Source organism: Cebus imitator, unplaced genomic scaffold (genome assembly GCF_001604975.1).
Source record: "Cebus imitator isolate Cc_AM_T3 unplaced genomic scaffold, Cebus_imitator-1.0 Scaffold599, whole genome shotgun sequence".
Taxonomy (NCBI): Eukaryota; Metazoa; Chordata; class Mammalia; order Primates; family Cebidae; genus Cebus; species Cebus imitator.
Genome location: NW_016107914.1, coordinates 646532 through 784147, shown reverse-complemented (window position 1 = coordinate 784147; position 137616 = coordinate 646532). Strand labels below are relative to the sequence as shown.

The following is a 137616-nucleotide window of genomic DNA, read 5'->3' as shown; positions in this document are numbered from 1 at the left end:
GGCATTCCCAGTGCTCCACATCTCCTCCATATTACACCAACACTTGGTGTGGTCAGTGGTTTTGTTTTAGCCGTTCTAATAGATGTTGAACGTTCGGGAATTTTTAGAGCTAAACAAACCCTATCATTATTTGAAAAATCATATTAAAAACAAAGGAGATACTCAAAACTCACGTCTTAATTATTCAAGTATGCTTTACTGTTACTGTGTGTTGACATCTGTCAGATGTGTGTGGTGGAAATTCTGGAATCTCTTCCCAAGGTCACCTTCAGTGACTCCATGTTGGTAGTTTGAGACTGAAAGTATTATACCCCAGAGCTCAGCATGCCACGGCATGCCAGGGCTTGATGTATTACTGTTTTGTTGATTGTCTAGACTTTAGAAAGTGATGAACAAAATGTTAATATTGCAGATTAAACTGAAGAATGTTGGGTCTGTGGCCATTACATTATGAATAGCAAACACACACGCACACACACACACACACACACACACACACACACTCACTTCCGGTATTTGAAAACTATCATCCAATTGAGGAAAGAAGTTGCTCATCTCTGCTGCTTCATATTTATCAGATTCATTAAAATAAATGAAAACATCAGCCAACATTTATGTGGGAACCACACCTGTCCATCCATTGCAAGAACTCAGTAAAAGTCAATCAAGTTATTTTGTGAGTATCGATTGTCCAGGTGGAATTTGCAATGAAGAGTATATTGTATATTTTGTGGCTTATTTTACGTATATTGTTGGTTTTATTATTTGTAAATTGTGTGTTCATGTATATGTATGCATGTGCCTGTGTGTATAGAGAGAGAGAGACGGGGGAGGAAGGGAGAACGATCCATGCCTACACATATGCGTGTACATTTCCTTTCCTGGAAAGCTGATTGTTAACCATTTATAAGCACATTTCTGCTTTGAGGCAGCAGAGTGGCAGGTCACAGCCTGTCTGTGCAGCATAGTATGCAACATGGACTCAGGGAGGGCGCCTAAGGCCAGGCCACCGTGAGGCCAGGGGAGCCCAGAGTGATGAGAGAGGCACCTCAGCCCAAGACCAGAGACCCGTCCACAGAGGTGGCAACAGCCAAAATCAGGCTGTCACCTGCCTGTCTGTTCCATCCTATGGTTGAGGCCCTTCTAGCACAGCCAATGAGAAGAGACCCACTTGCTGTCACCTACCCAGGAAGTCAGTGACAAGGCCAGGGTTTTTTGTTGTTTTTTGGTTTGCGGGGGTGGGGTTGAGATAGGGTCTCACTCTGTCGCCCAGGCTGGAGTACAGTGGTGCCATCAGGGCTCACTGCAGCCTCAACTTCCCAAGCTCAAATGATCCCCCGGCCCTCAACTTCCTGAGTAGCTGGGACTACAGATGTGTGCTTGCACTCCTAATTTTTCTTTTTAATTTTTGTAGAGACAGGATCTTGCTATGTTGCTCAGGTCTGTCTCAAACTCCTGGATTCAAGCGATCCATCTGCCTCGGCCCCCCAAAGTGCTGGGATTATAGGCGTGAGCCACCACGCCCAACCAAGGCCAGGATTTTAAGGGTGCCACCTGCTGGTTCCAGCTGCCCAGCTGGAACCTGGCCAGTCAGATAAAGGGAAGCAGGCCCTATCTGGGCACCATGGGATCTGAAGGTTTAATGTGCCCTACTCCAGCTCCTGTGGGGCCAGCCCAGGCTTTGTGACACTCTCCCAGGTGATGCTCTCCTCTGGAAGCTTGGCTGTAACAAGATCTTCTGGTTACTAACCACTTTCCCAAACTAGTCCCTGTGGGGCTTCCCCAGACAGTGCCACTCCCCTCCCCCACTGCCACTGTCCTTGGCCAGGCCCATGGCTCTCCCCTCGTCCGCCAAAGGCCCCCACGCTCTGCTTCTGCCCGTCTTGCATTGCTCTCCTCTCCGGCCCGTTCTCCATGCAGCAGCCTGATGTGATTTGGACGTCTGTCCCCTCCAAATCTCAGGTTGAAATGAGCCCCCCAGTGTTGGAGGTGGGGCCTTGGTGGGAGGAGTTTGGGTCATGGGGTTGGATCCCTCATGAATGGCTTGGCGCCCTCCTCACCTCCGCAGGGAGTGAATTCTCACTCTGAGTTCACTCAAGATCTGGTGATTAAAGAGTATGGCACTGCCCTGCCTCTCTCTGGCTTGCCGTTTGCCTTCTGTCTTAAGTGGAAGCTTCCTGAGGCCCCACCAGTATCAGATGCTGGCGCCTTTGAGCCAAAATAAACCTGCTGTCTTTGTAAATGACCTGGCCTCAGGTACTTCACAGCAACAGGAGAACAGCTCCGCACACAGACTTCGCCCTCTCTTGCTCAGACCCTCCGTGGCTCCCCACTGCCCTCAGGATCAGGTCTGGCCCAGGTGGAAGGACCGAGGTGGCCACCTGTGCTCTGGCCTCACCAACCTACCACCGTGCAAACTGCAGTGGCTCCAGTCATTCTGACCTACTTAGGGCGTCCTGGATGGCCCGGCTAGCTGGAGGCTCCGGCTTTGCTCATGTGAGTCACTCTCAGGTGTGGCCACCCCACCCCTTCTTACCTGCCCCAGCATTGGTGACAGGTCTCTCCCCACCCATGAGGACTCCCCACAAGATTGGGAGTGCCTCAGGGTGGGGCCCCTGGGACAGGTTAGCAGGGAACCTGAAGTGCAGCGTGGTGGCCAGAAGCTGCCCTCCCACCAAGCGGCCTCCTGGCCCTAGAGGAGACTCATGGTGCAGGATAGGCTCCTTCTAGTGTCACCCTCACAGCGCCAGCCACCCACCCCTTCTCTACGCCCCCTCAGAGCCAGAGCCTTCAGCCTGTACATGTGCAGACCCACATGTGGGGGCACCTCCCTTTTCCCCAGCACCCAGTTTCTTAGCATTTCACCCTGTTACCACTTCACAGAGCAGGGAGAGACTCGAGGTCCCACAGCGGGCTAATGCTTCAGCTGGGCTTTGCACCCAGCAGCTGGCTGGCTCTGCGGGCTTAAGGCCCTATTCATGGCTTCTTTGGGCCTCTGGGGCGACAGTGCAGAGAGCCAGCACTCAGGGCCCACGGCCACAACCCATCAGCCCCTCAGACAGCCCAAGAGCCCTGACATCTCCCACCCAGCTACCCACGGACCTCACTGTGCGGAGAGGCCATAGTGGGGCGGTCCTGGAGGTCTTGTGCTGGCCCCTGGCATGGCTTCCCGCCTGGCACCTCTCAGCAGGGGGTTGGGAGAGTCCAGCCCCGAGTATCTGGCCATCGAGTCAAGAGGGTAAGTAGTTGGCAATGTTTATTGAGAAACAGCAAACTCTGCTGGGCACGAAGGCTGGCTGGGAGAGCACAGCCCCAGAGGCAGGGCCTAGAGAGGACTCCGGGGCTGTGTGGCTGGTCAGGCAGCCAGGGAAGGCCTCGCAGGTGCACAGACCTGGGGCTGCCCAGATAGAAGGAGCCGGGGGTGGTAGGGGCTGGCTGAACAGTGGACACTGGCACTGCCCTAGGCACAGGGAGTGGCCCTGGTGCTTAGGCCTCCAGGCTGGGGTCATTGGGCAACGAGTACATAGGCTCAACGTGGGTCCACCGGCGGGCCTGCTCATCTGCCCAGGTGAGCAGCTCTGTGGCGCGGTGCAGGAAGATCAGGAGCAGGGTGTGCACGTCACCCTCAGCTGAGTGCGCCGCACTCGGCTCAGCCTGGAAGTAGCGGTGGAAGAGGCTGCCCAGGCTGTAACCCTGGCGGCCCCGGGCCCGGGTGCCATGGCTGTGGGTGCGGTCCAGGCCCCGCAGGGCTGGCAGTGTGTCCAGGCAGACAGTGTCCCGGGGGAGGTGGGCACCCAGGCGCCGCAGTTCAGCACACAGCAGGGGGAAGTCGTAATCAAAGCCATTGTGGGCCACAAGGCAGATAGGACCTGCCTGGCGGCTCAGGAAGGCCTGCAGTGTCCGAACCACGGCGCCATCGAAGCCAGCCTTCCGGCACTGCACCAGGCCCTCGCTGCTCAGGCCAGTGATCTCGCTGGCCTTGGCAGTGAAGGGGCGCTCTGGACACATGCACAACGTGAGCTTGTCAAGGACCCGAGGCAGTACTGGGGCACCAGACTCATCACGCTCCGGGTTCTCCAGGGAGGAGCGGTGGACAGCAAAGAGAGACAGCTCGGCAATCTCAGGCTCCACACTGGGGAGCCCAGTGGCTTCCAGGTCCAGGAAAACAAAGGTCTCGGCCCGGGGTGCCTCTGACATGGTGATGTTCCTATGGGGATAGCAAGGTCTCAAACTGCCAGCGCAAGAGGCACAAACCCTGAGGTGAGTGGGGCTCTGCTGCGTACCACCCTCCCTAGCCAAAGCTCCGAGCCCTCTGGGGCTTACTTCCTGCCACCCCCGACCCCAGCACCTGTGACCTTTGGCTCTGGGAGCATCAGCCCCACTCTTGCCACCTACTGAAAAAAAAAAAAAGCAGACCTCAGAGCACTCTACTGCCTGCCCCCAGCCAGTCCCCAGCAGGGATTGGGAGAGGCAGCTGCAGCCCAGGGACACTTTGGCAGGGAACCTAGGGCATAGCAATGATGGGTCTCCAGCTCTGGAAGCAGCCGCCAGGGAGCAGGCAAGCAGCGTCCTGAAAGAGCCCATGCAGTGCCCCAGCTCCCCCACGCTCCACCTCCCCGGCCTTGTCCCTGGCACAAGTGCTGACCCCGAGCTGGCCTCTGCCTGCCTGCCCCCAGGCTCCCGGGGTGACTGTCCATGCAAACCCCACCGCACCAGCTTACCTGGGACAGGCACTGACAGGCTTCCTGGGCTTCTGGGCACCTGTCGCTGCACAGGCTACTCCAGGCGGCCTTTAATAAGCAGCCACGGCCCGCCCCCAGCTGCCTGTTTGCCAACAATGAGGCCTGGGGCCACAGGACCTGCGCAGCCGGCTGGCTCGCCACCCCCTCGCCGCCCCCTTGATAGCTCACAGTCACTGGGACATACACCCCATGTTTAGATTAGGAGCAGGCCCTGGGCTGCATGCAGGCTCCAGAGGCAGGAAGCTGGAGCAGTGTGGAAGGCCGTATCCTCCACCCAGCCAGGCTGTGGCTCCTCCATGCTGGGGCCAGTCACACAAAGGCAACAGGTCCTCTGCCAGCCCTCAGTCTCCCATCACTGGAGACTGTGTGCCTCTCATGGGGATGAAGCGAGCTCTGCAGTGTGAACGAGGTGCCCACACATGCCGTGCTCCCCAAAAACCTAGGGATGTGGCAGCCTTGGGGCAGCCTCCTCACACACCTTGCAGGCTGACTTCCCACCGAAAGGGGGAGATGCTATCTGCTTTAAGGACGTCATGACCCATCCTATCTACCGTGTACCCAGCAGAGGCTGCTGCGAAGGGAGGTGGGCCTGGCCTGGGAGCTGAGCTGATGCTTCCCCTGCCAGGGACGAGCAACATTAGGGGGTGGGCAGGGAGGGCCAGGACTACAAGAGGAGTGAAGCCCAGCCCCTGATTCCCCAGGCTTGGGGACCTGCCCTACCCACACCATTCCAGGGAAAGGACACCAAGATCTTCCTGGTCCAGGGAGCAGTGGCACCCTGAGTACCTCGTTCTAGAGCAAGACACTCCAGCCCTTGGTGATGGGTGCACTGCAGGACCAGCCCCCTCCTGGGGGCACCAAGAAGTAACCAAGAGGAGTCCCTTGGCCTATAAAGCTGGTAGTGCCTGGCCTCCCATCTCAGTGGTGGCTGGAGGTGCCTCAAGTCACGGGGCTGCAGGGGATCTGGCACACGGGGACCTTGGGAAGCAGAGTCGGTGCCAGGAGGGAGCAGGGTGGGGCGGGCAGCAGCAGGTGGGACAATGGGCCCAAGGAGGCAGAGGCCCCACCAGTCGTGCCTGTTCCAGTGCTCAGAGGGAGGGAGGCAGCCGTGACAGGCACACTGCTCAGAGAGATACTGGGTCACCCTGGGAAGCCCAGACAGCAGCTTCCTGGACAACCAGTCAGGCTGAATTCCCCCACCCAGAGCTGAGCGCCGGGGAGGGAGGAGGAAGAAATGGGTACCCCGCGAGGGATGCGGGGGCAGTCATGAGGGCGGCAGGGGGGTGAGTCCTGCGCGGGACCCTGAGGCCAGTCGGGGGAGGCAGCGGTGGGTCTCTGCTCACACGCAGCGGGCAGCAGCAGGGAGGAGTGAAGCGATGGGAAAAGGGTGCAGCCCAGGCCCACCACGGTGATGTGAGGGCCACAGCCAGCCTGCCCAGACCTGGGTCACCTGAGCAGCTTAGGAAACAGACGCAGAGCTATAGAAGCAGAAAGCAGGCTGGAGGCCCCTGCTTAGAAACAGGCTTTCTTTGTGTCTGAATCAAACTGCCCATCTGTCTCTCCCTCCCCAACGGGGCCAAAGGTCGCTGCCGAGAGCACAACGTGGGGCTGCAAGGGCTTCTGCTGCCACGCTCATCACTCCCCAGCCACGCCAGTCTCAGGAGAGGGCTTCCTGCCCCCACTATCCTGTGCGTTTGCGTGGGCCATCACTGAAGACTTTGTATTTCTCCAGTAGTTCATTCATCTTGGCAGCTGCAGAGGAAAGAAAAGATGCCAACAGGAAAGTGAGCCTGCCAGAGAGGTGAGGTGCCTCCTGCCCGCCACCCAGGCTACATGTCCTCCTCAGCTGGTCTTCCCTGGGCCCCAGGCACCACCAGGACGACAGAGAAGGGACAGGCACTGCCGAGCTGGCAGCTGCTCGGGCTCTGTGGGGGTCAGATCGGCAGCTTGGGAACCCTGGGCTGGGTCACACCAACCGAAGCACGGTTTCCGAGGCCCAGGCCAGGGTCTGCTGACCCAGCTGTGTGGCTGTGCCCCCGCCCACCTGCCCCCTGCCACCTGAGCCCCGGGGGCATCACATGGCACACAGTGAGGAGGCAGAGCCTATCCTGACTTCAGCTGCACACTCAGTATTAACCAGATAGATAACACTGCACACAGAACAACAAACCCCATCACACAGACAGCCCTCAGGCCTGGGCTCCCCAGGCCAGTGGCGACCATGGTGGCTGCACTGTACCTTATCTGCTGAAACCACATCCGCCTCTCAGGAGCCAACCCCAGAGCATGGCCATCATCCCCCTCCAGCAGGCGGAGGAGGAGGACACAGCCCCTCACCTGCCCTGCCTGTCTGCCCCATCCGTGACCCCACTGTCAGCTATGCTTTGCCTTTCACATGTTGAGGTCATTAGCATTGACATTAAGTGCTGTAAAGCCTGCATTTGTCATCCTCCGCCCATCCTGAGGATGACTCTGAAGGTCAGGAATCATGTGTGTGCCTCAGGGTGACAGAGCTGACTGTGCTCAGCCCACCCGGAATGGCATCCTGGGACCCTGCCCGCTTGCATCAGCTTCCAGCGGCGTCCCAGTTGAGGGGCTCCCTGCCGCAATGCGCACACTTTAGCCTGTTTTCCCTCGTGTGGCCTCCACCCCAGCATCCTGCTCTGCCCTCGCTCTTGGTGCTTGTCAGGAATCACCAGCGGGCCCCGGCTGCTTCTCTGAGGCCACAGGCTCTCTCAAAGCTTTGGCCCCAGCCCTTGGCCCCTGTACTCTGGATGGCAGGAGGTGGGTCCCATCCGTCCGTGCTCAGCACCTGTACTCGCCTGGCTTGTCCTGTGGACCTGCCACCTCCTCCAGAGCCCTGCCCTCCATCTCCCCCACCCCCTGCCCTGGAGACACTGTGGCTGGCTGGGGCCTGCACGACGCTGATCTCTGCGCTTTTTCTGTCTCTTTTCTCTCTCTTCTTAGAGACCCCAGCCTCAGTTCATTCCTAGTCTGCTCATTGCTGGGTTCTAACAGCTGTCCAGGCATGTCCGCATGTCACAGTGCGTGAATTCAGTGGTGTCAGAAAGTCCGTCAGGGCCGATTTCCTGCTCATCCCAGGCTTCATCCTCTCCTGCACAAGGCTGTTTCTCAAGCCACCGGCATCGGGGAAAGGACCTGGGTAGCTGCTGCACTGCCCTGCTCTGCTGCGGTGGAGTGGCCCACTGCCCATGGGGCCTCTCTCCAGAGGACAGTTTGGAGGAGTTCCATGGAGGCGAGGCACGGATCAGCTCTTGCCCCATGGACCCTCAGAGGCCAGGAAAAGGGAAAAGGTAGGCTTCACCCAGGCTGCTGCCAGCCACATCAGTCTCATCAAGAGCGAAACTGGGAGCCGCTCAGGCTCTGTGGGGGCTGGCTCTTCATGAGGCTGGGAGCTGGGTTTGCTTATTCATTTCCATCATTTTCTTCAAAGAAGAGCAAGCTAGGGTCTCACTGGGGTCACCACCCCGTGCAGGTGGCCCTCTCCAGACCTGCTTCACCCGAGCCCTCTGCTTCCATCTGCTCCACTGCCCCGTCCTCAGCACCCCACTGCCCCTTGCGCAGTCCCCTCGGCTGCCGCTTTCCCCGCCCGTTCCCTGTCTACCTCCCAGGGTTGATGGCACCTCTCCAATGTTGCTGCCCTCAACTCCCCTGCCCCATTCTTGCGCTGACAGCACTGCTTCGGTCTCTAAATACATTAATGTTTTCATGCCCCTGGGGGCCAAATGGGACTTCAGGCCCATCAGATCGAGATGGTGACTCCCAGTGTGTGGTGCTGACCCACAGTGCCAACGCCCTGCCAACCCACACGAGACCACACGCTGGCATGAGCCCAGCAGGCACACTGGTCGCTCCTCACTTCAGAGCTGATGCCACACCTCCAACAGAGCCTGGCTGCGGGCATGAAGATTGCAGGGAGGGGAAACAGCACAGAAACACAGGCCTTCCACAGCAGGAGGAGGGACATCGAGACCAGGGCCCTCAAGGGGCCACAGAGGAAATGGAACAAGTAAAGAACCATCCCAGTGGCCTTTGGCATGGATTTGATGCTGACCCTTTCTCTGGTGTGTCTAGAGCCTAATAATTTATCTCAAGCCAAATCAGGATGCTGCATTGATGAAAGCTGAGTCAAGAACCCCAAGAGAGGCCAATGCCCGCCCTGGGCCTGCTCCCCTCACATCTCTCCAGACCCCCGAGGCAGCTGGGGCTCAAGGCTGAACAGACACTTCCCTGTACACGGCGCACTGCCCAGTTCACACAGCCTGGACGTACAGACAGATACCACTCTGATCTTAGCCCGGAAGCAATAAGGGGCCCTTCTGCAAGGCAAGACCTGCCACCAGTCCTATGGTGCCACAGTCACAGGTGAGATGGCACACTGTTAAGAGTACCACTGATCAGCATTATGGGAATGATGGCATGGATTATAAGCAGTTTATTAACAGCAATTATAAAAAGTGGGGAGAGAGGCATAGTGACAGTGGTGATTAGGATCCATGCTGATACATTTTTAAGTGGAGGGTTGTGTTAAAGTTCCATCAGCAAGAAGAGACTTCTCAGTGCCCAGTATACACAGGGCAGATATGTGACGAGGCCAAGAGCAGTGAGAAGCCTCGCTCTCCAGGGAGACAGCTGGCTGGAGGTTTCATCCAAAGACAGTCTCCAAAAGGACAGTTTGGGGACCTGAAGCCACTGCTTGGAGGCACAGCCATGGAAAACACTGACAGCAAATGCTTTAGCTGTGGCTGGCTGAGGCAGTGCGTCACAGCTGGGCCAACAAGAGACTAGACAAGCTCAGGAGGAGGGGCTGGAGAATCAGATGTCCACAGAGGCTCTGGAAAGCTCTGGCACAGTCCTGGGAACCTGGAAGACCATGTGCATGCACAGGGCTGTGAAAATGCCTGAGAGAGACCGGAGAAGGCCCTGAGCTCTCACCTGTGACTGACCTTGAGGCTCTGAGCAAGCAAGATGTGAAGGAGAAAGAGCTGTCAACCGCCTGGCTGAGTGTTGATGAAAAACAAGAATGTACACATCTACAAAGTTCAAAAAGCTCCCAGTGGAATAAATTCACAGAGATTCACACAAAGACACACTGGAATCAAACTGTCCAAAGCCAGGAACGAACAGAATTTTGAAAAGTAAAGAGACTCATACATCAGCTGGCTTCACATCAGAAGCTGTGGCAGCCAGGGGACATTGGAATTACACATTCAAAGTCAAAAGAATTCTATATCCAGCAAAACTAGCCTTTAAAGATGAAGGAGAAATGAAGACATTCCAAGATAAACAAAAAATGAGGAAGTTCGTCACTAGTGAGACTTCCCTACAGGAAATACTAAAGGTAGGCCCCCCCGACTGAAATGAAAGAACACTAGACAGTAACATAAATCCACATGAAGAAATAAAGAACTCTAATAAATGCAACATCGATAAATACAAAAATGTGTACAAATGTATGTTTGTGATTTTCTCCTAATTTATAAGGCTACTGCATAAAGCAATAACTATAAATCTGTCTTGATGGGCATATAATATCTAAAGTTGTATTTTGTGTAAAAGAATAGGACAAAGGAGGTAAAAAGGAATGAAGCTTAATACAGCTTCATTCTAATGAGCAGTTTTTGTATACAATTGAAATTAATTTGGTAATACACTGTCTTCAGTTAGGATGCTAAATGCAATTATAAGGGCAACCACTTAAAAATAACTTTAAGAAAAAGTGGTAAAGAAACAAGGGAATTAAAACAGTGTACCCAAAAATATCTAACACTAACATATTTTGCTTTAATAGGAGAAAGTTTTTGTATACTACTGAAATTAATTTGGTCCTAGGCTGTTTTCAGTTAGGATACTAACTGTAATTCTAAGGGCAACCACAAAAAATAACTTTAAAAAACAGAGTTAAAGAGGCTGGGTGTGGTGGTTCACGCCTATAATTCCAGCACTTTGGGACGTGAAGGGGGATGGATCACCTGAAGTTAGGATTCAAGACCAGCCTGACCAACATGGCGAAACCCCATCTCTACTTAAAAGTACAAAAAATTAGTCAGGTACGGTGGTAGGTGTCTGTAATCCCAGCTACTCAGGAGGCTGAGACGGGAGAATCGCTTGAACTCAGGAGGTGGAGGTTGCAGTGAGCCAAGATCGCACCACTGCACTCCAGCAGGGGCAACAGAGCAAGACTCTGTCTCAAAAAAAAGAAAAGAAAAATATGTTCACACAAGACTTACAATGTACATAGCCAAAAAGTAGAAACAACCCACATATCTACCAACTACAACAAAATGTAGAATATCCATACAATCAAATATTGTTCAGCAATGGAAAGGAATGAACAGCATGGATAACGCTTACCAAACTTTATGCTCAGTGTAAGACACCAGACACAAAAGGCTACATATTCTTATTCCATTTCCAGGAAATGCCCAGCACAGGCAAATCCATAGAGACAGACAGCATCTCTATGACATGGTTGCCAGGAGTTGAGGCTAGGGAGGGATGGGGAGTGGCTGCTAAGCACATGGGGTTTCTTCTGGACTTAGATAGTGATGAAGGGATGCTTACATAACTTTGTGAATATCTTAAAGACCGTGACACTGTACACTTTTAAAAGGGTACATTTTATATGAGTTATAATTCAATAGAGCTGTTATTTAAAACATAAATTAGAAGAGGTAGAAAAGTGGCTTTACCTTCTTTCTGTGGGTTTATTTTGCTATTTATTTTTTAGCCACTGAAATGTGATATTAGTGGAGGGATAGTTTTTTAAAAAAAGGGCACAGAACAGAGGAGAACCCAGAAACCCACAGATAATGTATGGACACTTAATAATTAACAAGATAGATGGGATTGTAGATCAATGAGGGAAAGAGTGATTCCCATTAAATGGTGCTGCAACAAATGTGTATCCATATATGATACAAGGAAACTGGACCCCTACCTCACTCCATATGCAAAAGTCAACTCTGGGACGATGGCTCTCATTATAAGCATTTTCCCATTTTCCTTAAGGAACTTTTTTTTTTTTGAGACCGGGTCTGGCTCTGTCACCCAGGCTGGAGCACAGTGGCATGATCTCAGCTCACTGCAACTTCCCTCTTGTGGGCTCAAACAACCCTCCAACCTCAGCCTCCCAAGTAGCTGAAACTGCAGGTGCATGCCACCATGCCCAGCTAGTTTTTATATTTTAGTAGAGATGGGGTCTTGCCATGTTGCCCAGGATGGTCTCAAACTCCTGGGCTCAAAGTGATCCATCCTCCTCGGCTTCCCAAAGTGCTGGGATTATAGGTATGAGCCACCATGCCTGGCCCAAGTAATGTTTCTCATTGCCAAATACTATTCCATTCCGACAGTTGCTATCGTTTGCTTCACATTTTCTATTACTGGGTTATCTCAACTTTCTACGATGAGTGTTTTTGATAATCCACTGAAAGCATGTTTTCAAGGGAAGGAAAACATGCATTCGAAAATGAAAAACGAAAGAAGGGGCCAGTCCCCAAATGCTCCCCCAGGGTTAGTGGAGCACAGAAAAGGGAGCCCGCACATGAGGCAGCCCCAGGCGGAGGAGCAAGTGGGTGGCCACGTACCTAGACTCACGACGGAGCTGCTGCTGCCCCAGCAGATCTGCTCACCCTGCTGCTTCTTCACAGTCTCCACAGCTTTCGCAGACGTGTCAGCGACTGCCACGATCACTTGCAGCAGCTGGGGAGGGAGGGAGGGGGGAAGCCAGTGAGCGAGCAGGCACTAAATGCCGCTCGTCTGACCTAGTGATGGTGTCTCCTGCTTCCCACCCATGTTCACACTAGTCAGGTACCACTTACCCAAAAGATAGCCAAGGGTGAGGGACGTAACTCCCAGCTGGAAAGTCACCAACCAGAATTCTCAAACTGAGTCCCCTCTTTCTGGCCCAGTGGGGATGCCACACTATCATGTCACTCTGGTAACCCTCGGTGCCTAGTGATATGCCAGCCAGCACTGTGTGTCCTCCCAGCCTGAGCAATTCGCAGGGTGGGAAAATAAATGTTCCAAGAAAAACGGACAGGAGAGGTCTGTGGCCTCGCCATCCCTGATCAGGAAGTCTCACAGGACCGGCCAGTCAGAGGTTGGAAGGCTTGGAGCCTCTCAGTTTAAAAATCAAAATAAACATCACAGAACCCTTGAGGCAAGGGCACAGTCACACCTACGGCAACTGTAGTCATCGTAACTAAAGCTGGCTTCTTAGGCTGGCCTCTGGGGATCCCGCATGCAGAACAACGAAACAAGCAAACATTTTGACGAGCCCGCTTCTTCCCATCCTGTCTGAGCGTTTGTCTGCCTGTCTGGCACAGTTCTTGGTCATACACAAGAATGAATGGACCTTGCTATGTTGGAGCATGATGTGAAAACAGTGAGGAAAACACAGGGACAGCAGCTGAAGGCAAGGACACGCAGGATCCCACGCCAGATCTAGGCCTAGCTACTGCCCGCTGAGATGGGCGGGTCCAAAGACCAGAAGCAGCACGTGCCCCAGCCCACTGATGGCCCAGAGCCCTGCCACGCCACTGGTCCAAAGGGGGCCCAGCCTAGCCCCACCCAGCCCCTGGTCTGGCCCTGTGGTCCCTTGTCAGGGGCTGCTGAGGCCCCTGAGGACAAGCAGGGTATGAGCTCTCAGTCTGAGTGAACAGGGGAGAGGGGTGGGAAAGAAAGGGGACCCTTACTTGTCTGTAGGAAGTCAGATTCTGGTGCGTGGCCTGGATGATGGGGCCGCAGGGGTGGAGGTCAGGGCCGGGACGCTGGCAGCACTCGCCCAGCTCATCATCGTAGACTTGGAGGAAAGCCAAGATGAGCTGGTGAAAGTCGGAGGTGACCAGACGCAGCTTCTGGTCTAGGGTGCCGACACTGGCCACACCCGCAGCGGCCCCTTGCTCGTGCTGTGCAAAGTACTGCAAAGTCAGAGGCAGAGTCCCTCCAGGCTGCCCTGCCTGCCAGCCAGGCTACCACCAGCCCTCACCCCAGACACCGCACGGTCAGGGCAAGGAAGAAAGCTTCCAGAAACAGGGAGACAGGGGAGCTGTACGGAGCAACTCAGGCCAGAACAAGACCTTCTGGCTCCCAGCCTCAGCCCCGTCACTCACTCTCCTGTGGGTCCTGGTCTCCTCTGGGATCAAACAAAGGCCCGACCAGGAGGGTCACATGAGGCAAGGCACAAGGCAACGTGCTCAGGAGTGGGCACCGCCGAGTACCCGAGGCCGATCCCTTCCCAGAGCCACAGCACCTGCCTCTTACCTCCACGTGAACTGAGCACCACAGCATTCTAGAACGTGCCAGGCCCAGAGCACAAGCAACCTTGCTTAAGCCTCACATGCTGGAGGAAGTGACAAAGCAGGGCCTTGCCTTCAAGCCCCCTCTCCCAGGAGCCAGCACCCTCACCTCCATTCTAAGCGCCTGCAACTTGGCGGCACTCTCCTGCAGCTGTCTGGCCAGCTCCGCCAGCTTCTCCTCCTCCTCGGACTTGGCAGAGGTGCTGGTCCTACAGGGAGAAAGGGGACACTTGCAGTTTCCCGCTGCCAGCAGTGTCTGCAGTGACAGAGCCGAGGGGCCAGGGCTGCTGAGGCCTCCAGGAGCACGTACCACTGCCAGTTCTCACTCTGCTTGTTGAGGAGGGGCTGCATGTCCAGGGGCCATGGGTCGTACTCTGGATTCAGGAGCAACTGCAGGTGGGGGCTGGAGAAGAGCTCCCCCAGCAAGGCCTCGTTCTTCTCCCTGGTGTCCTCAAAGTGCTCCATCAGGCTGCAAAGGCAGCCCCAGGGCCACACTGTCACAGGCCAGAGCACTGGCCCAGCAGACCCTCAGCCCCACAGGGAAGACCCCAGAGGCACATGGGGCTAGGCACAGAGCCGCACTGCTCACAATCCTGCCCCACCTGTCTGTTCTGGCTCCTCCAAAAAGTCCACCTATCCACCCACCCACGGGGCACCTTGGTGCTCACTCTCCTCTGTGCCTGGCCCATATGCTCTGAGTCCCATACCCCACCTTTACACTTACCCCCGAGGCCTTGGGCAGCAGTCAGCACCCTTGGGATACAGCCACTCCTTGCCCTAACACTGCCCGGCGCCTGACTGGCTGGCCAGATCCCCAAGGAGGGTGCCCCGCCTGACCCAGCACCAGAGAGGGAGTGACAACCCAGCCCCTACCTGCTCCAGAACTAGGACTAAGACAAACTCACCAAGGTTGCCAACCTGAGCCTTTACCTCGAGCAACTGGAGCACCCAACAGTCAGGCTCTGGATGACGTTGAGCAACTGGTCCATGAAGTGCAGCTGCTTCTGGGCGCAGGCACAGCCCTGGGCAGGGAGGGCCACAGGCATTCACTGGCTCCACCTAAGCCAGGTCAATGCCAGCTGTCCCTGGTGCCCCTGCCCCCACATGCCACCCCAGCCAGGAGCCAGTGGAAAGGAGGGGCCTGGCCCATCGATGCCCCTGTGCCTGGCCGGCAATGTCTTGGACTAGCGAGTGCTCCCTGTCCGGTCCCTGCCTTGGCCTGTAATGACGCTGGCCCCACATGCCAGAAAGGGCTGAGTGCTACAGAAACAGATGGGAGCGTGTCTCTGTCGTGTAGCTGACAGCATGGCTTGCTGGGCGGGTGGGCAGCACACAGCAGGGCCAGCTGTGACAGCCCACAGCCCACAGCCCGCAGAGGCACCTCCAGGACAAGGCCTGTTCTCCTCCATGGATCACCCACCCAGCTGGGAACAGATGAAGCCAACAGGAGGGGGCTGGGAGGTGGTCTGCTTTCCAGCCAGGGGACTGGCGTTCCAGCCTGGAAGGCCCAGGCTCCTGGAGCAGCAGCTCCTGAGGCGCTGACTTAGTCCCCAACTTGCCAGAAAGGTGAGTGGGATTCTCACAGAAGCCACCTGGCCAGGAGCTCAAGGCTTCAAGAAGCACAGCTCTTTCCTCCTTCCAGAAAAAGGAGGAGGCTCGCTGATGAGCCCCAGGACCTGAGAGGCTATGCCTGCTCCAGAAAGGCCCCCAGCCAGGCCCGCCTCTCAAGCTCTGAACAGCCTAACCACGTCAAAAGGGCCAACTCCACGGGGTGTGAAATGCCACTGGAAGCACCTCAGCCCTTTCGCTGCGGCCTGTGCCTTCAGCGCCAACTTGCCATGCAAACGCTCCTTGCGGGGCTTGGTGAAGGAAGCGGTTGGAACAGCCGGCTGAGCCAGTTCGTTCCGGTGTGCTCCTTAGAACCGTGTGTGGCAACACTGTCAATAGCATAGAGACTGAGCATCATCATGACATCCAACTGAGGCAGATTCGGGAGGACGAGTGCGAGAAGCTCAGGGCACCCAGGACAGGGGTGACGGCGCTGGGCGGCCTAACTGCCTGCATGGCGGTGCTGTCCACAATCATGCGCTCCAAGGCGATCTGGGGACGCCACATCCCCGCAGCAATGACCTGGCCTATCTGGACTACTACACAGCACGAGGCTGGCAAGGATCACCTGTGTCATAGTGCAGATCAGCAGTTGATTTCCTTAGTATTGCTAGTTAGTTTATACATTCACCACTTGATGGACATTTGTGTTCTTTCCACTTGTGCGCCATTAAGAATAATACTCCTACAGACACTCAGGTACGGGATTCCGTGTGCAAGTATGTTTTCGCTTCTCCTGGGTGTGCGGCTAGGAGTAGAACCGCTAGGTTACAGGGTAACTGTGTGTTGACATCTCTGAGGAACTGCCAGACTTTTCCACAGCACTTGCACCATTTTACATTCCTACCAGCCACGCAGGAGGCTTGCAATTTTCCTCATCCTGGCCAACATTGTTATTCTCCTTTTTTTTCTTAAGCAACAGGGTCTTGCTCTGTGGCTCAGGCTGGAGTGCAGTGGCACCATCAGAGCTTACTGAAGCCTTGAACTCCTGGGCTCTACACAGTCCTGCCGCCTCAGCTTCCCAAGTAGCTGGGACTACTTGGGTGTGCCATCACGACCGGCTAATTTTTTACTTGTTGTAGAGACAGGATCTTGCTATGTTGTCCACGCTGGTCTTCAACTCCTGAGGCCAAGTGACCCTCCTGCCTCAGCCTCCCAAAGTGCTGGGATTAAAGGCATGAGCCTCTGGGCCTGGCCTCCTTTCCTTTTTTGAGTCTAACCTTCCTAGTGTGTGTAAATTGTATCTCATAATGGTGCGTGTATGCTGCTCTAATGATTGGTGATGCTGGGAATCTCTGCATGTGCTCTTCAGCCATTTCTTCATCTTCTTTGGAGAAATGTCTATTCAGATACTTTGTCATTTCGAACTGGGTTCTCTGTTTTTCATATTGAGTTGTAAGGGTTCCTAATAGATTCAGGATACAACTCCCTCATCAGTCATGTGATTTACAACCATTTTTCCCCCATTTTGTAGGTTTTTCTGTCTCTTTAGTTTCTTGACGGTATCCTTTGGTGCACCAGTGTTTCATTTTAACAAAGTACAATTGATCTGTGTGTTCTTTTGTCACTTATGCTTTTAGTGTCAAATTTCTGACTTCATCAAACATGACTATGAACACCTGAATCTGGGTGTAAGTGAAGGGTGCCTGTCTACTGCAGCCACCATGCTTAGGAGGCTTGCGCTGGCCCCTCTCTTAACCACTGCTAGTTGGCTCCTGAGTCCATCAGACGTGACTCTAAGTCTTGGATGAGTACTGCTCTCTGTGTTCCTGCCTGTATTACAGCTGGGCGCCATTGTTCTAGACATGTTCAGGGCACAGGATAAGGAAATGCATATTTCTTAAGTTAAAAATATATTAGGAGGATGGACACAGTGGCTCACACCTGTCATCCCAGCACTTTGGGAGGCTAACGTGGGAGGATCACCTGAGCCCAGGAGTTCCAGACAATCTCAGGCAACATGGTAAAACCCGTCTCTACAAAAATTTTAAAAATTAGCTGAGTGTGGTAGCACATGCCTGTGACCCCAGCTACTCAGGAGGCTGAGGTGGGAGGATCGCTTGAAGCCCAGGGGCTCACACTGATACTCCCAATTAAAACTCAGGACTACAAGGTATGACCCTACCTAATGATCTTAAATCTGTAGCTCCTTTCTCCCTCCTTCACCTCCCTGGCCTCAATAACGCCAATGGAATTCTCCAATTCCTTTGACTGTTTATCCATAACAAGGAATGCTACGTGCTGCTGTAACATGGACAAACCCTGAAAACCATGTGCTCAGTGAGGAAGCCAGTCACCGAAGGCCGCATATTCCCGCATTCACTTTTGATGACAGACAGACGGTAACTCAGGGCTTGCCAGGGCCTGTGGGGAATAGCGGTGGCTACACAGTGGTCCAGGATGTCTTTTCGGGGTGATCATGACAATATTTTGGAACTAGATAGAGGTGGTGGTCGTACAACACTGTGAATGCACTAAAGACCACTAAATGACATGCATTAATGAGGCTTAATTGAGGACGAAGCTTCAGTTAGGGAAGATCAACAGGTTCTACAGCTGGATGGCGGTAATGGCTGCACAGCACCAGAGTGTGCTCACGCCCCTGAGCACACGCTTGAAAATGGTGAATGCGGTACAATATAAGTGATGCGTATTTCACCATCATTTTTCTAAAAAACTTTTTTTAAAGAGGCAAGCTCCCGCAGGCCTGCTGGGAAATTGATTTTCATAGCTGACATGGTGGATTTTATGTAAAGTACATTTTGCCTCAATGCAAATGTGGAAATACAAAGCAAGTGCAGAGTGCCGCGGCAGGGCAGGTGGGTCAGGGAGGAACACCAGGAGCTGACCGTGCCGCCACAATCACAGAAGCGGGGGCTTTATGTCTGGAGGACAGAAAAAGTGGAGCCCCAGGGAACTAGAAAGTATTGAAGAGAGAGTGGAGAGGAAACAGCTTAAGAAAGTGACCCCAGAAATCTGTTTATAACACCTTGGTCAGGCCCACCTGTGCATGGGTGGATCTAATCTTGGTGAACCCAGCAAAAACTGCCAGGCTGACCACTGGGTGGCGCACACATAGGGGGGGATCCAAAGAGCCGTGCGAAGGCTGTGGAAACAGAGCCGATGCTGGAAGGAGGCGGGAGGCAGGCGGCAGGAGGCGGCTGGACTTGCTGCTTAAACCTAAGCAGGTCAAGTGCCTGCTACAGCACAAAGATTTATACAAATATAAATTGTATGGAGAATACATTCTCCATAGAATTTAGCAAGACCCAGAGCCAAGGTAATAGCCAAAATGTACAGAGAACTACTTGGTACGTGAAAAGCCACGAACTCTCAGCCACAGGAGAAAAGACTCCCTGGATATGCACTTTGGGTGACGATATGTCCATGCTACTTCAGGGACTGTGACAATGGAGCCACCGGGTGCAGGGTGTCCACGGCGGGACAGGCTGTGCATGTGTGGGGCGGGGGGCCTGTGGGAAACCTCTGTGTTTTCTGCTCAGTTTTGCTGTGAACCTAAAACTGCCCTAAAATTCATGAGTTTTTAGATACAATAATGTGAAAGAAAAAAATTAATAAATTTGACTTTATTACAATTTAAAACCTTTGCCCTGAAAAAAAAAAAACAAACAAAAAAAAAAAAACCTCACTGGACAAGTGACCCAATTAAAAAGTGGGCAAAGGACATGAGTGTGGACATTTTTCCAGAGTGGATACAGAAATGGCCAAGAAACGCACAAAAAGATACTCCGTATCATTGGTCATAGGGAAATACAAATAAAAACCATGAGATACCACCCCACACCGAGCAGTGTGGCCAAAATCAAGAAGATGGACCCTACGAGTGCCAGCGAGGACAAGGATGAACTGAAGCTCTCCCGCACTGCTGGTGCCACTGCACTGGAAAAGCCTAAGCACAGAGTGACCCTGTGACCCAGCAATCCCACTCCTAGAGGACTGAAAACACGTGTCCAACCAGCCAATGCACATCTCACATGTATCGACTGATGTCTTATGTCTCCCTAAATTGTATAAAACCCAGCTGTAGCCCCACCACCTTGGGCACATGTTTGCAGGAACTCCAGGGACTGTGTCACAGGCCATCAGTCACATGAATAAATCTCTTCAGATATTAAAAATATATATATATATGTTCAGTCAAAAACCATATGCAAGAATGTTCACAGCAGCATTACTCATAATCATGGAGTGAAAACAATTATTTCAAAATTTAGAAACATTAAGGTGGGGGCTGGGGTTTCTTTGACCAATCTTGGGGTAGATAAGGGGCCTCAGGAGAAACTCCCAGACAGGCCCCAAGGGCATGGGAGCCAGGCGCCGGGATGTGAGGCCTGGCTCTGCCACCGTGTGACCTCAGGTGAGCTGCCTGTCCTCCTCCTTGCTGCCGAGGGTGGCTGTGACAATGACTGGCACGTACAGTACCAGGCAAGAATGACGTCATCAACCAAGGACAAGACACTCTCCATCCCACTGGTCATCAGAAGACAGAGACCTGTCCCTACCTGCATGGCTGCCCTCCCCACTGTGCCCCAGGGACAACCAGGCTTTACCCAAGGGAATCCCAGCAGTCCTGGCCCCAGGGATGCCTGGAGAAGCAGCGTGCCTGGGCACCCAGCCCGCCCTGGGGCCTGAGGAACCTCAAAGGCACTAGGGGAGGAAAAGTCTCCCACCTGAGCCAGCACCACAAGGTCCCCCGCCCAGGGTGGAAAGTATGCATGTCATCTGCAGGAGAGACAGGGGCCCTCTTACCTTGAGGAGCTCCTGGTCATCTGGTGCACACAGCATCAGCTCATGGCCCAGCTTTGTCATTTCTGTTGAAACACAAAGAGCCCATCACGGCAGGCACCTCCCAGATGGCAGGGGACAACAGACACCCAGGAAGCCCAGCACCCACAGGCCGGACCAGGGACAGGAGACCAGGGTGGACCAAGAGGCAGACAGAAGGCACCCAGGTGCTGGTGCTGCCTCTTGCTCACTGGCCCCACCCATCTCTGGGCATCAGCTTCCTTGCCTGAAAATGAGGGGTTGTACCCGAGGCTCTCCCAATGTCTGGGGTCACTCACTCTGGCTTTGAGCAGAAGTCAGCAGCTGAGGAGTGGACAGGGGTCAGGAAACCTCCAGGGTGCACCGTGTGCCCTCCTCTCTGAGACCTCCCAAGGCCAAAGCAAACGGAACCACCGCTCCCACCTGGCTATGTCCTAAGGGCCCTTCATGCCATCATCTGCTCTCATCTGCTAGCAGCCCTGGGGGTGGTAGGCCTTGTTCCATTTCATGTGTGGGGAGCCTGGGGCCCTGCACACTGCAAACCATCCAGCCACATCTGCCAGGGCGCCCAGGGCATTTTCTCAGTAACTTGCAGCCAGAAAGCCTGGGGCCGGTGCCAGGCCTGTCCCTCCACCTAGTCCTGGAGGGTTTGTTGCCAGAAGTAAGCAGAGACTCTGTGGGGAAGCACTCAGTAACCCCAGGCCCACCACAAATGCCAGCTGCGCACCCAGGCAAGCCTGCCCCACCACTGCCCTTAACCCTACATCGAGTCCTCCCTGATCCCTCTCTTCCTCGCAGCAAGTCCAGCCAACCCTCCCTGCGCTAGAAATCCAGATCTGGCCAGCACTACCCTCCAAACTTTCACCTGGGCCACTGACTGCAACAGCCCCATTCTCTCTGCCTCTTCCCCAGGTGCCCTGTTCCCAGCACCGCGGGCTGGGGGTCTCATTACAGCCAACGGCAGAACGCAGCCTTCCTCGGAGTAAAAGCCCACATCCTTCCATGGCCCACACGGCCTGGCCTGATCTGGCCCATCCCCTTCCCACATCACCCCTTGCTCTCCCTGTACTTCAGCCACACCAGCCTCCTCACTGTGCCTCCAAGCGGCCAGGCACAAGCCCACTGGGACCCTGCGCCCATGCTCTTCCTCTCACACATGCCGGGCTGGTTTCTACCCCTCCTGCCATCTTATGTCGACAGCACCACCCTTCCCCAGCCCCCACGGGACCACTCAGCCCTCAGCTGTTCCCGGTGCTTCTCGCTAGCACGTGCATGGAGAGTTCTCCCACCCTCTTCCCACCCGCACTCTGACAAGTCTGACAGCATATTCCCACGATGGGTAAAGGCTGGATTTCATCTGCACTTGACAGGAAAGGAAACTGAGGTTGGCAGTGGCGGCATCAGGGCTAAGGCTGGGCTGGGTGGCACATGTGTTGATGTGGATCAGAGAATCTGGAATGTACCGGGCACAGCAGCTCTGGGGAAAAGGGCAATGTCCCTGTGTGGTCCAGGCCAGCCCGCTGGCTACTCCAAGACAACACCGCATTCTCCTGGCCTGCCTCAGCACAGGACAATCAGCCCCAGCTAATTCATGTGGCTACACCAGCTGGGGCCCAGATCAGGACTCCAGGGTCCAGCTTATCTACCCTGGAGTGGCCAGAACAGACACAGGCCCATGAAAAATTTGACCTTTGACATTCCACCAACTTCTGGAGAGATGACCATGAAGGTGGAACAACAGCCCCCAACTTGGGGACTGCAATTTTGCTCACCTTTATCTAACACTCATTACCAGGTTAAGTATAGTTTCTAACAAGAAGTGATGGAACAGAGGTTACAAGACAAGCCCCACTGGAGAGCAACAGGCATGCCCCCAGAAATGCCACCTGTAGACAGTGGGTCACACACCACTGACACAGGGAGACGAAACCAATGGTGGCATCGGCAAGAATCTCTGTCTCTGGCCACCAGCACCACAGGGACTGACGTGCTCTAGGTCTCTGCAAGAGGAGCTCTCCCACGGGTCATGCCTAGGGAAGGCTGGGGTTGAAGAAGGCTCTCACAACATCCACACCACGTGCACCGCCTTAAGGAAAACACCGGTCCGATGGAACACGCACCACTCAATAAGGAGTCTGTGGACAAGCTCAGGATGCACCAGGACCGCACCTACCTTGGATCTTCACCTCTGTCGGGACCCCTTTCAGCAAGCTGAGCCTGTCCTGCAGCGAGGGGCAGATCCTGCAGGGAAATAGCAAAGCCGGTCAGGCCGCAGACAGCTGGAGAATACCCCGGGCCTCTAGACGTGCTCGAAAAACTGAATTCCTTGTGCACCTGCTCACTTTCAAATGGTTTCTTTCATGTCATGATTTCCTTCCCATGAATTATTAGAAAAAGAATACTCGAGAAAGTTTACCTCAGAAATGTGAATCTAAACACTGAAATGAAAATTCTTCTCAAAACAACAACAACAAGATGGCTGCAGCAGAGGCAGAGAGGGAGGCCGCCAGCACCCAGGCTCCTCGTTGAAACGGCGGTACAGGAGGGTTTTGAGGGCTGGCCCCGGGCTCCTGGTGTCCTCCCTAGCCTCACCTGGGTGGGCAGCAGCTCCTCGGGGTAGAGCAGTTTCCTCCCACCTAGCCCTTTGCAGAAAAGGCTTGTGAGGCCTACTTTCAGCCATGTGGGGGCTCCTACTGCGACAGAATCCAGTGAAGGCTCATCACCCTGGGCACGGACTGCTGCATGCAGGGGCCGCTCAGAAGCATGCCACCTTAAAAGCCATCTGGTGGGCAAAACCAGGTCCAGATGCACAGTGCATGGAAGAGAGGGAGTCCCGCAATGCCCAGACATGCGCCACAGGTGACACAAGGCTCAGCCCTCCACTGGGTCTGCTTCTTCAGGGGAGCACAGCCCAGGCGCTACACCACCAGCCCCAAGCCCCAAGCCCAGTATGGCACTGAGGCCCAGGTACATCACTCCAGCCACTGGGGCCACAGGCTCTGACCAGGGAGCCCCAGGTGCCTGCCACCACAGCAGCATTCCACAAACAAGAAGGAGGTGCTTTCCACCAGGCTGCCAGAGCCTGGCTACACCCTGCCATTGCTGTCACGCTAGGGGCCTGTTGACTCGTGTGGCGGGAAAAGGGCTGGTGGCTGTTCCCTAGAGAGGCCACACTTACCCCAGGACTGCCGCAGAGATCAGGCTTGGCTGCCTCTGCCGTACCACCCGCCTCCATGGCTTATTAAGACAATGGCAGGGTCTGCGCAAGCAGGACTGGGGAAGGAAAAGAGTGACCAGAAGGCTGGTTCTGCCAGAGGGGTCACCAGGAATGTCCCTGAGCACAAGGCTCGGTGGAGCAGGGGGCACTCACCCAGCAGTGCACAAGGCCGGGCACAGTAATCCCCTGAACACGCAGCAGAGGCCCAAGCAGCCTGACTCAGTAAAGGCTGTCATTAAGGCACTGCGCCGTCACCGCAGGGGGCAGAGCAAGAACGGAAAGTGCTGGAGGCCCTGGAGGCCCCCAGGAAACCCACAGGGCCTTGACCTCCACCATCCAGGGGCTCCAAGCTCTGCCCCACCCCACACCAAGGGCCAATGCTAGGCGCAGCTTTCAGGCTCTACCAGGAGGAGATGAAAAGGAGGCCCTAAACAGGGCTGACAGGGTGTGGCCACGGGCAAAGAAGGGCAATGAGAAATTTGGAGGCAAACTGCCATCCGCCCAGTTCTCCTGGAGGACCCTCAGAAGGCCTAAGAACTCTTGCCAAGCTGAAATCAGACAGTGCCGTCATCTGTTCCCTGGTGGCTTTTCAAAAGGATTCTGTTTCTGGTATTTACAGAAGCACTACAGCTTGAGAATCCCTAATCTGAAAATCGGAAATGCTCCAAAATCCGAAACTCTTTGATCGCCAATGTGACACTCAAAGGAAATGCTCATTGGAGCATTTCAGATTTCAGATTCTCAGATTAGGGACGCCCAACCAGTATAATGGAAACATTCCAAAATCCGAAGAAATCGAAATCTGAAACACTTCTGGCCCCGACATTTCAGATATGGGACACTTAACCTGTAGAAGCATTTGAGGGGTGTGGCTTTGGCCTCCCACCTGTCTCTCTCTGGCCAGCAGATGACCCCAGTTCCCAGAGTGCACCCAGCTTCCACCTGAGCCGGGCAAATCTGCACCCCTCCCACAAAAGCCTCCTGGGAGCTCGCTCAAGACAGCCACACTCTACCCAGCCACCTCCAGTCCTGCCCTACCTACTAGGTTCCCGGGCCAGGTTCCAGTCCCTCCAGGGCCAGCAGTGGCTGCCAGACAAGCCGCCTGCCACTGTCTTTCCCTGGGGTATTAGTCTCCCTGCCTGCAGCCACTGCCCTCCAAATCCATCTGTCCAGAGCACCCCGAGTCACCTTACCAAAATACCAATCTCAGCGTGTCACTCCCCAGGTCCCATGCCTGCCCTGCCCAGAATATAAAGCTCGAAGACCTGGGCACGGCAGGCAAGGCTCTGAGGGAGCTGCCCTGAGCTGCCAATCTGGCTGCGGCTGCCCAGCTCTCTCCCACGCCTCAGCTTCCTGCTCCTGTCCACACAAGCACCCGCCGTTACCCATCGCCCTCCCGGTCATATGCCACCTCCTCCCTGCCAACATCCACGGCACCCAGCTCAGAGTGAAGTGCTGTGCATCATTTCTGCCCAACCCCAGGACTCATGCCCACTAAATACCCGGCTCCCTGAGGACACCCACTTACATCTGCAGCGCCCGGTATGGCACACAGGTGCAGCCTGGAGAACCCCCTGGCTACGTGTCCACACCATGCTGCAGCTCCCACACTGAAGAGCCAGAAATGACAGCAGGCCAAGACAGCACCCACAGGCTGAGGGCTCCAGCAGCGGCCGGATGTGCTCAAGAGGCTGTGGGCATCCAGAGGAAGAGGAATACATTCTGCCCTGGGAACAGGAAACACTTTAAAAGGAGATGGGACCTGTGAGTTGGGTCTTTGAGGGCTGTATAGGAGTATGTGCAACATGCAGAAACCAGAAGGGCACTTCCAGGAGGGGAAACAATGTGAGCAAGAGCAAAAGGTTATGAAGCGAGGAGCTGGTGTGCTGAGGCTTGGGGAGGGGCCTGAGGAAGGGCCTAGAAGGCAGAGGCAGGAGACACTGCTGGAACGGCAAAGGCTCAAACGTAAAAACGTCTCCTCCTTCCTCTGGGAGCCTGTATCCAGCTGGACGTCCTGCTGATGTCCCTGGTCCTGGCGGGCCAGACCGGCTGGATACAAGCTAGCACCTCGTCGCTCTGCTGCCAGCCTCCCCGCCCAGGCCCATTCCTCAAGCAGCATGGGCAGGAAGGCCACAGGCTGAGGAGGGGGAGGCCCAGGCCTGGCCTCACAAGAGGCTCCGGTACCAGCAGACCACAGCCCTTCCAGAGTACTGCCTGGGCATCCACTCAATCCCACAGGAGCCTGTGCTCTCCATCCACAGCTGTGAGGCAGATGCTCAGCTCAGGGACTGCGTCACCAGGGCAAGGATGTCTTCCCTGGCCATAGGACACTCTGGATCATTTCCTCTGCCATCACTCAGGAAGGTGCCCTGTCACCATGGGCCTCGTATGGTGCCAGGAACACACCATGCTACACCCTGACCCAAAGGCACCAGAGGACCAGGAAACAGGTCACGGCACAGAAGCTGACAAGAGGCGACACTGTATGAGGGCCACTTGGCCAGCTGAGACCCAGGCAGGAGCCTATGCCCTGGCCATGCTTGTCACTCCACCACTGCAAGGCCAAAGACATCCAGCCTGACCCCTGGCTTCCCGGTCTGAGAATGAAAGGACTGGAGTGGGACATTTCTCAGGCACCTGCCAGTCCTGAACCTCCGAACTTGTAGTTAAAGCAAGGCCAACACTGAGGCTAAGTTCAGCACTGCGGCAAAGGGGTGGCTGGACTAGCCCAGCACTGCCAGGGCCACTTTATCCCCAGTTCAATCATGCTTTGTTACCAGCACTTCTTACCTACACAGCTATTCTCACAGGAGTGCAGGCTAGCGGGTGGAGCCCTCTGGGAGGACAGCTACTCACAGTAACCATAAACCCCATCTTCCCAGATGGGGCTGCGTGGCACCCATGCACACCCCAGGTGGGAAAAGGAAAAAACCGACACATTACCGTGTACACATCCACTCCAGGATCTCCAAGCGGTACTTCGAGGGGCTGCACAGCAGTTCCTGAATTGTCCTTGGCTCTGTGATATACAGACCATCGAGGAAGGGGCAGTTTAGGTCCTAAGCAAGGAAAAGGAAAGCAACATTCACTGAAGGTCCCAGTGTACATGTTTTTTGTTTGTTTTTTGTTTTTGAGACAGAGTCTCGCTCTGTCGCCCAGACTGGATGCAGTGCAATGGTGTGATCTCGGCTCACTGCAGCCTCCACCTCCCGGGTTCCAGAGATTCTCCTGCCTCAGCCTCCCGGGTAGCTGGGATTACAGGCACGCGCCACCACTCCCGGCTAATTTTTGTATTTTTAGTACAGACGGGGTTTCACCATGTTGACCAGGCTGCTCTCAAACTCCTGACCTCAGGTGATCTGCCCAACTCAGCCTCCCAAAATGGTGGGATTACAGGCATGAGCCACCACGCCAGCCCTCAGTGTACGCCTCCAAGCTCCCAGGACCTTTTTCCTTTACCCGCGTCCTGCCATCTTGCCAAGAGTTCAAGTCCCCCAATTCTCAACCCCACATCTCTCGAAGCATGCGGCCCCCACCTCCTTCAAGTGCTCCCACTTTGTGGCAGCAGGACCTAGGAGCAACACCTGAGACCGAGACCTGAGACTTTAGAGAGCCCCAAGCTTCGGGACTGAGGGAAAGGGGAGGGAGGGAGAGGGGCCACTGAGCCAGTCGAAGACAGTATGAGGGAAGTGGCTGCGGGGAGGAGCGAGCAGGCGGAAGGGACCTGGGACAGGTCCCTGACCTTGTGGGCCAGCTTTTGTCACTGCTGCAGTGAGGGCTCTGTACCACGGCGCTGTAGAGGGCTTCTGGAGGCTAGACACCTGGAATCTGACACCAAGTGACACCAAGCCCCAGTCTCGCTAATTTGACAGAGTGGCCCGGGGCTCTGCCCATCTGTTCCCCCGAGACCCGCAAGATCCCTGAGGCCAGGCCTGCGTCCTCCGTATTTGCACTTGCGAGCGTCCAGCCCGGATACTGCAGTTCCACACGCGGCGCTGGCCCCAACTACCAGGAACGGGCCATGGAGACAGCAAGAGCTAAGGCCTGCGGCACCCCAAAGAGCAAAGATGAATGATCCACAAGCATCCCCTGCTGCGGGGGACAGGGCGCAGCCGGAACCAGCGACGGTGGCCTTGTGGTGCCGCGGACTTCCGCAGCAAGCCTGCCCGGGCCTAAGGCAGTGCCCTAACCGGTCCCGCGCCCGCAGTGGCTTTCTGGGCCCGCAGCACCTTCAGCTTCCCGAACACCTCCACAGCCGCCCTGAACACGCTGCTATCGCCCTCGTCCTCTGAGTAGTCGTCGCCGCCGCGGCCGCAGCCAGCGTAGTACCGCGCCATCTTTCGCGCTCCGAGCCACGCCCCGCCCACGCCCTGGCCTCACAGGCAGGCGCGGCCGCCAATCATGCTCCAGCTTTCTTCCGCCCACCTGCCTGCGCCGGAGTGGGGCGGGGCCACCCGGCAGGCGGGCACGGCTTCGGCCCGCCCCCTCCCCCACCTACCCTTCCCATTGGGCCGCGGCTCCGCCAGGCTGGCTCCCGGGCTCCCACGCCTGCCGCGGCACCACCCAGGGGCAGGACCACGGGGAAGGAGGCGGGGCGAACACTGGGAAGCGGGCGGAGCGGACACAGGGAAGCGGGCGGGGCGGACACAGGGAAGCGGGCGGGGCGAGCGGGCCAAGCTGGCTCTCAGACGCAGGCCTTGCAGTCGTCGCCCCTGCCACTGGCCGGGAGTGATGACGCGTCGAAGCGAGGCTCTTCCAGGAGGGGGCGCTCCCGCCTTGGTCGGTTCTCCTGGGCCACCACTAAGGGGACCCTAGTTCCCAGGAAAACCAGGGGGAGCCTTGGGTGCAGAATGGAGCTGGGACTGAGGCGCCCTCTCCCAGCGCGGGGCTCTGTCTTCACCATGCTCACGCTATAGTTACAGGGAAATTTCTTGTCACTCACTAGCTGTGTGCCTTTGAACCGGTTACCTAACCTCTCTGCGCCTCTTTGCCCTCACCTAATGGGGCCAATGAGAGCACCTATCCCACTGGGATGCTAATGAGGATGGCAGGCAGTAATAATTCCCATGGCCTGGCAAATGGAAAGCACCATGTAAATGCTCACTATTATAATCTATGCTGGCCCCTGCTCCCGTCACGGCGCCCGGGGCTATCTGTGGCTCCTTTCTACCGTGTCTACTTACAAATTTTTCTACAACTCTCAGCCCCCTCAAACTCAATGACTCTGCAATGAAATATGTCAGCCCCTCCTCCCCCAGACCCACCAAGCCCGCAGCTCGCTGAATGCTCCCTACCCTGTGACTTACTGATTGGGCAAGGCAGGAAGAAGCTGAAGGGTGGCTTGTGCCCAGGAGCCCATCTGCCCCTCCTCTGTGCCCTGCCCTGCCATCTCCTGGAGGATGGGATCAAGGGGCAAGTCTAGAGTCAGGGAAACCCAAGGACCTGCTAGGAGGCAACTGCAATCATGCAAGCGACAGGAGGGGACTTCGTTCTGTCCTGGGAAAACGGCGTGCCTCAAGGTCTCTCTCCGTCCTTTCACGTGGCTGCCACCTCAGGCCCTTCTGAAAGCTGAGGGCTGTCAGGGGCTTTGGGATTTTTTGAAAAAAGCTTTTTCTCCTCTTTTTTGTTTTTCTTTCTTTCTTTTTAGAAAATTTCATTTCAGTCACAGCCCCAGCTCAGACATTCAAATTCTTGTGGGTTTTTCTGTGGATCCTTCCTAGGACTGGGGAATTTGGCGGAAGAAACCACCTCCCCCAGCCCTCCCCTCCTCGCAGCCTCTGCTCCTGAGGACTGGGAAGAAACCAGCCCCTGTGTACTCTGGAAGAAAATCTCCCTCCTCCACCCAGCTCCATGGAGTCTGTATGCTAAACAGGCCTCTCCCACCTCAGCAGTTCTGTCTATGGGATCTTGAGGAACTGGCAGGTTCTTGAGAGGAGGCCATCTTGAGAGGTGATGGAGGCATCCCCCTGCATGGAGATGGCCAGCTCTCAGCCCATGGAGATGGTCGCGGAAGACTCAGCAGCAGGCGGCGGCCTCCCTGCCCATGCCACCCGCCACCCGCCACCCACCACCAGAATCATAGCAACTCCCAGGCATCTTCCTCCGGAAAAGCTGGAGGCTGGGGAGGGAAGAGAGGGGTCCAGAGGTAAAAGCTTCTGGAAATGTGGACTCAAGCTCGATGCAAGAAAGCACTCCTCCCAAAAAGCACTGTCTGAACTGTGGCTGCCTGGAGAGGGAAGGGCTCCTGGTCCTAGGAGGTCTATAAGCCCAGGGAGGTGGGTGGGCGTGATGTGGAGGGTTGAGTCCTAGCATGGGGGAGGGAGGGGCGCATCTCTAAGGGGCATTCCAACCAAGAGCCCCCGGGGCCTATGAGGGAGGCCTGGGTGGGGCAGGGGCCAAAAATGTGGCTGAAGGACCCACTAACGTGCAGGAGGGATGGGGGGAAGCTGTGGATGTGGGGGGCAAGCTGGGGAGTCCTGGGCAGAACTGGGTGTCCCACGCAGCGACAGCCAAGCTCCTGGTCATGGGGGAAACTTGGCCGTGCGTCCCAGCAGGGCCTCAGCTGTGTGTCAGTGCTTGGAAAACAGGCTGAAAAATGAGACCAGTTGACAGGCACTGGCCCCGCCATGCCAGAGATGGGCTGGCGGGCGCTGGAGGCGTTTGAGACCCTCAGTTTCTGTGGTGGCCCAGCGGTGTATGGCCCAGCAGTTGTGCTCACCGAATGGGCAGCCTCCCCGACCTGTGGAGGCTGTTGAAAAAGTCCTCAGAGAATCTGCGCCCTGCTGTTCATATGACCTTTAGGGCAGACCCCAGGGCGCAGTGGGAATCAGCCAGCCCCCTCAATCTGCCGAAGATACCACTGATCAAAGGAAGCCGAAGTCCAAGGACTTTCCTCTCTGGGGAGGTGAGTCTGCTTCCGGCATGGGCTGGAGTGAGACCCGAGGGGGAGCTGCCCCACCTGGGGGGCTAGGCCTGGAATGCTGTCGGAGCTAAAGCCCTGGAAAGCCTTGCTGCACAGGCCACTTCCGCTCCGGCCCTCAACCAGGGAACCTAGGGCGGAGCCCTTGAGGGACTGAAGTGTCCTCCTTCACTCACCCCCCCCCAAAGTTCCTCAGTGAGGGTGGAGAGCACCAAACGCAAGCTGTTGAAGACAAGGCAAGTATGTGTGTGTGTGTGTGTGTGTGTGTGTGTGTGTGCGCGCACACGTGTGTGCGTGTGTGATGTTTCGGGGGAGAGTTCAGATCTAAGATGGGAAGCTGATCACACCCGTGGGAGAAGCAAGTGGAGGGGCCTGGCATTGGGTTTGGGGGAGAATGCCTCTGCCTCTTCTCCCTCCCCTCCTCCCTCTCTTCTTCCCCCCCTTCCTCCTCCCCCTCCTCTCCTCCCTCTCTTCCTGGGACCTCTCAGCTGCTAAGCTGCCAGGCTGAACTGTTGGTCCCCCATCCACCCTGCGTCCTGGTATGCGGGCTCAGTACCCAGGTATTGTGGGCAGCCCACGCCATCTGCACCAGCCATGAGCCCACCCAAAACCCAGCCCTTTCCTTGAAGATGGGGGAAGGGGTGCAGAACAGGAAAGCAGGGGTGAGGGCCTTGCAAATGAGACAAGAAAGTGGCTGTAAGCTTGGGGGAGTCCCTCGACCTGTGGCATTAGCTCTGGAGGGACCACAGTGTCCACCTGGGAGCTGCCTGAAGACTTGACTCTAGAACGTTCTTCTCCTCGGCCTCTGTGTTCATCTTTGGAGTCTAGTGCCATATGAGAATGGGGAGGCTGCCCTGGGACCTTGGCTTCCTCTTCCTGTCACTTCTAGTCCTTCTGCTGGGCCCACCCTCGCCTCCTGAAGTTGAGAGGCCCTCACCTGCCCCATCCTGCCCCCAGGCCTCCAGCTCCGACAAGCACATTCTTCAGTGCAGCCCACATGCTACCACCGTCACCATCGCCATCATCTCCAGTGGGCCTGGAGGTGCCACCATCACCTGCCCTGTCCTGCCCCCCAGGCCACAGGCTCCTGCAAGAGTACATCCTGCAGGGCAGGGCCTGCAACCCAGGGCAACTCTTGCTCTGAGGCCAGAGGTGGTTGTAGGGGATGTGGACAGAGTCTGGCTGGCAGGGAGGCAGTGGCTCAGAGTCCATCCTTGTCCTCCTGCCCCGGGCCCCAAAAATGAGGGGGAAGGACTGGGGCCCTGGGGACCTTTGGGTTTCCCGCTTCTGCCCTGGCACTGCGTGTATGCAGTAGACGCAAGGCATGAGGCAGGGGAGGGAGCGGGGAGCGGGGACCGGGGCGGAGGCGCGGCTTGGGCGAGCGGCTGCGCGTGAACGCGGCTCGCGGGAGGTGGTGGACGGGGGCGCGCGCGGCTGCACGTGCGCGGGGCGCAGCCGCCCAGGCGGAGGCAAAGGAAACGGCGGCGGGCGGGAACGCCCCCTCCGCGGGGAGACGCTTGGGTCTAGACGGCTTGGCAAGGCCGGCGGGGCTGAGTCACATGCGTCTGGAGCGGGAGGCCAGGGCGCCAGGATGGGAACATGAACGTGTGCCGCTAGGAAGGCCTGCCGGGGGAGGGGGCTCCCTGCCTGGCCTTCTCACCTAGCCCTCCGTCCCCTGCCAAGATCCTCGAAGCCCACCGGAGGGGGCAGGGCGGGGCTGCTTCACTGCACGGAGTCCAGTGAAGCCATGTTATGGGCGAGAACGGACTCGAATTTCACACGGGCAAGGAGGGTGGGAAACTGGCCCCTACTCTGCCCCCATCCCGACCATGGCCCTACTCCCTATGGGCCGGTCCCTGCTGCAGTCCTCCCTCCACTGGCACCCACCACCCAATCCGCAGCCACCCCTGTCCGGTTTGGGGCCCTGTGCTCCCCTTACCTCCTTTTCCTTCTCTACCCCCTTCTCAGGATCACTGGGTCTCAAGCATTTAGTGCTCACCAAAGCATCTGCAAGGAAAGTCATTTAATTGGGACCAGATCCTCTGAGGTTTCAGTGGCATTGAAACAAGATGGGTTTACTCTAGGGAAGAGTAGCAGGCAACAGGAAGAGGGCATGGAAAGTGGGGCTTTATTCTTCTGCAAGCTTGAAGGGGTAAAGTCTCCATGTTGTTACTGACATATAAGATAGCTGCAGGAGCATGTCGCCTGAGAGTCCCTTTCTCTGGGCGTCACCCCAAGGCTGTGTCTCTGGCTGCCCTGGGCCCTGGAAAAAGGACAGGCATGCAGTAGGTGCTCCTGCAGAGAGCAGGAGAGCAGGAACAGCCCCTAGACCTTGACCCTGAGGCCCCCATGTTCCTGACCCCACCTGCTCCTCCCCGCGACCCCGCCTCCACCCGGGGGCAGCCACTACCACCTGACTGCTGCACACTGCCTCCCACCTCCTACCCTCATGCCCCCAGTACTCCTTCCGTGCTCCACTCCACAGCCTGAGGGGCCGTGATCCTGTGACTCCTCTGCTTAGCAGTCCACGGTGGCTCCCTGATTCTTTCAAGGACAAAGGCAAATCCGCGCTCCCCGCAGCTCACTCAGCCTGCTCCGCCACATTGCTGTCATGCATGGCCAGTGCTCAAATTGGACCCAACCCTTTCCCACCTGGGGCCTGTGCACTGGCCAGCCCTCCTCTTTATGCACGGCCACGTCCTCTTCATTCACACCTCCGCCCAAACGTCACTTCCACTCCTCACCCGTCACCTGTCGGTGAACAAAGAATCCACTCTCCAGTCCTCATTGATGAGAGCCTTGAGGGACAAACAGCAATGCTACCAATCTGAGTCCCCGCTTGTAGAGGGTATGTGTGTGCACGCGTGTGCACGCGTGTGTGAAGAGTGGGCTACGTGGAAGGGAAGGGGGAGGAGGAAAAGGGACAGGAGTCTCCTCCTTGACCTTCAAATCCTGGGATGGTACAGCTAGAAGTGACCTTGATCAGCTAATGCACCTTCTCTAGGCCCCTTCTGGCTGTCAGATTCTAGAACTTTCTAAGGAGCTGTGTGCACTGTCTTGAGATGAGGAGACTGGGGCACTGAGGAGGGAAGCTTGTTCCTGACATCACATGGCCAGTCCATCCAGAGCAAAACTGGGAGCCCAAAGCTCTTTCCAACAACACTCAGGCTGCATCCCTGGTCCCTGGAAAATCCCGACACCCCTCCCACCGTCTGCTCCAGACGCCGGGTCAGGATTACACAAGTCCATCAGTGAGCTCCTGGGCGGGGGTGGGGGGATGGGGGTGGCAAAGCAGAAACTTGCCCGGAGCCTCTGGCTCTGCTGAGCCCCCTGAAGGCTGCCTCTGCTCCATGGGGGTTCCTTCAAGGTCCCCACAATGGCCAGGTGCCTGGAACTGGACAGAGTGGGTGGCAGGAGTACTACTCCCCAGGGACCCACCCGGGTCAGCCACTAGGCCCCCAACCAGGGGACGGGCAGCGAGGCCAGGCCTCCACAGGAGATGGGAACGGAGAGCACCCCAGGCCTCACTCCTTCCTGCTTAGGTGGGTGGGAGCGTGATCCCTCCCTCCTCCAGGCTGGCTATGCCAGAGAGACCTGGGAGCAGGCTTTCCCCCACCCCCAGCCAGCTAATGGGAACCAGATGGCAGGATGTTTAGTCAGCGCCTGGGGAGCGGTGCAAACAGGGGAAATGGGTAGGGGGCCAGGATTCCAGAATCCATCCCCAGGCGGGCGGAGGGGTGAGGCCGGGGCTCCCATCACCATCCAGTCTCCAGGCCCCAGGTGGTGGGCTCACCTCAGGCAGGGACCTACCCCGTTTCCCAGGCCATGCCTGGACCAGGAGGCAGGAGGCCTGGCCTCTGCTGTCAAGTTTGGATGAGCCCAACTCCCTCCCTGTTTTTTCTCTGTAGAATGGGGGTGACTGTGCTCTGTCCTGTAGGATCCCAGGGCAAACTTCACTTAATCTTGGAGCCATACTTCAGGCCTCCCGTGCCCAAGTGCTACCCTCTCCCGGCTTCAGCAGCTGCCCCCAGAAGAACACGAGCCCAAGACCATCCTGTGTCACCCCCAGGACACACAAGGAGACAGTGGCCTCATCCCTGGCTCCCAAGGCATTTGCTCATGCCCCAGATGGTCCTTGTCTCTGATCTGTATGTGGCAGGGTCCAAATTCAGGTCAGAAACCAGAGTCCTAGAAGGCGGGAGTGCCCTGGACATGGCAGAGGACCCCGTGTGGCTCCTATGGGACTGTGAGCTGGAGTGGCAGCTCCTCGAGGAGCCCAGTGAAGACCCGGTTGCTGGGGCCTCCTCCCCATCTTGACTGGCCCTGCACCCCTCCGGGTCTCACACATTGCCCCATTGCCCCAGGACAAAGACTCCTGCCCGATGGCCCTTGCTGGCCCCTGCCCCTCCTCCACAGCTTCCCTTCTCCCCTCCACCCAAGCCCTGCCCACAATTAACTCATTTCTTAAGATCGCTTCCAAACCTAAGTCAACGCTGGACGGGGCTGTAGGAAAAGCTTCCTCAATGCTGGCCCTGAAGAGCCCAGCCGCGGTGAGATCAGTCCTCTCTGCCAGCCCCCGTCTGCCTGACCGCCCCCAGCTCCCACAGCAGGACCCAGGGCCTGCAGGGACACCCCAGTTGGAGCAGAGACTCTAGGCAGCCTTCTGAGAGTGGGCTCCGGGAACTGGAGCCAGACACCCCCTTCTTCTTTGCCCCTCACTCCACCACACGCCCCTCCGGCCCCACCCAGCAGCCCCTACGTCGGGCCCAGCCTATTTGCCACCTCCTGCCATCCTGATCCACAGGCCCCCCTCTGACCAAGAGGATGTATGCCGCTGAGGCGAATCTGCCACCTGGGTCTGTTGACCAAGAAGTCTGCGGGAGACCCGTGACATGGCCTCACCAGGCAGTGCCTGGAACACCCATGCTTCTATGTAGGGGTCAGGACAGCCGCAGGACATCCAGGCTGCCCCCACCCCATTTTACAGAGGAGGAGGTAGAGACCCGGAGGGCAGGCAGAGGAACCAGCAGCCAGCACAGCCCCAGGCATGCCCATGCCCAAACAGCACTGGGGTCTTGGGTGCAGGAGGGGGACCCTGGCCGCCTGTGCTCAGCCTGCCAATTTGATTTCCTCCACACTGCTGCCCCGGCAGAAGCCCACAGCAGTGAAAGCAGGGCCTAGCAGCCTGCAGTGGCCAGCCCGCTCTGCGGTGGGCCTCTCAGGCCTGCCACGTGTGAGACAGAAGCCCCATTCATGGGGGCCACTGGGCCAGAGCCATCGGAGAATCAATGCGGGCCTCACAGCGAAAGGGCAGGGCCGCCGGGTCTGAGGAAAGGGCATTCTGTCTTTCTTTCCCGGTGGGAGCAGCGCACATTGCGGGAGCTGGGGGCAGTGTCTGGGGAGGTGTTCGTTCGACAGAAGAGGGGCCTTCCTAGGGAAGGGCTGGGGTCGGCAGGGGAGGCTCCAAGTGCTGCTGCCACCAGGGCCCAGAACTTAGGGAGCGAGACCAACTTGTGCTGCCCGCCATCATCCCTTTCGGCCACCACCGTGCCTCTCCCAGTCCTCCTTCGCTCCAGGGCAGCCATGAGGAGGGTGCTGCTCCCCATCCTGGTGCTGTGGGCAGCGTGCTGCTCAGGAGGGCCCCCAACAGCCCCCATGGGCTTGGCTACCCTGCAGCTGCTGCCCAGCCCACCAGGGACCCTTGACAGTGAGTAGCTGGCACCAGCGGGAAGACCGCCATAGGCTGCCCACCTCGGGCCCACTTCGGGTACTCAGGCAGGGCTGTGAGGGGCCCAAGGCCCTGAGAGAGCCTCCCTGGAGGCGAGAGGTGCGTGCAGACTCCAGGGCCGAGGGAGGAAGAGCCTCCGGAGGAGTGACGCTGTGGGGCTGAGAGCAGCTGGGCGGTGCTGGGAAGAGCAGGGACATGAAGAATCTCGGGGTTGGAAGTGTAGGGCTTGGGGGTGAGGGGTGTCACTGCCAGAGAGGGCTTCAAGGGGCTTGAGGATGTGGGCTGTGAGTGTGACCTTTGTCTTATAGGCCCGTGGTTGTAGCCACACTTGGTGGCACTGCCCCAGGCTTGGGGGTGGGGCAGGAGGGGCCGTGTGGGTGGGTCTGGCGCTGGTTAAAGAGGAGCTACTCCATGTGGAGGGAGGCATTGGGGTTGCCACCCTCTTAAAAGCAGCTGACAGACCCCTTGAGGTGTCCCCCAGCTCGCCTAATCCGCAGTGACCCCTTCATCTCCTCAGAAGCTGTCCCCAGGAGGCACGTGTGAGATCCCTGCTCACCACTGGGTATGGGGCAAAGGGGATGCCGGGACACACTGGGGAAGTGAGGGGAGGTGGGACCCATGGTCCCGTGAGCAGGCCAAGGCTGTCTACCCAGCGCTGCTAAAGCTCCCCTGGGCCCAACCCCTAGTCCAACTCCCTAGTCCTAATGGGCCTAGAGTGCCCCCAGCAGTGAAGGACTGCCTCGGTTCAGAGAGCCAGGCCAGGTGACTGGGCCCCAGGGGCCACTGGCCTGCTGCCGACGGTGGGGGCACCCTGCCCTCTCGCTGGTCTCCTCAGGAGAGAAGGGCAAGGTCGGGGAGGCCTGGGTAAAGAGGAAGGGTGACGGGCTGGCTCGCAGCTGACCGCCCCTGGGGAAGGGAGGCGAAGCCCCCAGCCTACACTGGCTCCTTCTGCAGGTCGGGTGCAGCCCATTCCTGGTCCCGGCTGCCTGGACCCGCCACAGTCTCGGCCCACCCCAAAGCAGGGAGCTCAGGGAGCCCCCACCCAGTCCCCCTCCACTGGCTAGAAGGTGCCCCCCCCCAGGCCAGGGCTGGCTCTGAGGAAGGAGTCAGCCCCAGTAGCCTCGCAGCAGGAGCAGGGTCACAACACGGGCCTGGCCACAGAAGGACTGCAGCCAAGACCGGGATGGCGGCAGCGCCTCCGAGACCCCGAGCCATGGGTGGAAAAGGCCAGGAAGCACACCCAGGTACAGGCACAGGCGTGTAGACCTGGGCACCGCCCAGCAGGCCTTGCCCGCTCTGCCGGCCTCATGCCACCTGGCCCAGGCAGCCATTGCCCGTGGCAATGTCAAGATGAAGCACGTCCCTGCCCTGACCGACCCTGGCCTGAGCACACTCTACCTGGCAGGTGGGTGGCCTCCTCCCCTCACACCAGCCCCGGTGGCAGAGGTGAGAAGGCCGAGACCTGGGCTCCCACCCCGGCTCCCCCAAGCGGCCCCATCTGGTGTGGGAGGTACAGAGTGGCAGTGGGCAGGAGGCAGAGAATATGGCTGCCCCGTGTGCGCACAGAGAATGAAATTGCCAAGATCCCAGCCCACACATCCCTGGGGCTGCCCAACCTGGAGTGGCTGGATCTCAGCAAGAACAAGCCATACCCCAAGGCCTGCACCCCCATGCCTTTGAGGTATGCTGCAGCCCCTTCACCTGCTCCCAGGGGCCAGGGCTGGGGCTGGGGCTGGCAAGTCCCAGATGACCCGAGGCATCCATTTCCTGCAGGGTGGAGCTGCTTGCAGGGTAAGGCCTGGAGGAGACACTGCAGAGAGCACCAGCATGGCGGGCTTCCACGATTTGGGGTGACGTGCTCCATCACTGGGAGCAGGGGGAACAGCACAGGCCCGAAGCCCCCAGACAGGCCCGGACTCAGTGGGAACTAGGAAGCCATGATGCCCCAACAGAGCGCCCTTGGTCAGGCCCCAACCCCAGCCCACCTATTCCCCATGTACCCCAGAACCTGATGCGGCTGAAGCGGCTGAACCTGGTTGGGACCTGGCTGGACACAGCCCTGGCCCTCCCCCCTCCCTGCAGGAACCCAAGCTCGACGACAACCTCTCGTAGGGCCTGCAACGCAGCAGCTTCCATGGTGCGGTGAGCTACGGGGGCAGGGGCCAAGGGGGCCAGGCCGGGGCAGGTGGGTCCCCAGGACAGGGGCTGGGAAGGGGTGGGCCCCCCTCTGGGAGGCACACTTGGGAGAATGCCCCGGGCAGCCCAGCTGGAAGGCAGAGGAGACTGCCAGCCTGGGTGAGGGGCAGACAGGGCTTTGGGAGCTACTGCCAGGAGCTCTGCAGTGGCTCGCCACACCCCTCTGCCCACCTGCAGGACTCAGCCAGCTGCTGACGCCAGAGGTGGAAGGGAACCAGCTGCATGACAGGGACATTTCCCGCCGGCCTTCCAGCCCCTCTGCAGCCTGCTGTACCTGAGGCTGGACCGGAACCGGCTGCAGAGCATCCCACACGGCCCGCCAGCCTCCCTGCAGGTGAGCGGGAGCCCCCAGGATGGGGAGGCAACGTTGTTACAGCTTCTGCTTCTGCTTTGGGGGCATAGAGGAGCCTGTGGGGGGATCTGTGCACTAAAACTCATGAGGCTTCAGGCCTCTCCTGAGCTTGACCTAACCTTCCAGAAGCCCAGAGCGGGACCTCCTGCATGGCTCTGCGCCCTCTGGGGTCCCTGAGTAAGTCCCATAGCCTGCCTGGTGGTGTTCTCTGTGGCTTTCTAGGGTGATTCTGAGGTTCCCCTGCACAGATGGCCATGGGCCTGACAGTGGCAGAAGCTGGCACCTGAGTTACATGGGCATGGCTGGGTGGAGGAGGCAGTGCTGGAAGAGAATGGGGACGGCCAGAGTTGGAGCCTGACCAGGTGGCCAACAACTGGCAGGTAGGCCCCTCACCCAACCCCTGACCCCCGACACCTGACCCCTGACCCTAGGACCTGCACCTGGGCACAAACCTCATCGAGGAGGTGGCAGAGGGCACGCTGAGCCACATCCACAGCCTTGGCATGCTGGTGCTCAGCCACAACTGGCTTCAGGAGCACCAGCTGGCACCCCCAGCCTGGATCCATCTCCCGTGAGGGGCCACCCCGGAGCTTCACCCCTTTAGGCATTGGGAGGCAGAGAGCCAGGATGGCCCAGAGCAGCCCCGAGAGGCAGGTGGGGAAGGCAGAGAGGGCAGTGCTGAGCCATGGAGCCCCAGAGAGGACCTCCCAATGCCTATAGGGGTGAAGCTCCAGGGTGGCCCCTCACGGCAGATGGATCCAGGCTTGGCGCCTAGGGGAAGGCTTGTTCCTTGGGTCTGCTCTCTGGCAGGCCACTGGAGTCACCTCCCTCCATTCTTAGGTTAGCCTGGGCCCTCAGTCGCCACAGAGTCTTCCCAGATATTGCTTGCAAGGCCTCCCTTCTGTCTCTCCCACCCAGCAGAATCCCCCTCACCCTCCTGTGCCTAGGCCTGCCGCCCCCAGGAAGCTCACCCTGGAGGTGCCACGGGCCGGGGTGCAGGGCAGCAGTGGTGGGGAGAGCTGGCCTGGCTGCAGCACAGCCCCGAAGGGCTGGGGGCACAGGGAAGTGGGAAGGGGAAGTGCATGGGCGTCCTGGGGCTGCCATCACTGAGTGCTACAAACCGGTGGCTTCAAACAACAGGAATAAACTGAGTTGCAGGGGCCAGAAGTCTGCAATCTGGACATTGGGGGGCCTCGATCCCTCCAGAGGACAGGATCCTTCCTGCTTCTCCCAACTTCGGGGGCCCCAGGTGTTCCTGGGCTTGTGGCTGCACGTGACCCCGTCCCCTTCGTGTCTCCCTCCGTCTCATCTTCTCTCTTCTGTCTCTCAAAACCTCACCTGTCATGGGAGCGGGGCCCACCCGGGAACCCAGATGAGCTCAGCTCGACATTCTTCTCTGCAATCCTTACTTTTGCAAATAAGGCCATGCTCACAGTTTCTGGTGGACATAGGCTCCGGAGGCCACTCTTCACCTCATTCCAAGAAAAGTTAAGGGCAGCTCCCTGGATCGGGTTGGGACAGCTAGGTGGGGATGCTAGCCGCAGGCCACTCACAGCGACCAGACGCTGCAGGGCTGTGGAGGTTGGGCTAGGGAGTCAGGACACGGTCCTCAGAACAGCAGGGAGGGCTGGGGGAGGCTGGGTGCCAGGGAGAGGCTGAGGAGGGCCTGATGACCACCAAGGCAGGGTGGGGCCAGCATGGGGAGGGAGGCGGGGGTCCACAGACAGTCTGACCCGCCATTCCAGGGACCAGAGCCTCCCGCCCTGCATCCTTGAGTTCCAGGAAAAAGTTACCAGAACGTTTGGGTTTAATTATTCCTTTTTCCTCTCCCTCGCTTGCCAAGGGGGCAAAGGAAAGCAGACAGCGGCCTGGGAGGGGCTGCCGGGCCACCATTCCACTCCTGCCGCGGGGCCTGGACAGGGGCTGGCAGCAAGCCAAGGCACGGCCGCCTCAGCTCCAGCCTCTCCTGGACTCTGGTGCCACCCATGTCTTCTCAGGCTGGTAGAAAGGGAGGGGACCGAGAGGCACAGGAGCAGCGCAAAAGGCTGACCCCAGCCACGGGGGCTGAGGGTGTTGCCAAGAGAAGCCTTCCCTGTTCCTTGTCTCCCTGTTCTTACCTGTTCTAGAAGCCTCGCCACCCTCTGCTCCTGCGTGGCCACGGGGACCGGGGCTTCCTGCTGCTGGAGTCAGGGCCTCAAGGAGTCAGGTGTCCACCGTGGAGCAACAGGGGCTCCCAGCTGAAGGCAACAGCCTGAACTCCATTATCGGACAGTGAGGGCTGTGTGATTCCCCAGCATCCCCCGGTCCTAACCCTCAGAGCCCGATCCTTCTCTCCCGACCCATCTAGCTTCTACACATCTGAGGCTAAGACTGGAAGAGGCAGGATGAGGGCAAGAGAGCGGGAGGGACAGAGGAGAGAGTTTCGAGGCTGAGGCTGGCAGGGGCAGAGACTTCCCCTGCCCCACTTTTCCCCTAGATTTCGGGAGCCGCCCTCTGAGCTCTGTCAGGTGTCAGGATTCGGAGACAGGAGGCCCGAGAAAACACTCAGAGAGAAGGAAATTAATGGGACAATAGTCTTTAGGTCTCCACAGCGACAGCCATGTAGGGAGCAAGGAAGGCCCCCACCCCGATCCTCTAGTCCCCAGGCCTTGGGGGACAGAGGAGGACATAAAAGCCCTGACACAAAAGCCACAAAGGGCCTGGCTGGACTCACACAGGAGTTGTGAGCGTCCCAGCCGTCGAGGGTCCAGGTCGTGGTTGCCGTCGGGGAGTGAATCCCATGCTCGTCTTTGCGCTGTGCGGCTGCAGGCCCTGCAGCACCCCTCCAGCAGCTGCTGCAGCTCCCGCCGTCAGCCCCCTATGCCCCAGTGTGCCCCACCTCACGGGAAGCTGGAGACCCTCCACCTGTCCTACAACCGGCTGGTGCACGTGCCCTCCTTCCTGCATCGCACACATGAAGCCAGGCCTGGAGCTCCTGCACCTGTCCCAGCGGTGGCTGCAGGCAGACGGCATCCACAGCATGTCCTTCCTGGACCCGCTCGCCCCACTGGCAGAGCTGCTGCGGGATGACAACCAGCTGCAGGCCATCCTGCGCGGCCTCCTGGGCCTCAAGGGATTACAGGTGCTGGGCCTGAACCACGGCAGGATCAGGTAGCCTCCCCCCTGCACCTGTGGCCATCCCCACCCCCACGCCCCTGCCAGCACACAGAGAAAGAGGTACCTGAGGCCAGGAGGCCCTGCTTTCCCGCTGTACTAGGACAGGCAGGCCTTTAGGCTCTTTACCCACAGGCTGGAGAGGCCGAGGGCAGGAGTTGGGGCTCATCCACCCTCCCGCAATCCAGCCATCCGCCCACCTTGGTGGCCATGATGGAGGCTGTGCCCAGTGGCTGGCGGGCCTGGAAAGCCAAGGGCAGGCAGTGGCCGGATGCTGGCAGGGCTCCAGCCCAGAGCAACAAGGGCTGGGGCGGGGGCCTGGCACTGCGCCTCAAGTTGGGAGGGTCAGGAGGCCGCCACAATCTCAGAAGCCTGCCGCCCCTCCTGTGCGGTTCTGATGCGGTGGCTCGGTCTTACCGCTGCTCTCAGGACAGGGATCTCTGTCTGCCTCTTCTTGAATGATGTTACCCCTTCTTTCCGGGGTCTTCTCTCCCCTGCTCTGCCCCGCCCCTCCCTTGCAGACAAGTGCCCCTGAATTGCATTTGTGACACTCATGTGGCCCAGGACTCCAAACTCACCTCCACACACCTGGAGAACAACCTCACTGCCCGGCACCGAATCCCACCCACCGCCTTCTGCATTTGGGCCTATCAGGCGTGGTCCTCCAGCCCCAGCCTGGGGAGAGGGAGGGCTCCTAGCTCCACCCGCCACCTTCCTCCAGCACACACTCTGCTTCTCAAGAGCATGGAGGGGCAGGACGAGCTGTGCTTGGCCTTCACATTACTGGGAGAAAGGTCTAGAAGACCCCACTGCTTCCAGCACACCCAATTCCCACGGACTGATGAGGCCCCTCTGCTTAGCAAATGGTCCAGGGCGAAAGCTGGCATGGGTTTGTACTTGAACATAATAAATGCAGCTCAGGGAAGCTCGCAAGCCAGCCTCCTCCCTCCAGGAGCTACGCAGCATGTGCTGGCTCTCCCAGGTCCATGCAGTTCCTGAGCTGCTCCTGAGACTGTCGGCAAAGGGACTCAGAGATCCTCGGTCCCACAGCTTATCTGAGAGCCGCCCCCCCCACCCTTGCTCCACCCCAGGCCATCAAGGGGCCAGGCTCCCCTCCTCTGCTTGGGGCAGCATCTGCACCTGACCCTGTCATGTAAGAAGCGTCCCTGTCCTAGAGCCACCCACACTTGTACTGAGGCCTGAGGCCAGGGGCTGGGGACGCTGCACAGTGGTCCTCCCCAGAAGCCCCTTTGCCTCTCCCTTGACACTCCCCCAATTCCTGGTCCCAGAACCCTCATCCCAGCCCCCAACATGCACGCCCACCTGCAGGACAGGTCCCCAGGGCCCCACCCCCAGCTCACAGATGAGTAACTTGCCTGGGGATGGATGGCTGGCTCACTGTGACACCAGGCTGTGCCCCTAACTGACCTGGCACAGGGAATGGTGGGAGTGAGCACGAGGTCTGTGCAAAGCCAAGCCCCACCCTGAGCACCTGGCAGGGACCACCCTGGCCAGAGTTGCTGTCGGCCTGAGCGACCTCATGTGCCAGAAATCCCTGGGAAGTGACAGTTCAGCTCTGCCAAGCCCTGAGACAGTGGCCAGCTATGCTGGCAGATACACTGGGTCTGTGGAGCCCTTGAAAGCCACTGAGGCCATTGCCCCGTTGGCCTGCCCGAGCGAGGGGGCCCCTGGGAACCGGATGGGGTTTCTGGGACAGCTTCCACAGCTCTCCAGGCCACCGGCCCCTCTGCCGGGAAGGGATAGGGACAAGGGGGTCACAACCAGTAGGGAGCACGACAGCCACTGCCCTTGGGTGGGGCTCACAGAGACAGCCAGGCAACAGGCGTGGACGACGCCGCAGGAGGGGGCCCGGCAGAGGTGTGCGGTCCCCCCAGAGACACAGCCCAGCCCCAAGGAGCGTGTGGCCCCTGTCCCCATCTCTCCCCCTCTGACTCGTGAGCCTCCAGCATGGTCCTCCAGCCCTTGCTATCCCCCCCATCACCTCGGCACCCCCATCTCAATCTGGGCATGGCCTTCCTATTTCCCAGCCCTCCTCCACCCTGGCAGGGCCGCCCCTCTCCTTCCCCTCTGCCTCTGGGCTGCTGGATATGGGTGGAGCAGAGGGGACCTTGCCCCACCACCAGCTCTGCCTAGGACCTGGGCCTGGGAACTGAATCTCGCCTTGGTCCCATTCCATCACCGATTCCCCCCACCCCTGAGTTCTCAGTGGAGAAAGCGCCAGACTGTGGTGGGGAAGAGAGGCCTGGGAAGCTGCGAGCTGTTTTCTTTGGACTCATCCCGGCATTCCTTCTCCTCCAGCTGGCCCCACAGATATGGCACTTCCTGTTTGGGCTGGGTCACAGGTCAGCAGCCCTCAAGGCGGTCTCACAATCTTCCTCCCCTCCTGGCCTCCCCAGCCCCTGTGCCTCTGGCTCGGGTCACCGTGCAGTCCCCACTTTCTCGCAGTCCCAGAGGTCAGGCCCGGAGGCAGAGGAACAGTAGGCTGAGTGAGCCCCGACATCCCAACAGATGAGGCCAGAGGGGAGGAGGAGGAGGGGCCCTCGGCTGCAGGAGTGCAGGGACAGGTGGTTATTCCACTTCTCAGAGTCTGGGCCAGGCTAATCTTCTTGTGACCTTCCCAACTGGGGAGGCAAGGGACTTGTGTTGGGGACATGTACCTTCGGGCTCTTGGGGTCGCACCTGGCCAAGGGAGAAGCTGGGCTGCAGCCCACCCTACAGGCCCGGCCAGGCCTCAGCCAACCTGCACTCTGAGATGGGGCAAAGTGTCTCGGCCTTTATGTCCCCTCATGACTGGGACAAGGGGGGCTGTTTTCAGCCCAGGGGATTCCCCAGAGGGCCAGGAGCTCATGGCTGGGGGCTTCCGTCCTTGGGGCTGTGGGAGCGCGGGTCAGAGTCTAGTTGGCACTGGGACGGAATCTCTAGACAGAGCCCAGCCCGAAAGCACGGGCAGCCCAGCGGTGCCTGCTACAGGATGAGCCCAGCGGTGGCTCTGCACCTGCCCTTGCTTCAGCATGGGCCACCCTCTGGCACCCACTCACTCCCACCTCCGCCTGTGGCTACTGTGCACCTCTTTGGGGTACCACTGGCTCCATCCGAGGGTACAGCAGTAGGTGCAGCTCAGTTGGTGACCCCAAAGTGCTGGGCATCTGAGGGGACAGTGCAGTGACAATGGCAACAGTGATGACGACAGGGTAGGTGTGACTGGGGGTCAGGTGGCAAGAAGGGAGGTGCTCATCGATCCCCAGATCGAGATGGGGACATTGAAGTGATGGGGTGAGACTGAGGGTAAGGACAGTGGTGACAGCTCACAAGTCAGAGGGGTAGAGAATGGGGGTGGGGAGCCACCCCTCCCTGGGGCTGGGGCTGGGCCTGTGTCTCCAGCCTGGGACCTGGCTGGGACCTTGCACCTCTGCTCCACTTCTCCCAGCTACAGTCCCAGGAAACTGCCCATCAGCCTCCAAATTCTTCTCCAAATGACCCTCGCTGGACCCCCACGTTCCCACACCTCGCCTTCCCCACAGTCGGTTCCCAGACCTCCCTCCAGCCTAACACCCCCATTCGCAAACATCTTGCCACGGTGCCAACCCCCACCCCTGCCCCCATAGTAGCTGCCACTATGGCGGTCACACAGGGACAGTCTGGGAGACGCTGGGCTGTGTGGCCCTCAGGCAAGGTGCTGTCCCGCCCCATCTTTGAGCATCTGGGCCAAAGATCGCCCCAAGCTGAAGTCAGGGCTCAGCACAGGCCCAGCCCCTCCCCACTTCCACTGGAGCCTCCCAGTGCTACTCCTGGGTTCTGGCCTCCCTGAGGGAAGACCACAGGGGTTCTAGGGTGCCCCTGGCCTCTGGCTCACAGGCTTTGGCTTCCAAGGCAACCCACCTTCTGTCCTCTGGCCACGCCCCAGGCCATGCCTCTCTAAAGATAGCTAGACGCAGGCTGGGCCTCCCCTGAGCCCCCGTGCCGGCCCTGAAATTACAGCCCTGGTGGCCCCGAGAGAAGAGATGCTGTGTGATTATGTCCTCGGGGGAAGGTCAAAAAAAGCTCCTGGCATGGAGAGTGCCAGCTTTCAGCAGCCACACCTCGGCCATCCAGCACTGGGAAGCTTCCAGATAGTGGAGGCGCGGCCCGCTCGGCACCAGCTTGGCCGCCCCGAGGCATGTTGGTGCAAGCCTCCTGCACCCAGAGGTCCCCGCTGAGCAAAAGCTTCATGCTGCTTCTGGGCTGCAAGTCATCCAGACACCCTTGAGTGGCGGCGGGGCTACCCTCTGGTGTCTGCCCCGAGGGTGTGGACATTGGGAATGGGCAAAGCCCGCAGGCGGGAGTGAGGGCCACTCAAGTGTGTAAACTCCGTCCCCTATGGGCAGGGTCAGTTGCTCAAGAGGTAACCTCGATGTGTGACAGGTCCCTGGCTGGAAATTTGTCCTGGAGGCTGAGGCTCTGCAAGAGCTACTCCCCAAGTGACTGAGAGGTGGCCTTAGGGCACTGTCTCCTCCCATAGAAGCCCTCCCTGCCCCAGTCTTGTATGGGCGCATGGCACTTGTCACCTCCTTGCTTCTTGAGGCTGACGGTCCAGGGGATCGGGATGCTGCCTGTCTGCCTCCCCTACTGCGGCTCTCTGTCCCAGCTCTCTCGGCTCTCCCCAAGACAGGCATGGGCCCTTCTGTTCACACCATCAGGATGGATGGGGGTAGTCACGGGGAGTTTTGTCCAGGCAGAGGGGTTTGAGTGCGAGGGCCTGCCGGACACAGGGAGCCAGGCAGAGAGAGCCTAGGGCCCAGTTCTAGTTTCCAGACCCTGGAGTATCACAGGGCGAGCAAGGGAATCTCTGCATAAGAGACCACATCCCAGGTGCCCAGGCTCTGCCCTCCAGGTCTCATACTACCCGCCAGCATTTCACGCCCACAGCCTGCCCTCTGGGCCCCCCGACCCTTCTGCTCTCCTGGGCCTCCCTGCTGTAGCTTTGAAGACAGGGCACCGACAGCTGCAGGCCAGCTGTGGGGGGCGGGCTGCAGCTGACTCCAGGTCTTCTTCCCCACACGGCCAAGGAGATGGCAGCTGCCTTAGATCCCTGTGCCCTCCCTCCCTCCTCTCAGCCCCTGCCTCTGTGGCCCTCTCCCTCCCTCATATGTGCCCTGGTCCCGCCCTTCCTGCCCATGGCTGCCTCCCCACCTGCTACCTTCCAGCACTTGTCCTGGGCTGTGCCCCAGGCAGGCTGGGTTGGCAGCTGCCTGACGAGGGCTAGATGAGAGGCAGGCTCACCACAGTGTGGCCTGGGGCTCCCAGGCAGGGGCAGCTGCCGGGGCAGGGCAGCTTTCCCCAGAAGCCTGAGCAGCCTGCCCAGGGCTGCCCTCCTCACACAGCTGAGGGCTCAGGCTCCTTGTCAGGTGGAGAGGACTGAGCTCTCGGCTCCATCTGGCAGGAGGACGGCTCCCCGGGGCTGAGAGGCAAGGTAAGGCTGGTGCCAGCAGGACCTCCCCACCCTCTACAGCCTTTTGGGGGAAGCATCCCAGCTAGGGTCACATACAGGCCGTGCTGGAAGGGGCCAGGTTCTGCTTCCCCCACCTCCTGCACTGGTGTGTCTGCCTCCTCCCCAGGAGCCCTGGGGGCCTCAGGAAATGCCTGCTCTTCCTTCCTGCCTTGCAACCCCCATGCCTGCCCTCCCCCTGCTTCCTCTGTCTCCCCCTGCCTCCTCCCAGCCCTGAGAGGCCAGAAGGGCAGAAGGCTGCCTGCCCGCCTGCCCATTCTGCTGGCCAGCAAGGCAGGAAGGAAGGTTGTTTCTGTGCTGCAGAGAGAGCCCAGGCCTGAGGATAGGGGAGCGGAAGGGGGCGCAGAAGGGGACGGCCCTAGGACAGAGGTACTGCCTGGCTGGTCTGGGAGTGGCCCCCAAATTAGAGGGCCAGGCCGAGTGACTCAGTGGGTCCTGGGCCGGGCGTGCAGTCATGGCTTATTGCAGACTGCAAACCACAGACACAAGAACCTTCCAAGCACAAGGACCGTATTTACACGAGTATTCCCCCAGAAGCAGCCCCCAACTTCGGGTAAGAGTTGCAAGGTGCATGCATAATGTGTCTCCCCAAGCAGGGTGTCACCTCACAGCCACTTCCAAGCCCCCTCCAGGAACATGCCTGGCTGAGACCTGCGTCTCCCCACAGCCCCCGAACCTGGGCTCTTCCTTCCACCGGCTACATCCCTCTTCCCTACTGGTTTGCCCCAGGTCACCTCCTCCAGGTAGCCCTCCCAAGCCTCTGGCACTGTAGATGGACCTGTGTCCCCACGGTATTCAGAGCTGTGTCACTGCCACTGGGCCTCCTGGAGGGCGGGGCCCTGAGTGACAGCTCCTGGGTTCTCACTGCGGAGCAGTGCAGGAAGGGACTGGGTACTAGCACCTTGGGCAGCATGAATGTCTCGAGTGAGTTTCTCCTTTCCTCTGAAACAGCTTTACCACAGGATTTGCCCATTGAACACGTACCAGGCAAGGGTTATTATTTGGTCTAGTCACAGAATTGTGTAAGCATCACACAGTCAATTGGAGAGCATTCTCATCACTTCGAAAGGAAAACGCATACTTTTAGCTACCCCCTTGTCCCCACAGATGAGCCTATTGTGAACATTTCAAATGGATGGAACCGGAGGGTCTGTGGCCTTTTGCCACTGGCTGCTGTCACTGAGCGGAATGCTTCCAGATGCTTCTCTCTCCACCCAGACTGCTAGTCAGGCCTGGTCTCTACTGATGGGTTTCTCCATGAATGAGTTGGCATCTGGGTCCACATCCAGTGGGGGATGGAAAGAGGGTGGGACAATGATGAGACCAGGCGGCCGTGAGTCCGACACTGAGGCTGGGCAAGGCTGCATGGAGCTCACAATACCATGATAGCATTCTTTCTCCTGCCAGGTATGTCCGCATGTTTACAGCAAAAGGTAAAACACACAAACCTGCCAAAAGACAAGCCACCCCCTTTGTCTGGAAGGGGCACACATGGTCTCCAATGTCTTCATCCCAATCATGAAATCAAGAGGAAAGCGGGGTTCCCAGTCTAGTCCCTGGTTTCCCGTGTCTCCCTTCTCCCTGGCCCAGCCTAGAAGCTTCTTGCAAGCAGGCCAAGCCACCATGTGTCCCAGATCCTGGCCAGGCCCTGAGCTGCCTCTGGGACATGGGAGGGGTCTGTGCCCTGCCATGCTCCCAGGTAGGGCCATCCTGGGAGCATCCGCCCTGGCCTGCGGCCTTCCAGATGGCACTGCCAGGCAGGTGAAGACCCTGAGCCTTCGCCACTGTCCTATCCTCTCTAGCCACCTCTCTCCCTCTCTGCCCCTTCAAGCTTTTGCTCTCAATTCTATTGTGGATCTCAGTTTCCCACTCCATCTAAACCCTCACCCTGTGTCTCAGGAGCTGCTCTTGCTGAGGGAAGAAGGGGACACTACGGGACAGGGGGGCAGTATCGTGCTAAGGACCCGGGCTCTAGACACAGGAGGAGCTGGACTCACTTGGGCCCTCAGGAAGTGGCCGAGGCTTGGCGGGGTAACCTGGTCACCCCCGGCAGTGACCAGCAGAGGGTTGAGCCCAGAGGAAGTGGCCACCCACAGAGCAGTTCTGATGTCCGAGGGGACCTGCAGGAACTGAGCAAGAAGGCTGACTCGCTGGATCTTTCATCTCTGAATCAGCTCAGGGCAAGCCATTGGGCGAGGCCTCTGCCCTGTCCTGCCACCACCAGATGGACGGGCCCTCTTTTCAAGGGAAGAAAGGCTGGGGTGGAAGGGAGGGCTCAGGGCGCCCAGGAGCATACGTGAAGTCCACAGCAGCTCCCTCTCTGATCCCGAGAAACCACCTCCTTGCTTAGGCCGAAGCAGGTTCCCCGCAAGCTTAGGACCAAATTCCAGGGCCACTCCCAGGCCTAGCAGCCCAAAGCCGCCTCCCCTTCGTCTTCCTTCCATCTCTTTCCTCCGCCTGGAGAGATGGCAGCCAGCACCTCAGTGTCCCCATCTGGGCAGTGGAAAGTTTGACACTCTGAGGCAGTGCCTGCCCAGAGACTCCAAGGGTCCTTGTCTGAGGGAATGAGACTGTGTCCATTCCTCTGCTGTCTGCCCCAGACAGGGGCGGAGGGAAGGGGGGGTGTGTGACAGGGGGGCGGGGGCTCAGCTAGCCCAGCAGTCTACAAGAAAATTGCTCCCTTTGAAGCTGCCAGGGGGGCCGGTAAGCCTGCCCCCTCCCAACTGCCCGCCCTCTCCGCCCCACCAGCCCCCTCCCTTCTTTCTTCCCTCCCCGCCCTCTCCCTGCTGTCCCCTCCCCAACGGCCCGCCTGCCCAGCCTTTAGCCTCCCTCCCGCCGCCTCTGTCTCCCTCTCTCCACAAACTGCCCAGGAGTGAGCAGCTGCCTTCCGTCCGCCGAACAGACAGGACAGACAGACCCACCACCCCAGCCTGCCAACTAGCCAGCCTGCGCCTGGCGCCTCCCCTCTCCAGGTAGGGCTCCTGAGCCAGCCCCGCTCCCGCCCTGCGCTGTCTGCAGTCCCCTCGCTGGCCTCAAGCTGCCTCCTCACAACCCAGAGATGCCTCTGGCCCTCCTGCTTCTGCTGTCCCAAGCCCTGGTCCTGCGGCCCCCAGGGCCCTGAGGGTATCCACAGATTTCCCCAGCACTCGCTGCTGGCTGCTGGTCTGTGCCCCGTCACCGCCACCCTGTGGCCCCCTCGGTCCCTGCCAGACTCTGCCTCCTCTTGCCGCCTTCCAGGCGCCCCTCCCTCACCCCTGCCTCTCCTTCTCCCTTCTGACCTTGCTCTGCTTCACCCAGCTCTTGTCTCTTTGTCTCCCCCTCGGGGTCCCTCTTCTTGGCTGCCACCCTAGAGCATGGCTGGGTGATTGGCACCGCAGCTTTGCCACGGGCCCTTTCCCATCGTTGCTAGTCCCAAGCGCATACTCCACTGCCTCAGCCATCCTCTGCCAGGTGCCTCCTTGCTCCAGGACTTGGCACCTGGCCCAGGTTGGGTCAGGTCGGGGACCACCCAGCACCCACTGAGCTCAGCACCCAGGAGCAGTCCTCCACCACGCTGCCCAAGGCCAGTCCTTGGCCTGGGCTGAGAGACTTGGTTTCCCAGGCACCCTGCCCAGACATTCCTCACTCACCCCCAGGCTACTGCCCTGCCTCTACTTCCTCTGTGAGAAGTGTGGGTCCTGGGAGCCCTGGCTACAAGCGCCCTGGCTGGGGTTTCCTGGGTGGCTCAGCTCTGTCTGTCTGCAGGACCCCCTTGGACTGCTACTCAGAATGGGCGGGGAGGGGAAGGAGAGAAAATCACGCAACTGTGCCATGTTCCCCAGGGCAGACCTGGCTTGGGGCCCCAGAGGGGCCTGCCAAGGGACCCAGGAGAGGAAGCAAGAGAGTGCCCTGGAAGGCCCAGGGAGTAAAGTACCTCCTCACTGCTCCTTGTGTGGGGCTGGGTGCCTGTGCTGAGCAGAGCAGGGGCACCCGGGTCAGCAGGCGCAGGCCACAGGAATCTCCAGTGGTGTGTCTTGGCAGGCAAGCTCAGGTCCCATCCTCAGGGGCTCCTGTCTCTGTACCTTTGCCCCTCCCTGGCCTGCCAGCTGTGTGCCCTATAGCAAGTAGCTGGAATTGGGACAAGCTGGAGAGGCTCAGGCCCTCCCCCTGTGCCAGAAAGGTTCCCAGGGGCCTGCGTCCAGGAGTGCAGGTGAGCACCTCCTGGAAACGTTCAGGCGCCTGTGCCAGCCGCACCCCAGGAGAGCTGGTGTGTGAGCAGGGGTGCCTTGGGGCGGAGTGTGTCCATGTATGGCCACTGTAGGCCATCGTTGGCGAGCCTTTGAGGGCAAGCCCATGGGGGTGTATTGAAGACGTAGGGCTGCCTCCAAGCTACCAGGACTGGGTGGTGGGAGCAGCTCTGAGCCAGGAAGCAGAGAGGGCTCCCATGGCAAGCTAGCCAGCTGTGGGTGGCAGCCCCGGCCTCCCTGGCCCACCTTCAAGTTCCAAGGACCCAGATGGCAGTGGGTATTAGCCCTGCCACTGCATAGACAGGGAGTCTGGGAAAGGAAAGGGGATGTTTCCAAGGCAAGAACGAGCTTCCTGTCTTAGCAACATTCCAGTCATTCAAACAAGGCTATAGAGTGTCCCTTCCAGTGACAGCACCAAGTCCCCAGAGGAGTGGTTTGTAATGAGTCCACACTTGACGGTTCATACCCAGAGCCTTTTGCGAGGGCTTCTGAGTCCTTGTCACCCTGCATAGAAGTGGGATTGGGACCTCCCCCTCTGCCGTCTCCTGTGCTTCCCAGGTCCACCCCCCACCATATCCAGCCTGTCTGGGAGTCACGTGTCCTCAGCCCACAGAATCCCCAGCACACGCCCCACCCCTAGGCCCAGCCCAAGCCCCGGAGTCCCTGGTGCCCCACCTGCCAGGGCCCCTCCCCTGCCTTGCTCACCCCCCAACACCCCTCATGGTTGAAAAGGTCTTCCCCTACCCACCACGACCGCCTGTCACTCATCTGTGTTCCGGAGAGCTTGGTCCCTGCTCCAAGTTGCTCCCTCTAGTGTCCAGGCCCGCCACTGAGCCGCTGCCAGTCCTGGGAACCCCACGGGTGGGTGGGGATGCTGGCGCCAGCCGGGGGTCTTGCTCATACTGAGGGGCTAGGGGTGATGGTGGCCCTCCCAGGCACCCTGCCAAGGGCTGTAGGCTGCTAGGTGGGCACCAGATCCCTTGGAAGGCAGCCCAACCCAGGACCCTGCCGGCGCTGACCCCGAGCCTGCCGGCCAGGGCCTAAGGGGACCAATGCTCCTGTCCTCTTCTGCTCAGATGCTGGGCTGGGAGATCAGGGGCAACAGCTTGGTCACTCACAGAGCCCTTTTGGCAAGTCTTAGAGGGACCAGTGGCAGAGGCGTATGCAGAGGGGGTGCACTCATGCTGGGGGGAGCGTACAGGGCTCAGTCCTGCCAGGCCCTTCTCCAGCCTTCCAGAAAGAACCAGCTTCCCAGGGTTCCCTAGGGAAGGCCTGGGCCACCTCCTCTGGGGGAGTAGTAGGGGCTGTGCTTCCTTCATTCCTCCTTCCCCATGTTCCCTTCCAGGCCGGCAGGTCCCCTCCCCCACTGGGAGCCCACAGCCAGAAGCCCCCTCTGGGACTCTAGGCTCCTGGGAACCACCCCAGCTGCCCCTCCTCCATTTGCTTTCTTCCCCACCCTGTCATGGCTCTGGGTCAGAGCAGCCTCTGGGGTGGCTCTGGAGGGGGCCAGTAGCCTCGGCTCTTCCAAGGACTGCAGAACCCTTCCCCCTCCCAGCTTCCCACCTGCCCAGCTCCTGGCTCCCTGGCAGGCCTGGTGAAGGTGCTGCCGTTCCTGAGGGGCTCATCTCTGAGGCTTAGGGGCCTGGGGCTCTAGCCAGCCTTCTTGAATGGAACGCTCCCGTCCACAGAAACACTGGCCTGGGATGAGCTGCAGGACCAGGGTGCAGCGGGCTCTGTGGCCTCTTGAACTTGCCTCTGCCCCCACCCCACCCCCACAAGCTGCTGGACATCCCAGTCCTGTCTGGTCCCTGAGGTGTTCAAATGGGCCAAAGCGAGCATAGTGGGCAGACCTCTGGGTGGCCACAGGATTAGAGGGCAGCCCTGTCCCTGAAGACGGGGGAAGTCCAGAAGGCCAGTGCGACTTCTGTCCTCTGGAAGTCTGAGTCCCTGCTTCACCTTGACTGCCATCCCGAGAGTCTTGGAGGCTGCACACCCATAGGAGCCCAGCAGCCCGGCAGCCTGAAGCGAAGTAGGCTGTGGGTCACCCTGGCTGGCTGAAGGAGGCTAATCCCAGCCCAGCCTGTGCCCCTGGCAGAGAGCGGGTTGTGGCAGAGTGGGCCTGCACCAGGGAGGGAGGGAGGCAGCGCCCCAGGCTCTGGGGGGCAGGCCGGGAATATCTCCCCTGGGGCCCTGAAGTGCTCACCTGGGGGAGATCTTGGCTTTTCCAGGAGACGTTCCAGCAGACAGAGGCTGCCCTGCTGTGTGTGCCAGGGCTGAAGAGGAGCTTCTGGGTCTGTGGACCATAGGAGCTACTGACAGTGGTATCCAGAGAGAAGGGCCATGCTTCTAGGGGAGCAGGGAAGCACTCTGCACACCCCCGAGAGTGTGAGACCTGTCAGCTCTGGGTCCTGTGGCACTGTCTGCAGTGGCGGGGGGGGGGGGTTCCAGACATGGGCAAGGACACGGACAGTGTGTGCAGTCCCATGGGGACAGGTGCAGTGGCGGGGGGGGGGGGTTCCAGACATGGGCAAGGACACGGACAGTGTGTGCAGTCCCAGACCTGCTGTTTCCTCACCGTGTCTGTCTGTCTGTCCGTGTCCTTGCCCACAGCCAGAAGCTCTTGCCTTGGGCAAGACCTTGGGGAACAACTCCCTGAGCCTCAGTTTACCCCTTCATCGAATCGTAAGAGCATCACTTCCTTCTTATGGTTAATGGGGGATGGCAGGGGCTAAGTAAAGGATCTCTTTAGGGAGTGTGATGTGTAGAGGACCAGGAGCGCACTCTGCCAACTGTGAGACAGGCTGGACCTGGACATGGGCGCCACAGGCTGCAAAGGGCTGGCACAGAGAGGTGGCAAGGTGGCTGGGTGCATCAAGGGAGAACTCCACCCCTGCCCCGACCCTGCCAAAAAAGCTCTGGAAAGCATTTGGGCAGCAGATGAGCCGGGGTTTCCCAGCCCCTCCACACGTGGCTGCCTGAAGGGCGTGCCGGGGCGATGGCGGCGGCTTGGCAGGTGGCTGGGTGCAAAGGGTCCACCCTCCCCACTCCAGACCCCAGCCCCTCAGGCTGCCACTCCCACAGACCAACGCACACACCCGGGCTTTGCCAAGGCCATGGAGGGCACATATCCCCTCTCTAGTTGACGCCCAAGTGCAGGCTAGAACCATCGGCAGGGAGGGACTGGTGGGCTGGGTCCTGGAAGAGCGGCAGTGCTGGTTGAAGCTGGGCCCGAAGGGCTTTGGCGACCAGAGGGGAGGGAGGAAAGACGCAGTACCAGGGACCCTGCAGGGCTGCGTGGAAGGTGGCACGTGTGTCAGAGTTCAGATTGGGTTGCTCAGGGGGGCAGACGCCCAGGGCTGAGGCTGCAGAGACAGCATCCAGCGTCTGCCAGACCTCAGGTCCTGCTCCCGCCGCACTTGGCCTGGCCTGAATGCCTGGCATGGACCCTCCATGTTCTCAGAGACTGCCAATGCATCTTGTTTGGCTGTGACCTGGAGCGATCCGGTGTGGAGGGTTGCGCTGGCTTTCCGAGGGGCAGACAAGGAGGGCCCTATTTGGGTGGTGGCAGAGGCTCCAGGAAGCCCAGCCTCCTCCCTCGCTCACACCTGCGGTCGCCGGACCTGGGGCTCGTGCCATGGCCGTTCCTGTCCTTTGCTCCTGAGAGACAGCATCCAGGGAGCTCAGGGCACACTCTGATGTGGCTTAAAGCCCTCCCTGAAGTCCCTGAGAGCACACCCAGGGAGGCTGATGAAGGGAAACTGAGGCCCAGAGGCCTCGGTGGTGGTGGAGAGGTGAGGACCAGAGGGACTTGCTGTGGGTCTCACAGGGTCTGACTATGGGGTATTCCTGCTTCCTGGGCCGGCTTATCTGTTCCTGTGTATAAACATGTGTATGGATGCGTGTATATGTATATGTGAATGTGTATGCATGTGTGTATAAGTGTGTGCATGTCTGTACATGTGTGTATGTGTACATGTGTGCATGTGTGTGTGCATGTGCATATGTGTGTATAGGTGTGTGCACTAGTATGTATGTGTGTGTGTACCTGTATGTATGTATGTGTGTCTGTATATATATGTATATACATATGTGTATGTGAACGTGTATCCATAGGTATGCATGTGTGTATGTGTGTGTCTAGGTGTGTGCATGAGTGTGGATGTACATGTATGTGTAGGTGTGTGCATGTCTGTGTGTGTCGGTGTGTGCATGTACGTCGATGTGTGTGGATGTGTGGACATGTGTTTTGTATAGGTGTGTGCATGTGTGTATGTGTGTGTATAGGTGTGTGCATGAGTGTCGATGTGTGCCTGTGTGTGTTTGTGCCTACGTGTGTGTGTGCATGTTCTAGCAGGAGGGAGGGGCTCAGTGTGAGTTGGTGGGAGAAGGCAGGGGCCAGGCTTTGGGAAGACAGCTGGGCCTCTCCATCTCCAGAACCCCCCAAACTGCCACCCCCAGGCTCGGTCATCCCCAACCCCAGGTTCTCGAAGGCCCAGAGGTGTGGTTGGAGCCCCTGTGGCTGAGGAGCACAGCTGAGGGCTCAGGGCCTAGAGACGCCACAGCAGAGTTCCAAGTCAGGCTGAGTGACTTGGGGAAGTTGGAGCCTCTCTCTTGGCCTCTGCTTTCGTGTCCATAAAATGGGGAGACTCATCGGCCAGCTCCAGGGAGCCTTTCCCCCAGGGTCCCTGGCTCCCTCCGGCTTCGCGGGCTCCTTGCCACCTCCTGTGGGCGCGGACATTCTGCCTGCCCCTCTTCAGAAGAGCTCTCAGTTTTGTGCCAGTTCTTTGAGGGGAAATGAGGGTTGTGCCGGGAAGCCTGCCCAGCCCCCACCCCTCCAGCCTGCCCACAGCTTGGGCACAGCCACGAGCCACGGAAAACCAGCCAAACCTTGTCCTTCTGCCTCTGTCACGGGGCCCGGGCGCATGGGCCTCCTGGCCCTCGGCCTCCCTCCCTGTTCTGAGGGAACCTCTTCCCCTCGCCCCTTGCTCAGTCTCCTGGAGACCCCCAGACATCCTGCTATATCAGACAGCTGCCTCCAGAGTCCCTGTCACCCCATAGCTGGTCCCGGGAACCCACCTGGGACCCCGATGACCAGTCTTGCCACAACTGCCCTGCCCTGCGCCTGTGAGTTTCGTAACAGGAGTGCATAACAGGGAAGCCCCAGCTCCCAGGGAGTCCTCCGCCAGGCCAGTGCATGGGTCCTGCGGGGCTCTAGGCTAGCCATGGTTACACAGCCCTCTGTCCCCTCAGCCTTCCCCAGCCCTTCCCACAGCCTCCCCTAGGCCCAGTCGGGCCACCCCAACCCCACCTGCCCAGGTGGACTGCCCATGCTGGAGCTTTCCAGGGCTCCGGCGGGGCGTTCCAGCCCTGACTTACTCCTCCTGGGAGGTACTGGCTTTGGCAGGGGCATCAGGCAGGGAGGGGTGGGGCAATCTTCTCCCTCCCCTCTCCGTCTTACTCTCCTGCCTCCCTCCTGCCCTTCCCGTTTTCTCCCACTGCTTGTCCTCCTCCTCCTCCTGCCCCCGGGTGTCCAGCGGCACTGGGTGAGGGCCCCGCAGTGGCAGCGGGCACCAGAGGTCGTGCCCTGCCTTGCCCGGGAGGAAGGGAAACGCCATCCAGGTAGGCGAGGGCTGCGTCTTCTCCCTACTTGGGCCCAAGACCCTCCGGGGGGCTCCCGTAGGTCCTGCTGGGCTGGCCTGCGGCTACAGTAGTGGGGTCTCAAGGCTCAAAGGAATGAGGGAGGCTGCACCCAGCAGGGGCTTCCTGGTAACCCCAGGGGTCAGCACAAAGTCCAGCTCCACGTGAAGGGGAAGCTGAGTGAAGCCTTGGGCTCCAACTCCCACTTTGCAGTGTGGCCCGGAGCTATGGGCTCAGGAGGGCTCTGGGGCTGGCTGCGGGAAAGCCACTCCACTGGCCTCACCAGAGGTCCCTCTGTCCACAAGTGTAGGAGGGGGCATGGGCAGCCCCTCGGGGGAATGCCAATGCAGGGGGCACGTGTACCAGCAGAGGCTCCCTGGAGCATCTGGGAGAAGCTGCTCGGGGCACAGTACGGGCCTCCTTCCCAACCCACTCCTGGGATTGATGGAACCGGAGGCACAGCGCTGTGCTGAGACCCAACTTGGCCCTGAGGTGGCCTCAGGCCCCCAGTCCACTGGTTGCTAGGACCCCAAAGCAGCAGCCCCTGGCAGCCAGCCCAGCCCCCAGGTCAACTGGGCCTGCTGGGGAGGCATTGGGCAGAGCAGGGCTGCTCAGAGGGTCTGGCCTAGGCGGCAGAGTCCCCACCTCCCCACAGCCTCCGTAAAGCCCTGCAATCAGCAGCTGGGCTCAGGGGGCTCACTTCGCCCTGCCGGAGCCCCAGCCAGGACTGGTCCTAAGTGAGGGTCTCCTGGGGGTGCGACTGCTTCAGGTCTGCCAGAGGCTCCTGCTGCCCAGGTGGGCTCCCCATCTCCAGATGCACCCAGGGCCACCCCAGGCAGTCCAGCTGGGAGGCGAGCAGGGCAGGCATGTTTATTCCCACTTAACAGATGGCTAGGGGGAGACCTGGGCCTTTGCCAGGGAGTCAGGGTAGATGGAGCGGTAGGAGAGCCAGGCCTCCAGCCTCTTCCGGTAGGGCGTCTTCCCAGCTGCCTCTGGATGGGGAACTGTGTCTGATGAGGGGAAGGAGGCAAGCAGAGGTGGGTGCTGGGGGCTGGGCCGCTTCCCCTCTACTCCCAGCCGCCACCTCAGCCTGGGGGGCCTCAGGCAAGCCTGATCCTGCCCTGCCACCCTGGCGGCGGCCTGCTCCCCTGGGGGGGGCTCTCTGGGTTAGGCTGTGGGCAGGGAGGAAGAGTGGGAGCAGATCTGGGAGCCCCAGGGCTGTTTGGGCCAAGGCAGTGTGTGGGAGCACTGGGGCGGGGTCCAGAGGAGGAAGCCAGGCCCAGGGCAGTGTCGGGGGGGCGCCATGCCCTCCACCTCTGCGGCCTCCACTCAGCGCTGCCTCAGCCAACTTTCCCTGTGGCCTCAAAGGACGTCCCCTCTGTCTCCAGCCTGCCTCCCTGCCTTGGCCTTAGAGGTGCTCTGAGAAAGGTGGGCAGGGTGGAAGGGAGCTCAGGAGGTGAGAAGCAACTCACAGTTGCCAAATTCAACTAACTTCATCCACGCTGCCCTGAGCCCAGAACTCAAAGGAAGGATTGGCCCAGGCAGGAGGCTACAGTGGTGTCCCCAAAAGTGAATTATTCAAAGCCTGTGGGGGCCAATGGCTAGGATTCCCCCTCACCTCCTCCACATAGCCTCACGGATGCCCCCGCCCCGAAACAGGCTGCTGGCAGACTTGCTAATGGGGAGACATTTCATCACCCCATGAAGCCAAGTCCTGTCATGGATAGGGAGGGGGAAGTGGAGTGGAAGGGGCGCCATCCTGGCCAGCAGCACGTGCCCCCTTCCTGCCTGGAGCCCTCTGCCCACACTCTGACCTCTCTGCCTCCCGCCCCAGGGTCTGCTGTGGGGAAGATGAGCGGGTGCTGGCACTGAGGATCGCCCTGCCTCTTCCCCCAGGCCCATCCACCATGCAGCCTCTGTGGCTCCTCGTGTCTCTGCTGGCCCTGAGCCAGGCCCTGCCCTTTGAGCAGAGGGGCTTCTGGGACTTTACCCTGGATGATGGGCCACTCATGATGAATGATGAGGAAGCTTCAGGCGCCGACTCGACCTCAGGCCTCCCGGACCCAGACTCCGTCACACCCACCTACAGCGCCATGTGCCCTTTCGGCTGCCACTGCCACCTGCGGGTGGTTCAGTGCTCCGACCTGGGTTTGTCCCTGGGTGATGGGGAGTGGGGTGTGCCTGAGAGCCGCTTCTGAGGGGGCACATGCTGGTCCTGTGCGATGGGGGAGCATGGTGTGTGGGAGGGCTCCAGCCATCTGGCTGTGAGCTGTGCAACTTATGCCCATTTGTGGTGGCATCCCCGTGTATATGTTGGTGCTCTGTGTGTGTGTCCCCTGTCCTCCCTACCAGTGGGACTAATGGGCTGGATGACCCCAAGTTCATGCTGGTGATGGTGGTGGGTTCCCTAGGTCTGAAGTCTGTGCCCAAAGAGGTCTCACCTGACACCACGCTGCTGGACTTGCAGAGCAACCACATCTCTGAGCTCCGGAAGGATGACTTCAAGGGTCTCCAGCACCTCTACGTAAGCACCCCACTAGAGGAGCCCGGAGGAAGAAGCAGGCCCACAGTGGGGGGCAGGGGTCCGGAAGGGTGCGCGTGCGTGGACGTGTGGGGCATGAGAGGGGCTCAGGGACCCGTGGGCTTCAGGGTGAAGCCTGGAGCCAGCCGTGATGGGAGCTCTGGGCTTCCGGCTCACTGGCATGGGTTTGAGCGACCACAGCTGTAGGACTGTCTCAGTCAGCTCGGCTCCCTTCGCTGCTAAAAACGTTTCATCACATTCGTTCCTCCCAGCACCATGGTAGCCAGTGAGCGTGAGAGAACGCAAGGCAGTGGCGGCCCTGCCGGGGCTCAGGGCCGGGCTGGTGCTGCCTCCTGCTCTGCACTCTGCTCACCAGCAGGGACTGACCTCCTCGAGGCCCAGACTCGAGAGGCACAGGCCCGCAGGAGATGGGGCGGTGGGCCGGGGAGTCAGCACCTCCACCTCCTCCGCCCTCCCTGCTTCAGGCTCTCGTCCTGGTGAACAACAAGATCTCCAAGATCCATGAGAAGGCCTTCAGCCCACTGCGGAGGCTGCAGAAGCTGTACATCTCCAAGAACCACCTGGTGGAGATCCCACCCAACCTGCCCAGCTCGCTGGTGGAGCTCCGCATCCACGACAACCGCATCCGCAAGGTCCCCAAGGGCGTGTTCAGCGGGCTCCGGAACATGAACTGCATCGGTGAGTGCAGCCCTGCCATGGGGGTGCCCAGGAGCCTCCCAGAACATTCCAGAGTCTTGTCTTGGGGCCTGGGGAAGGGAGACCAAGCAACAGCTTTAGAAGCCCAGTTCAAGGAAGAGTCTGCTGAGAACAGTGAAAAGAATATCCACGGATTTCTTAGCAAATCCTCCAGGCAGGAGGTCACCGTGGCTAAAGGGAATGTGGGGCCAGAGGGCCCGGGTGGCTTCGGGGAGCCCCGGCTTCGTCTCTGGCATTCCTCCCTTTCGTCTTGCTCCCCATGGAGCCAGCAGTCCTGGACAGCTGGGAGTTTGTAATTAGCCCAGTAAATGAACGGAGCTGCTTTCGGGAGGTGGGAGCAGCCGGCAGTCAGGAGGGCCCATCACAGGAGCCCGGAAATGACAGGACCCTGGGGCTGTGTGTGGACCGCCAGCCTCCTGGACTGATGAGGTCCCTCTCTTAGAGATGGGGGGGAACCCACTGGAGAACAGTGGCTTTGAACCTGGAGCCTTTGACGGCCTGAAGCTCAACTACCTGCGCATCTCAGAAGCCAAGCTGACCGGCATCCCCAAAGGTAGGAAGGCCACCCTTGCTGCGCACCTGCGTGCCTCACCCCCCAGGGCACAGATGGCCAGGGTGGGGACTCTGGTCTGGCCCGGTATACTCAGGGAAAGACTCAGCAGTCCCCTCCCACCACCTGGGGCAGAGCAAGGGACCCTGCCCTCAGCATCTGCATTCAGCCCCGTGCCCTCTTCTCCTGGCAGACCTCCCGGAGACCCTGAACGAACTCCACCTGGACCACAACAAAATCCAGGCCATCGAGCTGGAGGACCTCCTCCGCTACTCCAAGTTGTACCGGTGAGGCCAGCAGGGCACCGCCTGAGGGTGGCACGAGAATACCTCCGGGCTCTGCAGCCCTGACACCCAGCCCACTGTTCTGCTCTCCAGCCTCTGAGTCTGTGTCATTCTTCTGCTCGCAGGCTGGGCCTGGGCCACAACCAGATCCGGATGATTGAGAACGGCAGCCTGAGCTTCCTCCCCACCCTCCGGGAGCTGCACTTGGACAACAACAAGCTGTCCAGAGTGCCCTCAGGGCTCCCGGACCTCAAGTTGCTGCAGGTGAGAGCTGGGCGTGCACCGCAAGCTTCCTAAGGCTGCGCTCGGGGAGGCGTGCGTGTCCCTGTGCTGTCCCTCGGCCCCCTGGTGCACCTTCCTGGCTGCTTCTGCAAATCTGCAAGGGAGTGGCCCTGATGCTCACAGCCAGTGCTGAGGAGGCAGGGAGCAGGGCCTCCATGGTGGATACCAAGCAAGGCAGCCTGGTAGGTGTTGCACCTGAGGGTCCCCAGGTGGGTCAGACACCAGAAAGATGTGGCAGGGTCCCGGGAGTCAAGAAACTGTGGGCCTGGGGCTGCACGGATCCGTGCCAAGACGCGACGGCCCAGGGCAGGAAGTGGGCTGAAGAGGGGGAGCAGGGTCTTGCCTGGGGCTCCATCGGGATCTTCCATCCATGGTCTGGCCCCCAGCCCAGATGGGCGATCTTGGTCTTGCCCAGCCCTGCTCCGTCCACACGTGTTTGGAGCACCCCAATCCGCACCAGCTGTGCTGGGTCGAGTGTGCCCTCTAGTGGCCATTGTCATGTCACTGGGTTCCCAGCCCAACCCAGCAAGCGATTTGCCTGTCTGCCCGCCTCTGCTCCTTCCTGAGACGGCAAGACAGTGGCTCAGAGAGCTGCAGGGGCTGCTACAGGTCGAGTTTCCCTGAGGATGAAAAGAAAGAGGAGGGCACCCCAAGGGCTTTTTCTACCCTCATGCCCCATGGAGTGTAAGGATGCTCCCCCGAGGGTCAGGCCAACTTTCCTGCACCTTGCACCACCACACAGCCCCATCCCAGCCCATCCCGTGTCCTCTACCTGCTCCACCCAGTGCCTGAATCCTGCCTGACACCCACACAACGAACGCACCCATGCCTTGATTTGCTCCTCCCAACACCAGGGAGTCTCCTGTGTGGCCCTCGAATCAGGGAGCAGAGGTCACAGCGAGATTCCTCTTGGAGGCAGCAGGCTCCATGCAGAGGGTGGGCGGCCCACGGTGACCTGGCCCCTCTGCCTGCAGGTGGTCTATCTGCACTCCAACAACATCACCAAGGTGGGCGTCAACGACTTCTGTCCCATGGGCTTCGGGGTGAAGCGGGCCTACTACAACGGCATCAGCCTCTTCAACAATCCTGTGCCCTACTGGGAGGTGCAGCCGGCCACTTTCCGCTGCGTCACTGACCGCCTTGCCATCCAGTTTGGCAACTACAAAAAGTAGAGGCAGCTGCAGCCACCACGGGGACTGTGGGGGTCTCTGGGGAACACAGCCTGACGTCCTGATGGGGAGGCAGAGCCAGGAAGCCAAGCCCGGATCCAGCTGCATCCATCCCAGCCCCCTACATTGGGTCCCTGACCCCAGCTCACTGCCCCATCACGGCCTCTCCCTGGCTCCCAACAGTGCAGGTGGGCGCAAGGCCTGGCCCCCATCACACACCTCCTTGGCCTCAGAGGTGCCCTTGCTCTCCCCCCCAGCCCCCCCAGAGACCCCCCATGAAGCTTCCTTCTCATCCACTCCCAAACCCAAGTATCCAAGGCTCCAGTCCTAGGAGAACGGTCCCCAGGTCGGCAGAAGGGAGGGGGTCCATAGGAATGGGGACAGTGGGCTCTGCCAGACACGCACGTTCTGTTCCTCCTCCTCATCCGCTTCCAACCTTTCAACCCTTCCCACCCCGCAGCTCCCCTCAGTCCCCTTCCAAGTCTGTGGCCTGTCCCCCCCCAGCGCCCCCCAATCCACTGACCCTGGGACCAGTGCCCCCTTCTGTCCTCTCACTTTCTCTCCCTGTCCCTCTCCCTCTATGTGTCTTGTGCTTCCTCAGACCTTTCTTGCTTCTGAGCTTGGTGGCCTGTCCTCTCCATCTCTCTGGACCTGGCTTCGCCTGTCCCTCTCACTCTGCACGCTCTGACCTTCTGCCTTGAGCTGGGTCTGCTTTCTGTCTCACCAGCCTGCATCTAGCCCCGGCCCACAAAAGCTCGGGGACAGCGGCCTCCCCAGTCTGCCCTGCCCAGGCCTTGTCCCCAAAGCTGTATAGTCCTGGAGGAGGCTGGGAGGTGGAGGCCTGACACTCCGTGCAGATGACACCATCAAGCAGGGAGCCCTAGACATGTCAGGTCCTGGCCCTTCTGCCCCCAAGAGAGGAGAGGCCCCACATCCTGCCAGAGTCCCAGACACCAGTTTTCATGGAACCCCCGCCCCCCATGGCCAGGTCTCCCCTTGCCCTCTGTTCCAGCATGAGGAGGGGCTGCTTCTGAGGTCGGTGGCTGTCTTTCCATTAAAGAAACACTGCACAATATGGCTCCATGCGCTGCTCCTGCGGCGGCCTGGCCTCTCCATGCCCCTTCCAGCCCTTGGGTTACTCGCCCTCAAAAGAGGTTCCCCATCACCCTCAGGTCTGGGCTAGACAAGGAGGCCCTAGGTGATGGGGTTAGTCAGTTTCCCCTCCCTTCTAGACACATCTATGGCCCCAGCTGTCCTAAGATGGGGCTCCAGAATCCAACCAGGCCTGAATGGCACCTGCCTTCTCAGTGTGGAGCCTTTGCCAAGAGCACGCCAACTGCCCGGCACCAGGCTAGAGCCTGGCAATCTAAGCGCGGCCCTGCCTGCCCAACTCCATGGAGTCTGGGGCTCACAGCGAGGCAACACCAACACCCGAGGGTGAGACAAGAAGGAGGTGCCCCATGAAGCCAGGGACGGGTGCTGAGGGCGCCCACTTGCACTGGCCTGGCCTTGGCTCCCAAGCCAGACCCCAGCAGGTCACACCATGTGCCAGGGGAGCCAAGCCTGCGTGCTGGAAGCATAGGTGGTCCTGGAAAGGGCAGCTTAGAGGGGGACAGTACCCAGAGCAAGCTACCACCTGTGCCTTTCCCTCAGCCCTGCACGAAGGGCCTCAGAGCAACTGGCAGGACCTGGGGCTTCCCTGGCTCCTCACACATAACTGTGCCTTTACGCCTGGGCTGGCACTGGGGCACTGGTGTCTCCAGGTTTCTCCTTTTTGGGACAGGAGGCGCCACGAAGTGTGGTGGCCCAGTGATCGAATGTCACCAGCAGCATCATAGCACTATTCTGGGCCATGTGCTCCATGGCCTGGCAACGTCTGCTGAGCTGGGCAGGCGCAGTGCAAGGGAACTGGCCAGGAGCCAGGAGTCAAGGCTTTGGGCAAGTCCCCTCGCTGGCTGAAAGGAGGGGCAGCCAGCACCAGGGCCTGGCAGAGGTAGAAAGACGGGGCTTCTGCCCATTCATCTGAATGGGTCTCGGGTCACTGGCTCTGTGTTCAGTGGGTCCAATGCAGCCCCCCGAATCTCTGTCCACTCTTCCTGCCTCCCTCTCAGCCTTGCGCCTCCGTTCCTCTCTGTCTCCCTCTCATTCCCTGCGCCTTCATCACACCCGTCCTCTGCATGTCCCAGCAAAGGGATGCAGTGTGGTTGGAGGTGCCAATGGGACATGTGTGATCTGGATGGTCAGAGCAGAGGAAGGCGTCCGGTGGGCTGCATGCTCAGCCTGCACGGTAGGGGGCGCCCTGCAGGCAGCACACCCTCTGCCTTGACCAGAGTTGGACAGCGTCACAGCCTGCAAGGGCTTCCAGATCATGGTGGAAGGCAAACTCCATCCTCAAAGATGAATCACACAGCCTCACTACCGTCAACGTTGGTGAAAGCTATCAGATAATACTGGCCAAGGTGAGACTGATTGGGGCTTAAAAAAGAAAACGTCCAGACATGGTGGCTCACAGCTGTCATCCCCATCCCAGCACTTTGGGAGGCCAGGAGTCCAAGAGCAGCCTGGGCACCATGGGGAGACCCTATCTGTAGGAAAAAAAAGACTATAAAACTAGCTAGGCATCTTGACACATGCCGGTGGTCCCAGCTACTCAGGAGGCTGAGGTGGGAGGATCACTTGTGCCCAGAAGTTTCTCCCTGCAAGCTGCCAGCCCCCCACATTCACTTGCAAGTGGCTTGGAGAGCAGGGCCCTGGCTGTGGCATAGGAAGGCCGATGGGTGCTCTGTAAAGACGGGAGCAGAGGACAAGTTCCAGCCGATCTTTGCTTGAGTACGAACCCCTCAACTTAGGGACAGATTGAGTGTACTGTGAGAACAGGATTGGTTGTCATGCTCTGTGGCCTGAGGTCCCAGTGGGGCACAGCCTGGAGAGGGGAAGCGGGTCCTGAGGACCACCACCCAAGGGCCCAAAGCATCCCAGAGCTGTTGGAAGGCAGCAGGCATAGGCCTACACACATATGCACACACACAAACACACATGTGCACATGCACACAAATGCGTACACAAACACGCACATGCACACTCGAACACACAGACACAATCACACAGAAACACAGAAACATATGCAAGCACAAACACATGTGCACACAAACATGCACAGCAATGAAAGTCGCAGAGCTGCTCCCTTGGGGAGCGGCCTTGGAAGATGTAGGGCCAGGGCGGGGCCGCTTCTCAGCACTTGCTGTAAATCAGGTGCCTTCTGGGCGCAGCAGGGCCCAGTGGGAGCCTAAGCCGAATCCACTGCTAGGGTTTAGACGAGTCTAGGCTTGTCAAAGGGGCAGCAGGCCAGACCTTGGCAGGCTGGGCCCACGATGCGGGCAGGGCCCCTGAGGGACACGCCCCCTCCTTGGGGGGCTGCAAGGGCAGGTGGCCAGCCTGGGAGCCAAGGCAGAGGGACCTGGTCTTCAGACTCTGCTCCCGTGGGCTCCAGCTCTAGTCTGAAGAGGCCATGACCACAGGAAGAGGCCAAACCTCTGCCTGCCACTCTGGACAGCCAGGGCAGGACACCATTGCCAGCAGAGAGCCCTTGTCTCCCTCAGCTTCTGAGAAGGCACAGCCTCTCTGGGACCCTGAAACTGGAGCTGCACTGGCAGGAGTTATGCTCAAAGAACTATCTCATACACGAACACAACACACAAGACACACATACAACACAATACACACAACACACATGCACCACACACAAACAACACACAACACGCACACACAGCACAACACACACAACACACATACAACACACAGCACACCACACACACACAAAACACACAACACACCACACACAACATACCACGCACACAACACACACACAACACACCACACACAACACACCACGCACACAACACACACACTACACACACACACCACAACACACACCTCACCACGCACAACACACACAACACACCACACACACATAACACACAGCACAACACATCACACACAACACACATATACAGAACACATACAACACAGAACACACACAACACACAACACACAGCACAAACAACACACAGAGAACACACACAACACACAACACACACACACACACGCACACACTGCATCACCAGCCAGAGCCTTCCAGAACCACCAGGAGTGGATGTACTGAAGCCAAGCAGCGCAAGAGGCCTGAGGTGTGTCGTGGGCAGGGCTCTGCCGGGCCAGAGCTCCTCGGTGGCCCAGCTGTCATGGATAACCACAAACCGGGTGGCTCACCACAGAGGCAGTGCATCCTCTCCCAGTCCTGGAGGCCGGAAGTGCAAAATCCAGGTGTCTCAGAGCCACACTCCCCCAGAGGCTCAGAGGCTCTAGGGAAGGCTCCTTCCTGCCTCTCCCAGCTCCGGCAGGCTCCAGGCATCCTGGGCTTGTGGCCGCCTCACTCCACTCTGCCTCTGCAATCACACGGCTTCGTGTGTGTGGGGGTGCATGTGTGTGTGTATGTGTCCAATGTATATGTGTGTGTTTCTGTGAGTGTATGTGTGAGCGTGTGTGTGTGTGACTATGTGGGGGTCAGCATGTGTGTGTGCATGTGTATGTGTGAGCATGTTTGTGTGTGTGTATGACTGTGTGTGACTGTATCTGTGGGGGGGGTGCATGTATGTGTGTGTGTGCAATGTGTGTATGTGTTTCTGTTGGTGTACGTGTGCAGTGTGTGCATGTGTGTGTGTACATATGTGTGTGTATGTGGGGGGGTGGGTGCATATGTGTGTGTGTTTCTATGTGTGTGTGTGCGTGTGTGTGAAAGGACACTTGTCGTCGCCTGCAGGGTAATCCCCCATCTCAAGGTCCTTCACTTGATCACCTCTCCAAACACCCTATTTTCAAATAAGGCTGCATTCTGGTTCCAGGGGTTGGGACACGGACACCTCTGTGGGGGCATTTTTAGCCTGCCACTGGGCTGCAAGTGGACGTGGACTTGGCCCCCGAGGCCTTGGGGTAGGGGCTGGGACCTCAGCCAGGGCAAGAGTGGGCATGAGAAGGCCGGGGGTGGAGGGCCCAGGCCCAGCCAAAGGGGTCCTCACTTCAGGGCTGGCAAAGGAGTTGCTGTCCCAACAGTGGCAGGAGGGACCTGGGCAAGGAGGGGGCATGGCCCAGAGCCCCAGGAGAGGAAGGGCCTGGTGACCAGACAGGGGTCAAGGAGCTGGGAGAGAAAGAAGTTGTGGGAGGAGAGCGGTTGCTGAAGGGGCTGGAGGCAGGTGCTGAGAGAGGAGAGGGGTGGGTGAGATTGGGGGTGAGGCTGTCGGGCGGGACGACGGGCAATGGCTGGGCACAGGGAGCTCCCAGTGGCTTTTGTATCTTGGGCTGAGAGAGCCTTTGAGCTGTCTGTATTGCCAGGTAGTCGTTGGCGATGTGGGAGATTGGAGTGGGGACCAAGGCCTGGAGTGCCCTAAGGAGCCCCGCCCAGGGCTTGCGGGGCAGGTTGGCTTGGGACCCGAGGGCTGGAAGGCAGAGTGTTCTGGGCATCCCCGAGGCTGGCTCCCTAGGTACCTCCAGTGCAGAGGACAGGACTTGGTGTATGGGAGAACTTTGCAGCAAAGCTCCCACCTTTTTACTGATGGAGGATCCAAGAGGGGCTGGCCAGTGAGCAAGGATCACCAGTGACACTGGCAGCCTTTGGCTGGCACTCAGGTATCCTCATTCCCAGGCCTGGGACCTCCCTCCCAGCCCCGGGGCTCTGTACGGGGAACCAACAGATGCAAACCACAGAGAAAGGACCACCCCGTCACCTGTCCATTGGCTGTTTAGGGACCACAATTTGCGAAGACTGGGGACTTCCATGACACTTTGTCCATGACAAAGGTAGGCACCACAGCCAGTTCTTGGCTGGATCAGCCATGAGCAGCGTCCTGGGGGCCCAGGAGAAGATGCAAAGTGGTGGGGCAGGTAACCCCGCCTTAGAATTTCTCCCAGGAACTTGCTTCCTCCCCCTGGCCAGAGAGGGCGTGTGCTGAGTGCCAGGTCAGAGAGCACAGAGGGGGAGATGCCCCCATGTGGATAGCAGCCATCAGTTAAATGAACAACCTCCATCCTCCAGGGGTGCTCAGTATGTTCCCTGGTCCCAGAGAGAAGACGGTGACCAGTGGCGCAGCCCAAAGGGAGTCCTCTCTTCTTGTCAGCTCTCACAGCCACTCCTAAGCCTTTAAGTGCGGGTCTCCCCAGCCCCACACCCTGGCTTCCAGAGCTGCCCACACATGTCCATTAAGAGGTGTGTGCCTTCAGCCAGGACCCACCCCTTGCCCAAGGGATGCTCCTGCTGGGGCCAAAGGAGGCCGGCTCAGCAGGCTGCCTCTGCCTTTGCTCACTGGAGCAGGGCCCTGGGGCCTGGGGTGGAAGGACATGACCCCAGGGGGCCTGCCACCATGTGGGAAGTCAAGAAGGGACACAAGCTGAATGCTCGGGAGAAAGGAGGCCACGGGCCCCTGGGAGACACTCCGGTGCTCACAGCTCCTCTGCCCTCCTGTGGTGCCAGGGGCCAAAGTCCAGCTTCCAACCTGTCCTGGGTGGGATCTGGTGCCCTCTGGGCCTCCCCTCCCCCATCTGGAATGTTGGGTAAGACGAGCTGCTCCTCCAGCATGACAGGGCTCCCATGCAAGGGCCAGAACGCACCTCATGACAAGTTTCCAGCATGACTGGGGCTTGCTTCGGTCCTGATTTTTCCCACCTGGGGCCATGAGAAGTCACAGCCTGTGTGTGGGGGAAGGGGCCGGGGGTGTCCTGACGGTGCCTCTGGGCCCTGAGAAGCAGCCTACCTGACCCCCCGCACATGCCCCAGGCTCTAGGGTTGCAGGAGCCAACACCCAAGAAAAGCTTCGCCAGAGTTGGAGTGGAAGGGGACTGTGTGAGTGTGTGAACGAATGTGTGTGTCACTGTGTGTGCAAACTGAGTGGGGAGGGTGTGTTTGTGACTGTAACTGTGAGTGTGTGTGTATGTGTGTGCCCTTGTGTGTGCTCACTGGGTGACTGTGTGAGTTGTGTAGCTGTGAGAGCATGCAGCTATGCACGAATCCCTATGTAACTGTGTGGGCCACTGAGCATGTGTGGGTGACGGTGTGTGAGCACATCTCAGCGTGAGGATGCATGTGTGGGAGAGATTGTGAGAGTGTGTTTGTGAGTGTGTGTGTTTGTGAAAGCATGCGAGTGCACATGAGTTCATGCATATGAGCAGGTGTGAGTATGTGTGTGTGCATGGGAGCCGGGGAGAGTGTGGGTGTGCCTGTGAGCGGGTGTAAGGCTGTATGAGTGCACATGTGAGCAGGTACGTGCATGTGTGTGTGTGAACGTCAGCCCACACTGAGAGGTGCCAGGGCCTTGGGCCTGGCTCTGGGATGGCAGATATCACTGGCTTTCCACTGAACCAGCTACTTCCTGGGGAAGGGAGGGGCAGTCTGTGGGGGTTATGACAGTTCCGTGGTTGCAGGGGCAGCAGAACCTTCGTGTCCTTTTGGTCTCTAGCACAGTGGTAACTCCTCAAAGAGACCTTTCCTGAGCCACCAGCACCCTCTTTCGTGGCTCCCCATCAATGGGGTCCCATGGCCCTGCCCCCAGAGGTGCGGGTGCATTTGCCATCTACTGGCCACTCCCTGTTTTGTGGTCCCCGCTGTGTTCCCAGTGCTCAGCTCTGGTCTGGCCCACAGGATGCCCGGGGCCCTATTTGTCCAAGGCAAGAAAGAATTCGAGGCTGTGTCCAGGCCTCCTGCACCTGCCCCAGGCTCCCGCCCTGATCCCCTACCTGTGCCCCAGCCCCGCCTCTGCTCTCTGCTCAGAATGCTGGCAAAGGCCACCCTGGGGTCAGAGGCCTCCACTGGCCCTGGAACTAGGAAGCCTGGGAGTCCGAGGCAGGCACTGGGGTCTCTGTCCAGGTAGGTGGGAACTCGTGCTTGTGGGCGTGGCCAGGTGTCTGCCCTGGGGTTTGTCTGTGTGTCTGTTTCCACTCATAGCGGAGATGCTTGTGCACCTGCGTGTCTGGCTCTGGTGCCCACCTGTGTGCGGTCTGTGTCCTGCCTAACGGTGCTCCCGTGATAATCTTTTGCCATCACCCGTGGTGAGGATCTCTGGTAAACACAGCTTCCTCTGGGAAGACGAAATTGGATGCCGGAACTCTCCACAGGTAGTGGAGGCTGCAGGAGCTCACCAGTGGCTTGGAGCCCACTGCGGCAAGGCCCAAGGACCCCACACTACCCATTAACCATCCGGTTCCACGTCCCATTTTCCTGTTGGGGAGACGCACCTAGAGGGCAGTGGTCTGGAGAGGTAGCGCCAGCCTTTTGCCCCAGTGGCAAGCTCACTCGGGGTGCTCTCTCTGCAGTCACAGGTGCCACGATTCCCCAGTTTTCAGCCCCACCCACCCCCAACTTGGCCAGTGCCCTTTGGGGGAAATGCCAGGCCAGAAAGGGCGGGCATCCCCGCGCGTCCTGGGGACAGAAGGGCGGACACCGGGCGCGTGGCTCGGGAGCCCCGAGGCCCCTGCGCCGTGCACCGCCCCCCGCGCCCGCTCCCTCCTCCCTCCCTCCTCCTCCCCCGGCTCCCTCCCCCACCCCCCTCCCTCCCTCCGTGCTCAGAGCTGCGGCTGGAGTCGAGCGCGCCGCGTCGCCCGCCGCTAGTGCAGAGCTTGGGGAGCACTCCGCCGCAGCCCTCGCCCGCCGCGGAGGGTTGCGTGCCGCGCAGCCGGCCAGGCCGCCCCGTACCCGGGCCTTTCCGTCCTTGGAGCGGATCGTTGCCCGCCGGGCGCTTGCCCGCAGCGACAGCGCCCGCAGGAGCAGAGGCCGCAGCGGCGGCCGTGCCCATGCCGGGGTAAGTGGTGCTCGGGGCGCGCGGGCGCCACTGGGGTGGGCGCGGGCGCGGCGCGGGCATAGGCGCAGGCGGGGACCGGAGGGTGGCCCAGCAGGTGGCGCGGCGGCAGGTGGGGGGACGCGGGTCCCTGCCCGAGGCACCTGCGCCCCGCGCCAGGCCTGCGTGTCCTTGCGGCACCGCGGCCGCGCGTCACCCGGGGGCCCCAGGCCGGCAGGCAGCGCCCGGCATCCTGCACCCTGCGCCCTGCGCCCCGCATCGCGCGCGCAGGCGCATCCGTGTCTGGAGAACAAGGCCGTTGGGGGCTGCGGGCCGGGGCTCAGGGTGGGCACAGCCAGGGGCTCGGGATCTGGGCCAGGAGCCCGCGGGTGCGCACGCACCTTCCCGGAGCCTCGAGCACCCCCTCCCCCCGCACCCTCCCACTGTATCATCCTCCCCCTCTCGCGTTCCCACACCGTCCCCCACACGCCCACGCGGCTGCCCAGGAGACCCCGCCGCGGTCATGGGCAGTGCCCATGAGGAGCCGCCCTGAGCGCACTTAGGTAACTTCTCCATCCCTCCAGGAATAGCTGTCTCCCCCTCCTAGCCTCTGTGACCTTGGCCAGCCAGCTTTTACTGTGGCCACCTCCGTTTTCTCACGGGTGAAAGCTTTGGCTTTAAGATTCTGGAATTTGGAATCGCAGGTGCCGCATCTCCCAGACCCTGAGATGATGGGCTGCTCTCTCTGGGACCTGGTCTCCTTCCCTCTGCTGGCCCTTCTGGGAGTTAGTGGCTCAGCCAGCTGGCTGAGAAGGGGTGGGAGGTAGGGCAGGTCAGGGCTGGAGGGAGTCTTGGAGAGCCCTCCAGGGTGAGGGCTCCTTGAGGGTTTGGGAGAGACTGTGGAAAGGCTCCTTTGCTCACTCAAGAGGCAGGGAAGGGACCAGAATTCCTCAACTAGATGCTTGCTATTTCCTGGTGCGGCCATATAACTTTCAAAGACGAAGCTCCAGGGCCTCCGACCTCAAGGGAGTCCCCGTCTGCCAACGGGTCAAGTCCAGCCTGTCCCCAGCTGGCCCCCATCCTGAATTCTGCTGGCACCCTACAAGTTAGCCGACTTCCCCTGGCTGACCTGGGCACCTCCTCCCCTCCTTTGCCCACTAGGCTCTGTACCCTCAGCCCTGCCATCACCCCTCACTAGTCAGTGACTATGTTAAGGCAGGGACTGGCTCTTGACTTGCACAGGCTGCTCGAGTGCCCAGCACAGGCCTGGCACAGAGTGGGCACCTGGTTTCTTCATGACATATTCATGACCTTGACCTCACTGAATCTGCAGACTCACTGAACAGGAGAGGCAAGGCCTGGATTTTTGTCCCCATTTTTCAGATGGGATCATTGAGGCCCCAAAGAGGAGAAGGGACTCGGCCCTGAATTGAGGCTCCTTCCTTCATGAGTAGATGGCTGGGGGCGTTCCTATAGTCCTGGTGGTGGGGGGAGAGGTTATCTTCATAATCAAAGGCCAGCCCCACTTCCTGAGCTCCATCTGAGTCTCATATCAACCACACGAGTAAACGGCTGTTTTCATCCCCCATACACACGCTTTTCACAGATGAGGAAACCAAAGCCATGTGGCTCGCGAGAGAGGAGCTAGGAAGCTGAGGAGAGGGCTGGGGGTGCCCAGGCCCCTTCAGGACTCAGCTGAGACTCAGTAGAGGGTCCCAGGGTGAGGTCAGGCCCTCGAGTCTGTGCCATCAGAAAGTGCTGGGCAGTTGTGGTCCCGGGCCATTGATTGTCCCTGCTGCTGGCCCCAAGGTGGGGAAAGGCCAAGGACACAGCCAGTCTCCATCAGCTCCACCTGGGCCGTGCCCAGCAAGGCCAGGTGGTTTGAGCGCAGGGGCAAGCATGCTCTCACACAGCAGGGGGTAACAGGCAGATGGAAGTGGGGCAGGCGTGGGAGGGGGCTTTGCGCAGAGCCAGAAGGAGAGCCGATCCTTTGAGGAAGGAAGTCCCCAAGGCTAAGAGCATACCAGGGGACAGCCGTGACACCAGGCAGAAGAGATGCCGCAATCGGCCCCCCGAGAGGCAAGGAAGGGGCCGGAGGGGGCTCGTGTGGCTGCCTGGGGCTTCAGCGACAGCAGCTCCATGCCTGATGGTCTTTGTGACCTTGGCCAAGTCCCTTCTCCATTCCAGACCCAGGGAGGTGGGGGTGGGCCTGGGTGAGCTGGAGCTTCAGAGGTTGAATCATTCACTAGCGGGAGAAGCCAAGCCTGTGAGTCAGTGAGTGCTCTCCATCCCAGAACAGCTGCTCTCAGCCCAGGGATGCAGCCACGGAGTGCCGAGGTCAGCTTTGGAGGCCCCTCTGAGGATGTTTTGTGGAGAGGGGTCCCTTGCCTGTCCAGTAGACAGGACGAGGGTGCCCCTGAGTCCCAGGGGCTTCTGAGAGCTGAGTACTCGCTGGGCATCTTGCAGCCAGCAGAACCTCCTCCCCCACCTCACAGAGGAAGTCATCAGCATATATGAACTCCCTTCTGATTTTAAATTGATGGCATGTGTATTTCACCAATGGCCACTGTCTCCATCAGTAGTCAGCAGCACATCAAGTAATGTCAACAATGACAATAGTTATAATGGCAGTCACTTTATGTCAGATACTGAGTGCTATGCAGACATTCCCTTGCCCACTTAATTGAAACAACAACAAATGATTGTATCCCCATTTTGCAAATGAGAGTGAGACCCAGAGAGGTTAGGTAACTTGCCCAAGGTCACACAGCCGGTAGGTAGCAAATCCAGGGCTGGAATGCAGTCCATCAGGCTCCAGAGTCTGGTCTGTGCATGTAGCCATTTGTTCCTGTATCTCCAGAAGTGTGTGCAGAAGTCAGCAGAATAGAGTGCGGTTCTTGTGAACTCACTGTCTAGGGTAACCCCAGCCCTGTGGGCTGAGGCCGGGGATTCTTGAGAAGAACTTGCACCTCTGCCCCATCTACCCACTAAGAGAAATGGACAACAGGTGGATTTAGATCAATCTCCAGCAAGTCAGGGACTGATTTGCTTTGCATTCGTGGCCCCTTCAGGGCACTGTGAAGCACTGGTGGTGCATGTAAAGGGCAGCGGAGAGATAGGGACCTGGGCTGTGGCACCGAAGGCGGATGCTTCCATCTAAGCACTTGTGAACCTCACCAGTGCCATCTCGGAGATGGGCCGAGGCACTGGGCTCTCGCTGTGACTTTGCAGCAAGCTCCCCAGCAATGCCCCGGGCTGGGTATGCAAAGCAGAGACCCGGAGCATTCACAGGGCTCCTCCCTTCCCTGCCCTGGCTAAGCTGGCAGAAGCTAGGCCAAGTGGTGCCTAGCTAGAAGGCCCTCCTCTGCCTGGGCTCCTTCTGTTGGGTGGGCGGTGCTGGCAGCGGGCCTGGGAGCCTGCAGAGAAGGATCAGAACCACGCGTCACCGTCACCGGGGCAGAGGGAAGGAAGGTCTCAAATGCAGGGAAATTCGGGCATCCTAGACTGCCCACGGTTGGGAAAGGGACAAGTCCAAGGTCACGTGGCTGAGTAGGTGGCAGAACCCGAATCAGCGCAACAGGGCAAGGGTGGAAATGCCACCGGTTGGGGAATCTTGGGACTGGCAGGACTCTTTGAGCACGAGGAGGTTTCCGGAATCTGGCTTCCAAATCAAAGTTGTGCAAAGCGGGTGTGTCTCAGTGTCCTTGGAGAGCACTGTATTTAAAGCGGTCCTGAGCCAGCGTCTCTTGTTCTGTAGGTGGGTCCCTCAGGAAATGAGCAACCATTTTCTTCCAATGGGAAGTTGTTCCCTGAGGCCACAGGCTCAAGGCACTTTCTCCACCTGCACTGTGCAAGTTTTTATTAGAATGCACTTCCTCAGGTGCATAAGGCTGGTGGCTACCATCACAGACATTTTTCATCACTCCAGAATGTTCTGTTATACAGAGCTGCCTTACAGGAAATGGAAACCCGAGTCCTCACTTGGACCCTGAAGCCACCTCCCACACCCATTCCCTGGTGGCACAAGGCCACTGATGCATCAGCTTGGGCTCCCGCAGAGAACCATCCTGAAGAGAAGCCCCAAAGAGGGCTGACTGGTCACAGATATTTGAAGATGTGTTCTGTGATGAGGTGGGCTCCAGTCTGAAAGCTTGACAGGTAGGGACAGAAGGTGCCAGGCTGGGCTTGAGCGGGTCGTTCCTCAGAATGGATGAGTGCATTCCATTGTCAGGAAGGGGCCAGTCATGCCAGAGGCCACATCTTATTCACGTGATGGGCATGAGGGATACTGCCCTTGTTCACTTCGGGCCAGGCTCTGTGTTTGCTGCAGGGGAGATGGCAGAGAGGAGAAGGCAAACGCAGTGCCCTTGCTGCCCTCCTGGAGCCTCTGTTCTTTGCTAAGTGTTCACCAAAGTAAAAGTGCAAACCTGGCTGGGGCCGGGAGGATGGACAGAGGCCACCAAGCCAGCCAGTATCTCCCGGGGCTCCGGTCCACAACCTGAGTCCCTGCCCATCCTGCCCTGACCCCGCCTCCTCTGCAACCACATGTGGCTGATGGCTAACATATGGGACAGTGCAGAGAGGGAACATTTCCATCACTCCGGAATGTTTTGTCACACAGAGCTTCTTTAGAGCAAATGGAGACGTGAGTCCTCACCCGGACCTAGACCCCCCCCCCCCCCGCCAAGCCCACTGCCCCACGGCTCCTAGAAGGGCGCACCAGGCAGGGGCTCTTTGAGAGCTGCTGAGATTCCTGGACAAACACAGACAGGGGAGGAGGGAAAGGGCCTCCATCCTAGTGGCCCGCTGTTTCATGGGGGATGCCCAGACCTTGACTCGTGCTGACTCCGGTGGCCCTAGCACATCCAGCATGGGGCAAAAACCAGATCCAGCCACTGCCCGGCCCTTGTGAGGCCCCGACATATGCCCTGTATGCTGCGTGTGCTCAGGAAACAGCAAGGAGGAGCCGTGGGGTTTAAAAAATAATAATAACATTGATTTCTTCCTATTTAAAAACAATCCTCTTAACATGCTGTCTGTAGGAAACACATGAAACACAGAGAAGTCGAAGATGGAGTAAACCCATCCAATCATGCAAATGCAATTCAACATCTCCATTTTATTTATTTCACATTACTGTCATTATACCATGGGCTCAATTGTGTAATCTGTTTTTACTTCACATAAGCATTTTCTTTATTAATATAATCCCTTCCTAAATGAATTTTTTCAAAATGGTTATAGTTTAATTTTTTTTAAGATTATGAAAGTAGTAAGTGCTTATTGCAAAAATAAAGAATGATCTTGAACTGTGCAAAGAAGAAATTTTGATAATTCAACAGTTATTTACCAAGCACCCGGGATGTGTCAGGCAGCCCTCAGTAATGACAATTTTCAATGGCTGAATAATATTCTCCCAAGAGATTGTAATTCGCTTAATTATTTGGCTAATTTTGGAAACCCAGGCAGTCAGATTTATTTTGCTCTTATACGTGAGCTCTGCTGGGGAGCCTCTGTCCTGAGGAGAGGACCTGGACAGAGGCATCTTCTGCCAAATCGTTCTCCAAAAGGGCTTTTTGCGTCCCACTGGATGGTCGGTCTCGCTCGCTGCAACCTTGCCAGCATTAGGTATTTTAATCAAACAAATTGTCACAAGTATCTAGGTCAAAAACATGTACTTTAATTTATTTGTCTTAAATTGCTGGTGAGGGGCAATGTTTTTCCTCATGTTTATAAGTTGTCTTTTCTTTGTAAATTATCTGTTCCTACCCCCTCCTTTCTTTTGAGACAGCCTCGCTCTGCTGCCCAGGCTAGAGTGCAGTGAGGTGGTCTCCGCTCACTGCAACCTCTGCCTCCCGGGTTCGAGCAATTCTCCTGCCTCAGACCCCTAGTAACTGGGATTACAGGGCACACCACCACGCCCGACTAATTTTTGTATTTTTAGTAGAGACGGGGTTCCACCATGTTGGCCGGGCTGGTCTCGAACTCGTGACCTCAGGTGATCTGCCCACCTCAACTTCCCAAAGTGCTGGGATTACGGGCGTTTACTGATGTCTTAGTGTTTCTCCAGTGGGCTTGAATAAACTGTATACATGAAAAAATAGTGACAATTTAACATATTTGTTGCAAATAATTTTTAACACCTTTGTTCTTTGCCTTTTTTTCCCATGCAAAAGGTAAACATTTTGTATCTCATAATTATTTATGATTTCTTCCATTGCTTCTAGACTTAGAAAATCCCTTTTGGAAAGTTGAGAGCTGTTCATTTATGAGTTTTCCATGTGTCTTCGTGTGTGTGTGTGTGTGTGTGTGTGTGTGTGTGTGTGTGTATCGGGGTAGTGTAGTTGCATTTTTAAGATATTTAACTCTTTAGGTATCAGCAAGCTTTTTCTGCAAAAGGCCAGATAGTAAATAGGTTTCCAGTTTGCAGGCCACACAGTCTCTGTCCCAACTACTCAACTGTGCATGGTAGCCTGCAGGTAGCCACAGACAATGCAAAATGAGTGGGCGTGGCTGTGTCTCAATAAAACTTTATTTGCAAGAGCACTGGGCTGCCAGATTTGGCACTTAAGCTGTGATTTGTCAAACTGTTGAATCCAAAGGAGATGTGTCTTGGGGAATCGTATGAGGTGAGGATCTAAGGTGCATCTTTTGCAGATTGCTAACCAATTGTCAGATCTCTAGCAGCAAATCAGTTGTTCCCTGGATGGTTTACATGCACTGACGCTCGTCTGCAGTCAGGCCTGATGCTGGCTGCACGTGCTGTCCCACAGGCCCCTCTGTGTGCTCCTGTGCTGATGATGTGCTTCTGCCTCTTCTACCTGATATCGTTTCATACCTGACCTGCCAGCCCCACCTCAGTAATCCTAAAGCTTGCTTCTGTCTGGTGAACATTAGAAGCACTTTGGCAGTCCCCCTTCCTCCCTCCCCGCCAACATAAAGCACTGGGCGATTCATTCTCTGGACATCCTCAGAGTTCTGATGCCACTGATGAGTCCTGTCCTCATGGGGTTGGGTGGCAGCTGGATCTGTGCAGACGCTGCGGATTTGCCCCTCTGCACAGGAGGTGGTTGTGGGCAGGAGTGAAGGCCCCCAGCTGAGGGTGGCCAGACGGGCCCAGGAATGCCAGAGCCTCCTGACTGAGAGACACGAAACAAAGCTGGCAGCATAAGAGCTCACGGGAGATTGGGAAGCCACTGCGGGGCCAGCAGAAGATGACCTCAAATGACAAGACTTTGGTCTTTCTGCTGCTCTTTTGGAAATCACTGTCCTGACACTCAGAATTCCTTGCACTCTGATATTTCAAATCTAATTCTGAACCAGGCTAAGGCCCATGGGGTGGCCGGTTTGTAACTGAACCTACATTCCCACAGATTGCAGGCCAGGGGTGTGACAGTGGCACAGGGTGTGACCAAGTGGGGAGGGGCCCTTTCTCCAGATTGGACCAGCCTGGTGGAAACTGCTTGGCTTCCCCAGAGAGCAGCAGGAGTAGGAGAGTGTGTCCAGCCCCGAGTCCTGGGCAGAGCAAGGGATCGCTAGGCACAAGGGTCCATTCCATCCCCACTATGGGCCTTGGCTCCATTTCTCCTGGAAGCATCCTGGACCACACACTGCCATATCTTAGTTTGGAGCCACAGGCCCAGGAGAGATGGGCTCAGGGGTCTCCAGGTACTCTCCTGTAGTCAGAGGACGGCTTCCAGCTGATGGTCCGATGCCTGGTGCAGGAGAGGAGAGCGCCTGCCTAGCCTCGTCTCCCCCTCTTGGCCTGTAATTCATCTGCCCACAACACTGTGACCAGCAGCGAGGCTCGGAAACCTCTGTCCTGGGGAATGGAGCAAGAGTTCCTCCTTGCAACCCATCTATGGGGCCAGAGGGTGAGGATGGGCTAGCCTGGGGGCCACTGCCCCAGACCCCTGCCCTGGTAGGACCTAGAGAGGCCCTCGTGGCTGTGTCTGGAGGTGGGATGGGGCAGTAGGGGTGCGTCAGGGCTCCCGAGCCACCACCTGGCTCTCTGTGCCCCATCCACCCTTCCCTGAAGGAGGAAGCTGGGCTATAGCACCATCATGGGAGGGGTGCGTGAGATGGAGATGGGCAGGGTTGGGGTCTCCTCTAAGGGAGGAGGGAAGAGGGAGAGCACGCAGAGCAGACATCCACCCCTCGAGGTCCTGTCCCCAACCCAGCTGTGCTCTCCGGATGCCTTCCCAGTGGGGAGAGCAGGGCGTCTGTCCATGAGCACAGAGTGGGTGGGAGGAATGCGGCTGATGACAGAGGATGATAAGAGGGTCAGGAACTGGAGGAGTGGCTGGCTGGTGGTAGGGAGGTGGGGGGACCTGATGGGCTGTGGGGCATGCTGAGGGAGAGACTCAGAACCCTGCATTGCTGTTGCTTCCAGCCCGAGAGGGGCCCTCTGCCTCTGCATCCCCTTCAGGCGCCCCTGGGCTTTGTGGCACTTTCTCTGGGCTTTGCTGGAAGAGCTTTGGGCTCATGTGCTGGGTTCCTCAGTCAGAAATAGTGTTTTAGGAGCCAGCAACGCTCAGCTCGTGCGACTCAGACAGCAGCCAAGCCCTTGGTGACCTTCAGATCCTGCTGTCACAGCCTTGGCTGCAGCGTCTGAGGTGCCCTCTGTCTGGGCACCCTCACCACTTGCTCTTCCTCCATCACTGCAGTTGGCAGTGGGGAAGGTGGCACAGATGCTCCTGTGTGCTCATTCCTTGGGTCCAGGTCACACAAAGGGAGCCTCGACTCCCGTCTTTAGGGAGCCCCCATTTAGAGGTCTGCCTTCCAGATCCTTTTATTGGCCTCATTGACTTTGAACCCAGTGAGTCCCCTCAGCCTGTCCTCCCAAAGACTTTGGCCTGCTTCCAGAATCCAGGACACCCCTTCTACTGCCCCTGCCAGGATTCCTAATGGGGCCCCACGGGACTCATTCCCTAGGAGGACACGTGTGTGTGTCCTGGTAGCGCCTTATTTAGTCACTGCCTGTCCGAGCTGGAAGAACTCAGGCCTGCCCACAGCCCGATGGCCTCCAGCTGCCTGTAATTTCCTTAATTACCTATTTAGGCTTTGACGGCTTCCGGTCCTCAGAGCTGGCTCTGAGATTGGAAGCGGGCTGGGACCGACACCAAGGTACCCAGACAGAGCTGGGGCGACTTGGGGCACCTCTCCTCCCATCCACATGCTCTCTGGCTATGAAGGGCTGGGAGGACAGGGACCTAGTTTCCTACTGGACCCCAAACACAAGGTCTCCATCCCTTTGAAGCTAGAGCCTTCCACGCTGGCCACAGCCACCACGTTTCTAGGTCCCTGTGCCATCCATGCCATCAGAGCTGCTGGGCAGGCCGGGGTTGGCAGGAGGGGCGTAGGGAGTGCGTGGGGGTGCGTGGGGAGTGCGTGGGGGCCGGGTAGTGGCTGGCCAGGCTCAGGCTGCAATGCAGCTGGCAGCCCGCTGTAATTGGATAATTAGTGTCATTATGCTTCCAGCTCCTTCGCTCTCTCCTTCTGCAGCTCTTGCCTTCTCTGGCAGGAAACAAATGACTGTCCCCCAACCCTCAGTGCCCTCAGTGCAGACTTCTGGCCCCAATCAGGAAGGGGCTTCCAACCTCCCTGTGGGATCCAGGGACAGCGGCATTGTGAGGGCCACCTGCGTAGGAGACAGGAGTGCTGTGGGGGTCCAGGAAAGTTTGGGGAAGCATCCAGAGAGGCACATGGGTTCAGCCCCACTAGTGGAGCTTGGTCCTGACCTGTGAACCCCGGGGTGCAGACTTTAGGACAAGCCTCGGGAGGGGCGAGTGCAGTAGGAGGGACTGACTCAGCAAAGAGCATCGCCTTGTTTGGCTTCCTGGAGATCTCAGGGGCTTGAAGGAACCTCCCGGAAAATGAGCCCAGGGCCCTGGGGACCCGGCTCAGGGTGTGTGGCTAGGTGGAGCCCTGTCTCCTCACCAACCCAGCGAGAAGGAATGGGAACCCATTTCACAGATTAAAAAGTGAAGGGCCTCTCCAACTCCGGTACCTGCACTCTGAAGCCCTGAGGTTTATGAGGACAGAGTTCCTGCCCAGTCACTTTGTTGAGCTCTTTTAATTGGTTCTAATCACTTGCTTTTTGCTTTTCTGGGGTTTTCTGGGCAGTAACTTGGCACTGGAGGGCATGTTGGCCTCTGCTCCCGGCTTGCCTGTGACCTTGAGTGAGCTCCTCTCTACCCACTCTGTGCCTGAGACATATCTGCTCTTTGGTGTGGACCATCACCCCATGCTGTAGAGGCTTATGGCAGAGTGAATGCTAGGGACTGGGGATGCCCGTGATAGGACTGTCATTCTGTCCGTTGTTCGTGGCTCTATCCTCTCCCTTCTGCCCCAGGGAGCTCAGGGGAGTCTGGGGATTTTGTAGGTCTTGGAGTGAAGATTTACTCGGGCTATGGGCTCAACCTGTCTAACAGAGACCCCACATAACAGTAGCTTCAGTGAGAGAGAGTTGACTTCTTTCTCATGTAAGAGTCTGGGTGGCCAACCCAGGCCCAGCGCAATAGCTACTTGGCCCTCAGGGATCTGAGCTCCTTTCATTGTGTCATACATCGATTCCATCTGCAAGATGGCACAAGATGGATAGCTGCGGCAGCACCTGTTCCCACACTAGCGTTCTAGCCAGCAGGAAGGAGGGGAAGGGCAGAGGAGGGCACATTCCTTCTCTTTAAGGACACGGCCCTGAAGCTGTGCCTGTCATTTTTGCTCATACCCAATTGGCCAGGACATAGTCAGATGGTCATGGTTAGCTGCAAGGGAGTTGGGGATGCTACATGGCGTAAGAAGTGCGGGAAAAGCTGGCAAGTTTCCGCCACACACCCCTGGGGCTTCATTAACACCTCCTCAAGACACATTTGAGAAATGGAAGGTACCTATCTTCAGGCCAGACCTTCCCCAGGTGACATGGCCAGCCCTTCTGGGAACGGAATGGGGTCCGTACCTTTGAAGAAGTGTGGCAACAAGAGGGGGCCATTTGCAGGCAAGACGGCGATGGCCTCTCTCCATTGATCCGGTCCTATACACCAAATAGGGCACCCACCTGGCTGGCCAGGATATGGATGATGTTAAAAGCCACAGAGGCTGTAGGGTGGGGGTAGGGTGTGTAGGGAAGGGTCTGCTTGGGCTTCCATATCCAGTCGGGTGTTTCCTGGAAGTTAAAATCCATGCAGGCAGACTGCTGGCTGATTGGGCACCACGGGAGGCCATTCAGGCGCAGCGTGCAACACCCTGGACACACAGCAAAGTGGCCAGTGGGGCCTGCTTGTGTGTTCTGTTGTGGACATACACATCTCGTAAAACACGCCACACTCACCATGTTTAAGTGTGCGTCCCGGGCATAAGCACACTCCTGTGCTGTGCAGCCATCTCCGCCATCTAGCCGCAGAACCTGTTCATCTTCCCCAGCTGAAGCTCTGGCTCCGTTCAGCCCAACTCCCCACCCCTCAGCCCCGGCACCCGCCCTTCTACTGCCCGTCCCCCAGGAGTTCACGGCTCTCCTGTGAGGCCCCTCGCAGGAGTGGAATCCTACAGTGCCGGCCTCTCTGTGACTGGCTCCTTTCACTGAGTCCCATGTCCTCGAGGGTCAGCCATGTGGGACCCCATCTCAGAATGGCTTTCCCTTTTTTTTTTTTGGAGATGGAGTCTCACTCTGTCACCCAGGATGCAATGCAGTGGTGCGATCTCGGCTCACTGCAACCTCCGCCTCCTGGGTTTATGCAATTCTCCTGCCTCAGCCTACCTAGTAGCTGGGAGCTACTCGGTACAGGTGCCCACCACCATGCCTGGCTAATTTTTGTATTTTTAGTAGAGATGGGGTTTTGCCATGTTGGCCAGACTGGTCTTGAACTCCTGACCTCAGGTGATCCGCCTGCCTCGGCCTCCCAAAGTGCTGGGATTACAGGCGTGAGCCACGGCGCCCAGTCAGCATGGCCTTCCCTTTGAAGGCTGAACCCTGCTCCATGGCCTGCTTGGACCACGTCGTGTCTATCCAGCTGCCTGTCAAGGCACATAGGGCTGCACCCACCTTTTGGCTACTGTGAGTAATGTCGCTATGAACTTGGGTGGACAAATATGTTTGCATGTTTGTGTCCCTGCTTTCAATTCTTTGGGGCCTATACCCAGCGGGGTTGGTGGGTCCTCGGGGAATTCTGGATTGAATGTGTTGAGGGACTGCCATACTGCTTCCACAGCGGCTGCGCCATGTCCCATTCTGTGGCGGCGCTTGTTTGAATGAGGGCCTCTGAAGGCAGGCAAATGTGTGATCTCAAGCTTGGCTAGGTACCCAAATCCCCAGGGGTTGGGGTGATGAGTGCGTCCTGGTCTCCCTGCTTCTGAATGGAAGCCTCTGGACCCAGACTCTGTATTTGTAAAGCTCCCCGAGAGGGGAGGGGTGCCCACTCAGGTCTGGCATGGGCTGCTGTAGATTGGAGTAGAGAGCTGGTAGTGCTACAGAACAGCGTCGATGCGAAGGCAACCTCCTGGGCTCCTGCCACCTCCAGGCTGTTTCTCTGGGTTCCAGGATCCTCCGTGGCTGGACCCTCGATAATGGGGCCTTCCAATGCCTGTGTCTTTCTGTGGCACCTGGCGCCGGACAGGCGGTTGCTTTGGCCTTGCTCACGGCCGCCAGTGGGTCTCCAAGGTGTCCCCTCCAGGACTGCCCTGCAGGGCAGAGCTTCAGGCAGGTGGGTGCATGAGGGAGTGGGGCGGAGGCGCCATGGTGACGGGTATTGTTTTTGCCCAAAGCTGTTCCAGGCATGAGAGCCACTTGGCTCGTGCACAGACTGTACCAGGAACAAGGGGGAGGAAGGAACGAAGGGGGCGGGGGAAGGGAGGCCTGCCCCTTTAAATCTGTTTTCTCTGATTTTATTTCCTTCTCTTTTCCCATCCTCCTCCCTCCACCAGCACAAGTGGAGTCGTGAGGGCCCAGGAGCTGCGGCAGCGGCGGCGGTGCCTCTCAAATATTAATGAGGCTGTTCTCTGCCTCGGCTCCTTTCCTCCCCCTCCCTGGCTGCAAGCAGGCCCCATCCTTGGAACCCTCCTTTCCCCTCCAGGGGGGTCACCAAAGTGCATCATGCAGGGGGAGGGGCTGGGGGCAGACAGGAAGGAGAGGGCCTGCCGCCAGGGAAGGAAGATGTGGGGATGGGGGTTAAAGGGTCTCCCAGGTGCACGCCGGCCGCCAGCATCTCCGCCTGCCTGGGATCACGCCAGGCCAGGAGAGGGCAGGGTGGCTGCCAGCCTGGGTGCCCTCCTTCCATGCGCTCTCCACTCCTGCTCCCCGGCTGGTCTGGGAGGCCACCCTGGGCCTGACCTGGGAGGCCTGGGCCATGCCTCTCCCTGTCTCCTTGGCTTGCTCTTCCTGAGCCTGGAGGTGGAGAGAGACGGGGGATTATTACTTCAAGGAATCCCCGTAGTGAGTCACGTTGCTAAGTGATGGGCCTCTGGATGACGGGCTCATGCTTGGTGGGTCTGTAGGGAGCAGGTGATGGACAGTCTGCTTCCAGGAGGGCCCAAGGTGGAGGGCACGTGCCCTGGTGGGCCCCGGGGCCTCCGTCTCCTGCCCTCTCACCTTGAGTTCTGCTTCGAGGCCACGGCATCCCAGGCCTGGCTCTGGCATCTGGATGGTCTGAGGCCCCAGGGGCTGCATGTTCTCATCACTCATGACTAGGGAGTGACTCCGGGACTAGGACTTCCTCCAGTACATGCCCCATCACCCCTGTGTGGACATATGTCCACACAGACCGCAGAAACTGAAGGGGTACTTGGCTGGGGTGCAGTGGGGCTGTTTTCAGGATGGAGAACAGGGCAAATTCCGACGCGTGCCTCACCTGAGATCTGGAGAACCCCAATCTGTCCTCCACTCCATAAAGGTGGAGCAGGTGGCTGAGTGCAGCGCAACCTGAACCTGCTGGGGAGGCTTCTGGGGGTCGCATCAGAGCGCCCCAGCAAGAGTGGCCGTGACCCACCTCAAGTCACATGGAAGGCAGGGCTGGGAGAACTATCATAGAAGCAGGAGGCTTCCTCAGCCTCAGTTTCCCCTCTGTAAGTGGGGGAGAGTTCTCCTAGCCCTTGTAGGGTGTTTCTGAGGGTGTAGTGAAAGAAACATGTCTGTCCAGGGCTGGCATGCAGATGTGAGCTGAAAACTCACTGTGTGATTGGGTCCTGAGGGGGCAGCCCGGGAGTGGAGGTGCCCCCACTTAGAAAGTGCCCAGCCTTCTGGAGGGTGCTGCGCTGCTCAAGGCCTGGAGGAAGTCCATGGGGGACTAAGTTGGAGGTGCTGGGAGAGCCCCCAAAGCCCAGTTAAGGGTGGCCAGGGAGGGACAACACAGGGGAAAGAGGGCCCCTGGGTTTCTGGCCGGGTGGGTTTGAGTCACTGGGTAGGGAGCAGGCACTGTGTGTGAACCTAGCAGGGAGGTGAGGGTGTCTGGTTGAGTAATGGGCCTGGACTTGGGCCATCCCCTCCAGCAGCGCCCAGAGGCATCTGCCAGGGACCCCCCTGGATGTCTCCCCCAGCAAGGCCGGACAGTCTGTGTGGGAATGGCGCAAATGCTGGAAGGTGCGAGGCCCCCTCTGTGGAGGTTCTCAATTCAATTAAGCCAATTAAGGTCAGAAAGATGAAAGAGCACAGAAATGGTATGTTCCCTGCTCTTTTGGTGCCTACAGACCGTTCTCGGCAGCCAGCCCAGGCCGGAAACTCTGTCAGGACTGCAGAACTGACAGGCCTAGTGACTTTGGTTCCTGGCCATTTCAGTGATGGCTGCTGTCTTTATTGGGAATCGGGGAGGCCATCACCCAGGCTTATATAGAACCCAGAGAAAGCAGAGTATATGCCATTTGGTCTCTACAGCAGCTGACAGTCAGTCTAGATGGGCCTTACTTTAACTGATGGCTCCTGTCTCCCCTGTAGCCTATTGCATTCATGAAGACGATGAGAATTAGCAAAGCACCCCCACCGCACCCCGTCCTCTAGGATGGAGACTCCGCCTCCCAGGGCTCCAGCCTCCTCCTTTGTGGGCCAGGCCCCCATTCCCTCATTCCTTGAGGCCCCTGGCCCCATGCGGCTGCTCCATCACCACGTGTCTCAAAGGGCTCAGGACCCAGCTCATGGGAGACAGGCTCACAGATCACTGCAATGCCAAGCAGAGTGAAACAGGAACGGGTCGTGGGATTATAGACTCAGGCGCAATCAATTTTGGCTGGGGAACTGGCAGAGACTCCTGGAGAATGTTCCACTTGAATTGTGACTAAGAGGATTCGTCAGAGGTCAGCAGGTGGAGCTGGAACACACGGCGTGCGGTCAGGGCTCAGAACTCGCAGGGCTGTGCAGCTGGGGCGGGAGCGGAGCTGGGAGGTGCTCAGAGGGAATCTGGCCTTTTGCTTGATGGAGATGGGAGGCCGAAATAGGGGCTTGCTGGAGCGATGGTACCTGAACCAGGGAAAGTGGTGACTCACAGTAGGGTCATGACCAGTGGCCGGACTGGAGGGAGACCTACCAGGTGGTGCACAGGACACACAGCTTGCTTGTGGGAGATCCGGAGGTGCGGAGGGCCAGCAGGGCCAACCGAGAAGAAGGAACTTGGCCCCGGGACCATGGAAGAGCGGAGGACTCCTCCTTGCCCACTGCCCTTCCCAGGAGTCACCGTGGGTCCACTCAGCCACAGCCATGGCCGTACTAGTCAGGAGGACCTGGTGTGGTTCTGTCTGGGCCACCCCTGTGGGGTCAGGGGCAGGGACCAGGAGGGGAGGACAGAGCTGGCCTTGAGTATGCCCTGGTCAGAGGAGGGAGGATGAGCATGTGCCAGGGTGACCATGCCATGGGGAACCCTGCTCTGAGGAACAAGCATTCGTGTCATGGCAAGAAGGAACTTGGCCCCGGGACCATGAAAGAGGGGAGGACTCCTCCTTGCCCACTGCCCTTCCCATGAGTCACCGTGGGTCCACTCAGCCACAGTCATGAGCCCACCAGACAAGCCATTCATTCTGTCACCCCCTGGGGGCACAGAGCTTGAACCTGACAGTTGCACCAAGTTGCTGCATAGTGGGAATGTTGAGGCATGAGGCGACTGGAGCCCAGGGAAGCAAAGGTCCTGGGCCAGGGAGGGGAGGTGGTCTCACGAGGCTGAGGATTGCAGGTGACAGCCGAAGGCTGCCATTGCTGCCTTGAGCAGTCAGAAGCACTGCCCTCCCCATGCACCCAGCTGTCCTCTGGCTCTGCCACTTTCCCAAGCCAGCCTGTTTCTCATATTCACAAAAGCAGGTACAATTCGTCTACACAGCATCCCCGAAAGGAGCCCTCCCTGCCTGGGACAGCTGTACTTGCTCTCCCGGCCTCCTCTTCCCAGCTGTCACACCTTCCAGTCTTCTCCCCATGCCTGTCCCCAGAAGCCTTCCCTCACCCTTGCCCCAGCTGCAGCCTCACAATCCTTGGCCCCAAGGCCTGCTGCTTTCTTTGTCCCAGCTGGAGAGGGACGCGATTAGTTGAGACTTACCGAGTGCCAGGCATGTAGTAGCTGCTCAGTGACCAACTGCAAGACAGGGCAGGGGGAGGGGACAGCACAGGCACATGGCCACGATTTTGTCCCCATATCTCCCAGAAGTGAAGGCTGCTTCGTGTGGAAAACGTTTCGAGATTAAACATGCTTTTCAAACATGGATTGCGATGGATGGATGTTTCCAGAAGTATCCACCAGGGCCTCTCCTGAGAGTAAGGCAGGGACTTGGTTGCCTGAGGGCTTTGTCACCTTGATTCGGGGCTCTGGGCCACTCATTTCCAAGGGATACTTCTGAGCCAGGAGCTTCCCCAGAGACGAGGGGTCAGGGCCCCGCTGAGCTGCCAGGAGGGCTCTTGGCTGATGTCAAGGCCAGGTCAGGTGCACTGAGGCCATTTCAGTTCCACGTGTCCCTGGGAGATGCTTCCACTTCTGCTCGGGCCAGGCAGGAGCGGAGAGAGACAAGCTGCAGAGGGCCCAGCAGGCTCCGTGGTGGGGGAGGGGGACCCACCGAACACTGTGATGGCTGCAGGAGGAGCAGCCTGGGAGCTAGTGGGCCCTTGGATAAGGTGAGGGGGACAGGGAGAGGGATGACAACTTGGCGATGCTCGGCAGAGAGGGGTAGGCAGTCTGGCCAGGGCCGTGGCCTGGATGTTTTCAGCGTGGGGAGACCTTAGCTCCTTACCTTGTCATGTGGAGGGAAGAAGGGCGTGGAGGGGAGTGGGTGGCAATATGCTGTAGGCTGCGACATCGGCAGACTCCCCTCCTCAGCCACTCCCTTTGTCCCCTCCCTCTTCTCCCTCCCTCCATCCCCCTTTCCCTCCCTCTCTTTGCCCCTCCCTCTTGCCCTCTCTCCCCTCCCCTCTCTCCCACCCTACCTCCAGGCCTACTCCTTTCCTCGCCCTGGGCCCCCCAGGCACCCTCAGGGCCACAGAAACTGAGCCACTAAAGCTGCACCAGAAGACCGCCAGGGGCTCATAGCATGCCGGCTGTGCCGGGCGTGTCTTAACCGGACAAGAGGAGGGAGTGAGCCGGGCTGGACAAGCCCAGGACTGGTGGTGGGGCACGGGCACCTGTGGTAGGCAGGACCCAGGAGTGGCATGGCCGGTTGGGCCTGGCAGAACATGAGGGCCACTGGCCCAGCCTGGGAGGTTATTTTGCCCTTCGTGGATCATGGCACAGACTGAGTGAAAACTTGCAGAGGATATTCTGGAAGATGGGACCTCAGTTTCGTCTCAACTGCTCCTCGCCTCCTTCTCCCCAGGTGTCCACGCTTAGCAGCTTTCCCACCACTGCCAAACCTTGCCCGGGCACTGTGACCGTGGGTGGCCGCCTGGCCCTAGCTGCAGCTGAGCCGAGGTTGCACCTGTGACGAGGCTTGACAGGCAGCATGGGTGACATGGCCAATAGTTCCATCGAGTTCCACCCCAAGCCCCCACAGCAGCGGGAGGCCCCCCACGCTGGAGGCTTTGGGTGCACGCTGGCAGAGCTGCGCACCCTCATGGAGCTGAGAGGGGCCGAGGCGCTGCAGAAGATCGAGGAGGCCTACGGGGACGTCAGTGGGCTCTGCCGGAGGCTGAAGACCTCGCCCACAGTGGGTAAGTGTGCCACCCAGCCCTCCCCCAGCCTTCAGAGGGGCATCCTGCAGGCATCCTTACCCCCAAGGCTGGCCAGCGTCAAGGGCCACCTGTGCCCCTCCTCAGCCATTTTCCTTGAGCGAGAGAGGTCCCAGGCAACCTGGGTCCTCAAGGGGTTGTCACCTGACCCCTCATCCCCATACCTTCAAAATCAGCAGTTCTCCACTCTATAGAGCCAGGTAGGGAGGTGGAGATAGGAACCTCATGGGATGCACACACGGGCCCCTAACAGAAACCCCCCTGAGGAGCAGGCTAGGGCAGCAGGAAGAAGGCAGCCCTGACTGCACATTTGGGGGTTCCTGGTATGCTCAACCCTGTGTTCAGTTAAGGGGGATCAGAACAGGAAGAAGCGGTCAGGGTACGAGCCTTTGGAGCTTGGGGTGGCTGGGGCCTCTCCTGGGTCTGGCAGGAAGGGCTGGCCGAAGCTGCACTCTCACTGCTGAGGGAGGCTCTAGAAAGCCCAGTGAGCAGTGTCTAGAAGGATCTGGGGTGGAGGTCTGGGGTGGAAGCCTGACTGTCCCTGTTGGAGGCGTTGCTCCACCCGGCCTTGTGTGGCCTGCCCACCTGGCTGCTGGGGTCTGCCATGAAGCAGGGACCCCCAGGAGCCAGGCCCAGCCCCAGATTCCAGGAGCCACAGCATTCTCTGGCCTAGCTGTCGTGTGCCTGACAGGGCTGCTGGGGCGATCCCAGCCTGGTGCCAGGTACCCCAGCCAGTGCAAGCTGATTTGATCTGCTGCCTGTCAGGGCAGCGCCTGGGCCCACCCATCTCCTCTGCTCCCAGCCTCGCAGCCCCCCAGCACCTCCAGCCTCCCAGTCTGCTCTCACTCCAACCCAGAGACCGCTCTCCTGCGGATCTGGCCTCCTCGGCCCTTCTGTCTGCAGGGGGCATGCAGGCTGCAGGGAGGAATGGGGATGGAGGGGGGCTTCGGGCCAGGTCAGGAACTCCGGGTTGGCCTGGGTCTCCCTAGCTTTGTGCCCTGGAGCTGATGCGCCCATCACACCCTGCCTCTGCTGCACACGCCCGCACCATGCAGCTGCTTGGGGCTGATGGCTTGGCTCCACTCCCGACCGTCTCTTGCCTTCCCTCCTCCTTGCCCAGCCCCCAGGAGGTTGGGTGGAGGGCCATTTAGCCACAAGGGCTCTGGCCTCTCCCAGATCAAAGGAAGCAGATGGGCCTCAGCTGGCTGCTCTTCCCCCTGTCTGCCAGGCCTTGTTAAATATTTAAAATGTCAAGGCCCCTGGGAACCTGCCCGATTCTGCCATGGAGCTCAGGAGCTCTCTCGTGCCTTTGGAGGTGGGGGCACGGAGTAGGGCAGGTGCACAGGTGGGTGGCTTAGCCTCTGATGGGCTTCCGAGCACCTCCGTCCCCGAGGCCACAGTGCAGGGAGCCGGCCAGGCCTGGATCTGCTGCCCGAAGAATGAGCGGCAGAGAACCGGCCCCTCCCTTCTTCAACCCTCAAGGTCCTCAGGCTCAAGCTATCTGGGTGCCAAGAGTGGGTGACTCGATCCCCGCATCCCCCAGCCCGGTCATGTGCCCGGACACGCCTGCCCCTCATTCCTCAGACGCAAAGGCCTGAGCCATGGGGGCAGCTGGCTTCGTTGCGTCCCAGGCCCCATGCGAAGCCCCTGGCAAGGTGGGCAGACTTGGGGCTGGGCAGGAGGCAGGCACACCCCCGTGGGCAGGTGCTTTCTGGCATGTGGCACATTGTGGGAAGGGGACTATCTTCTGGCGGTCCGCTTATCGATCCACTCCCCTCTGCCTTGGGAGCACTCCAAGAGGATTCCAGAACCATCCTGGAAACTGTGCTGCTGTTGTCAGGAAACCTGGGCCTCAGGCTGAGCTGAGAGGTGGGTTTGCCCGGGAACCTGGCCTTGCCCGGTCCCCCCCCTGGGCTCCACAGGACTAGCTGGAAGCCAGCACAAGATGCTCCTAATCCAATTCTGATGGCATCTGGCCTCTGCTCCAGGCAAGCCACCCATCTGTGTCCATGCCGACCAGCCAGCCCCTGCCCCCACGCCCTGGACCTGGACTGCCTTCAGGCCTGCTGGGGAAGCGTGTGCTCAGGGCCAGAGGGGCCGCATCTGTGTTCCTCCTCCCCATCAGTGGGTGCTGCAGTGGGGCAGTCATCAGGACCCCAAGCCCACAGGAAGGCTAACACCACAGGGCCAGGCCAAGGGCAGCTGCCCGTGTAGCCAAGGAGGAACGAGCCAGACTACAGCTGCAAGGGCAGGTCAAGGCCAAGGGAGAGGCTGACCAGGGCGAGAGAGCTCCTGGGGAAGGGGCCAGGGTCCCGGCTGCTCTCACAGATGAACTGGGCATGTGAGGCAGGGCAGGCAGGAGACAGACTCACATGGAGGCTCCAGGCTAAGGGCAGTGGAAACTCCAGGGGTCTCGGGAGCCCTCTCCTGCCCCTCCAGTCCCCCTTCCCCTCCCCAGAGTTCCCGAGGTTAGCATGTGCTTCTTCTCAAGTCACTGGGGGGGGGGGGTCTTGTACCCCCTAGTACTGACCCCACCTGGCTTATCTCCTGTCATTCTGGGAGACAGTCCCAGTCCAGAGTGCGGTGCACACCCCTCAGTTGGGTCCCTGGTCCCCAGCCCCTCCCCACCACCCAGGAGCTAAGGTCCAGCGTCACCCCCAGGCTCCCGATTGGGGCAAGCTCGGGCCTCAGCAAGAGGTCTTTGGCTCCTGAAGAAACCTGAGCCAGGGGGAGAGAGGCAGGGACAGCTGTAGCTCTTCTGGGTGGGGAGGACGCCTGTGGCCAGTGCCTAGCTGGGTCAAATGAGCCTCGGCTGCTTGGGCGGCGGCTTCTGTTCCACCGTGGCCGGGGCCTCCCCTGCCCTCCTCAGAAGCCCCACAGTTATCCCCTGTTCTGCAGTCATCCAGGGGGTCTTGTGTGCCTTCCCACACCAACTGTGAGTGCCCCATGGGCTGGGGCTGGGCTGTCTGGCCACCTTGTCCCTGCAGCAGATGGCAGCATGAGGCCAGCTGCCCAGGGCTGGGAGCGGCAAGCTGCTGTTTGTCCACTAGGTGTCAGTGTGCATCTGGTCACCGCCCAGGACAGCCCTGGGCACTGGGTGAGCGCTGCACGGGAGGGCTTGGGATCAGCCAGTGCTGAGAATCCTGGGGCCAAGGGCGGCCCTATGTGGGGGGACAGTGTCATCCCACATGCCTGCCCCGGGAGAAGGTGGCTGAGTGGGTGTCCATGCCTCGATGCCAGTCATGCCTGTAAGCCTCCAGTACCTTCAGGCCAAGGAAGGCTGAGAAGTGAGCGTCTTCAAGGATGACAAGTGACAGAATTGGATAGGGACAGGTGGCTCTGATTGTGAGGGCAAGGACAATTGAGGGGCTTCTGAGTGGCTCTGGGTGTCATTCAAGTCACCATGTAGACGAGCACTTACACAGCCCAGCGGGCTCAGAGGACACAGCGGGAGCCGGCATTCCTTGGCTGTGAGCTCCGGCTGAGGGCTTGAAGTTGGCCCTGGAACCGCATGAGAACCAAGGCAGCTGTGTCCTGACAGCCCTGTGCTTGCTGGGTCCTATCAGGCCATGTAGGCTCTGTCCTGACTCATGGGCACCGGGCCCTCCCCACCTCCAGCCTCAGTTGCCTTGCCTGCACCCTGCAGGGAGCACCTGATGAGCAGCCCAGGGGCAGTGTCCCGATCCCTTGGCACTGACCATGCTCATGCCCCCGTCCTTCAGGCCCCACCCGCCCTCTTTGCAGGGTGTTTCTGCCCCCACAGATTGGGCTGTGTGACCTTGCCAGTCTTTGGGACTGGCTGGCCCCATCTTACAGAGCTGGGGAGGGGGGCTTTGGTGAGAAGCCTGAGCAGGAAATTCATAGGCTGGGAGCTGGAGAGGTGTTTCCAGATGGGGCAGAGCCCTGGCCTAGTCTTTGGTGTCTGGTTGAAGCCAGGCTGGTGCCATCCCTGCCTCCCCTGATTGGTGGCCCTCCCCATGTCTCCACTAAAGTCCCCTGGACACTCGCTCCCTCCCCAGGGGACAGTTGGCTGTTCTCCTCTGTCCTGTGTCCTGGCAACCCTTGGCCATACCCTGCTGGGTCCCCTCTGTGCTCCCCTTGTTGGGTCCTGTCCCCTGCCTTCCAGTGCCCCCTTGGTGGTAGTGCGGAGGTGGCCAGGACAGCACAGAGACCTGGGACCTGCTGGAGTCTGGGAGCCTCCTGGCCTGTTTTGTCATCTGCGTGTCAGGAGGAGGGTGGCTAGCATCCCTTCCTCATGCTAGGGACTCCCCGTGATGGCAGCCAGAGGGCTGCATGCTCGCTCCCACGTGCACCCCCCTCCCCAGCGGTCTGTGCAGGTCTTGCCTTCTGAGAGCTTACTGTCTAGAGGGAGAGCCAGACGCTGGCCAGGCGGCCCCAGAGGGCTGCTCCCACCCCAGGAGCAGTCAGGCAGGGCCACATAGGAGGCTTGGGACACACAGGCCCTGCTGGTCCCATCCCATCCTCTCCTCTGTGCTTCCCGGGTGCTGTGCAGGCCTGGCGGACAACACCGATGACCTGGAGAAGCGCAGGCAGATCTACGGGCAGAACCTTATCCCGCCCAAGCAGCCCAAGACCTTCCTGCAGCTGGTGTGGGAGGCCCTGCAGGACGTCACCCTCATCATCCTGGAGGTGGCTGCCATTGTCTCTCTGGGCCTCTCATTCTATGCACCGCCAGGAGAGGAGAGTGAAGGTGAGGGTGAGGGCCTGGGCTGGAAGCAGGGACAGGAATGGGACTTGAGGTGAGGCGAGGGTCACAGGATGTCAAGACTCCAGTGACAGGGCTCTCGGTGACATCTCCTCCACTGCTTCCCTTCTGTCCTCGACACAGCCTGCGGGAATGTGTCAGGAGGCGCAGAAGATGAGGGTGAGGCCGAGGCTGGCTGGATCGAGGGGGCCGCCATCCTGCTGTCCGTCATCTGTGTGGTGCTGGTCACGGCCTTCAATGACTGGAGCAAGGAGAAGCAGTTCCGAGGCCTGCAGAGCCGGATTGAGCAGGAGCAGAAGTTCACGGTCATCCGGAATGGGCAGCTCCTCCAGGTCCCCGTGGCTGCGCTGGTGGTGGGGGACATTGCCCAGGTCAAGTACGGTGAGTGCCCCAGAAGCTCAGCTTTCATTTCCGGGGAGGGTGGACCAGAGGAGAGCAGCGCAGCACAGGTTCACCCCGGTGAAGTGGGTGTGGTCACCTGCAGGAGGCCGGAGGTGGGGGAGGTGGGGGAGCACAGGGCAGAGCAGAGCAGGAGAGTTTCAGACACAGCAACTGTCCCCACAGCCTCCACTGAGGGCCTCCCCCATACAAAGGGTGCAAATGACCTTGTTCCCTAGGAGCAGGACAACACCCTAACCCCCAGAAGGAGGGGAACTCCCAAGTCCCTTTCCTGGGTGGCCCATGGCACCTGATAGGGCCTCCCCTGGTGCAGCCGGGAGGAGGCAGTGGGGAGAAGGCCTCTGCTTCCCGCCGCTCTAGGAGACCTGCTGCCAGCCGATGGCGTGCTCATCCAGGCCAACGACCTCAAGATCGACGAGAGCTCCCTGACAGGCGAGTCTGACCACGTGCGCAAATCAGCTGACAAGGACCCCATGCTGCTCTCAGGTGAGGGCCACCCTCCCAGCCAACCTGGCACCAAGGGGCATTGGCAGCCATGTGGCCCAGCATCCTGTCCAAGCCCTCTGCTGGGCTTGGCCTTCACCAGGGAGAATATGCAGTGGAGGTAGTGTTCCCTTTCCAGAAGGTTCCAACGTAGCCCAGTGTTTATCCCCCTGTCGGGGAGGAGGCTTCAGCCTAGTTTTAAGATGGACACGGCCTCTAGAGGCCCGGACGCCGCATCCCTGCTTCTGGGATACCCTGGAAGACAAGCTGTAGCGCCCACCAGGTGGTGCAAATTCCTGTCTCAGTCTCTGTGTTGCTGTGCCAGGCACGCATGTCATGGAAGGTTCTGGAAGAATGGTGGTGACTGCTGTTGGTGTGAACTCCCAGACGGGCATCATCTTCACACTGCTTGGAGCTGGCGGAGAGGAGGAAGAGAAGAAGGATAAGAAAGGTAGCGCAGCAGTCCCTGGCGCTGGTGGGGCCTCCTTCCATGCAGCCCATTTTTCCTTTGCGGGCCCTTGCAATTAGGGGCTCAGAGAGAGCCAGCCCAAGTGGGTGACAGTCCAGGTCCTCTCTTCTGGTTCTCCTTAGGGACTCCTCTTCTGAGGATTTTCCCCCGGAGAGCTGGCAGGCCAAGGGCCCCTCCAGTGCTATGGACAGGAGCTTCCCTGAAATCACCATCCCCAAAGGCTTCAGGACCCCATGCCTACCTGGGCATGAATGGGGTCAGAGGGACAGGGGCTTCGAGGACCCTCGTGCCCACCCTCAGGGCCCATGCCCAGTAAGGTACCACAGATCCTAGGCCTGCATGGGAGGCAGTCAGGGAGGTGGGGGTCAGAGGTCAGAGGAGACTGGGACAGGTAAGGGCAGGGCCCTGGGGCTTACTAATCCATGCAAGCCTACACCAGAAGGGCCCATTGCTCGCCCTGTGGCTGGAGTTGCCACCGTCAGGCCCTGCAGTGGGCAGAGTCGTCAGATGCTCGAACCTGAGGACTGTTCAGGGAGGCCCTAATGGACAAGATCAAATGGCTGCCATGGCCCCTTCTGGCCTCTTCTGCAGCCGAAACAGGGTAGGGAGCCCCGCCAGAATCGGAAGGCTCTGCTTCCTGCCAGGGGCCTCCAGCCAGGGCCCTGGGGCCAGTGTGTAGGGCATGGGGGCCAGGGTCAGGCAGTCAGGGCCGGGGGAAAGGTCAGCCCTGAGCCCAAAGCCCCTGCTCCTGTGGCCTAGAAGCTTTGACAAGCCCCGCCTTCTGGCAGCCTGGGCCTGTGTCTCCCTGCACCGGCTCCTCTTGGTGGCACCAAGTCCCAAGTCTCTGTAGGGCTCAGTGCAGTGTCCCACCCCAGTGAATGCCCTGGGGGTGCACAGGCAGATAGGTGACCCTGGGCCTCATCCAGTCTGGGCTGCATCCCCATGCCTTGCACACAGGGCCCTCTCCCATGCCCATGGGAACCCATGCTCCTCTGGAGTCTCCGGCCACCTTTCCCAGCCTCTTACCTTTCCTGTCCCCTAAATGAGTGTGTCTTTCCCAACTGTTCCAGGCCCCTCCTCTTTGAAATTGACAAGACCATAAAGCCCCTCCCAGGCCCCACCTACCCCGCTCTCCAGGCCCTCAGGCTGTGCTACTTAGGAGTCAGAGCTGGAGGGCTTCCTGGAGGAAGAGAACCCTGAGGGGGCCCTGGAGGAAGAGCAGCAGCTGGCGAGCCTGAAAAAGGATAGCCACAAGACCGGGTGCTCCCTGCTCGCCCTCCCCGTCGCTCCCCCACATCCCCGTTGGTCGGTGCAGCCTGCCAGGCACACACCTAGGATCCTTCCCTCCTACCTGCACCCACCTCCCTGGTTCTCGTCTCTTGACCTTGACTCCCACACACCTTTCTCCAGGTGTCCTTCCCCTCCTCACTTTCCCCCACTCCTGTGTCTTCTGGCCAGGCCCAGCCTTCCTCTTCCAGCAATGCTCATCCCAGGCACCCCACTGCCTCCCTCCTCCAGAGGCCAACCATGGTCTGTGTGTGGGCTGGGTCTATAGTCCATGCTTACTTTGGGCCCCCACAGCCCCAAGGCTCTGCCGTCTCCCCTGCTGTGCTGCGGGTCATCGCACTGCCATCCTATGTCCATAGGGGTCTCCCCTCCCTGCAAGAAGGCTCTCTGTGCCCACAGGAACCCTGGGCAGAGAAGGCCTGATGAATGCCCCGGCCCTGGCTGAGTGGAGGGCCTCTCCCTGCTCTCCAGGGACCCCAGACCCCAATGCCAACTGCCTGGGAGCCACCTGGCACTCTCTGTATCCCTGGATGCCCAGTGACATGAGTTATTGGATGGAAACTGACCACAGCTACTATGGTTGCCCACAAGCCCCTCCTGCCCTGGTCGGTTCGATTCTAGAGCTGGGGCCAGTGAGGATGTGGCCCCCAGGAAGCTCCTCTAACTGCAGCTAGAGGAAGGGGTGGCTGCACCCACCACCTGAGTCCCTGGATAGGGGTTCACTTGGGGCCCAGACCAGCCTTCCAGGGCTGCTGCGAGCTGGTGCTCAGGCGGACACTCCCATGCAGTGGCCCTAGGTTGACCAATGAACTAAAAGCACTTGGCAGAGTCCTAAAGTCTTATTCCTTCGTCCCTTTAAAATACACACTGGGGCTGGCGCAGTAGCTCATACCTGTAACCCCAACATTTTGAGAGGCCAAGGCGGGAAGATCACTTGAGGTCAGGAGTTCAAGAGCAGCCTTGCCAACATGGTGAAACCCTGTCTCTATTAGGAATACACAAATTAGCCGGGCGTGGTGGTGTGCACCTGTAGTCCCAGCTACGTGGGAGCCTGAGGCAAGAGGGTCGCTTAAACCTGGGAGGTGGAAGCTGCAGTGAGCTGCGATCAAGCCACTGCACTCCAGCCTGGGCGACAGAGCAAGACTCATCACACACACACACACACACACACACACACACACTGAGCTAACTGCTGGCCGTAGCTGCAGGGAAAACCGGTCCCTAGTTGCTGTCTGCCCAGTTTCCAGGGGTTAGGGGCCATCTAAGTGAACCCCTTGAGCTGCTTTGCAGGGAGCAGGTCCCAGCTTCCGGGAACCTCCCACTGCCAGCCGTGTGTGACCCAGGGCCCATCCAGGGCTGGCTTTAGGGGTTCACTGTAGGTCTGGGCTCAAGGCTCAAAGACCACAGGTCTGGCTCAGGAATGCTGGTGTTCATGGTGACTGTGTGCTTGCTGGGAGGTGGTGACGGGGTGAGCCTGGAGAGGCGGGGCATGCAGAAGGTGCCGCAGTGCGCAGCGCTCAGGGCCACTAGCAAGCAGGCCCCTCCTCCCCACCCCCTCTGCCATGTACCCCAGGCTGTGCTGTGCATGTGCATGCCACACGGTGTCCTCAAGCCTTCGTGTCTGTCATCCCTCTTCCATTGTAGGCAAGCAGCAGGATGGGGCCATGGAGAGTAGCCAGACCAAAGGTAACGTGCGCCGCTGCTCGGGCGCCACTGGCTTGGAGCTCTAGGGGTGGGCTGGTGGAGGGCGCTGTGTGGGGGAAGGGTCACCTGCCTTGGTGGCAGGAGCAGCACTTAGAGACCAGGTGAGTGAGTTGCACAGTCCCATCCTGGGGCAGAGGTAGGAGAGGGCACACCCCTGGGGCTGCTCAGGGCATCCTGGCCACAGACACAGCCACCTAGAGGAGACCTTAGCCCAGCACAGCTGTGAGGTTCACCTGTAAGTGGGCACCCCAGGTCCACTCTGGCCAGATGAGGAAACTGAGGCCCAGAAGAGCTGACTCGCCTGAAGCTCTGGGCACCAGTCAGGGTGTTTCCCAAGCCAGCTTCCTTTCAGCCAAGTCTGTGGACCTGGGAGACAGAGTGGTCCACTGAGGCCCAGAGACCCGGCTCTCCTCTCAGCCCCAGACGCCTGGCAGGTGCCGACACCCTGGGGCTGGCCTGCTCCTGGCTGTGAGGCTCAGGAAGTAGGAGAAGGGGAGTGAGGGAGGCCAGTGTGGCCCACAGAGGAGATGTTGCCCAATGCAGCAGCGAGCTCTAGGTGCTGGGACTTCACGGGGACAAGGCAGGTCCTGGCCCTCAGGAAGGTCACAGGCAGAGACAATCAGGGTTTGGGAGGGCACTGGGGGGCAGCCTGATGGCTGAAGCCCTGGGTTGAGAAGGTGGCAGCAGGTGGGGTGCAAAGCTAGAGGGGCCCAGCTGGGTGAGGCCATTTCGTCCTGAAGCCCCTGGGAAGAGGAGCCATGGCGAGTAGCCTTGGGCTGCCAGGTGAGCAGGAGTAAGGGGAGGCAGACGTGATGGCCATAGCGCCAAGAACCCCAGTGAACGGGGGACGAGAGTAGCAAGGGAGAAAGATGAGCCTGCTGTCCCCAGGTGGCTGTATCAGTCCTGGGGCCGAAGAGGACGTAGGGTGGCCAGGATTGCTCCAGGGAGAGGCGGGGAGGGTGCTGGAGGGACAGATGGAACCTGAGCAGGTGCAGGGCTGGCTGGTGGGAGGACAGTGCACGGGCTCCTGGGCCTCCCTGAGGGAGGTGGGAGGTGACTCGGACACCAGTAGGCAGACAAGTCAGTTCAGGGCTCTGGAACATTCCATGGGCCACAGCCCTCTGCTCTCAGGTATTATTTGGGGCATTCCAGGACCGGTCACCCTGTCTGTGTGCCCAAATTCCTTGTGTTGTGTCTGTCCTCTCTTCTCCCGAGAGAACCATCTCTGTCCCACCTAGAACAGTGCCTGGAGAGCCTGGGCTTAGGAGGCGGGAGAAAGGAAGTGGGTGGACTTGGCAATAAGAAAGCGCTACTGAATCCTGCATCCTCTCTGTGGTGTGGAATGTCTTTCCCCATGAAAGTCCCTTGTAACCCCTTCTCCCCAGCCAGGCTCTAACCTTGGCGATGGGGTTCCTCTGTGTGCAGCTAAGAAGCAGGATGGGGCAGTGGCCATGGAAATGCAACCCCTGAAGAGTGCGGAGGGTGGGGAAATGGAGGATCGGGAGAAGAAGAAAGCAAGCACACCCAAGAAAGAGAAGTCTGTCCTTCAGGGGAAGCTCACGAAGCTAGCCGTGCAGATCGGGAAAGCAGGTAGGGACGGCAGGAGGTGGTGGGCCCAGGCCAGCAACTGGTCATGGAAGATGCTGGGCTCCTGGAGATGACCCCAGGCTGTGCAGAGTGAGGTGGAAGGGAGGTGGCAGGCGGTGTGGGAACCAGGCAGCCAGGGGCACAGGCCAGGGCCAGCAAGGGCCATCAGGGCCTGGCACAGCTCTTCCCTAGAGAGCATAAATCCCACACCCTTGACCAAAGCCCTGGGTCACACACCGAGCCACTGCCCATGAGGTGCCCCCACCCAAGGCTCCAGGCTCTGCCCTGGCACACTCAAAAGGCAGCTGGGGGCATGTGGGGCTGGTAACCCGACTTCTGGGGGTTAGTGGGGGATAGAAGCTTGCTGGTCCTCCCCAGCAGTGCCTCTGATGCCATCAGGGCACAAACTCCACTCCCCTGCCCCAGCAGGACTCCAGAAGAGGCCACACAGAGCCCCCTTGCAAACAGGCCCCAACTCACCTGCTGAGCCAAGTCAGGGCTGTTTATCCCAAAATGCAAGGCAAATCCACAAGCCGTTCACAAAGGCCTCTGAGACCGTGACCACACCTCTTCTTCCCTCTTCCTGTCTCCCTCCCTCCCTCACCCCTGGCAACCACTTTTCTGTCCTCCCCCGGCTGTCGCAGGGCTGGTGATGTCCGCCATCACTGTCATCATCCTGGTCCTCTACTTTGTGATCGAGACGTTTGTTGTGGAAGGCCGGACGTGGCTGGCAGAGTGCACGCCGGTCTATGTGCAGTACTTTGTGAAGTTCTTCATCATCGGTGTCACTGTGCTGGTCGTGGCTGTCCCAGAGGGCCTGCCTCTTGCTGTCACCATCTCCTTAGCTTACTCTGTCAAGGTAATCATAAAACTTACAGTTGATACCGTTTACAGAAGCGGAAACTTGGGTAGGAAGCCATTAGGCACCTCCCCGCCACAGTATAAACTGGGGGAAGTTTGGGATGGCTCAAGGGAGGAAGGGAGGTGCTGGGCAGGGACCCAGTGGGCAGCTTTCCTGATCCGTCAGAAAGCAGGCTGTGGGGTCCCCAGGGGGTCAGTATCTACACAATGTGGGCAAGGGGGTGGAGGTGCTGCCTGCAGATGCCAAGCGGGGAGGTGGCGGTCAGGAGAGGGCCCAGGACAGCAGGAGGCAATGGGAGGAGGGTGGGGGAGCCAGGGGTGGGGTGGTGAGGTGGGAGAGTGGTAGGGGTGGTGGGTAGCTGAGAGGGGGCTCGGGCAGGGGAGGCCCTGGGTGCGCATCCCGCCCCCACCATTAGATGAGATTGCTGATGCCTTAGAGCGTTGCTGTTGGCTCAGGGCTGACCAAGATTCCCAGTGGGCTTAGTGCCACACGTGGAGCTGGCGGAGCAGAACAGAGTCACATGATGTTTGTGTTGACATCTCTCACTCCCCCACCCCAACAAGCACCTGGGCCAAATGACCCCGCCCCCACCCTTTGCAGAAAATGATGAAAGACAACAACCTGGTGCGCCACCTGGATGCCTGTGAGACCATGGGCAATGCCACAGCCATCTGTTCCGACAAGACGGGCACGCTCACCACCAACCGCATGACCGTGGTCCAGTCCTATCTAGGGGACACCCACTACAAAGAGATTCCGGCCCCCAGCGCCCTGACCCCTAAGATCCTTGACCTCTTGGTCCATGCCATCTCCATCAACAGTGCCTATACCACCAAAATACTAGTGAGCTGGGGCAGGAGCGGGTGGACAGGGCGAGGGTGGGCGCAGGGGAGGGCCCAGCCAGGGTGCCGGGGGAGCCGTTGTGAGGCGCTCATTAGGCCCCCCTTGAGAACTTTTGCTTGGAGCCACAGTGGTCCCTGGGGTGCCGCTAACCCTCCTGTCCATCCTCGCAGGTGGCTCTGGCTGTTGGGCAGGGCCTGCCAATTCTGGAAGGCCCTTCCAAGCCCAGTAAATGCTGGGAAACTGCCTTAGCTAAGGCATGGCCCTTGCAGTCCTCTAGGTAGACCTTCCTCTGCTCCCTGCCTCCCACACCCTGACAATGTGCTGACCACACAGGGGCAGAGCTGGAGCCCCAGGGACGACATGGAGGGAGGTCTCAGGTCCCCGATGCCATGCTAGCCCTACTCATCTTGCAGCCTCCTGAGAAGGAAGGCGCCCTCCCACGCCAGGTGGGCAATAAGACGGAGTGCGCCCTGCTGGGCTTCGTCCTGGACCTGAAGCGGGACTTCCAGCCAGTGAGGGAGCAGATCCCGGAAGACAAACTTTACAAAGTGTACACCTTCAACTCAGTCCGCAAGTCCATGAGCACAGTCATCCGCATGCCTGACGGCGGCTTCCGCCTCTTCAGCAAGGGGGCCTCAGAGATCCTGCTGAAAAAGTGAGTGTGCAGCAGGGAGGCCCCTGGCAGTTTCTGTTTCTATTGTGGTCAAAGAGGGAAACATCAAATTCACCATTTCAAGCACTTTACAGTGGACAGTTGAATGCACATTCACAATATCATGCAACCATCACCACAACCCAGTTCCAAAACACTTCCATCGCCCCAGAAAAAAACTCCAGAGCCATGAGCAGCCTCTCTCCACACCCCTCCCCAGCCCCAGTGCCCATTCATCTGCTTCGTGTCCCTATGGATTCGCCTTTCTGGACATTTCCTGTCAAGCAACTCCTACTCTGTGTGGCCTTTTGTGTTTGGCTGTAGTGAGTCATGCTGCTGTGAACCCATGTTTTCCACTCTTTTGGATGAAACTTAAAAGCTTAACACTAAGGGAAGAATGGCTGGGTGTTTTCCACAGGGGCAGAACCATTTCACATTCCTACCGCTGACACGCGAGGGTCCCTCCTTCTCCCCATCTTCAACAGCACTTATTTTCTGGTGTGGCAGTGCTGGTGGGGCCACCCTTGTGGCCATGAGGAGGTGTCTGTTTCCCTGATGACCAATGACGCTAATGTGCTGAGTGCCTTCGCTGATTGCGGAGTTGGATTGTTTGTGTTTTTATCATGCGTTCTGGATCCTAGGCCTTTATCAGCTATGCAATTTCCACGCATTCTGCCCCACGCCGAGGCCTGTCTTTACTCTCTTGACAGTGTCTGTTTTACATTGTTTTCTTGTTATTGCTTACATGGGGTTTCTTTTAGAGATGATGAAAATTTTCTGGAATTGGAGACGTGACAGTTGTGCAAGTCTGTGACTAAAAACCACTGAATTGTCTACTTTAAATGGCTGGACTGCGTGGTGTGTGAATTATATCCCAATAAAGCTATTAGAACAAAGGGAGGGAGCATGCATAGCTTCACCTGCAGGTGCCCTGGTGTCCCCACGCCCACTCAGCCTTCCTGGACTCCACATTCTTGGCCTTGGCTTCTCTGTCCCCCACCCACCTGGCTCCTCATGGCTGTCCTCCCAGGGCCCTCAGGACAGGGTCCTCTGCAGGACATCCAGGGATCCCCAAAGGCCCAGGATTATCCTTCTTTCTGGTTTCAGCAGACTGGACCACCAAGTGCATCCTGCCTGGCCTCCCTACCCACAGCACTCTGCCCAGAACTCTGCCAGGCACAGCGTTCCCCACCACGGCCAGGGCCCCTCCTCACCAGAGCCATCCCTCCTGCTGTGGGAGCCTCAACCCTCTTTCGTGCTTCTCCTTTGGCAGGCACCGGGATTCACAGAGGGACTGTCAATAAAAGGCCCAGCCCAGCTTCACTGTGCTGGCTGTGTGTACATGAGCAAGTTACTGCCCCCTACTCCTGTGCCTCAGTCTCCCCTGTGGCATGGAGATCACAGGATACTCATCTCTGGGAAGGGGTGTGAGAATTCCATGGGTGCATCCACATCCGTAGGAGGCCCTCCATCCCTACAGCTTCTGTAACATCATTTCCTTCATCACCAGCGTTCCATGCATTGGCAGCACCTGGCACTCACAGCCCCACTGGTGTCTTCCACCTCGCCCACCTCTGTGGCCCTCGGCTCCTATCCCCACCTGAGAAGCTCCTGGAGTCATGAGAGCTCTAATGAGACTGTGGCTGCCTGGACTTGGTGATAACGATTGTCCACTGAGTTCAGTTTTTGCCCATGGTCCATGCCCTTGCCCCATGGAGTCTGTGGTGGTGCTGCCGTGAGCCATGTGCTCCTGCCCACCTCCCGGTCTCTCGGCCTGCCACAGTTCATGAGTATCTGGGGGCTTCAAGCAGCAGAAGTCCAAAAGCAGGGCATATGGGCAGGGCTGCAGCGCTTCCAGAGCATCTCGGGGAGAATGCGTCCTGCCTCCTCCAGCTTCCAGTGGTGGCCACCAGTCCTCATGTTCCTCAGCTTCCAGGTGCCCCTCTCCAGTCTCTGCGTGTGGTCACACGGCCTTCTCCCTGTGTGTCTGTGTTCTCACATGGGGCTGTCCTCTCGATAGGACCCAGTCCTGGGCTAAGCCACCAATCCAGTGTGACCAACGCTGTTTCCTGTTGTTCTCTCCCCTCCTCCACCTTGTCTCTGCCCACCCCCGCCTAGGTGCACCAACATCTTAAACAGCAATGGTGAACTCCGCAGCTTCCGGCCTCGGGACCGGGACGACGTGGTGAGGAAGATCATCGAGCCGATGGCTTGTGACGGTCTCCGCACCATCTGCATCGCGTACCGGGACTTCCCTGCAGGCCAGGAACCCGACTGGGACAATGAGAATGAGGTCGTGGGTGACCTCACCTGCATAGCTGTCGTGGGCATTGAGGACCCTGTGCGGCCCGAGGTAGCCACCGCCTTCTCTGTGAGCTGCCCTGGTAACTGTGCCCTCTGCCCAAGCTTGTCCGGACTGGTAGGGGCGGCCTTTCTTCACACATAGTCACTGTGGTCCCTCCTCAGTCCACTTGTGCCCCGTCCTGGTGCTGTCACCCTGGCATCAGCACAGGTCCTGGGTGGGCCAGCTCAAGCTCTACCGTCTTCCAGCTGAGAGGGTGGCAGTGGCAGAGAGACCCTCAACATTTGGGATCTGGTCCCCCCAGGATGGATGAACTGGAGGTAGAGCTGAAGCCTGAGGGACACAGGTTTGGGGGACAGGATGGGCATTTACTAGTTGAGGATTTGGCTGGGACCACTTGAAGGGCAGGAAGTCCCGTAAAGAGCTCGCAGCAAAGGTCCTGGTGGGAGAGGGAGCCCAGAAGCGTATCTCCGTGTGAACGATGCCACCAGGGGAGTGCAGACAAGGGGGCCTCAAGGGTTGTGTGGCAGATGCAAGAGCAGAATGAAGGCGCACAGGTCAGGCTGGCCACGGCTTTGATGCTGGGAAGTCACTTTGCTGTGGAAAGATGGCAGAGCCTGGAAAGCGTGGAGGATAGCAGGTCCCGGAGGGAGAGTTCGAGGCGTGGAGGTACCCGTCTGTCTCCCCAGGGAGAAGCAGGGCCACTCTGATCCTGCTGATTAGCCTGAGACCTTGTATTTCAGGAGCCGCCCTGGGGCATGCAGGTGCAACCCCGGAGAAGAAGCTTCGGGATGCTCCTTCGGGAGACAGGGATTCATGTATTGGATCACATAGCAAAGACACTCAATTCAAAGACAGTGCATCTAAATGCCAGCCATGGGTACTGTCAACAGAGCAGCCCTGCGTCCCGAGAACATGGTCACAACGTCTGGAGAGGGAGCGCCTTGAGCCTGCCCTGGTAGAAATGGGTGGTAGCAGAGGACAGGGACAGAAGTCCAGCCAAGGAAATGGGCCCTGCAAAGGCAGGCAGGGGCATGAGTCCCAGGCCCCGCTGGGCCTGGGAGAGCAAAAGGAGAGGGTGCCAACGAGGTGAAGCAAGGCCACAGCTGGGGAAAGGTGGGGAGGCCTCTCCCTTCAGGAGCCATCGAGTGCCTCCGTTGGAGGGCCTGAGGAGCAAGGACAGCTCCTTTCTGGCTTGAAAGTGGCTGAGAGAGAGAGTCCAAGTGGCAGAACACAGCAGCAAGGCCAGGCTGAGGACACCGGGAAGACCCCCACAAAGACTGGCCAAGCTGATGGTGGCTGAGGAGGGTGCACAGAGGGCCCAGCAAAGACCTGGGTGCAGACAACAGGCAGGAGGACACAGGGGCATCACTGAAACCTGCCAGGGTGCTTGGAGGTGCAGCAGGGCTGCAGCCAGAAGAGGGCCCTCGGGGCTGGGCCCAGGGGGGACACAGAAAGCGTGCCTCTGGGGAGGTAATGAACCCGGAGCTGGGCTGGCCAGGGGCGCTGGCGACTTCTCCAGACACCTGGCTGGCTGCGTGCTGTGGGGCCTTGGGAAGAAGGCAGGGAGCAGGGCTGAGCAGGCAAGGAAGGACAGCTTGGCCTGGCCCTTTGGGGCCATGGGAAAGGAACAGGGCCACACACATCTGGCCTGAGGAGGTGGCAGGCCTGGGTTCACAGCTGCAGGTTTTCAGGCTCGTCACGGCCACTTGGTGGCAGCAGAGGGGTGGCTTCCAGATGGTTCAGGACAGGAATTCACTCGCCCAATGGAGAGTTGTCTTCCTGTGGCTCCTGATCTTATCCAGCACCCCAAGAGCCTCAGAGTAGAAAGTGTCCCCGAGGCTGGCAGCAAGGGACTCACCCCAGGGCTCGTCCTTCCAGGCCACCTGGTGGTATTTGCCGCAGGGATCGTTGGATTGCCCTGCCACAGCCTGAAGTGGGGCCCCCAGCGCTCACCGTGGCAGAGATCACAGCCCCCTGCCCATGGCCTCAAGGGCCACCAGCATGTGAGGACTCCCAGGTCCCTGTCCTTCCCTGCCCCTGTGTGTCTACCCCACCTGCCCCAGGCTCCCTCGCTCTGCGGGCTTGGCCACACCTGAGACACCCGCCCACTCTCAGGCTCTCTCCTCCTCGGGCTCAGCGACTGTCCCCCCAGGGCTTCTGCACTCACCCAGCAGAGTTCACAAGGCGCATTGCCTAGGCCTGACCTCCTCATTCAGGTTCCCAAACTCTGAACCTGGCTTCCCTGCCCCTCCGCCTCAGTGGCATCAGCTGCCTGATCCTGTCTCTCTGTCCCCAAGCCTGAAGAGCCACATACCTCTTCATTTGGGAACTGTCTTCCCTGTCCCTCCACCACTGGGACAATGCCACCATCTCCCAGCCGGTCTCCTGGCCTCCTGCTCTCAACCCTTTGCACTGGGGAACCTCTTTCTCTTTCTGTTTTTCCCGACTCTCATATGGTGCATGAGGTCCCCAACTTAATGTTTGAACTTGGTGCAGAAGTGATGCGCATTCAGCAGAAACTTCACTTCGAGTTCCATACAAGCCTTCTGTTTCCCCCTTTCAGTGCAGTCCTCAGTGACTTACATGAGACAGCCAACACCGTATTCCAGATTAGGCTTTGTGTTCAATGCTTCGCGCCACTCTAGGCTAACACAAGTGTTCTGAGCATGTGTAAGGCGGGCTGGGCTAAGCTATGTCTAGCAGCTTAGGTGCATTGGATGCATCTTTGACTTATGGTATTTTCAACGTATCGTGCGTTCATTGGGACCTAATCCCATCGTAGACTGAGGAGCATCTGCGTTTGAAAACTGAAACGCGTGCTACACAACCAAGGCCACACTTGGCTTCCCCTGGGGTGGAGTGAAATACATTATCCTACAAAACCTACAACTCTAGGAAAAACATTAACTCCTGAGAAAAATGTCTTAGGTTTTATATTGTTTAAAAAAAAAAAAAAGGCTACAGAGGCAAGTGAGGAAGGAGTCCAGGTGGGAGCCCTGCAGGCGGCGGAGGATTCGAGGCCCCTCCTCCTTCTTCCTTAGGGCTAACATGGCCCCTGCCAGCCTGTCCATAACGCAGGCTTACCCCAGATCAGCAGCCCTGGGTCTGTTTTCCAGCTGGAAAATGAGGTTGACCCAGGTGACTCTTCCAGATGTAAATCTGATGGTCCCCAGGGCCTGGGTCTGTCGTCACTGGTCCCCCGGGCCTGGCATGGTGAAGGAGGGAAGCACCCACTCATTGTAGTTTGGCTGGGGCAAGACAGCCCCACCACCCTCTGGGCCTCCTCTGGGCCCATGCCTCCACAGGGACCCTGCATCGGGACCCATGGCTTGGCTTTACTGTCACCTCTGCCGGACCTTGCACTGCCTGCAGATCTGATAGAGGAAGGGCTACTTGCTCGACACAAAAGATGTCTTGCCTCGATAGCCCCACCCACCTCTCTTGTCTCTTCCAGGTCCCTGAAGCTATCCGAAAATGCCAGCGTGCTGGTATCACAGTTCGCATGGTGACTGGGGACAACATCAACACGGCCCGGGCCATCGCAGCCAAATGTGGCATCATCCAGCCTGGCGAGGACTTCCTGTGCCTGGAAGGGAAAGAGTTCAACCGGCGGATCCGCAACGAGAAAGGCGAGGTAGCACCCGGCTGTCTGCTGCCCCCGACCCCCTCTCCTCCCTGCCCCCGCGTGCCCACCCTAGCTCTGCAGCGTCCTGTGCTTCCCCTCCCCAGATAGAACAGGAGCGGCTGGACAAGGTGTGGCCCAAGCTGAGGGTGCTGGCCCGGTCGTCTCCCACCGACAAGCACACTCTGGTCAAAGGTAGCTGAGCTCCCACGCCTTCCTGGGGTGGTCGGCCTGAGGTTGTCTGCTCCCTGATGCCAAAAGTCAGGTTCCCAAACAGATAGCCAGGGCCTGCCTAAGAAGCCGGGTCCATTTGTCCCATTAGCCCGGAGCAGCAGGGCTGGGGCCCATGAGGGAACAGCGGTTCAGGGAGGGCCAGCGACTCACTCCAAGTCACATAGCCTTTCTCTAGAAGCAATGGGTCTAGAGCCAGGGACCCGGGATCATGTCCCCAGACCTTAACCAGTCAGTCAGCCCCCAGTCCCCATCCTCCCACCCTGGCCATGTCACTCAGTGAGACTTGGTTGCTTATTTGGGGATAGGAGATGGTCCTGGTGATAGGGAGCACAGATAATTGGGACAGTCAGCACGTGTGCAATCCCAAAAGGTTTTCATGGCCAACCTGCCCCCATAGCTCCCTGGGCAGGGCTTCACAGGGATGTGTTGACAGATTGGCCCAGCCCTGCCCTGCCCCGATCTGTCTTCCAGGGATTATCGACAGCACCAGCGGCGAGCAGCGGCAGGTGGTGGCCGTGACTGGGGATGGCACCAACGATGGGCCGGCCCTCAAGAAGGCGGACGTGGGCTTTGCCATGGTAAACCACCCAGTTGGCATCCCAACTCACCACGGCAGATGGGGCCTGTGTGTGTCCCATGAACTTTAGCTTTATACCAGGAAGTAGGAGCTAGTGTTGGGGCAGGTTACAGAGTGACTGAAGGTTCTTTCTCTCACATCCGGGCCACTTGGGCCTGTGTGGGCTCTGCCAGTCTGGGAACACGTGTTTAAAGGCATCTGTTGTGATACCCAAGGTGATAGTGGGCCCTAGACGAGATGTACTGTGGAGAGGAAGGGGAGTGGGGGCGGGGCTCATCACTGATGGAGTTGCCCACCCCCAGTCCTCTCTAAATGGACCCTTAGCCCCAGATGAGGTGAGCAGAGTCCCCAAATGTGCTCTTCCTCTGTACTTCCTTCCTGTTGCTCACCCACTGAGCAGGGTGGCCCTGCAGAAGCCACCCACATGGCTGCTTGCGGTCCCACAGGAGGCTGGGCTCCTTTTTCGGTAGGCCACCTGGGGAACCCAGCCCAGTCCTTCCCGGCACCTGTAGCCCAGAGGGGAGCTCCAGCGAAAGCTTCACGAGATAGCGGCTCTCACGGGCCAGACTTGGGGCAGGGGAGAGGGCTGAGCAGCTTGGCACGGCTGCAACTGCGCCTGCCCAGGGTGTCCCCTGCAGGGCTTTCCAGCGTGCCTTATACAGCAAGCCTCTCTGGAGTGCTAAGAACAGACCAGGCTGGTTGGTGGCCACGTGGCGGCAGCTGGCCTTTATGTGTAAAGCCGTGTTGATGCCATGTCATCAGTACCGTCTGTGTTTATGAGGAAGGCCCCGTCACCATGACATGTGACAACTTACTGTGTGTAGTATAAGAATGTGTGAGATAAAAATCAGTCCTGTTCTTGGCTTTGCAGGGGAGGGGTGGGATGTTATTCAGAAGGGAAGGGCAGGGAGCCAGCCCAGGTGAGCCAGGTGATCCAGGGGGGCTGGGGAAAGGACTCCCCAAATACTCTGTGTGTGTGAGTGTGTGTGTGTCACCCGTCAGGGCATCGCAGGGACCGACGTGGCCAAGGAGGCCTCTGACATCATCCTGACCGATGACAACTTCACCAGCATCGTCAAGGCAGTCATGTGGGGCCGTAACGTCTATGACAGCATCTCTAAGTTCCTGCAGTTCCAACTGACAGTCAACGTGGTGGCTGTGATCGTGGCCTTCACAGGCGCCTGCATTACTCAGGTAGGCACTGAGGGCTACCGTGACCCGGCTAGGAAACCTGGGCTCAGGCCTGAGGGCCAGATTAATAAGACTGAGGGTTTTGTTTTCATTGCTGCAGATTATTTTAATTGAGATCAAATTCACATGCCAAAAATTCACCATTTTTGAGCACACAATTCCACACTCGAATTTTCAGGACATTCACCATTGCCACTATCTAGCTCCAGAAGATTGTCATCATCTTAAATAAAAGAAACCCTGTGCTCCTGAGCAGTCACTTCCCCATTGCCCCCCAAACATCCCAGCCCTAGGCCACCACTCACAGGCTTCCTGGGTCTATGGATTTGCCTGTTCCAGACTTTTCATTCCGATGGGATCAGATAATATGTGGCCTCATGTCTGGCATCTGGCTTAGCACCATGTTTTTCCTGCCTTTTCATGGCCTCAGAACACTCCACGGTACAGACTGTCACAGTGTGTCTGTCCTGATGGACACGTAGCTCGTTCCTACTTTTTAGCGCTTGTGAACAGTGCTGCCAGGAACATCTGTGTATGAGTTTCTGTGTGGGTTATGCTTTCTGAATAGTCCTGTTTTCCTCATGGGTGAGTATCTAGATTTTCTTCGCTGCCCCCCCCCTTAGAAAGGGGGTGCAAAAAAATACCCATTTCTTGCTGACAGGGATTTGAAATGCCTGCTGATCAACTTGGTCTTTTCAAACATAACAAACTTCACCAGAACCATTTTAACCTTTTGAAAGTCCATAACTCAGAGGTTTATCTCCCTCTGCAATGTTACAACCATCGCTACTGTCTTCCCGGAAACTCTCTTCACCCCAAAATGATACCCTGTCCCCATGAGCAGCCACTCTCTACTTCCCGTCCCCCAGCCCCTGACACCCACTCATCTGCTTTCTCTCTCTGTGGATTTGTCAGTTCTGGAAGTTTCCTATGAATGGAATCAGACAGTACGTGGCCTTGTGTGTCTGGCTTCTGTGAGGCTGATTTTTAACCAACAACTCAGAGGAGCTGAGAAGAAAGGTCCAGCTCAGAGTTTCTGCCTCCTCCTCCTCCTGGGGTACAGGAGACAAGGAGAGCAGCCCTCACTCTGTTGCCCCAAATGGCAGACCCCATCGTCAGGCTGTTTTGTGGTCTGGGGTTTTTCACCTCCTGCGAGGGATTTGGAGCACACCTTCTAGATCACTGCCACCAGGTGAGAGAAGGGAGGCGGGCGTGTGACAGCCCAGAGAAAACGCCCCGCTAGCCTAAAGGAGATATCTGTTTTCATGGGCGTGAAATCCCAGTGATGTGGACCCCACGAGGAGTTTTCCCCCAGGTGTGACTGGGTTTCCACCCCGGGACTTCCCAGGCGGGCGGCCCACGGAAAGGTGAACGCCTCCTCTCCGTAGGACTCTCCTCTCAAAGCCGTGCAGATGTTATGGGTGAACTTGATCATGGACACCTTTGCCTCTCTGGCCCTGGCGACGGAGCCTCCCACAGAGTCGCTGCTGCTGCGAAAGCCATATGGCCGTGACAAGCCCCTCATCTCCCGCACCATGATGAAGAATATCCTCGGCCACGCCGTGTACCAGCTCATCATCATCTTCACCCTGCTCTTTGTCGGTAGGCTGGCCAGGGGTACGCAGGAGGCCTTCGGGACACTGTTGCCAGCACCTCGGGCTCAGATTCTGTCTGGTGTCCCTCCGCCTGTGTCCCCGGGCCCAGTATGGGGTGGGACGATGCAGTTCTTGACTGGACAGCACCCAGGGGAAGGGGCAAATGGGCCAGGCCAGCAACCCTCCTCCAGCGAGGCCTCCTGGGAGCCTGCAGCTGTTTCTCAGCCTCTCCTCCCAGGCACCTGAGTAGCTGAAAAACAGTTTTTGTCTTGACATCCTGCTCCCAGCCTCTACCTAGCCCCAGAGTGGCCATGGTAACCCTAGGAACAGAACAGCCCACAGTTACCCCGTGACGATTGCTCCCACGGAGTGACAGGGGTGCTGTGCTGGATGCTGTGGGACGAGGGGGACCATGAGTGGGAGAGGGAGGAGGAGGGCATCTAAGGAAAGCCAGCTTAAGAGCATACCTTCTTAACCTCTTCCTTCTGCCCTCAGGCTCAGGGACACCACCCCTGGGACTGTCCCTGGCCTGATAGGGTCTCAGGACTCTGGTCGGTTGAGCCTGTGGTCTGGCTGCCTTGTCTGTGGCCTTGTCTGTGAGCTGGAATTGGCCATCCCCTGGGACAAGAGACCCCTCTTGGCAGCTACACACTATGGTCTCGCTCCTGAGTGACGCGTCACGCACTGAGATGGCTGTGCCTGAGTGGGGAATGTTGCCCGGCACCCGTGGGGGCTGCTCCCTCATGCACGCGCCCCCACTTTCCAGGAGAGCTCTTCTTCGACATCGACAGCGGGAGGAACGCGCCTCTGCACTCGCCCCCCTCAGAGCACTACACCATCATCTTCAACACGTTCGTCATGATGCAGCTCTTCAACGAGATCAACGCCCGCAAGATCCATGGCGAGAGGAACGTCTTCGACGGCATCTTCAGCAACCCCATCTTCTGCACCATCGTCCTGGGCACTTTCGGGATCCAGGTAGGGGCCTCCCCACCTCCACTCCCAGAAGAAGCCCCACCCCATCTGGCTTTCCTGTAGCCCCTGGTCCTCTCTGCATGGTGGAGCGGGCCTTCATCATCTTCCAAATATCACTGGCCTTGCCCTGGGTTAGCCCACTGGTTTCCAAAAGGGTTTCATGAGCCTTCATCAGAACTAACTTTTCTCACAGGTGCTGGAAGGAGTCCTCCCTGGCCCCCTCTACGTCTGCCATTCCCATTCCTAGTACTTAATTCCTTGGCACGAGGCCGCCATAGCTCCAGAAGGTTCTTTTGCAGATGCCCTCTGTGATCAGTGCTGCCACACTAACCTCTGCTTCCCACAGGGCTGTGGACAGGCTGGTCAGCCCCACTGTCTATTTGTAGAAAAATTGAGGTATAGTAAGGCCAATAGGTCAGGAGACAGTTGCCACTGAAAGACAGCTTATGACTCACAGATCCCTAGAGGAGGGGACATGGCACACCACAGGGGCCCGAGTGGTAGAGCGCCAGGCAGGAGCCAGGGTGTGGGAGCTGTGGACAAGAGCCTGTGCTGTGGGTCCTTCGGGGAGGAGCGGGTGAGGCAGCATGGCTGGTAGGCTCAGGATTGGCTAGGCTGTGTCATTGCAGCAGTTCTAGGGCATAGGGGCACTCCCGGTTGTCTGATACCTGGCCCTGGGTACTGAAGGCAGGAAGATAGTGGCCCGGACTGCGAGAGTCCAACAGGGGACAGGGTGCTTGCATCTGGAAAGCTTGCCCCTGAGAATTGGATGCCTCCCAAGGAGGCAGGAGGCCAAGGCAGGGTAACCAGAAGGTTCTAGAGTCCTCCAGAATCAGGTATGTCTGGTGTGCCCGCAGGCCTGGTGTCACAGCCTCTGGTTCGCACCCAGGGGCGGTGGGGCCACATGCTGCTCTGTCACAGCACCCCTGGCCTTGTGGTCCTCTAGAAGGGAGCAGCCTGTGTGCCTGGGGGAACTGACCAGGGTGGCTGGGCCTTCAAGGCACTGGAGGACAAGGGTGGTTGGGGAGCTGCGGCTGGACCTGCCTCTCTCTCTCACCTGCCCTCTGTAGATTGTTATCGTCCAGTTTGGCGGGAAGCCCTTCAGCTGCTCCCCGTTGTCCACGGAACAGTGGCTCTGGTGCCTGTTTGTTGGTGTTGGGGAGCTGGTCTGGGGACAGGTGAGTGACAGCCCTGCCCCTCATTCCAGACTGCCCTACAGACAGCTTCTGTGATGGCCCCACTGCCCTAACCCTGCTCCAGAGCCTTGGGGTCCACACCCCAGGAAGCATACTGTGTCCTCAGGCCTCTGACACACCAGGACCCAGGGACAGGCCACAAGGGATGGTGTCAGCAAAAGAATGCAAAGGAACATGGCCGGGATGTGACATGGCCCAGGAAAACTGCCCATAGCTCCCCTTTCCATGTTAAGAGTCAAAAATTGTCCTTTCAAACTGGGTGGGTAGCTTGGGTAATCCCTACATATTTTAAATCAATCAAACAGCACTCTGGTCAATAAGCCATGGGGTGAAGACAAAGTCTGAAGAGAAAGTCTCGAGAGAAATTAGGAAATCTTTTGGTCTGCTGGAAAGGACACACACCGGGAGTTTCTGGGATCCCACAGTCAGATCAGGAAGAAACAGCCTGGGTGTTTAGGATCCACTTACTCCATCTTCATCGGCTCCGACTGCCATAGCAAAATACCATAGACTGGGAGCCTTGGACAACTGACACTTACTTTCTCAAAGTCCTGGAGGCTGGACATCTGAGACCAGGGAGGCAGAGGTCCGGTTCCTTGTGAGGGCTCCTTCCTGGCTTGCAGACAGCCACCTCCCCAATCTGTGCTCATGTGGTGGAGAGACGGAGCAGGGTCTCTGGTGTCTCCTTTCTTAGGAGCACTAATGCAGTAGGATCAGGGCCCCACCTTGGTGACCTTAATGAACCTTGATCACTTCCTTACTCCAAATCCAGCCACACTGGGCACTAGGACTTCAACACATGAACTCGGGAGCACATTCCGGCTTTTGTTTCTTTTTCTTTCTCTTTTTTTGTTTTGTTTGTTTGTTTGTTTGTTTGTTTAGACAGGGCCTTGTTCTGTTGCCCAGGGTAGAGTATAGTGGTGCAATCATGGCCCAAGTGACCCTCCTGTCTCGGCCTCCCACATTCCACCACGCCAGACTAATTTTTGTATTTTTTGTAGAGACGGGGTTTTGCCACGTTGCCCTTGAACTCCTGACCTCAAGTGATCTGTCCGCCTCAGCCTCCCAAAGTGCTGGGATTACAGGCAGAAGCCACCATGCTCGGCCTGGCTTTTGTTTTTGATCTGCTGGTTCTCTGTGCTGTCCACAGGGGCTGCTGCAGCTGCTATAGATGCCAGCCTTCTTGCCGACCCCAGCATTAGTGTCCTCGGGGACAGTCCTCCCAATTCCTCTGACTCATTTAAGAATTCTCCTTTTCCTCTGCTACTGCACCTCACCTCTCAATCACACTAGAATCTGGTCCCTTCACTTCCCGAAACATGGACTTTAACCACAGCCCAAGGGGGTGCCAGGCCCTCTTCTCGACCTTCAAGCTCCCAGGCCACTGGCCTTCCATTTCCCCCCAGGAACATGGCACCAGCCTGTAGCTCAGCCTCTCAGGGTTACCAGCTTGTCTTTTTCATTTTTAACCTTGTTCAATTACAAAGATAAAGCATCTTCAAGTGAAAAACTAATAGAAGGGAATGTCTGTGAACAGTCCTCAAGTCCCCACCTGGCCACGTTCAAGAAGGACACTGGCTCAGACACACAAGGCAGATGGGACGTCTCATTCTAGAACTCCCTTTCTACAGCGTCCCCTGTGTCCTTCTAGACTGTTCCCCCCACTTCCCAGTGGCCTGCAATATGCAAAGCTACTGAGAAGTGGCCCTCTCTTCACTCCTGCCTTTCCACCTGCCACCCTCCTTGTCACTTCCCACCTTCCCCCGATGCACAGGTCTTCTCTAGGCCGGTCTTACCCCAGGAGATGCCCTCTCCAGGAGAGACTAGGCCAGAGCTCCAGGTGTGTCTCCCAGCAACGGTGTGGAGCAACATGCAGGGAGTATTGTCAACCAAGGCAGCTCACCCGGCCCTGGTGTCCACAGCTTTTCTTGGGGTGGTTCACAAAGCCATGCTGTGCTCACGTGGCTGGCCTCCATCTCCAGCCTCCCGGAGGGCCAGCTGTTAGTGTAGAGTATGGGGCATGGCCCCCAGCCCCTGGCCCCGGTAAGCCACACTGCTTTCAGGCAGGATGTTCCAGGGGCTTAGCAATCTCTCCCAGGAGCCTTTGCTACACAGCACTCCACTCCTGGGCCCTTTGGCTGAATGGGACTCCATGGAGGAGGGGTGGGCAGAGCTCCACATACTCCTGAAAATGCACCTCAGCCCCTTGGGGGAACACTACGCCAGTTCCCCAGGGGCTGCCAGTTCCTGGGGGACAGAGATGGGGGCTGCTCTAGCTTTACCCCCTTTGCCTAATCACAAAAAGCAAATGACATCCTTTAGAGGAAGGAGGCTGGCGTCTCCCTCTGCAGAGCGGACCTTGACGCCAGGCAGACGCAGCTCAGTCCGGCTCTCACAGTCATCTCTGTGTGGCTTCCCCAGGTCATTGCCACCATCCCCACCAGCCAGCTCAAGTGCCTGAAGGAAGCTGGGCACGGGCCAGGGAAGGATGAGATGACAGACGAGGAGCTTGCTGAAGGCGAGGAAGAGATCGACCACGCCGAGCGGGAGCTCCGCAGGGGCCAGATCCTCTGGTTCCGGGGCCTGAACCGGATTCAGACTCAGGTAAGCCCCACCTCGCTCTTGCCCAGGCGCTTCCATCCCGAGATGGTAGAGGCAAGTTGGCAGCAGCAGCCGAGAGCCGGCTGTCTGCACCCAACACCCACAGGGAAACCCTTTGGTCTTGCTGCTAAGGTCACAAAAGCAGCTGCTGGTGTCCCCTTTGCCATTCCAGGATGTGCCCACTGATGGCTGTGGCACTGAGGTCGCCTCTCCCTGACACCTCCTTCAGAGCCCAGGTGTCCCCTGTAGCTAAAGGTGTGTGTGGGTGACTAATGGCTCTCTCAGAGGCGCGGGCCAGCGCTGTCCTCATCACTGCGGGGGCTCCCTTTACTTGGCGGGAACTGCCCCAGATCATAGGCAAGTGACATTCTCGGGAAGACACGCCCGTTTCAAACAGCCACCAGCGAGCTCAAGGTTGACGCGATGGGGAGGCTTCATTTGGGACTCTGGCCACCTAGTTGGTCCTTTCTGTTCATCCAAATAACCAACTGTTAGGGCCGGCCAAGACCAAGGCTGTCAGCTGCATTCCCCCCTGAAGTCAGGTGGCCACAACTGCCACCAGCAGCAGGCACTTGCCAGAGCTACCCCACTCGCTTGTTCCCATCTCCTCCCAGCCAACCTCCTTGCCAGAATGTTCCAGACTCGCTGTGTCTCCACACCCCTCCCTGGAACTCTCTTGTGATCCCACTGCAGCCCGGCCTCTGCCCACCACTCCCCAGAAACGGCGCGCGCCTAGGTCTGCAAGGCTCCCCTCCGGCTCCTGAGGTCGGGCTATCCCTGCATCGCTCCTGCCTGCTGTGGGCACTGCCTGGAGACTTGCTGTCCTCACCCGCCTGGCACCCCCACCTCCTGCTCAGCCCTTGCCCCACCCTGCTGTGGCCCTTGAGCGCTGAAAGTCCTGGCCGGGGAGGAAGGAAGAGCCACGCCCCTCTCCCACAGCAGCCTCTGCTTCATGGCCTGCCCTTCCCCCAGCAGCCTCCAGAGGGCCACCCAGCATGCTTCACACTCCACCTCCTCCTGCAAGGCCTGGGCCACCATCTCTCAGGTCACAGCCGTCGCTCCCTGCCCCTCCAGCCTCTCTCCCGGACCCCCAGTCGCACTGCCCCTGACATGGAGCGACTGACTGCTGCTCCTCCCTGGGGTCCTGCGCACTTGGAGGCGCAGCCAGGGCCCGCCTAAGCCACCAGCCCCAGGTGATGTGGGAACACCTGGCTGGGCGTCCATCAGGAGTCTATCTAGGTAGGGCCTGAGGCCACAGCCCTTCCCAAGGTCTGTCACAAATCACCAAGGGCTTGTCCCAAAGAATCATCCGTGCAACTTGCCCAAGACTGTTCTCAGTGCCCTGGGTCCTGTTCCCTCCCACTGGCAGCCCCACCCCCAGGCCGCAGCCTCCCTTGCTTGTCTTGGCTGCACTCAGCCCCTGCCACGCCGCTCTCTGCAGTGCGACTGGTGGAGCCTCTCTCCATTGTTCTAAGGATGAAGTCCAGGCTCCTGAACACGGCCTTCAAGCCCCTGCCTCTCGATGTCAACCCATCCTCCTGCACCCCTGCACCCCCGGCTGCCTTTCCAAACATGCCCTGCCCGCCTGTGCACTGCATCTCCCCAACTCCCATGTGCCTCCTGGGGCCCTCATGCTTACAAAGCCCTCTCTGACTCCACTCCCACCACGGGCCACCTGTGCTGCCAGCCCAGGGCACTAGAGTTGGGGCATGTCAGAGTTCCTGCCGAACTTTCCAGAGCTACAGAGTCCCCAGGCCTACCCCAGAGACCACAATCATGCAGGGCTAGGTCGGGGCACAGGAGAACTTCACATTTAAAGCTGAGAACTGGGAGGTGGGGCTGGCATCTGAGGCACCTCACACAGCGCAGCCTGGGAAGGGTGTCTTAGGTCTGGACTCAGCACTGTTACCTACCCCCTGGCCTGGCCAGAACACAGACAGCCCCGGCGAGGAAGGAGAACCGGCTTTGTAGCCAGATGGCGTCTCCCTCCCAAGTGCAAGGGCTAATGCCTCAAGCCCCGTGCCCGGATAGGCCAGGGCTGCAGTACAAACAGCCTTTTCTCGTTCCCCGAAATGCATATTTCTGTGCTAAATTTAAAACACATCAAATGTTAGAAGCAGCACCCGTCTCCCCCAGTGCCCTCCTAGCGGTTCAACTGTGCCTTCTACAAGACCATGGATATGAGCCCCCCAGCTGCCCCCAGATGGGCTCCTATCTATCACACCCCTGTTGTGCTACAGAGCCCAGAGTTGCCTAAGCCTGGGGTGGGGGGTGCGGAGAGCAGGACCTTGCCCCTCAGAGGCCTGCTTCACTTTTGCCAATGCAGCTGAGACGGCAACCCTGCCCTGATCTGAAGTGTCAGGTGGCATCAGTGGTACCCTGGCCACCTGTGTGTCTTGTGTCCTCTGCATGTGGGTGCCACTGCAACCTGGCTAGTAGAAGCGGGTCCCGTCGGTTAGTCTTAGAGTTCCGGGCTGCTCCAATTGTCGGTGCCTAGAGAGACACGGGCTGGTGATGCCCCTGCTTTGCCTCTGAGGAAATGGTGACCCCGGGAGCAGGATGCACTCCTTTCCCCTTGGCTCCTGACCCCCAAGGCTTTTCGCTTTGACTTTGTCACATGCAACTCACCATGTTTCTCAGGAATGCCAAACCAGTCAGTTCTTTCAGCCAACTGTGAAAGAGCATCTGCTCCCTTTGATTCCAAATACCTGCTTGGAAAAAATTGAGCTAAAGGAAAAGCCCATCAGGTTGTACATATGTCCGAAGCCAAGAAAAGCATTTCCTAGGCAGCTGGCCCCAGATTTCTGCATTTTATGAACCCCAAAATCACTCCCAGATTTTGGAGGCCGGCACACGCTTTTATGTTGCTAAGCGAAGGCTCGCACCACGGTTCCACACTAACACATCAACGCACCAGGCGGACAGGGTGCCTTCCAGAATAAAAGAGTCCTTCAAACCCACAACATGTAGCTGTTTGAAGCGCTCATGACTCGGTCTGTCTTTTTTGCACCCATTATAACCCAAAGAGAAGCTTCACCAGCGACTGGGCCTTGCTCCTGGCCCAGCTCTTGGGCTTCTGGGTATGGGGTGGTGGCAACTGTGGTATTGTCACTGATGTGGCTCTCCCACTGGGACACCATCTGAAGCCAGGCCAGGCCAACACAAACCTGAGGCAGGAAAGGCATCTTTCCCGTCCCTCTTCACTTTTGCGGCAGTGAGAGTCCTTTCCTGAATCTAGACAGGAGACCGCCCCAAGCCACCGCGACACCGTCACATCAACCATCCTCCTTCCGTGCGCTGATACATTCAGTATGCATTCCTCACAGTCGCAGCCAGCACCACGAGGTTCCCCTTGTCACAAGCGAGCAAGTGGGATGTGCTGGCCAGAAAGGGACCGGGCAGGCTGAGAAGAAGGAGTCCTTTCCGAAGCGCGTCAAGGGTTGAAGCGGCGGACATCCTCATTTTGCTCAGTTACGGGGGGAGTCTGAATACTGAAGCTGCCTTCTTCCGCGAAGCCCTGGCCCCTGTCAAGACACCTAGCTGAACCTGGTGGCCACCACGTAGCCACTGCAGGGCTCGGGCTGGAGCAGGTAGCTTTGGGCTCCAGATGCGCACACTGGCTTTGCTGTTCACATCATCTCCAGCCAGATGGACATGAGTCCCCATGCCAGCCAAGGGCAGGTCAGGAAGTCCAAAGACACTGGATCAAGGTCCTCCTGTGGGCCTCAGTTTCCTGAGCCTCGCTTCCCCTTCAACTTGTAGAAAGCTGTAAGAGTGGGGACAAAGCGAAGCCATGCCTGCCGGTCAGTGGGAAAACGCCCCTCCTGCTAGGACCATTCGGCTACTGAGGTTTGGAGGGGGTGCCCCGCCAGGTCATTGCAATGAGCCGCAGAAGCTAGCAGAGACGGGCAGGCAGACAGAGCATGAGGAAGCAGGGCAGGTTCTAATAGGAGCATGTCCTGTCCCTCAGGGGTGTTGGGGCGGAAAAAAACGTTGAGAACTATGAAGTGCTTCCTGATGAGTGGCTTGCAAGGGGCATTTTTGAGATGTTTGCTGTATGCCCCCGACTCGTGACCCTTCCCTTCCAGATCTCATGACCACTAACCATCTGCTCAGCAATCCCTCTCTCGGTGGGTGGCACAGAGGCCAGTCTCGGTCAGGGCCCTGTCCAAACATCGCCAGCTCCCAGTGAGTGGGGTGGCCCAGTGAGGCTTTGCTGTCGCCCTATGTGTCCTCCCCCGCAGTAGCCTGGACAACAGTGCAAGCCACACTTTATCTCATTTTCTCTCCCACAGATGGAGGTAGTGAGTACCTTCAAGAGAAGCGCTTCATTGCAGGGTGCTGTGCGCCGGCGGTCCTCGGTCCTCAGCCAGCTCCATGACGTAACCAATCTTTCTAGCCCTACTCACGTAATTCTCTCTGCTGCCAATCCCGCCAGTGCTGCTGGGAGTGAGTCTTGACTTCCCTTTTCTCCCATAAATGGCATCTCTGGGGAAGAATAAGCCTCCCCAGCTCGGCCTCTCTCTTTTCCAGTATTGCCTCCCGCTCACCGTGGCTTTTCTGTTCTTTCTTTACCGCCCTGTCCAGTCCTTCCCGCCCAGACGGTGTCTCTCAAAAGCCATATTCTTTTATGAAATGTATCCAACGCACGGCACTCCGGACCTCCTTTCTTTGCTTTGTTTGGTGTTTGGTTTGTGTTTAGTGCTCCTTGTGCCATTGGTTTTCCTTTCTTGAACCTGTCTGCCTTTGCCGACGGTTCTTCATGAACTTGGGCCGCTTCTGGAGGTGTCTGGGGTCAGGCCGGGGCCTTGCGTGGTGTTAAGTGGTGCAGCGTCAGGGCAGCACGTGGGCTCAGGGCCACCTTCCCAGGGCTGCAGGGGTGGCGGCTGCCTTTCCCGCACTGTTTGCCATGGAAGGATGCAGCCCACCTACCCAGGAACTGGAGCAGCCACTTCCAGCATCCTCCTTGAGTTGGTTTCCTAAGGATCCCGCTGTCACCTCTCCCCAGGTGGGCTCAGTGGTAGCCAAATACTCCTGCAGAAGTGGTGCCCGCGCCGACAGCGTGCCCAGGTGCTCTGAGGCACCTTCACTCTTTCCACATGAGCCTCGGGGTCAGGCCTTAGCCTGATCATTAACCCACACCCTCTCCTCTCTTTCCTCTGAGAAACCGAGAGAAACCACTTCCTTTTGAGAGGTTGCCATGAAAAGTTCCCACCATGTTGGTCACATTTTAAAGAGAACCCAGGGGCTATCCTAAGGTGGTAGAAACTTCCATAATTGCTCACATCTTTTTACAAAGAGAAAGGAAAGGCCACTCTACCGCTGACCATAGCCCCCTGGTGAGAGAGAACGCAGGGAACCCAGTGGGCCCAGCCAGGCAGCCTGCTCTTTCCAACAAACTCAAAAGAGTTTACACACCAAGCGGTAAACGTTCGCGCGTGGGCCCACAGCCTTGCCAGGATGGTTCTATGGTACCTCTTTCCTTTCCTTCTAGCGAGCCCCCGAAGCGCTCCCCTCTGCCAACATGAACACGCCACCCTGCAGACCTTAACCACGCCTTCTTCCATCACAGACTCTTCCAGCTTGATTTGTTTTCTTTTCCTTTTCTTTTTTTTTTTATTTTTTATTTTTTTAGGAACTGGTGAGAGGTCCCTGGTGTGGGTCACCCCTCCTCTTGCATAAGCTGTCGTTTTGGGCCACTTTGTCCTTAAAGGAAAGGAGGAGGGCCATCCTGTCCCCCTTGGGAACAGAGCACGTGCACTCAGACACACACACACACGCACACTCCTCCAAGCCACAGGTCACGCTCATCACGGGGCCACCTACCCGGGTCACAAATATTGGCCGACACCATGGTGGTTGGGCTGAAAAGCAGCCAGCATCCCCAGTGCCCTAGATGTGGGCCCAGAGGGGCCTCACCACCACTCCACCTAAGAGGCCAACAGGAGGCTCCGCCAAGTCAGTTAATGACAGAAATGGTTCGTGGCCTCCCAGCACCTTCCTTCCTGGGAGCTGAGGGGCAGCTTGGGGCATGGCTGTGCCCCTGCCTCCCTCCCCCTTGACTTCCTCCATATGTTGCTTTGCCATCTTTCTCTGTGCTTCCTGTCTGTCTGTCCATCTGCCCATTTGTTGAGTTAAGGGGAAGGCAGCCACCATGGCCCCACTCTACGCGTTCCTCGAGCCTTCTCCACAGCTCTGCCCTCATCCCACCCCAGGGCCAGCTCCTCGCCCCTCTCCAGGTCCAGCCCAGCCCTGCAGTGGGGCCTGCTGTCTCTTCTCCCTCTGGATTCCTCCACTTCTTCCCCTGGGGCGGCCTCTCTCTCCTCTCTTCCTTGGCTCCTAGCACTTCCTTCCTGCCTTCATCCCGTGGCCATCTGTCCCCCTCCTCCCCACCTCTGGAGCCTGGCAGTGCTGGGTAAGTACAGTGGGAGAGATGCCACCCCTCCTGCTGTTCACAAGCTATTCCATGGGGGCCCTAAGTGGCAGATAGCCATAGGAGGGCAGCTGTCCCTTGCACACTGTGTGCTTCAGCAGAAGGCGGGTGGCAGGGCCCTCTGAAGGGGGTGCTGCTGTAAAGTCACAGGAGTCCTGATGTCCCGCCCGACAAAGGCCAGCCTAAAAGGCCCATCCCAGCTGAACATCAGTACCCCACAAAGGACTCTGCCGTGGAGGAAGATGCTGGCTAGGGACCTGGCAACACGAAGGACGTGCCTGCTTCTGGAAGCCACCCGCCAAAACCACCTCCCGCCAAAACCGCCTCCTGACAAAACCGCCTCCCGCCATCATTACGGTGCAGTGGATTGGTTTAGAACTCAGAACCCAACCCCCACTCCACGCCTCAAGGACCCCAAGACATCACCAAGCCCGGTATCCTCATCCTAGAAATCAGGGGAAGGAGGGGCAGCCAGGCCCGGCAGAGTGGGGACTAGCACCAGCGCCCACCCTCTCCTTGGGACTTCCTGGTGGATGGGAGATGCTCTGAAGGCCGTGACAGAGCTCCCCTAGACAAGAGGGCTGCCCCTACTAGGCCTGCAGGGTCTTCGAGTCACGTGGTTTCCCGTCTTTGCCGGCTCCAGGCCAGGCTACCTTTCAGCCCACCGGGAGTCTGGGGCCTTCCTGGGCACTGGTGCTGCCTCCATCCAAAGCCTTTCCCACGAAGGACCTCAGGCCCTCCAGGGAAAAGGGCCAGGGGTTGGTACCATGACATCCCCTCACTCTGTGCCCCTGGGGCCAATGCAGGAAGCAGCAAGAGGGTGACTAGGATCGCTGGGGCTCAGGGCTCACACATTCCAGCCCTCCCCACCCTGTCTAGCCTCCCACGCTTTTGCTGCTTCCGGACTCAGGAGTCCCAACACAGGCACGCCCCTCCTCTGCCTGCATTGTCAGACCGCACCAGCCATGACCTCACTCCCGGCTTCCGGACAGCCTCCAGTGCCCCTCGCCTGCCCAGCCTGCCCACCCACACCATGCCCCAACCACACACACCGAGGCCACTGCATCCCTTTCCCGATGGGGTGTCCATATTCGAGAGAGCTGGCCAGAGAGGGGGGTTCAGCCACTGGGGTCTGCTAAGGGCAGCAGGCCCAGGGGGCTGCGTGTCAGCCCCCAGGAGGGACTGTAGGGTGCAGGTCATTTGGAAAGGCCTGCCAAAGCCACTCGAGAGGTCTTTTATGTCTGTTTTCCACTGGGAAGCACAGACACACCCCGGCCATGCATCCTTCCTGCAGCACCCACACCGGGCCTGTGTGAGATGCTTGCTGTTGGAGTGGCTCATGAGATGGCAAAGGAGCAGGGGTTGGGCAGTGGGCCATGAGTTTGGTCTCATGTGGCCACAGGGGGTCTCTGAGGGCCGTTTAGTTCTAGTTAATCACGCTGGAAACAGATCACAGCAGATGCTTTGTTTTATTGGCTTTTGCAACAAGAAAACCTGTGGCCAAAGGGGCCACATCGGGCCATGTGAGTCCCAGGCTTTCCTTGAACACTCCTTTCCAGGGCCCAGGGTGACATGCACTCCACACTCGCAACCCCATAACGGAAGGAGTCTTGTTTTCTGGAGTTTGCTCCATTCTCAGGAAGGTCATGTGCTTTGAGCCAAGCCTCCCTCCCTGGCTTCTGGGAGCAGTGCGCTGTAGTCTGCCTCCATGCTGGAAACAGTAGCAGTCCTCCCCAAGAGCCTGTCCTGCCCCAGGTTTTCCTGGGCTCTACCACAGGGGAATGCCCTTCCAGGCAATTCTTAAAGTAGACACCAGAACGCAGCCTAGGGCAGACCCCAGAACCTCTGGTCCAAGGCACTCCCCATCAGTCCGACCACCCGACAGGCCTGGGATTCGCCGTGCCCAGGTCAGTTCAGCTGCTCAGTGCTGATGTCAGGAGCACAGATCGAGGCTCACACAGTCCAGGGCATGCGTGTGTACACTCATGGTGGGAAGTAATTTTCCTGAAACTGGCCAGCTGCGAGCAGTTCTGGCCTGCCAGCACTCGCAGACCCATGTCTGTTGTTTCCATTCTTTGGTTCAATTCTTTGGGGAAAGAGCCAGCTGTGGAGTTTGCATTTTCATTTTTCCTAATTCGAGCATGTGACATCCTCCTGGGGGAGAAAGGGGCCTTCCCCTTGCTCTTCCTCCACGTAGAAAAGCAAGACCAAAGCCATCTTCTCATCAGTGCTCAGGCTATCTGAGCTTGGCTTCTCATTGCCCGAGCTGATTGATGGTTCGTATCACTACAAGCTTTTGAGGACACCTTTGTGTCGCTTTCAAGTTGTGATTCACCCTCATGCCTACAGGGGTTGTTTTGGGCCTGAAACCCTAAAGTTCCTGGCGAGCAGCTCCCCATGGGTCTCCCTGGCTGCTGTGCTCAGAATCTGCTCTCAATTCAAAGCTCAGATGCCTGGGGAGCTGACAGGTCCCTGACTCCAAAGGAAGGTTCTGGACCAGTGTTTGTTGCCGAGCAGTGGACAGGCAGGGCGATTGAGACTGAGCAGAGAGTATGGGGCCCCCGGGCCCGTGGGTGCCCAGCACAGCGGCAGCAGGATGGGGTTTGTTTCCGCTTGAGGAATTAGAAGGAAGAGTGAGAAGGTGGCAGGCACAGCTTCTGCGGTTTCTTTTGTCACTGTGGTTCGGGAGCCTTTGCTTGACTGTTGTCTCTTCCTTTCCTTTTTTCCACTCTTCTCGGAAGGGCAGGTGTCCCCAGGCCTTTGCTTGTCTCCCTGCTTCCCCGGCCCTTCTCCACCCTCACCCTCCTCCGCAGCCCTGCACTGCCAACTCCATCACTTGAAGGCTAAGCAGGGACACATCTCCCCATGCACGTGGCAGGCACCTTCACTCCAACCGGCCAGTAGTGGCATTGCACATGGCACTCTACACCCACAACCCTTCCGCTTTGGCTCAGTGTGGCCAGGGATGGGCCTTGTCCATCTGCAGCGTTACTCGCCCTGTGTAAGGCTCAGAACTGCTCATCCACGCAGATCAGGAACCTGGGCCCAGCCAACAGCACCCGGTGTGTGTCCTCTGGGCAGCCTCTCTAAGGACGGGTACTTGAGCTAAGTTCAGAGGAAGGAAGCCCAGCCAGGCAGCAGAAAGGGCAGGAGTCATTGCTCCGGGGAGCCCCTGCTTGGGACGTTAAGGAATAGCTCCAGCCAGCTGGGCATCACGGAGTGGGTGGAAAGCTGTGGGGAGGGCTGAAGCCAGCACAGAAGACTGGTGCCAGGCCGTGTGGGCCCCAGACATTCAGCCCTGTCTGCTGAGACCCTGCTGGGTGCAGCGACCCAGACAGACAGACCCCTGCCCCAGGGAGATTCTCTTCCGGTGAAAGGAAGGAGAAGAAGTGGGCACCGGGCTGCGGAGGAGCAAAGGCCGCGAGGTGGGATGTGCTGGACGCTGAGGGGTGAAAGAGGGCAGAGCTACAGAGGCCGGGGCAGGCCCCAAGGGCCACAGCCAGTGGAGGGTTTCCAGTGGGGAAGACCAAACATGTTCTGGCTTTTGTACCGCCATGCTAAGGGCAGGGAGGGGTGGGGATGGCGTTTGAAAGGAGCTGCGTGGCTGGGGCCAGGGGGTCGGGCCTGCTAAGTTTGAGACTTGGCTTATACACCCAAGTCTGGAGCTGGAGCCGAGAGGCTGTTAGTCATCAGGTGGAATGGAAGGCTGAGGGCCAGAAGAGAGCACATAGACCCAGAGGAGGGGTCCTCGGGTGTCAGGGGATGGGAGAGGAGGAAGGCTGGAGGACTGTGGGGAACACAGAAGTGTGACAGAGGGAGACTGCAGGAGGGCACGAGGCGCGGACACGCAGTGGGGAGCCGCCGTGCCTCACCCAGATGAGGTGGGGAGTCCCCCAGCCCAAGCTGACCCTCCTCAGCCTTCGCGGATGCCTTGGCCATACCCCTAGGGCCATCTTTCCTGAGAGTGCTTTCATTTCTTTTCTTTTTAAATTGTCCTGCAGTAAAACAGTCTTTGGGGGTTCCAGTTCAATGAATTTCCACACAGTCAGGACCTGGGCCAGTTCTGTTGCCTACTGGAAGGTTTGGAGCCAGATGGGGGAGCAACAGAGAGCTCGGCAGCCAGAGAGAGCTCAGAAACTCCATCTGGAGAAGGGACAGGCAGGATGGAGGGCTCTGCTGCTGGGGGACCCCAGGCAGGACATAGCAGCAGCACTGGAGGTGGGGAGAGTTGGATGTGGAAGATGCTTCTCAGTTAGGGTCAGTCCCACAGGACACACGGATGTCTGGCAATTGGGTCAGGGGGTCAAAGTACTGCTAAGGTTTGGCCAGAGCCCTGCACCGGGATGGGAAGGCTGCTGGCGGCACTGATAAGAGTCCTCCTCGGGCCTCCCGCAATTTGAGAGGTCCCTTAGGTATCTGAGGGTGGACACCTGGGAGGCAGCCAGGACGGAAGTCTGGCAGTCTGGGAAAAGGTGGCGGTAATACAGCTGGCCTGATGGTCTGCAGACAGCTTTGACAGCCTTGGAGGCCGTGAGATTCCTCTGGGAGCAGTAGCGGTGGGTGAGGGGAGGGGAAGGCGGGTGTCCTGGGCTGGGAGCAGAGCAGGAGGTGGTGCAGGAGCCTAAAAAGATGGCAGGGGAGCCCAAGCTGGGGGAAGGAGGCCCGGGGCCATGGGGCATCCTTGAGCACCAGGTAGGAGTCCAGCCCTCTGGATGGACCTCTCTTAGAAACGTTTGCTGCTTTCCATTGAACCAATCTCCCAGAAATTGACTGCATCCTTCAGTGTTGGCTGAGCTGAAAACACTCCATAAGACCAATGCCGAAACATTGTTTAATAGTTCAGGATTCGAATCCAGGGAACACAGAGCCTGGAGAAAGCTGCTCACTGTCAGCTGTAACAGACTCACCTGGACACCAGCCAAGCTTAGCACCCCCAACAGCCCTTCCACCCTGCAGCGGCTCACTCTGTCACTTGCACATTCCCCAAGGGTCTGCTGAGCAGCTGCTCTGGGCCAGGATCTGGTGTTAAGCAGCAAACAAGGCAGATGCCATCCAAGAAGGGCACACTGGAGCAGCAGAAGCCAGGCCTGGAAGGAAGGGCTGGCTCTGTGGCCTGGCTGCCCTTTGCTGAGTTAAGCCTGGTGCAGTGAGGCCCCTCAGTGAGGAAAAGGGTGTGGCCAAGGTCACCTGGTGCCAGCAACCTCACCCTACACAGCCCTGGGGTCGAGGCCTGCAGCTTTCTGTCCTTTCTGTGACTTGATGGGCATGGGCACCAGCTGGAGTAGGCGATGCCCCAGCTGCTTCCACACTACCATCTGTACCAGGAAAGGCCTAAAGAAAGACGCAACATCTGCACTGGCTGCGAAAACTGAATTCTGTTTCTTTTCATTAAAAATGTCAAATGATTCTCAATTTCTATGTTACTTCTAATTCAGACGGCAGTCCAGGGATAAAGGCCTCAGTGAAAAGAGCTGACCATCTGCCATCTGTCAGAGGTGGCTTTCCCAAATCCAGAGAAAATCCTAACCAGATTTCAGAGAAGGTGCTAGAAAATTCCAATTTTGTGGAGCTTTTTGTTCACTTTTTTTTATTTTAAATAGCAACCGGGTGGGGTATCTCACTCTGTTGCCCAGGCTGGTCTTGAACTTCTGGGCTCAAACGATCAGCCCACCTCAGCCTCCAGAAGTGCTGGATTACAGGCGTGGGCCACGGCACCCGGCCCTGGCTGACTTTTTGCACTGGAAAGGGGATGAGGTGGGCATTGTTTCAGTTGATTCAGGAGCACTGTGCCTGGTTAGCCCCAGGGTCCAGCCCCCGGAGGGCTCAAAGGAAGTCACCAAAGAGAGTGATTCATTGTCTAAACTAGGGGGTGGCTAACTCTTCCTGTACAGGGCCAGAGAGGAAATATTTTTAGCTTTCCAGGCCTGGTCTCTGCCGCCGTGACACAACTCTACCCTTACAGCATGAAACCTGAACCAGTAAAACTCTATTAACCAAAACTGGCAGAGAGCTGGGGTTAGCCCAGGAGCAAGCCCTGACAGCTTGTCTAAATCCAGAAAACCAAATTCTAGATAGAACCTTGGCACTGGAAATGCTTCAGAACTCCTGTGTCCACCCGCTCACATAGGGAGGGACAGGCAGGTGCTGGATGAACCCCAGGGTCCGCCTGGCAGCTTGGCGCTCCATCTGCTGCCCTCTATAGGGATGACAGTACAAGGTGGGCCAGCTACCATTGGTGGCTGGGCCAATGCTGGCCTGTGCAAGGCCAGGCAGAGGTCTCCCCATCAGCTCCTGGCTTCTAAAAGCAGGAGGGAGTCCAGGCTGCGAGGCAGCAGGGACTTGAGTGCATGAGGCAGGGTGGAGAAGCCGGAGGAAGGAAGGACTCATTCTTGTCTCAGCGCCCTGCTGGCCAGTCAGGAGGCTTCAGAGGTGCCGTGAACTCAGCTAAGCGTAGAGGCCCACTGCTAGGGGAGTCTGGGCATGGCAGGAGCTCTTTCCTGCCGGGGTAGGGGAGCGGCGGAGATGCAAGTTTCAGACTGTCTGACTGGGAAATGGAGGAGGACAAGGGAAAGGAGAGGCCAGAGGAGCAGGGACATCAGATTCAAGCAGACCCAATCAGACTCGGGGGCTATGAGGAGGCCGCAGAGGCATCTGAGCAGAGACGGGCTTCAGTGGGTGCAAATCCAAAGTGTGGCCATTCTTGATCTCAGAGTTCTGGGTAATGTGGCCAGAGCGAAGAAGTATGGACAGAGAGGAGGAGGGACAGGGCCAGGTCAGAGCTCTGGGGCACCCAGGGACATAAGAGAGCAGTGGAGGAGATGGAGCCAGAGCAGCTGGTGAGGTGGAAGAGGGCCCGGCAGGGGCAATGTCAGGAAGCCATGAGAAGTTTCCAGAAACAGGGATGATCAGCTGTGTTGAGTGACCTGAGGGATAGAATAAGACAAAGATAGAGAAGTGGCCAGTGGACTTAGCCACAGGGAGACTCTGGGCATGGCAGGTCCCAGCTCTGGCCATGGGAGCTGGGAATGGAGGCCGGGTCCCTGAAGGAAGACCCATTAGAGAAAGGCGGGCGGTGCCCATAAGCTGGGGCCTTGCTCATACCAGAAGCTACTTCGGACTTTCTGGTAAGATCGAGAAGAGAGCCCCTCATCAGCGTTCTCTCCTGTTCAACTCATCTTTCTTTTCTACCAAATTGGAATTCAGATTGGGCAGAGACCCCAGAGGCTACCAAAGCCAGTAGTCCCCCCAGGACAGGGAATTGGGAGGTTGCAGCCCAAAGCCTAGTGCAGCACTCTTGAGTTCCAGAATATCTGCCCAGCTCAGCCTACAGAAAGCCACAGCCACCTTTTCCTGCATGTGAATCGGTTGACCAGACCAAGGCCCCCAACTGAAAACCCTTCCCAAAGCCAGGCAGAGCAGCCTCCAAATGTCCAAACGGGTGGACATTTCTCATGCCATGACCCCCAGCCATTGATGTGGGTGGAACTTGCCAGCACCAGCCGGCCACTGACTATCTCTTTCCTTCCTTCTTCCTTCCTTCCACCTTTCCTCTCCTTTCCCTTCCTTTCCCTTCCTTTCTTCCCTCTCTGCTCACACTCTGTCCCTCCGCCTCCCACTCCAGATCCGGGTGGTGAAAGCGTTCCGTAGCTCACTCTATGAAGGCCTGGAGAAACCAGAATCCAAGACCTCCATTCACAACTTCATGGCCACGCCTGAGTTTCTGATCAACGACTATACCCACAACATCCCGCTCATCGATGACACGGACGTGGACGAGAACGAGGAGCGCCTCCGGGCCCCCCCGCCCCCGTCCCCCAACCAGAACAACAACGCCATAGACAGCGGCATCTACCTGACCACGCATGTCACCAAGTCAGCTACCTCTTCAGTGTCTCCCTCCAGTCCCGGGAGCTCGCTCCACAGCGTGGAGACGGCCCTCTAATGAGAACTTGTCTCAGCACATGCACACATGCACACTCGGGCTCACACGCAGTCACACGCACACACGCACGCACACACAGATAGCGACCCGCACACCTGCAAAACGGGGAAACAACTAAGGTTGCTGAAGAACCTTCTGGCAGGGCATTTGCGAGAAGCCAAATCCATTCAACAAGGGTGCAGCCTGCCACAGCCTGCTCACTAGGACGGAGGAAGAGGAGGACAGGGAGGAGGAGAAGGAGGAAGAGCAAGACAAGAAGGGGGAGGAGAAGGTTCTTCATCCAAAGGAGGAAGGAGAAGTAGAGGGTGCGAAGAGCTGAGTTCCCCACCTTTTTTCTATTGATGCTTCTTTTTTAACGAACTACAGTTCCCCCGCTTGTTTGCCGTTTGGGCTGTGCGGCGGGCAGGGGCTGGTTTGGGTTTATTGGGAGCTTTTGTTGCACCCATTCAGGAGAAATCAGATCAACATATTCATGCAAAAAAAAAGTTGAGTGCTCTGCAGGGCTGTGAAGGGTGCCACCCGAGGGCGCCGCCTGCAAGCGTCCCTGCAGTCACAAAGCAACCCGTCCCTGGCAAAAACTAGGCACATCTGCAGTGTGCATGTGTGTGTGCGCGTGCACATATATGTATGTGTGTGGATCTGTACACATGCACATATATATGACCAGATGCATACTTCCATAAGGAACTATTTATTGGCATGATATTTACATTCCTCTTATCAGGCATTTTCATTTGGAAATTTTATTATTGAATGTAGTAAGGTTTTTTTCAGAGAACTAGACTGCAAGAATATCTGGTCAATCCATTTTCATCCCTCGTCATCCACTCCCACCCTTTGCTCCTGCCCTCTGCCCGGCCCTACTGAGATTCCCGAGGAGAAGGCAGAGAGGGGATGCTCCAGGTCCGGAGCACTGAGACCCCTGCCAGAGAGGAGAAAACCCTTTCAATGGAAGTTCTTACCTAAAAGGAAAACACCAAAGTATTGATGAGAAGGAGCCCTTCAGTTAGTGAAAGGGAAGTTTTGTTTTCAGCTTTCTTTGGTTTCTCCAATTCCACGTCCTTCATCCTGGCCACTCCCCCAACTTCAAGAGCACGAAGCACTCTTGGAGGTGCGGGTCCTGCCCAGAGTCCAGGGAGCAGCCCCAGCTGAGCACAGGTCCGAGGGGCCAGGTGCAGGGCCAAGAGTTCAAAAGAAACCAATGGAGGGAGACGGGCCCTCAGAAGCCCAGAGGAGCTGGCGGTGGGAGAATGACAGCAGGGATGCGGCCACAGTTCAGACCCTGTCCCCTCGGCACCCGGATGGACTCCCACTGTTTGCTCTAGCAAATGCTGAGGAGTGCTCAGTAGACCACCTCAGTGTCTGCTGTTACACCAGAGGCGCCACCACCAAAGCACTCTTTCCACCCTACTCTTCACGTCCAGAGGCCAAGCTTCAGCCATGAAGGCGTGGATTTGTGGCTGAGCACCAGGTCCTGACGGGAGCTTATCCTGGCAGTGTGGGCACCTGGCGGCCCAAGCCTCAGTTTCCCCCAGATGAGCAATTACTTGGGAGGGAAGTACAGAGAAGGCAGAGGGAGGAAAGAGGGGCCTGACTTTTGGCACCCTCCTGAGGAAGCCCGTAGGTCCACAAAGGCACACCCACAGTGACACCCACAATGACACCATGGAGGACCCTTGCCCTCGCACTTGCAGCTGTCACGTTTTGCAGGGAGGTGGTTGGGCCTGGGGCTCAGCCGCTGGGAGACAGCTGGAAGCTGAGGGACAGAGGTCGGAATGGAAGCCACCGACGTGGGCTGGCACCTTTGGGAGGCTTGTCTCACCTCCACTGTCCCCACTATTACCATTAATGCCATGTCACCCCTGAGTAGTAGAAGTCAAATCTCGGGCAAAAGAATTTCAGTTAGAAAAGAAAACCCCTCTTGAAAATGCAAGCTGCACATAACTAAAAGCCATCCTTTTTTCCTAAAGGGCACACTGAGAATGTTACCCATTTGTAAACTGCTCCCTGATGTCCTTGTTGAAACGACAGTAAGAAAAAGGATCTTTGTGTTCGTCAACGAGAAATAAAATTCGAGACATTGAAATTGCAGAAGATGAGGCGTGTGCTGCTGCACTCACGGGCTTCTCATTCTCTGTTGTAGACACACCGATAGGACCAATGGCCAATAGCTATTAAAAGCAAACCCTCACTGCTGCTGTAGAAAGTTGCCTATGTAAATTTCGACTGTTCAGTCCCTAGGTCACCTTTGTGCTGGGCTGTGGGGTTCAGAAATGAGGCATCATCTTCAGGCCGGGGCCCTGTCTCACTGGGAAGCCCCTCCTTATAAAGCATTGTATTACCTGGAATGGCTTGGTCAACTGTGTTGAGTTCATAAATATGTTTTACATTTTTATCTGCCTGTTATAAAGATGAACAAAAAATCTCAATGAGAAAGATCACAGATGCATAATAATTTAAACTCTGTAGTTGAATTTCCTAAGTTAAAGAATAGACCAAAATTTCTGTGTGTATAAAAAAAAAAATGAAAGTCTCCTATATCCTGGTCTGGATAACATGTGTTATTTATTATTTGGGGAATTCCTGTGTGGAACAAAACAAAGGTGTCTTCATGCTGTTTTAACAGAGCTGGAGAAGCCACAGGCAGAAGGGGGTTTCCCCTGGGTGTGCAGCAGGCTGGCTGGATGCTAGGGTGCTACGCTCCCGGGCGGAGGCGCTCCAGCTGCTGCAGGAGTCAGGGCTGTCCGGACTCCAAAGGCCCTGTAGCAGCAGCGCGGCAGCTCAGGCCAGTAATCCCAGCACTTTGGGAAGCTGAGGCGGAAGGATCCCTTGGGCGCAGGACTCTGAGACTCCCTGACACACATTGCGCACTCCTCACTTCTTTTATTGTGGCAAAATACACATCTCGTAAAACACACCACGCTCACCATGTTTAAGTGTGCGTCCCGGGCATAAGCACACTCCTGTGCTGTGCAGCCATCTCCGCCATCCAGCCGCAGAACCTGTTCATCTTCCCCAGCTGAAGTTCTGGCCCCGTTCAGCCCAACTCCCCACCCCTCAGCCCCGGCACCCGCCCTTCCTTCTACTGTCTGTCTCTATGGATTTGACCACTCTAGGCCCCTCATAGAAGTGGAATCCTGTAGTATTTGCCCTTCTGTGGCAGCATGGAGTCCACAGGGGTCATCTACGTTGGAGTGTGTGCCAGAATTTCCTTTTGAAGGTGAATCCTACTCCATTGTCTGGATATACCGCATTTTGCTTATGCAATCAGCTATCCCTGGACAAAGAAAGCACAGCTGGGCTCGGGGAGGGGGAGTGGGCATGCCACTTACACGCGGAGACAGGCAAGACCCTGAATGTCCAGGAGCGTCTGTATTTATTGGGTATAGGTTAGGGGGCAGGGTAGTGAGTGAGGTCAACTTAAGGATAGTGATGGGGTCAAGATAATCACATGAGCAATAAACAAGGGGCCCACCCGCATGAGGCCACCTAGGCTGGGAGGCGGGCCGTGCGCAGTGAGGAGGGTGCAGTGTACTCTCTTATCTAGGGGCAGGCAGCATCTAAGGAATTCTATAGGAGAATGCTTTGAGTCAGCACAGTAGCTAAAGAGCTGACAGGGTACACAGCCACCTGCTGGCAGCTTCCAGTGATTTCTATAGGATGATGCTTTGAGTCAGTACCTAGCAGCAGCGCTGACAAGGTATACAGCCACCTAGGAATGATTATACCGGAGGAGTTTAAAGCCCTGGGACGCTCGAGAGCTTGCCAACCTGAGGCCAGCTTTCCACAAGAACTGGACGCAAGGTACTGCGACTCCTTTTCAGGAGGAGTGACTTGCTCCAAGCCTGCCACACAGCCAGTATCTTTATAATACTGAACGCTGCCGCCTGGGCCAGCCTGCTATGTAGTGCATGCCCTTTGAGGCAGAGGCACTACCGCCTGGGCCATAGATTCTTGTCCTGGTATAACTGTTTTTCCCTTAAATCATGCTCCGCACTGTGTCTGCGCTAGACATTCCTCCGACTATAAGCAAGATATGATTATGTATGTATAGCTGCCTACTCCTTCGTTCATGCTCTGTACCGTGTCTGCTCTAGGTATCTCCGACTATGAACTAAGATATAATTTTGAATATCTATAATATGGAAATAACTGAGTGGTAGGATATTCTTTAGGCACTAACTGTTCCGACTATAAACTAATACATGATTATATAGTATAAAGGACTATATAAAGGAAATAGCTGAGTAGTAACACTATAAGCTAAGATATGCTTCAGGCACTAACTGTGCCGGGGATCTGCTTAGCTCTCCTTCCTCGGTGCCCAGATGGGGGGTTGCCCACACACATGCTGCATCCCTGAACAACTGCACCTGTGCATGCCCACGCCCCATGGTCCCACCCTAGCTTGAGCCTGGGAGAGCCAGGAAGGCAATCCTGTAGCCAAGACCTGCTGATAGCCACCCTGGCGATGTCGGTAAGACCACAGCCCCACACTTCATTGGATTTCTCTTTCCCGTCTCAAGTTGGCAGCACCAGAAGATGCATTTTCCAGGAATGCTGCCAAGAGAGGAGAAAAATGGCTTCAAATTTACCCAAAGCAGCAGAGTCCATGCTTCTAAAACCGGCGAAAAGACAAATCAGGCCGGGTACAGTGGTTCATGCCTGTAATCCAACACTTAGGGAGGCCGAGGCAGGTGGATCACCTGAGGTCAGGAGTTCAAGACCAGCCTGGCCAACATGGTGAAACCCCATCTCTACTAAAAACACAAATATTAGCTGGGTGTGGTGGCACACACCTGTAATCCCAGCTACTTGGGAGGCGAAGGCAGTAGAATCGCTTGAACCCGGGAGGCGGAGGTCGCAGTGAGCTGAGATCACATCACTGCACTCCAGCCTGAGTGACAGAGTGAGATTCTGTCTGAAAAAAAAAAAAAAAAAAAAAAATGGAAAACAGCAGGCAGAAGAATCGCGGCATGCTCTTGCTGCATTGGTGTCCAAGTGCATTCTGAACAATAAAGATGAGCCAAAGTCCATGCCAAGACAGCTAGCTTTTCATGGAGAGACATCCCGCTATCCCAAAAGAATTGCAAATCCGTGTCTGTGAATTCCGTGTCTACCAGCTTCTGCTATCGAACATGACACCGGTACCATGGGGGAAAATCGGTGCTCAGTGAAACAGCTTGGAGCGAGGAAGTCCCCCAACAGCTGAACCCTGGGAGTAAAGGCTTGTGCAAGGGTCTCGGGGAGGGCCGTTCACAGCAACAGAAACTTCTCTCACAGTTCTGAAGGCCAGAAGTCCAAAATCAAGGCCTTCAGGGGACACTCTGTTCCAGGGCCTCCTCTTAGCTTTGGGCATTGCCAGCGTCCTCAGAGTTCCTTGGTTGTAGATGCCTTGCTCCAACCTCTGCCTCTGTCGTCGTGTGGCTTTTCTCCCACGTCTGTGTCTCCCTGTGCCTGTCTGCCTGTGTCTCTCCTCCTCTTTTTTTCCATAGCTGAATTAAGATGCTTCATTCTCACCCACAGCACAATTCAATGCACGCAGGAGGCTCTGTTAGGCTCCAGAAGCTGTTTCCGGCTTGCAATTCTGTCACCTCAGAGTCCTTTCTTTCTGGAGGTTCAGATGGGAAAATAGTTGCTCTTATATGCTTACAGTGACACCTATAGTGTCCCCTGGACTTCCAGAGGTGAACACGAAGCACGTGACCCTATCTGGAATCACTGGGCACGAATTTTCTCCACCACAATGATTACCTGTTATTTCAAGCAACTACTATGTTCCCTATTGCTTTGACATTTTAACATTCCAGACCAGGCATGGTGGCTCGCGCCTGTAATCCCAGCACTTTGGGAAGCCAAGGTGAGAAGATTGCTTGAGTCTAGGCATTTGAGACCAGCCTGGGCGACATAGCAAGGCCTCATCTCTACTAAAAATAAAAAATGAAATTAGCCGGGCATGGTGGTACACACCTGTAGTCCCAGCTACTCAGGAGGCTGAGGTGGGAGAGTTGAATGAGCCCAGGAAATCAAGGCTGTGGTGAGCCATGATTGCAAAAGAAAAGAAAAAAAGAAGGGAGAGTGAGG

General features: G+C 58.2%; 4 protein-coding genes across 17 annotated transcripts; 2 read left to right on the top strand and 2 right to left on the bottom strand.

Moving 5' to 3' along the window:
- Positions 1-3239: 3239 nt before the first annotated feature.
- On the bottom strand, positions 3240-6216 carry TREX2 (three prime repair exonuclease 2). 2 transcript variants are annotated; one of them, XM_037734281.1, is made up of 2 exons: positions 4722-6216; positions 3240-4231 (listed from the first exon to the last, which is right to left on the bottom strand). In XM_037734281.1, the coding sequence occupies exon 2, from the start codon at positions 4195-4197 to the stop codon at positions 3487-3489; it is 711 nt and encodes a 236-aa protein (XP_037590209.1). In that variant the 5' UTR covers positions 4198-4231; positions 4722-6216; the 3' UTR covers positions 3240-3486. The 2 variants fall into 2 exon arrangements, with proteins under 2 accessions (XP_037590209.1, XP_037590210.1); XM_037734282.1 differs by having other exon boundaries at positions 3240-4207.
- Positions 6217-6251: 35 nt separating this feature from the next.
- Positions 6252-28078, bottom strand: HAUS7 (HAUS augmin like complex subunit 7). Of its 3 annotated transcripts, none has more exons than XM_017516653.1 (10): positions 27902-28078; positions 26616-26731; positions 22629-22696; positions 20441-20502; positions 14993-15084; positions 14373-14531; positions 14172-14271; positions 13460-13684; positions 12350-12464; positions 6252-6494 (listed from the first exon to the last, which is right to left on the bottom strand). In XM_017516653.1, the coding sequence occupies exons 1-10, from the start codon at positions 28007-28009 to the stop codon at positions 6424-6426; spliced, it is 1116 nt and encodes a 371-aa protein (XP_017372142.1). In that variant the 5' UTR covers positions 28010-28078; the 3' UTR covers positions 6252-6423. The 3 variants fall into 3 exon arrangements, with proteins under 3 accessions (XP_017372142.1, XP_017372143.1, XP_017372144.1); XM_017516654.1 differs by having other exon boundaries at positions 13460-13672; XM_017516655.2 differs by having other exon boundaries at positions 6255-6494; positions 12395-12464.
- Positions 28079-50206: 22128 nt separating this feature from the next.
- BGN (biglycan) lies at positions 50207-63985 on the top strand. Of its 3 annotated transcripts, none has more exons than XM_017516647.2 (8): positions 50207-50498; positions 59286-59537; positions 59801-59913; positions 60396-60609; positions 61070-61180; positions 61371-61464; positions 61587-61725; positions 62718-63985. In XM_017516647.2, exons 2-8 carry the CDS (start codon positions 59297-59299, stop codon positions 62913-62915), a joined length of 1110 nt encoding a protein of 369 aa, XP_017372136.1. In that variant the 5' UTR covers positions 50207-50498; positions 59286-59296; the 3' UTR covers positions 62916-63985. The 3 variants fall into 3 exon arrangements, with proteins under 3 accessions (XP_017372136.1, XP_037590208.1, XP_017372135.1); XM_037734280.1 differs by lacking the exon at positions 50207-50498 and adding an exon at positions 55525-55543; XM_017516646.2 differs by lacking the exon at positions 50207-50498 and adding an exon at positions 57132-57371.
- Positions 63986-71656: 7671 nt separating this feature from the next.
- On the top strand, positions 71657-131904 carry ATP2B3 (ATPase plasma membrane Ca2+ transporting 3). 9 transcript variants are annotated; one of them, XM_037734279.1, is made up of 22 exons: positions 71658-71755; positions 89498-89831; positions 94363-94560; positions 94699-94956; positions 95335-95460; positions 95783-95908; positions 98858-98899; positions 100343-100507; positions 101149-101363; positions 101967-102209; positions 102623-102864; positions 104980-105214; positions 108621-108800; positions 108896-108983; positions 109494-109600; positions 110602-110793; positions 112179-112392; positions 113152-113363; positions 114431-114538; positions 116978-117160; positions 121453-121539; positions 131212-131904. In XM_037734279.1, exons 2-22 carry the CDS (start codon positions 89624-89626, stop codon positions 131530-131532), a joined length of 3750 nt encoding a protein of 1249 aa, XP_037590207.1. In that variant the 5' UTR covers positions 71658-71755; positions 89498-89623; the 3' UTR covers positions 131533-131904. The 9 variants fall into 9 exon arrangements, with proteins under 9 accessions (XP_017372129.1, XP_037590206.1, XP_017372128.1 ...); XM_017516645.2 differs by having other exon boundaries at positions 121453-121606; XM_017516641.2 differs by having other exon boundaries at positions 100307-100507.
- The last annotated feature ends 5712 nt before the right edge of the window (positions 131905-137616 follow it).

Excerpts from the sequence above, each read along its gene's own strand:
- TREX2 (XM_037734281.1), bottom strand. The coding sequence starts at position 4,197 with ATGTCAGAGGCACCCCGGGCCGAGACCTTTGTTTTCCTGGACCTGGAA.
- HAUS7 (XM_017516653.1), bottom strand. The coding sequence starts at position 28,009 with ATGGCGCGGTACTACGCTGGCTGCGGCCGCGGCGGCGACGACTACTCA. Across the intron at positions 26,732-27,901 it reads AGGTGTTCGGGAAGCTGAAG|GACCTAAACTGCCCCTTCCT; the intron begins GTGCTGCGGGCC and ends TTCCTTGCTTAG. Across the intron at positions 13,685-14,171 it reads TGCAGGCGCTTAGAATGGAG|TACTTTGCACAGCACGAGCA; the intron begins GTGAGGGTGCTG and ends CTGACTTTGCAG.
- BGN (XM_017516647.2), top strand. The coding sequence starts at position 59,297 with ATGCAGCCTCTGTGGCTCCTCGTGTCTCTGCTGGCCCTGAGCCAGGCC. Across the intron at positions 59,538-59,800 it reads GGTTCAGTGCTCCGACCTGG|GTCTGAAGTCTGTGCCCAAA; the intron begins GTTTGTCCCTGG and ends TGGGTTCCCTAG. Across the intron at positions 61,181-61,370 it reads GCTGACCGGCATCCCCAAAG|ACCTCCCGGAGACCCTGAAC; the intron begins GTAGGAAGGCCA and ends TTCTCCTGGCAG.
- ATP2B3 (XM_017516639.2), top strand. The coding sequence starts at position 89,624 with ATGGGTGACATGGCCAATAGTTCCATCGAGTTCCACCCCAAGCCCCCA. Across the intron at positions 109,601-110,601 it reads CGGACGTGGGCTTTGCCATG|GGCATCGCAGGGACCGACGT; the intron begins GTAAACCACCCA and ends GTCACCCGTCAG. Across the intron at positions 112,393-113,151 it reads CTTCACCCTGCTCTTTGTCG|GAGAGCTCTTCTTCGACATC; the intron begins GTAGGCTGGCCA and ends CCCACTTTCCAG.